Here is a 138,061-nt window from a genome sequence, read left to right as displayed (position 1 = left end):
TATTCACTCACTACTACTATATAAGGAGGTTGAGGTATGCGTAAACACAAAAATATACATAGAGTACAATTATTCTTCGTTAATCTCAATACTGATTTAAGCATTAGAGAGCTAATCAGACAAACCAGTCCGATTAGCCATCTATATTGTTTTGCAAGTTGAACTGTCGAGATGTCCAAATTTATCAATTGGCACCGTCTGTGGGAAGAGTTTGAAAACTTCAAATTGAAGTAGCTTCTCTGGAAACAAATAAATCCTCATTGAAGGATGATATTTGACGAAACTAATCCTAAGAACAAACAAACAGATCTAACAAATCTGCTGAATCTGGAGAGTCTAGAAAAGACCCTAAGAACAAACGACCAGCGGGAGCGAATAACTCATATCCAATAATTATAAAAAAAGAAAAAATTCAAAAAAAGAAAATAAAGAGAGATAAGGTGGAACATAAATCTTGCAAAGAGCAAAAGAATATATAAAGCACAAAAAACAATCGGTTGCAAGAAAAGCAAAAAAACCTAAAGGGTGAAAGAAGAGAAGAAGAAATAGCAAATTAAAGAATTTTACCCAAAACAATAACGGAAATAGAGAAAGAAATCAAGAAAATAGAGGAACACCACCAGAAATGATGAAGATGGAGAAAAAAAATTAAGAAAAAAAACACCACCCGAAATATGGAGAGCGAAACGATGCAAAAATGAAGGAAAAAACCTCGAGCAGAACGAACAAATAAATGAATAAAAGACTCATATTAGAAGTAAAAGAGTAGAGAAGGGCCGAAAAAAATGCAGTCAAATAAAAAAAAAACGATCAAAACATGCAGAGAAGAATAATACACCAAGAAGACTACGCCAAAGAGAAATAAGTCAAAACTTAACCAAGAAGGAACTCACCTTGATTCGGTCAAAAAAAAAAAACAAGAAAGTTTCCACAAAGAAGAATAAGCCAATAAGACAACCAAAAAGGGATTTGCCCCAATAAGGCTTGGCAAAGATGAATCTACCAAAGAAAACTCGTTCAAAGAAAAACTCCAATAGAGAAAAAAGAGATAGGTTCGCCCAAACTTTAAATAAAAACCCCAAGAGGGAAAAAAAGAGATAGGCTCGCCCTTCTCAGATTTACAAGCACTGGGAAAAATTGTGCATGCCAAAGAATCTGGGTGGGATCGGTTTCTTGAAATTGCATGACTTCAATCTTGCTCTTCTCGCCAAATACAGATGGCAGATCCTTCATTCCTGCTTTTCGTTAGTTTCTTCAATCCTCAATGATCATTACTTTCCCCATTATGAATTCCTTCATCTCAACGTGGCAGTAATCCTTCATATATTTGGCGTAGTGTGTTAGCAGGTACAGACATTATAGTAAAGGGTTTAGCGCGTAAGATTGTTGATAGTTCTACCAATATGATTTGGTCGGATCCTTAGCTCCCGGGCGGAGGACATCCCTTATGTCACTTCGATAAAACCGAAAGGCAATGAGGTTATTTGTGTTTTTAGTTAATTACTTCGAATTGATGTTGGGATATTTCCATTATTGAGTTCCTTTTTAATGAAAGGGACATGACTTTTATTTACGCAATTCCGTTAAATCCTAGACGAGACTGTGATAAGTGCTTTTGGAAAAGAACAAAATGGATTATTTTCAATTAAAAGTCCCCATAAAACATCTCAGTGAATCCACTCTCTAGAAGGTGGACTGGAAGAGTTTTTGGAGAATGAACATGCTCCATTGACAAAGATTTGTATTTGGCGAGTTCTTATAGGTTGTTTCTCCACTATTGATAACCTTCTTGAAAGACATGATGCTGTTGTGAACCAATGTCCTATGTGCCACGATGAAGGCGAATTTGAATCTCATGTATTTCGAGATTGTTTGTATATGCTCAAGATTGCCTGAACTCATATTCCAATTCTTGCAATATTCACTTTGATGCTCCTTTTACTTATTGTTCTTTAGGAACTTGTCCTTATTAGATTCGGAATGCTGGTTTTTGTGTACTGTTCTAGAGCATGTGGAAAACAAAAATAATAAGGTGTGAAACTAGAAGTTTGATTCCTCTGCAGATGTGGTTCAACTCTCGAATAGATTTCTAAGCCAATGGAGAGTAGCGATAATTCTGAAACACGTCTCGATTCTTCATGAAAACCACCAAGCTGTTTCTTCTTGGCAAAAACCAGTCCTAGGTTCTTTATCTTTCAACATAGATGCTACAACTGTTAATGCATGTAACTTCAGTGCTTTTGGGTGTTTGATCAGAGACCATAATGGTACATGTTTGCAAAGCATGCTGGTTTTCTTGGTAAGATTGAACCACGTACAGCAGAAGCAATAGGATTTTGTGAGGCTTTCAGCTGGTTGAAGACCAAAAGATACACATATGTTCATTTGGAAACCGATTGCCAAGAGTTGTTCCTTACTGATAAATCACCAAAAGGAATCTGATCTCATGATGCCTACACAAACAGCAAACAGAGGTCAGAAAGAACTTCCGGTGGGGTCACCGGACGTTCACTCCGACGCTCAAGTAAGATTTCTGAGTAAGGAAGAAGAAGAAGAGAAAAGAGAAAGAGTTTTCAGATAAGAGAAAAAAAAGTTACCTAGGGTTTGCCCTTAAACCCTTTTTTATAGTTAGGGTTTAAGGGCAAACCTTGCCTTACTGGCAGGCTGTCCTTTGTGTGGTCCCTAAAATCAGTTATGCCTACGTGGAAAATATCCCCCGTATGGGGCGCTGGTTGTTAGGTGTGTCAGGTGGAGGAAACATTCCTCACGCACCTGTCAGAGGATCTTCCGTGGTCCCAAGATCTGGATCTTGAGTGTATCTCGGAGCCCGGTCAAAGCTTGAAGCCCAGATTGCCTAGACCAGACTCACATGCTTCTAGTTCCGGATCTTGAGTGTATCCCGAAGCTCGGGTTGTCTATGCCGAGCTTTCATGTCACTAGTTAAGAAGCGCGGACAGAATCTTCGATCCGACCTTGTTAAAAGCACGCGTCTCGGATGATGCTCGAATGTCTATCAATCCGGTGACCCTCCAGATCGCGTGGTCTATGATCCAGGAGATGGTCGGAAGTCGACACCAGGTCAATAAAATGCTTGACTTAATGATATTCGTTCTTGGCGAGGTTGTTTTACCCCTACTAAATGTACTACGTTATCACTTACCTTAAAGAATTCTTATCAAGACCTATCTTATTTTGCTAATTATGCGTCTGATTGTAAGTCTTTGTTAAGTATTATGGAAAATATTTCCTTTATTTTCGTAAAATGCTCAACGAATCTGGCTGCCAATTGTTTGGCAAAATCAATCACTTTTATGGTTGTGCGAACAGAGTGGAATAGTCCGCCTCAGTTTCTTTTTTATGTATCAATAATTGATATTCAATAAAATTGGTTATTTTTAGTTTAATTTTTTGTTATCACTTTAGCGTTCATTAATTAATAATATTAATAATAGGTTACCTTAGTTATATTTAACTATTTATTTCATCCAAACACAATACATAATTCAATTCCTTTTTAATTTGTAATAGTAGATTTCAACATATATTTTAAAGGTAGATTATATTAATTAAATTGAAGTTTATCGTAGTAATCAAATGCTATAAGAGATCTAAAGAATCATTAAATCTAAGACTTGATCTATCAAAATAAACAAAACAATATAACATAAAGGCTTAATTACTTAAAAACCACTCACCTTGAATTTTTTTTTCGTTTATACCCTGACCTAAGAAAAAGTTCATTTATACCCTGACGTATGTATTTATATTTCACCTCTACCCCGAGACACTAAATTAACCTCTTTTCATTAAGAAAAAAGTTTAAAATAGTTCTTCATTTTTAACCTAAGCTAATTAGAGATTAATTAGAAATGAATTTTTCTCTAAATGAAGGACTATTTTGAACTTTTTTTAAAATAAAAAGAGGTTAATTTAGTGCCTCGGGGTAGAGGTGAAACATAAACACATACGTCAGGGTATAAATGAACTTTTTCCTAAGTCATGGTATAAACGAAAAAAAAGTTCAAGGTGGGTGGTTTTTAAGTAATTAAGCCTAACATAAATTATCAAAAGAACTTTTGTTGGCAAGACAATAATAAGCTATTTACATCCAGAAAACTTCCAACAAGTACTGAAAAAATTTGGATCGTCCAGAACTTAAATATAAAAACCGAACAAATACTGAAATGTTTTAAATAAGCCAAAAATCAACACATGCAAATGAAAATTAAAATTAAAAAAGTACAAAATAAGCTCCATGTTAGAGAAAATAAAAAATATATGTATAGCCCGCACGAGTTTGGTCTAGTGGTCTAAATCTCAGCCATCTGAGCGCCAAAGGCCGTGTGTTCGAATTCCGGCTACGTTCTTTTTTAATATGGAGTGGTTGAGGTTGGGTTGCTGGCCATTATAGCCTAGATTTACCAGGTATGTGGGCTTGCGGGCGGTCCACATCCCAGGGTTTAAAAATAATATTGAATTTCGGCTCAGTAGAGTAAGTCCTCATCACCAAAAAAAAATATGTATAAATAAGTATTGAGAGTATTAATAGATGCAGAGAGAAGATGATTTATTGGCTACTACCGGAAAAAAGCACCTCTGACCCTTCAAAATAAACAGGAGACCTTTTTTTTTGAGAGAGGTGAGAATAAAAGACCAAACAAACTTTTTCAATTTTTTTTTTCATTTTGTTACCCCTTACGAGCAAATATTATAATTATTTGAATTAAATTCTAGATCAAAAAGTTTATCACAATCATGCCCCATTTTTAAATTGACTTAGTTCTTTTCCAGTTGACAAAAATTTATTATGTTATAAGATTTGTGCGGTCTTTTAAAGTGTTAGATTAGTTTATAGATGGGATATGCCATATAAGTAAAATTAAGTTTGAGTTTAAAAATGGATATTATTAAAATAAATTTTTCAATTTATGATATTACTATAAAAATTAAAATTTAATTAAAATTAATAAAAATTGTAAAAGTTAAATTAAAAAAAAACAATTACACATAAAAAAAATACAGAGTTTAATTAATAAAATAAAATATATTTAATCACTTAACCTTTTTATAATAATTTCGTTCACAATTGTAAAAAAACTCATCAAAACCAAAAAATAGTAATCATAATGCCAATCATTGTCTCAAAACTTCTAATGATACCAAATTTATTTCCTAAACAAAGTTGCTAGCAATTCAATAAAGGTACAAAAATTTAGTGCTTCTCTTTTGTTATTGGAAAAAATTTAATGCATCTGTTTGTCTGATGTGAAACACACAGAGAATATTCATAAAAAAACACGGATAAATCTAATGTAAACAAAACAGCAATTAAAATAAAAGTTAGGCAGAAGAAAATAGTTAAATAAAAAACAATTTTTTAAACCACAACCAGAAAACATTAACATAAAGATAGAAAGGGAATCTAAGGCACAAAATTAACATACTCCCTCCGTCTCATTTAAGAAGGAATATATTTCATTTTTTTAAAAATGCTATATCGTATTTTTTGTGCCAATTTATATAAATTTTTCCTTTTTATCCCTTTTTCTCTTTCCATAATTAATGACTATTAGTCTATAACCAAATACAAAACTATCATAAATAGGGGTAAAATAAAAAAGCACTATAATAATTAATGTTTTTTTAATATATGTAAAAAAATATTTGTCCCTTTTTAAACGGGACATAGGGAGTATATGATATATCTTTTTCCATGGCAGCATAATACTGTAGAGGCATACATTATTAATTAAAAATTAAGTTTAGGATAAATAATACAACAAAAACATTAAGTTCATGAAAGCATTTTTTTTAGGCCAAATGTTGTAAAAGGCCAAACCTTTCGCAAAAGTTTCACAAAAGTCCTGACCTTTCAATTTTGTCGATTTTGGCCAAAAACTGATTATTTGGTTTCACAAAAGTCCAGACCTTTCAATTTTGTCGATTTTGGCCAAAAATGGATTTTTTAGTTTCACAAAAGTCCTGACCTTTCAATATTTGGCATGCCACATAGGCGTCACATAGCCAAATTGAAATCAAATTGAGAGTTGGCCACAATTGAAACCAAATAATTTATTTTTGGCCAAAATCGATAAAATTGAAAGGTCAGGACTTTTGTGAAACTTTTATGAAAGGTTTGGCCTTTTTATAACATTTGGCCTTTTTTTTAAATTATCTTATCTTGCTATGACTTGTACTAGATTGCCTATTGAACTGCTCGAGAAAACTGAAAAATGAACTATAACATAGTAGTTGACTTAATATTTTATCAATTAATAAATACTATATAGTATTCATTATTCTTCATTTATTATATGTTAACTTTTGTCATTGAGTTAAACTTGCATGTTCATATAAAAATAAACACATGGCTTGGTATTATTCCAAAATCTAAGTATATATATACGAAAGGTTTTATAAAAGAAAATACAAAAGGTCAGTTGTCCATTTATTTTAATCATCAAAGTGCAATATTACCATTGCTAAATAGATGAAGGCGTAGATATTTTTTTAGGAAGAAAAGAAATCCTTATCTGAAGCTCCCAATGTTAATTTAGAAAATTAAATATATCTGATGAATTATTAACCTATTTTAAAAAATTCAATGGACAATATATCAACAAATAGCGAAAAGGTTTGTATAATTAAATCGTAATTATCGCAAATAATCTATAAAATAATATTGTGAGCGGAAAGAGATCTCAGTGGTTTAGTTTGAAAAATGAAGTCGCCTCAAAATTAACTAGGACATACTTTTTATATCGACTCGACAATCTCATGCGCCTACGGATGAGATGTCGTGCGTCGGGGACCAAAATATCCAGGTTCGTAGACACAACCAACTCTTGTACTTGTCTTATTGATTTTATCGATTTATCAGACATATCCCATTTAAAAATAGTCATATCATCAAAGTAGGATGTCCGAAATAGAATACTAGAAAGTAAATGATTAGAAAATAAATAGCCGGAAAAATAGGTGCAGAAATGTAAACATACATTATATTTGAAACTCGCATATGACTTAATCTAGATCAACATGGTGGACAAATAGCAAGTACTCCTAAACCAACATCTAACCATGAGGTTTCTAACATGACAAAGGTGTATTTTATTTCAATTACATGCAAAAATCCTAAACCGGATGTATAATTTTATTGATTACCATTTTGAATACCCATTCAACCACTAATTACAATTTTTATGGCTGCCCTACTATTTCTGTCATTTGATTAATTTGGAGCTAAATTATCATGATCATATGATTAGGTTGTTAGTGTTGGATTTGGATATAAATTCGAAGAAGTAAACATTATTTACATACCCAAAAGTAGTTCATATGCATACAAAGTTATAAATACTTTTAAACCTTGATATAGAGTGTGTAACGGTTGTCTGTTAATATAGTCAGATTCAGGATCTAGTCAAAATATGGAGGCTGTTCCTCTAGTCAATAAGAGTCCACTGGTTTGAATGAGGATTGATTCCGAGTTGGATGAAGCAGAAAGCGCTACTAAAAGTTGTTGGGTCGGAGATCGGGCTTCAAAGTCCATGATGACATGGCACGTGCACCTGTTGCCGACATGGAATAGGCATGCTGACAGGGACTTGTCCGAGAAATACATATATGAATCCTACAATTAATTACATGGTTAACAGTTCAAACATGAAGCGATTGCGAGCCCGAATGAGCCCGAAAGCGCGAAAGCAAGACTGGGGATCAAGAATAAAGATTTGGAAGCACTAAGGAACAAGGGGTCACAGTGCCACAAGGATCGATGACAAAGGCAATGGAAACTGGACTGGCGGTAATGCCGGTCCAAAATGGCGGCAACGCCAACAATCCGGGGTTTTCATGGGTTCAATTTTCGTCGAAAAGCATGCCAAATCATACAAAAACACATAAATAAGCTTCTGTAAATTTATATATACCAAAAATAACATGTTTAATAATAATTAAAACATCCTAAATATGAACTTAGAGGTGAAAGTTATGAAAATCATGGCAAAATCATGACAATTTACTAAGGATTATAAAAAAAATATGCTCATGCATCCTAATGATTCAAAATCAAAACAATATGCATATATGATAGTAATTATGTGATAAGAACTAAATAAAATCTTCAATTCAAAAGTACTGTTTGAGCATGAGACCGTTTTCTAGATATCCCCGAACATAGAATCCAATTTAGATCGCTGTTGCAACAGTTGTTCTTGAAGAATTGGTGCCACAACGCCATTTCATAGATTGTGACCGGTGCTAGTGTATGGGGTTGTTAGCTCCGAAACCCGTAGCTAACTTCGCAGATAAACCATCAAACATAATAATATACTCTCTCCGTCCCAACTTGATAGGCACTATTTTGAATTTTTTTGTCCTAAATTATAGGCGGTAATTTATTGCTTGAATGCTTGAATTACATATATATCCTCATTAATTACAATATATTATATAAAATAAGAGTAAAACCCACTAAGAAATAAAGTCAACACTGCATTAAATAAGGGCAAGTGTGGTATGTTTTTATAAAATTAGTTATTTTTCATAGATTTACTAAATTTTTTAATACTTGTGTTTGTCCTAAACTGCCTATCAATTTGGGATGGAGGGAGTAACAATCATCCTGCATAAAATCAATGTTCGGTGGCAACCGAGACTCTAAACTAAGGCTAGTAGTTTAATCAACAACGATATAATAATGCTCGGTTTAACTCCAAGACTCCAACAACATGACATATATAAATAACCAACCCAAAATAATATCATGCCAACAAGTATATAGCAGTAGTCAGACCGATCCGATAAAACATAAGTCTAAAATAATATAAAGATCTATTAATACTACCACGGTCTAAGAGTTAAATAGTTTAACATCTTTATGAAATTAAAAAAAGATCTCCAAAGAAAGTGAAAACCGGAGATCATTTAGATGCGCTCAAAAATCTTAAACCTGGAAATGGGGAAACAACAGGGTCAAATATATTGAGATGGGTTCATACTACTATTTACATTTATTAAGTGGAAAACCTTTAAAACAAAATAATTCTTTTATACTACAGTATATATAATCATTATCATTATGAAATAAGTATTGAATCAATCCCAGAGTAGGTCAAATAATAATCTGTTGATTTAAGTAGGTCAGATATAAATCTGCCGATACTAGCATAGGCAAGACATCTCTATGACGATCGCAGAGTACTTACCTGTGCATACAATCTAGATGATACCCATGGAGTATCTCGTTCAATCCAAATCCATAATGAATTTAAAACCCTTTTGAAACATCCGTATATAGTATATATATCAAAATATATAATTTACTTAATAAAGCGGTAAATAATAATACAAACTCACTGCTTGCGAATCCCCACAAAGTCTGGCAATCAATTAAACCTGGTTCGACTCAGAAGCACAAGCAGTCGACAAGTCTAAGAACAAAGCATAAATCATAATTAATATCGCCTAACTTTAGAGAGTAATAGACACCACATAGGACTAGCACAGATTACAATCAATCCAAAGTACAAAGCATTATAATGTCATCACATATATTTAGCTAAAAGCCAAAGCATAACCCAACGTAGAGTAATCATACATAATCAACATAACCGGAGTCATACAATAACCAAGTTAAATCGAGTTCCCACTTTTAAAAACATAATCCAGAAATCTCTTCTAGTTCAAATTCTCAGAGTGGCGAGTCAGCTAAGTTATCATAACTATCAAGTTTAATCTCACATGTCGGGCGATCAAGTCTAACCCAATCCAAACATCCAACCAGAGTACAACAATTCGTTTTTAAATTTCGGAAATACTTTAATAAACCAAAGTCTGGAAAAATAAGGATACTCCCTGCCTACGTGAAATATCTAGTTATTTCATATCCCACGTGGCCTACTCATTTTTAAAGTTCAAAAATTATTTTATTTTTCAATAAAATTTTGGGGATTTTTTTTCATATTTTTAGGGAAAGATAGAAAATGAAAATATTGTTTACTTGTGACGAATAGCGGATCGATGATTCTTATCATAAGATGAATAAATATTTAGGTTACTTTTTTCACAATAAAAAATGATGGAGATAGACTAAATTGACAGAATTTGAATAAGCTGATTAAGAGATACAAAATAAAAACATACAAGAAAAAGTCTCTAAAATTTTATTTAAAATATAAAATGATTTTTGAAATTTAAAAATGAATAGGACACATAGAAATTTTATCTGAGATATTAAATGACAAGGATATTCCATGTAGGCAGGGAATAACGACATATAACGTTTCGTTAACGCTGTTAGATAGAAGAGTTTGGATGGGATGGTTTTGAAACATTAGAAATTTAATTGAGAACAATAATTCATAGATGACCTACTTACTCATGTCTTAAACAATAAAGATATATTTGTATTTTTTTTGCCACGTACAATTTGATATGGACATTTCACATAGACAAAGAATAATGGCAGATAGCGTTTCATTAACGCAATTAGGCTGAAGAGTTTGGATAGTCTGATTTTAACGGGTAATTGATTTTGGAGGTCACTGTAATTTTCAAAAATTGCAAAATGGTGACCGAATTTCAAAACGTAACATTTTAGTTACTATACTATTTGCTTATGTTAAGATAGAAGAATTTTTGGTTACGGAAGAAAAATATTTCGAGTTGATTTTTTATTGAGTGTGTATATATGAATATAAAGTATTATTTGTCATAAATAATCAAAATTTGACTACTACATATATATAATTTGACCGTAAAACATTTAAAAATCTCCTAAAATTACATATTTAAAAGTTTAATAACCATTTTGTTATATTTTGAAATTCGGTCACCATTTTATAATTCTTAAAAAGTACAGTAACCTTTAGAATTAATTACCCGATTTAAACACATTAGAAGTTTAATTAAAATTTGAAATTTAAAAAGAGCCTATGCTTCTCGCAAGCATTAAACAATAAAAGGTTGCCCCTTTTTCCTTAATACTATAATCTAAAACGCCCCGTTCCAAAGGAGAGAATGAACATGGGTGACATAATAATCTTGATAAAACCAGGAACTAATTTTCATCATCTCCGACAATAAGCAGTTTTTGGCATTGTTTTTTTATTTTATATTGTTTTAAAATTAATTAATTTGTCCGTTGTATCCATACATACAAAAATAATAACCTGATAACATGTAACATGCACGTACCATACCATTTCAATCCCAGTTATTAGATTACATTTGATATTGCTATCTTCTCTATAAATTATGTAATTATTCCTTAATCTAGCTGTTAAGGTTGAGGTTTTATTCATGGAATGTACAACTGGTGCGTACAAAATTAACAATTCTACAGTATTACTAATTAATATTCTTATTTAATTCATATTTTTTCAAGTTTATTATATTTTCTTTCTGTGTAACGAGATTAAGAAGTAGGATGGACGGTCAACTTTCAATTATCGTTTATCTTTTACAAATTATTTTTTTCTGTCATTTTTCTACCATCACCGTTTTTTTCTTTTCTTTTCTTGCTTCATCTCTTTATTTATTATGATGGTTTAAAATTAAAAATAATAATTTAATCAGAAAAGTAATTCAAAAAGTTGATTTTTTTTTCATTTCATTTTGATTGACGAAAGTTTTTTCAAATGTGTTATTCTAAATGACCATTTTCACTTATATTATTCTTAACTAAAACCTCCTCTTTTTATCCTTTTATTATTATTAGATTTAAGATGAGGTTTTTAGAAGTGTGAATGATTAAATATAATATAAAAATATAAATTAAAATTAAAATTATACTTTACTTAATGAGTTTTCTTAAATATCAGATAAAAAGATTGTTGACAATTAAAATGAAATAAAAAAATATTGATGTTAATTAAGATTAATTAAAAAAATTATCTATTTTTAAATATGTGTAAAATTTATAATAATATAATTAATTAATTTCATTTACAAATTGAATTTGATTTTTGTTGGAATTATATGATTCATCATTTGTTTTGGTTTGTTTAGAAGGATGTTCTCATGTAGCTTAAGTCAATTTTTTGCTGACATGGCAGTTAGGTGGATGCTTGTTGGCAAAAAATTGGCCAGACTCAAAAAAATGGGCTAAATAAGCTAAATGAGCATTTTAAAAGTTTGGTTATAACTGACAAAATCCAAAAAAATTTGATATTTTTTTATAACTAAGCTTTATAAATGTAAAGAAATGAAAACTAGTGACTATATTAAATAAGGGTATTATAAAAAAACAATTACGAATTCATAATATTGATTATATTTTTTTAAACTGTATGATAATAAAAAAATTGAACAATGATATTAAAAGAAGGAGCATAATTTGAAACATATTAAATCAGGAATAATGGTGCTAAAAACCATATTTTTTTTAGTTTTTATAAATCTATCAAAATCTTTTAAAAATTGTAAATTTATTTTAATTTTTTTGATTTGGTGAAATTTATCCAATTTTTTTTGAAATTGAAGTAATATTTTCTCAAATTTGATTTATCCGAACCATGTGGCATTCTAACTGAAAATATTTTGCAAATTTTTAAAATAATTGCACATTAAATCTCAATTTATTCATTATTAAATCAATTTTAAAAAACTGGATAGATTTTCAGCGAATTGATTAAATTGGAAGAAGTTCATAACATTTAAAAAATTTGGATGGTGAGAAGATCGGCCAGCTGGTGCTAGAACAGATTTATGACAGGTTGAAAAACATGTTGAGAGTTTATGGATTCAAAAGTCTAGACTGATTGGTGCATTATGGGAGATAAGAACTCGAAGTTCTTTTACAGTATTACATCGATGCATTTCAAGTATAACCTTAATTCGGAAATTACTATTGGTGATGACATCTGTACTGAGCCTGCAAACATTAAACTTCAAACACGGTCCTTCTTTTCATCTCTGTATGAAAAATCACATGATATTCTAGTGGACATCTCGGGTCTTGCTTTCAAGTCGTTATCTTTGTATCAAGCTACTAGCTTAATTCTGCCATTTTCAGAATCAAAGATTTTTGTAGCTCTTTGTTCTTGTAACGAGAGAAAAACTCCTGGTTCAGACGGTTTTAATTTTAATTTTACAAGCGAGCTTGGCCATTTATCAAAGGGGATATTTTAGAGTTTTTTAACTCTTTTCATAACTGCAGTTCCTTGCCTGGTGGGATTAAATTTTCTTTTATAGTTTTAGTTCCAAAGGTGTATGGGTCTTCAAACATTCGTGATTATCGTCCTATTAGCCTGGTTAATGATATCTATAAGCTGCTGTCAAAATGACTCTCCATCAGATTAGCCCCTCTTTTACCTACAATAATTTCAGATCATCAACATGCTTTTATTAAAGGCAGAAATATTAAGGATTGCACGATGATTGCTAATGAATTAATTCATTTTGCAAAAAGAAGGAAGGTTATGCTTCTTCTTTTGAAACTTGATTTTCATATACCTTTCGACAGTTTAGACTAGAATTATCTACTGAGTGTTATGCATTCGATGTCTTTTCTTGGTAAGTGGATAGATCAGATGACTAATTGTTTATTGTCTGACGTCTCCTCGAATCTGGTGGATGGTAGCCCTTTTGACCCTTTTCCGCTAAAAAGGAGAGTTCGTCATGGTGATCAGGTCTCTCCCTATCTTTTTGTGTTTGTTGCAGAAGGCCTCAAAAGTATCTTGCAAAAATCGATGAAGATTGGTCTTATTAATGGTTCTGCCTATTCAGATGCTCGGGAACCGATTTCAGTTCTTCAATTTGCTGATGATGCTATTCTTTTCTTGCCTTTTAACTTGCACCAGCTCAATAATCTGACTCGAATTTTGCGTTGTTTTGAATTTATTTCAGGTTTGAAAATAAATTTTCATAAGAGTTCTTTGCTTGACATTCATGTTTCTAATCAGATATGACTTTGGCAGCGGATATTGTGGGCTTCCGTCTTGAATCTTTTTCGATAAAATACCTTGGTTTACCTCTGGTAGTTCGTCGGCTTCCTATCTCTACTTGGGATCATGTTATTCATTAATTTAAATCAAAATTAGCTATTTGAAAGGTTCTTTACTTTCGTCTGCAGGAAGGTTAATAATTTTGAAATCGTTTCTTCATAATTTACCCTTTTATTTTATGTCCATTCTTGCTATGCCGTATACTTTTCAATATGAATTAGAGTCGTATATGAGAAGATCTCTTTGGAAAGGGGACACTTCTTCTAGAGTTTTTTGTCGAATCTCCTATGTGTCATTTGTCGTGATTTTGACGTTCGTGGCTTTTGGGTGTTTGTAATTTAAAAAATAGAATCAAAGCTTATTGTTTAAAGGCCAAATATCGTGAAAAGGCCAAACCTTTCACAAAAGTTTCACAAAAGTCATGACCTTTCAATTTTGTCGATTTTGGCTAAAAACTGATTATTTGGTTTCACAAAAGTCATAACCTTTCAATTTTTTCGATTTTGGCCAAAAATGGATTATTTGGTTTCACAAAAGTATTGAACTTTTGAAATCATTTCTTCATAATTTACCCATTTATTTTATGTCCATTCTTGTTATGCCGTATATTTTTCAAGATGAATTAGAGTCGTATATGAGAAGATCTCTTTGAAAAAAGGACACTTCTTCTAGAGTTTTTTGTCGAATCTCATAGGATGTCATTTGTCGTGATTTTGACGTTGGTGGCTTGGGTGTTTGTAATTTAGAAAAAAGAATCAAAGCTTATTGTTTAAAGGCCAAATGTCTTGAAAAGACCAAACCTTTCACAAAAGTTTCACAAAAGTCATGACCTTTCAATTTTGTCGATTTTGGCCAAAAACTGATTATTTGGTTTCACAAAAGTCCTGACCTTTCAATTTTATCGATTTTGGCCAAAAATGGATTATTTGGTTTCACAAAAGTCCTGACCTTTCAATATATGTGCATGCCACGTAGGCGCCACATAGGCAAAATTGAAATCAAATTGAGAGTTGACCACAATTGAAATCAAATAATATGTTTTTGGCCAAAATCGACAAAATTGAAAGGTCATGATTTTTATGAAATTTTTATAAAAGGTTTGGCCTTTTTACGACATTTGGCCTTGTTTAAATGGCTTTGGAAGTTACGTTCATCAAAAAGCGATTCGTTGTGGTTTGGTGTTGTTTCTTCTTACTCTTCGATATCCTCTTGGAATAAACTCTTAAACGGGGATTTACATCATTTATCATATATCTGAAAGGGAATGAGACGCTTTTGTTGTTTGGACGCGTGTATGTGGCAAATTTTTATTTCTAATGCTGGTTTCATTATCGGTAATGGTTATTCGATTTCCCTTTGGCATGATAATTGGTTTGGTATTGGCACGACCACAACTCTTCTTCCCTCTTTTTATCACTTATCCAACATGAAACATGCTTCTTTAAATGTGGCTATGGATGCAAATTGGCCTTGCCGACATAAGTTATGTCTTGAGGAATCTGAACAACTCAATGAACTCCAATTGCTGCTGGCTTGGAATGTGCAGCATGTTCAGCAATATAGAGGTGCTTCTGGAGAGGTAAATCACGAGGAGACCGTTACTGTGGGATGATATGAGATTGAACAGGCTGTAGAATGTCAAATAGAACATAAGTGACAAATAGGTGGTTTTTGCTGGAAATGGTAGTCACAATTTGAGCAGTATACTGCTTGAGAACGAGGTTGACGATGGTAGTGAGGAACACGAGTTGATGTGGAAATTCAGCAGCGAAGGCTTTTCAGCAGCAGGTATGGCTTTTCTCATTAGATCTGGTGATAATTTGACAGTCACAATATGATGACAACTTTTCAACAAGTCTGGAAATCAGAAGCTCCTTCAAGGATAATTTTTTTTTATGTGGACGGCTATGCATAAAAGTTTTCAAGCGTTATTATTCCCTTCTTCTCGTGGAGTTATTTTGAATGAAAATGTAGATTGTGAGATTTGTATTGACAATGAAACTCAAAACCATATATTCTTACAATGCATTTTTGTAAGAAAAATATGGTATGAAGTTTTTCATAAGATAGGGATAGCTTGAGTTTTGCCTTCTAATTTTGGGAATTTTTTATTTTAGTGGATTTCTATCGTTCCAAATGGGTTTATACAAACCTTTGTACTACAACTTGGATGATTTTTATTCGGCAAATTTAAAAGTGTCGCAATAAAAAAAAATTCAACAAAAAGATTCGCCTACGGAAAAAATTGTTTTTCAATATTTACATAGTATAGTTTTCTATTACAAATGTAAGCATCCTTTTTTTGTTTATTCCGGGTCAGATTTATATAGAAATCCGGATAGTGTTTTTTTTTCTCTTATTTTGTTTTCTCCTTCTTCGGAGTCATAGTATTAATGGACGTAAGTTCTTTAAGCAATGGAGTTTTGCCTCTCCTTCCGACTATTAATAAAATGTTATTCATATAAAGAAAATGAATAGCTTTTCAAAAAAAAAATAGTCTTTTTTGGCAACGTTAAACTTTTAAAATAGAAATTTGTTTGTTGTATAGAACGGACGAATACAAAACAAAATAAGTATACATAGAAGTTATTCTTAAACTTCGTGGGTTCACTATTGAACTACCTGGTAATCGGACAAAAGTTGCTAAATACTGTTTTTTTATATTGTAAGCTTACGACAAAGCTGCAGCATTATAAATAAATTGTTATCTTTAATACAATGAATCTAACGCTAATTATTTAGTTATGTCGTTATCCAATTTTGTGATTATTTTTTAATCTTTGCTTAATCATTTAGTTTTGTTGATCAGTTGCTTATTAATTTAATTACTTGATCGGATGGTCGAACAAACTTATGCTATAAGTAATTAGTAGGCTAGTAGCTAAATTTATCTACTTAAGTCAATGCAGTGCATTTCTGAAATTGCATTTTAGTCCAACAAATTGTATTACTATTGATTCTAAATTAGTAGCAGAATTATAACAATAAAAAAAATGAAAAAACAAATGTCTGATAAATATATAAATAAAGTGATAAAATGATTAAGATTTTTTTTTTGATGAATTAAAATTTTATTAAACCACCAAAACGACAACTACAACTCCAAGCTTTCGCACAAAAGAGGCTCACTCTTGGTGGCACTCTATAGGCTACGACTCAAAGAAGAGAAGTCAGAAAACAGAGAAGATGATACAATGAGGATTTCTCAAGAAATCCATACTAGAATAAGGAAAGCTCCTATTACTGTTCTTAAAAATAAAAACAGCCTTAAAAAAACAAAAATAAATGACGTCCTCCTTAGCAGTAATCTTGTTGTTGAATACTCTTTCGTTTCTACACTTCCAAATTTCCCAGTTCATAATGTACCAAAGAATCTGCCACAACTGAAAGTACGGACTTCTTTTTGCAATTTCCTGCCACTGGTAGAAGACATCAATGAACTTACTAGGAAACACCCATGAGACATCAAACTTCTGCAAAACACCATACCAAACACTCCTCGCAAAGTCACAGTGAAAGAGAATATGATCCTGAGTTTCTAACTCATTGCAAATCAAGCAAAAAGAGTTTTCGGCAAGAATAATGGATCTTTTAAGCAAGAACTCTAGAGATGGAACCCGACCATGCATAGCGATCCACGTAAAGAATTTTATTCTTGGTGGGATCTTGGACTTCCACAATTGAGAAAAATGAGACGAAGGCGTACCCATTTGCAAGCCGGTAGACTGAAATTCAAACCTGTTATCTCCTCCTATATGCTGCCTGTGAACAGTACCATCGGCAGACTGAGTTTCAGACCTGTTACCGCCTCCAATAAGCTGCCTGTGAACCGTCCCGATTCCTGCATTCAAGACACCTGATGTCAACTGCTCCACTGGAACTGCCATCATCCCACGGTTTTCCGCTGCCGCTACTTGAACAGAATCACCCATTGAAGTAGAGTTTGAAGCTGCTAATAACCCACAGAAGGAAGCAGCTGAATACTGCCCAGAAGCTGAGTTCCAGATCACTTTATCACCTTCCCCCAACACTTCATGTAACCGATTAAAAATGGTCTGCAAATCATGTAATACGGTCAGTTCATTACCTCGCAAACGTCTCCTCCAACGCCACCCCGTCCTCCAAATGTCCTGAACAGTTGCTCGTTTTTGATTTGACAGATTAAAAATACGCGGAAAAAGAATTGTTGCAGGTCCATTGCCCATCCAGTTATCATGCCAACACGAAATTGAATTACCCATTCCGACTGCAAAATTAATGTTCGCAATAAAGATGTTCCAAGCTCTTGAATCCATACAGCAAGTTCTACGGATCCCTTTCCAAATAAAGGAAAGCCTTTTGACGTCTCCTGAAAAGAAATAGTCCCAATCCACTAGCGAAGAACAGCTTGAAATCACATTGAACCAAAGAGATTCAGTGTTATTATTCCTTAATTTCCAGACCCATTTAAACAAAAGGCTCTGGTTCCGCTCATGCAAACCAGTAATACCCAATCCACCTTCATCAAACCCCTGACAAATAACCTTCCATGAGACTTTGCTAAGGACACGAGACGAGATGTCTCCTTTCCAAAGAAAGCGTTTCATATATTTTTCCAAACGAGAATGGACTCCTGAAGGCATAGAGAGAAGCGACATGTAATAGACCGGCACTGAAAAGAGAACAGATTTGATAAGAATCAATCTACCGGCTGGAGAAAGTAAGGACCCTTTCCATAAAGCCAGCTTAGAAGTAAAGCGCTCAATAACATGATCCCAGGTACCCATAGGCAGCACACGGTTTGATAGAGGGAGACCTAAGTATCTAATAGGGAAATGCTCAACTTTACACCCTACCGAGTCTGCAGCAATCAACAAATCCTCCTCACCTATATTGATTCCCAAAAGAGAACTCTTATGGAAATTAATCGTTAACCCAGAGATTAATTCAAAACAACGCAAAATCCTGGTTAAATTCTTTAGCTGCTCAATATCATAAGGCAAAAAAAGAAGCGTATCATCCGCGAACTGCAGCAAAGAAATCGGGTCATGATTATCTGCAAAACAAAATCCTTTGGTAAATCCCAATTGGCAAGATCTATCCAGAATGCATTTCAATCCCTCCACAGCAATCAAAAATAGGTAAGGCGAAATAGGATCACCCTGACGAACGCCGCGCTTCAGAGAAATAGGATCCACAGGACTACCATTAACCAGAACAGAAGTAGTGGCCGAAGAAAGCAAAATAGACATCCAATCCAACCATTTTTCTGGGAAGCTCATACATCGCATGACATCTAACAGATAAACCCAGTCAATGCTATCAAAAGCCTTATGAAAATCAAGCTTAAGAACTATAAGTTTGTCCTTCCTCCTAGTTGCCAAATGAATGAGATCATTTGCAATCATAGAACAATCCAAGATACTCCTACCTTTTAAAAAAGCATGCTGGCTATCCGAAACAACTGCAGCTAGAAGCGGCGCAACTCTCTTAGAAAGCGTCTTAGAGAGGAGTTTAATAAAACCATTCACCAGACTAATAGGCCTGTAGTCCTTGATGTTAGAAGAACCTGAGACCTTAGGCACCAGAACCATGAAGGAAGTATTGATTCCTTTCGGAAGTTTATTGTCCCTATGAAAGTCAGCAAAGAACTCCAAAAAGACGTTTTTCATGAAGACCCAAGAACGATGATAAAAATAAAAGTTGAAGCCATCTGGCCCGGGAGCTTTCCTCTCCCCACATGAAGAAAGGGCGCTAAAAATTTCTGCTTCCGAGAAAGGGGCAACCAACATTTCTGCAAGATCGGATGAAACCTGCCGAAAACCGAGACATGATAAATCATAGCTCACATCCTCCTCTTTGCTGTAGAGCGATTTAAAAAAGTCTCTAATGCAAGCTTTCATATCTGTTGGCTCGGAATAAATAACATCGTCAACAAGAACCGAGGAGATATAATTATTTCTATAGTGTTTAGAGGCGACACTATGGAAAAACTTCGTATTTTTATCCCCTTCAGCTGACCATTTGAGTCTAGATTTCTGGATCCAAATTGATTCTGACCTTTTCTCCGCCTTCCATAGATCGGATTTGAGACCAACAATAACTAGCTTTTCATTATCCGAAACCGGATTAGAATCCGCAGCTGCCTCCTTTAAAAAGATCTCAACAGTTAGCTCTTTCACTTTGTTGTTTTGGTCACCAAAAACAGCAATATTCCAATTCTTCAACAGCTGCCGAAATTCTTTTAATCTCAAGGTGAGATTATTAGAATTTGCACAAACTGAATTCCAACTGTTCTTTGCGAAGTCTGCAAAATCATCGTGATCCCACCAAGCGTCCACAGAACGAAACGGCTTAGGACCCCAGTCAATCTTGTTTGATGAACGGAAACAAATGGGTACATGGTCTGACTGATTCCCGGGTAATGCAGAAAGCGTCATGAATGGCCATAAGTTTCCAACTTCAGCTGAAACTAAGCACCTGTCTATACGGGATTTTGAGAATGAATTTTGCCACGTAAATAATCTACCTTGTAAAGGGAGATCAAGAAGCTCAGAATCATTAACAAAAGCACGAAAAGCTAGCATGGAAGAAGTGTAATCTGACCCCTGCAGTCTGTCCTCCGGGTATAAAGTGTCGTTAAAATCTCCACTAATGAATACTGGTCCAGAAAATAAAAGAAGAGAACTCAGTTCATGCCAGAAAAGGGCCCTTTCCGCTGCAAGGTTGCTAGCGTAGATAAGAATATGGCGACAGAAAGTGCCATTAAAAACAAAATCAATCGCAATCCATCTAATACCCCTTGAAGTAACCACATTACTGAGCAAAACGGAATTCCAAATCAACAGTAACCCGCCCGAAGCACCCATAGAAGGAATACAAACAAAAGAAAAATCAAGATTAGGCCATAAATTCCGAACCAGAAAATCATCGATTAACTCTTTTTTTGTTTCTACCAAACCGATAAAAGATAAGTCGTTAGCCGAAACTAAGTTGCGAATAAACATTTGCTTCCTCGGATAAGAAAGTCCACCTCTACAATTCCATGAAACGAAAGAAAATGGCATAGACATGGAAATAAAAAACACCTCGATGAGCAGCTCGCACAACTAGGCTTTCTGCTGCCTTTTCTTGCTTGACGCCATGTTTTTTGCCAACTTCTTAACTGCCGATGATCTTGTCTCTCGCTTAAAAATTCCCAGTTCATGTCCGATTTCCCACGTTTTGTCAGCTTCTTCTTCCGGAGTAAGCAATCTGGCACTCTTCCTGACCGTTACATGTAACCTGTTCATATTCATGATGTTCGAGTCTGAAAGTTAAGAACCAGTTTCAACACAGGTAATGGGTTCAGGATCAACACCCCCCAAAATATTAATCCGCTTCATTACTCTTGAGGCATACCTGTTGATATTTGTTTGATTAACGTCTATCTCTGGCAAAGTTGGTAATAACTCCACCTGAGAAACCTCCTGTTCACCAATCACAACCACCGGGGAAACTAAATGAACCTCTGGTAAGGATCCACTGTTTTCAGACCCCAAAATATTTGCCACAGCCACTTCTTCAACAGTTCCAGTTTCAACCTCCAAAAGATCTGGAAGGATGTTGCGGATAGGAAGTGAATCAATTTCCCCATCTTCTATGGTCTTCTTTCCTCCTGACAATCTGAGAGTCTGCTTTTTCTTTGCCTCTGAGTTACAACCAGAGTTAAGGTTTGAGGCTTCTACTTCCTCACCTTGTAATTCCTTTGCAGATTTGCATGAAACATGTACTCCACCTTCTGATCTGCATGCTCCTGTAGAGGCTTCAGCATAATCAACTCCCAATTGAAAACTCCCCTCTTCCGAAACATTCACTAAAGGTTGAGAAGCAAATAGAGCCTTCACACTCCTCTGATTCACCTCTCTATCATTAGTTGAATGTAGGTTCCCATCTTCTAAAGAATCGGGAACTACAGTTTCTGAGCACGAACTGTTTCCAGGTTCAACAAAACGAACTTCTTCTCCTGATTCCGTAACGTAAACAGTGCGTTTAATATCTCCTATTGAAACTTCAATAGAATGATTAATAAAACGGCATGAGCTAGAAATAAGAACACGTCCCGAATCAAAACGATCATCAATATCAACACATATTGATTCTCCAATCAAATCTCCAATCTCTCTAAAAACCACTGTTGACCAGAGATAAAGCGGTAAACCCAATATAGACACCCATACAAGTCTTTTAAAAGACTGTTTGAACTCTTTCGCCCAGTAGAAGGACTGGAAGAAATCAGCAAGTGAGCTTCTAGGAGAATCCATGAACACCTGAGCTTTGTGAATTGTTTCAAACACAAGCAACACCAGATTACTTCCTAGCAAAGAAACCTTCAGGGTATCAATGCCATGTGATGCACAAAACACCTTCGTTTGCAAAATAGTTTGAATGTCATTAACCCTTGCCACAATCGATCTAGACATCCATTCGTTTGTGTCCAAGATTACGTTTTCATCAAGCGTGATCTTAAGATCAGCCGCAATCATGTTTGTGGGAGAAGTTCCACTCCCTTCTCCCACGATGGTATCCTTGTAACTCCTACCATCTCTCCGAGCAGGAGATAAAATAGGCCTAGGGGCATAATTCGACACCACCTGAGCAGGTTTAACAATTTTCAACTTCTTCTCTAGAAATCTTGACTTGTATGCCCTAAGATTGAATTTACCGATAGAAATCATATTCAAGCGATTGAGAATCCATGAAAGATCTTCCTGGGAATCAGTCCTAATGAACCCAAAACTACAGTTCCTCTTCGACAATTTTGTTGCTAGAGAGACACGTCTATTAACTCCGTATCTTGCAAACACCTTTTCCAAATCCCTATACCTCCAAGTGTTTGGAAAGTTCTCGAAATAAATCAAATTTGTTGTGGCTAGGGGAGAATCCGACGTCCTAGGTGTAATTCTGACGTTGAGACCATCAGAATTACTAGCATGAGCATGGTTGAAGATTGAGTTAGGGTTAGGGTTTTGTGGTGGTTTTTGGGGGAGAGAACCCATCGCACTAAAAAAGAGATTTCCAGAGAAGAAAAAATGATTAAGATTAGTAATGATATACAAAATAAAAATGTAATCAGAGAATAAATTATTGTTGATAAAAAAAGTAATCACTTATTCTATTTCTATTTCAACCGCACGATTATATATGAGAGAAAGTGAAAGTTGGAAAAACTTTTATTAACAATTTCTCAACTTTATTTGTTTCATAGTCTCTAAAATTTTAACTTATAAATTACACTTACACTTATAATTTTTTTATTTTCTATTTTGTATTAGAATGGTCTTTGACGTCATTATAACTTTCTTTCTATTAAAATTCGATAATATGGCGTCGATTAGAGTCTTATAAATTATATTAAATGATTTCATTTGAAAATTTGTCAATCCAAATAAAATTTTAATTGACCGTTAAATCATCAATTTCTGATGAAATCAATGAAGTTGAAATAACATTAAAGAAAATATTAATACAAGATAAAAAATAAAAAATAAATATAATCATAAATAAAATTTATGGACTGTAATTAAAAGAGACGATTGTTAATAGAAAATATGTATAGTACTAATTACTTTCTCTCTCAACAAAATTTGCTCTCCCTTCTCTCTAAACAAAATTTGCTCTCCCTTCTCTTTAAACAAAGTTCATCTTCTTCATCTTGTTCTTGGTGAGGGTGGGAGAAGATGATTTTTGCGGTCACCGGAAAATCATCTTCTCTCCGCCCATAGTTTTATTTAGTATAAATCTACTCTTTTTTGATTGAATAAGACTTTTTTTAAGATGTTTTTTATGATTTGAAATTTTATCTTATGAAATAAATTGCTATGTTTTTTTTTCTTACCTCTTTGATCCGATGTTGTAGATCGTTCAAGACTATTTAGTGTTTGTTCGAAATTTAGATCCAAGTTCTTGTAAATCTAAACATTGGGGAGGTTTTTAAATCTATCTCTTTAGAATATTCTTGAAGATGAATCAAAAATGCTAAGTTTCGTCGGATAGAGCGGATTTCTTGTCAAATCGGAAAAAGGATGATCTAAGTACCCCGTCCAACGGGAACATAGTTCTTTGTTGTGTTAAATTTATCGAGATTCATGTCATAGATTTATCTTTATTTTCGATTATTTTTTGCTTATCTTGGATTGTTGTTTAGTAGTTGGTTGTTCAAATTTGAAAGATCATATTGAGATTCTTGTGATATGACTTTCATTGTTTGTATTTACATCTTCATTAATATATTCTAACTTTGAAAAAAAATAATAATAATAGAAAATATGAAAATTAACCATTAAATTATTTTTTGAGAAAATATGATCATCTAGAACAAAGGTTAGTCGGATTAAATAAATAAAAAAAAAAAAGATGAAGAAAACTGAAAACCTATGTGCCTACTGCCTAAAAGTGCTATTGCTAGGCTATAAGCCTCAATATAAGGGCAATGTTGTAATCTTTAGAAGCATTGTCCCAAAAAGGAGAGACCAATTTCCTTTTTCCCTCCATTTTCTTTCTTAACGAGTAACGACTTTACCTGTCGATCCAATTATGTGCATCCTTGAAGCTCTCAAAATGAAAACAAATGTAAAGGGTATTTATTTTCAACTTCCAAATCTAACATATTATACTAAGTTAGATTATAATATTCAAAAGTTACATTAAAAAAATATATTTCTAAAACAAATTGAATTAAGTCGATTTTCTGATTTATGAGACCAATTACTTTTGCCATAGTTCATTAAAGGGTTGAAGAGAGATAATGTATTGTTGCTTGATGCTTAACCGGAACTACTGAAAACACTCAATATTTCCACTATTTCTCTCAGATAATATATTTTATACCATTGAAATTTGATATATACCATACTAACCGACCCTTTTATTTGCAATATTACACAATTTATCGCCATATAGTATATTTTTTAACATCTTTAATTTTTCAAATTTTATAAGATTAAAAAAACAGATAACTAATAATCTTTTATTTTTATTTTTAATTATAATTAGAATGGTATGTTGTAATCTATTTTTAATATAATATAAAATAAATATAAATAATAATAAATATGCATTAATAATATTATTATATTTCTATAATGTAAAATAAATAAATTAACCAAAAAATAATTATATGATATTATCATTAATGTGTATTTATTGTTAATTTATATTTTATTATGTGTTGCTACAAGTTTGAATTATCATAATAGTTTGGGTGCTTCCGATGAAATTAAAAACTTCAATCTAAATGGTATATTTTTTTTAATTGTTTTTTCACAAATGATGGGTAAATTAGCACGACCACAAGGTATTGAAAACAAAAGCCCAAAATCCTTTATTTGACCACGAAAATATGGTCGTTCTCTACTGCATTGGTCTTTTCACTCCCCACTCGCAACCATAACAAAATGTTTCCGCTATATCTCTCAGAAGTACTAAAAGGAAGTACGGCGGGTCTGAGTAAGATGATCCGCAACAAACATCATGGACGAAGAAGACGTCGGCTTTTAAATAGTAAGGCTAAAAGTATTAAAAGATATTCAGGTTACTACTTTAGAAAGGATTATTTCTTATCTAACTTTGAAAGGTGAACCAAAAGAATATGATGTTGAAGAGTTTAAAGAGAAATATTTAATTATTAATTGGCTCGCTTGTCAACTGTGTTTCAAAAGATTGGGGGGCCAATCCAAGAGCAGGTTCCGTCGCTCGTCCGGCTACCTTCAATAGAGCGTCATCATCCGAAAAGGCAGCTGGTAAGATTGGTTCGTTCTTTTATTTTGAGAAAGACAAAACTTACCTTCCTTCCTCTTCTTTATTTTTTCTTTCTTTGACAAATTCCGATTATGACTAATGCCCCACTAGATGAATAGGCGTAAGAAAGCTACCTGAAAAAAAGGTAAGGCTCTATAAGAGACGAACTGTCTTTTTTTTACCAAAGATCTTTTTTAGGGAAAACAATATACTATAAAACTTGCACTAGGTAGAACAAACACTAATATCTAGTGAATAATTTTAAATTTCGAAATACATCATTTCCAATGTAAAGAAACTACAGTTGTGGTATTTATAGTGATTCAACTCCTGGTAATGCAAAGAAAACTCAAGTCTGAATAGTTTGTTGCTTCATGATTAAAGATCCTCTTATTTCTTGCTTTTCCAATATCCTAAACATTAAACACCCATATTGTGATCCAAAGATCCTTCTATTTAGCTATTTCCCAAGCCTAACCACTAGAAATAGAAGTTATTAATGCTGGACAGAACTACCCAAGTTATAATACCTATTTGGCGAATCAATCCACTCTAAAAAGACCATCACTACTAGAAAACTGTATTTTAGCAACAGATATTTTGGTCGCTAAAAGGCTAAAATCCGTCGCTAAATCAGTTTTCCATCGCCAAAAGGTTGAAATCCATCGCTAAATAAGAATTTTTTTGTCGATAATTTAATGTTTTACAGTAGTGCATGCTGAGGAGCAACGCAAAGCTATATGGGGTCTTGTTTCTATTTCAGTGCATATACCACAAGGCAACTACTTGATAAAAATCAAATGATGAAGATAAAGAAAATGGTTGGAGGTGTTGTCTTAGAGGTACCTTATTCTTCAAAAGTTTGGTAATAAATAGAACGATGGGTTGAATAACGGTCTCTATTTGACAAAAGATGACGATGTAAAGTTTTGATTACGGCGATTCCATTCAACCTGATCGAGAGATTATGTTCTTACTTGAATACCTGCAAAACTGAATCTGTAAATTTTCAAGCTCTGCTGATTCCCCAATGCGCAACCTCCTTCTTCAGATGAAGTTATCAATTTGGTCAGAAGATGAGCTCAACAACTCAAAATATACAACTTCTCTATTCATAGTAAAATTACACAGATTGGTATGAGTTTGATGATAGCGACTGTGACTGATTCAGAAAACAATTATCTCTCCTAAAACGTATAATATGTCCATTTCCCATATTAAAACTGACATTTGATTGAAACAAACTTCAAATCTCATTGTTGTCGATACAAATCTTCTTTGAACCCCGCCATCGCAAAGAAAGTTTGCATAATCTTTAAAGGTTAAATCACGCCAATAGGATATATAGAACTACTCTTAACCACCAAAAACTATAGAGAAGTTATATCGCCAGACAAAATAAGCTTCCAAATCCATTTTAGCAACAAATCTTGATTCTTTAATCTAAGAGAAGGAACATTCAAACCACCATGATTAAGAGAAAGCCAAACCGTGGACCAATCGACCTTGCAAATTCCTCTTTTGTTGATGATCCGACCAACAAAATTGTTGCATTTTACTCTTAAGAGTATGAATAATAGCTGAAGGTATAGCAAAACTACATATGTAGTAAACTGATAAGCTAGCAAGAACAGACTTCAACATAACCAGCCAACCCGTAGGTGATAATAACTTGCCTTTCCAAAGTGGAAAATGGGTTTCAAAGTTCTAAACCAATGGTGCATAATTAGATATGTTCAAACTCTTATGGGAAAGAGGCTTTCCAAGATAAGTAATAGGCATTTTTTTTATTTTACAATTTAGGATTTGTGCAGCTGAAGCAACACCTTCACTATATACATTAAGGCCAATGATTTAAATCTTATTAAAACTAATTCGAAGTTCCAAGACAAGTTCAAAACACTGAAGTATCTGAAGAAGATTTTTGACCATCTTCAAACATATATTTGTTTTTAGGGATATTCGTAAACAAATTCCAACATTTTAACTTTGTACCAATTAAATCTCAATATCCAAAAATGTTACACAACTTATTTTTTCAATTTGTTGCCCAGTTTTTTATTTTCGACAAACTTTTGCACATGTGCATTGCCGGAGAGCCACCATGCAGCCAAATTTTGGCTACCTCACATATTGAATGCCACACCACTTAGAAGGCTCATTTCACTCCTTTAATGTTGCACATAATTTAAAACAAATTATTTTTATACTTTTCTCCAACGACCACCAGTATCCACCATTGGAACACATCCCTACCGCCAGACCACCTCCCTACCGCCAGACTTTCTCCATGCCGAACCGATCTTTGTTTGGGTTATTCAGATGAAGATCCTTTTGTCTGCGTAACCTATACGAAGAAGATGAAGACTTTCTTCATTTATGTAATTTAGACAAAAAAGACGAAAAATCTTCTTTGTTTGTGTTGAACCAAGACAAAGAAATCTTTGTTTGGATAACCTAAAAAAAGAAGCATCTGGTGAAAGGAGGTGGTCCGGCGGAAAGGAAGGGGTGGAGGTTGGTCGTGGTGGTATAGAAGAGGGTAGAAATGAAACAAGAAAATTATTTTTAATTTTTAAAATTATGTGCAAAGTTGAAGGAGTGAATTAAGCCTTTTTTTTCTAAAGTGATATGACATTATGATGGGTGATGTGGTACTAAATATGTGAGGTACGATAATTCCGGTTGCTATATATGTAAAAAATGGTCGGAAATAAAAAATGAGCTACAAAATGAAAAAAAAAAGGTTGGAATTTATTTTGTAACGTTTGGAACATTGAGATTAAATCGCTACAAATATAAAATATTGACATTTATTTTATAAATACCCTTTATTTTTATCAGTTAACTTAAATTTCATTTAGGATAATATGATCATGGTCTATTTTCGGCAGCTGATAATGGTAGGTTTTTAGTGATTACTAGTAACTATTCAAGGGATATTGGTCTGACCAACAATGGAACTGGATATAATTCGGTAGTCAACAATAATTATGTCGAAATTGAGATGGGTTTTATGCACGGTGAGGGAGCTGGCAACGTTGGGGATGGGAGAAGTGAAGGTGGACAAGAGGCAGTGTAAAGGAGGTTTGCTACTGTTCATTCTAATCCATTCACTCAAGTTTGGAAATCGAAAGCCCCCCCCCCCCCCCCCCCCCGAGTTAAGTTCTTTATTTGGTTAGTTTTACACAATAGAATTTCTTTATTAAATGTTTTGCAAATGCGTTTAATTATTCTTATGAAGAATTGTTTGTGTATGATTTGCGGTATGATGAAAATGCAAGTGATTTTGCTAGGGGTATTTAGTTTAATATTTCATAGAACTTAGACGTTTCTTGGATCTTCCCTTGCAATTTTGTGGACTTCATGGTTCATTGGTATAATATTACTAGAGGACCCTTTAGAAGTTTATGGCATATTTTATGGTTTATGATGGTGTGTATTTTATGGTTTATGATGGTATGTGAATTTTAAAGAGTAGGTACAACAAAGTTTTTAAAGTAAGGGTCGAAACAGCGATGTTATAATTTGTAACTGTTTTTCAAAAGAAGTTTTTCTTTTTAAATGTTGTAATAGGGAGTTTTGTTAGCAAAAAGCCAACTCGTAGTACTCGACAAGTCGAGGTCGAACCCACAAGGACTAGAGGTTTAAAGTTAGTGAAATATGCTTTTGAAATGCAATTCGGAAAGCAAGAAAAGAGATTGTTTTGATTATCACTACAACTAAATTCAAACAACTAATTACTTAACAATTAACGAAAAACAACTATAAACGACTAATTGAGGAATAGGATAAAATACGATGGTTAAAAGCGCCTAAGGGTTGTCTAATCATGCTAATTGAGTCCTAGGATAAATAGGTCGGGTCTAAGGATAATGGTTCGGATCAAGTTACTCGAGGGTATCAATTCCGCTCTCTCGAGCCGGAAAGTGAAGAATCGCTACTTGATTAAAACACCGAAATCTAACTCACTCTCGCACAATTAGATTTCGATAGAACTAATCAAGCCAATTAATTCGTAAACTACACAACCACTAAATCCCTAAATCACTCTCGTGCATCTAGGTCTTAAGCTTATGCTAGTTAGGTCCATTTAATTAGTTTAACTCTCGCCCTCACTAAACAAATACAAATCAAAGATTAAGGGATCAACTTAATCTAGGCATTAGGTCCAAATCAACATAACAAAACCTTAATCCAAAACCCCAAACCTACTCACCTATTTAACAAACATGGCAATCACAAACAACCCCTAGACTAGGAGTTTAGCTACTCATGATTAAAGTTAAAGAAACAACTAAGCAATAGTTAATCAACATAATAAAAGTGAGAAATATTACCTTAAATAACAATGAAGAACAATAACTCATGAACAAGATAATGAAGATTCAATAACTAAGCTTGTATTAAAGATAATATCAAAACCCAAAATCTGGAAATAAAAGCTTGAAGCCTTCAACAATGGAGGAATCTCCAAGAACAAGTAACAAAACTAAAGAGAATAAAATGCTAGAGTATTAATTGTTGCTACAAAAAGAGGCTTAACCTAAAATGTGACATAAGGTGCCTTTATATAGTAAAGCCCAAAAAGGAAATAAAAAACATCCTATTACAAGCTTGTTTGTCCAAAAGAGGAAGTGGGCCAAGAAAGCACAAGAACACAAAAGGATTTAAAATGCTGAGAACAGGGCCTTCTCGATCGAGAAGCTTCATTAAAATCAGCTTCTCGATCAAGAAGCTAGAAATCCCAAAACTCTGCCGATTTTTGCTCTTCTTCTCGATCGAGAAGCAAGGAGTAATTCTACTTCTCGATCGAGACCATGCAGAGGGAAGTTTCTTTTGATTTTCAATTCGCTCTTTGCTTCAATCTATCTTCCGACTTCCACATATCATAAATTCTTTGCTCTTTTGGACTCAAAACCCTTCACATACACTCCGTTTATCCTGAAACACTAACACACGTAATAAGCGACATAATCACTCGAAACCTGCGATAAAAGTATAGAAAGCGATGCAAAAGTGACTCGTAATATAGGAGTATTTTACTCCTATCAAGTTTCCTTACTCAGGTTTTGTATCTTGTTTCCTAGACCGTGATTGTTGTCCCCTTTATGTGGCATAGCCTTCAATATGCCATTTTTTGTGCGAAAACTAAGAGCTTGAATTTGTGCTACATCTTGTGACTTAATATATTTACTATACATAAAAAATAATATGAATAATTATACTTGTAGACTGCTATTGAAATTTTCTTTCATTCTACTTAATTTTTTTTAATAATCTAAGTATGATATAAAGATATTTCCAGTATTATTATGAAATCTATTTAAAAAAGTAGATAAATAAGCAAGAATGAGAAAAGGAATTAGGAAACATAAAAATTTAGTATGGTGAAGATGGTGATGTTGTTGGAGGGAAGTGTTGGTGATGATGGCTAAAATGAAGAGAAGACACATGTTTTTATAAATTAAAGGTTTAAGTATGTATCCAATCAAAAAAAAGTATCAATATATGGTAAACAAAAGCCTAAACTTTATTTGCAATTAATTAGACGAGCACATATTTTTGAAATTCTTTTCTCAATTTACGTGCTACAGTTAATCTCCTCATATTTTTATGTCTATATTAACAAAATGATATAAATAAAGTCTATAACAATGTTGTTCTCGATGCTTGTTCAGTACTTTGTCCAACACTTAACGAACATATCAACATACTTATCAAAAATAACCTCAATTATTGCTGTGATTAGAAGCCCCCTAATATTCTTCAGCATCGCATTAATGGACTCAGCGTAGTTCGTTGTCATCATATTGTACAGTTTTCCTTTTTTGTCATACGACATTGTCCATTGTTCTTTCGTTAGACGGCGTTCATCATTTAAATATGCATACCCCACAAGCAATTTGTTTCGATGATGTCCATGAATCGTTTGTATTTCTTCTTTTGATATGCCCGCCCTTCACATAAGTTTGACCACACTGTTGAAGAAAATTTATGCATCTATTTTTTTTCTCAATTCACAAGAACCACATTATAAGCAAGAACAATACCCAAGTTGTAATACTCTTAATTAGAACATGGAAATTACTCACTAGATGCTTGATGTAGAATTTGCGAGAAACTCCGGCCCACTCCAGACTCTTCAAAACTACCACTATTCCATCAGCACGATTCGAAATAATGGACATCTTTCGATCGAGAATAACCTACTCCCGGATACAACAAGTGCAAACGCCAGCGACATTATGTGGTTGTTGCCATCTATTGTCGACGCTATCAACATGGTCATTCTGTATTTTCCAAACAAATGAGTGTCGTCGACTAACAAAACATGCTTGTAATAAGGAAATCCTGCAATCATCGGGTAAAAAGTCCAAAATATTCTACGGATCATTCTGACATACGGGTGAAACAACCCGTTTAGGTAAACTAGAGTGCATGTGTATTACAAGTTGGATATAATTAGAGTTAGTACTTAATTTACTAGTTCTATACAAAATTACATAACATTTGCGATTAAATTTGTACCTTCTGCATGCCATAATGATCTAGGATTTAGACGAACCATATTAGCCATGAACTTGGAAACATGCACAAAGGAAGCATTCCTTTCCCAAAAAACCTTACAGATTGCCTTTTCCTTGCCATAACAGGTTCTTTTATATGGATGCCTTACTCCAAATGTTTCCCAATTCCGACAATGGGCGTCTTGATCTGTATATCACGCTGCTTCAGCACTTGAGTCCTGATATATTGGGCAATCTGACTAACCCCAAAATTCCAATGGCCAGGACTTGTCACTAACTGACTACACGTGTATGACCCTTTATATTTTGTCTATGTCCACGTATGGGTTTTTTTTTGTAGCAGTGTGGCACGCGACTACCATTTCCAGATGTCACCGCGCTCACAAACCAACACAATTGTTGTGTTGGTAGTCTAGTGACTCTTGTGCTCTCTTCTCATAGCCATTAAATAAGAAGTCGCACATGTCTAAATAGCCAAACGGTTTGCGAAGATCATTACAACGTCGAACTACATCCCAGGCCGCCACACAAGGTTTCGGGCAGACCATGAGTTAAAGTAAACTTCAAAGTCATCGATATCTACCCGTCTAACGTGGTCAGGGAGTTGCGACTGGTACCGTGTATTTTCTCCCAAATCCACTGCTTCTCGACACCCTCTTTGTCTCTCCCATAGAAGTCGTTTTCTTCCTCTTGGTAACTACCCTTCTCTAACTCACTAGAATCAATTAAAGCAGCGAAATATCGTTATGAACCACAGTGCGGTACTCCAAGTACAACTTCAAAAGTTCTAGACTCGGAAACCTTACAGCCTCATTTAGCATTCAAATACGTGGTTATTGTTCTCCACTAGAAACAACGAGTATGAGCATATTTGTATACCCTAAAATGTTTAATTATTTAATTGGGCCACGTGTTTAGCTTTGAGTCGCAGGAGTGGCGATATCAGAAAGTTTTTCGAGAAAATTAAGATAAATAAGTTTTAGTAGGTCGGTTTCGAAAAGTTAAAGACGAGATATCTAATATTATTTCCTAGTTATAGGGTTGGAATTTGAATTAAAAAAAATGTCAAGAAAAGTCCCAAAATAAAGTTTAGGGACTAAAGTGGCAATTTAGCCACTATGTTTCGAAAATGGTAATTTTTGGGTTTTGACGGGAAAATATTAATATCGGAATTAGTATTAATTATTGGATATAAATAATACGTATAAGTCATAATAAAAGAATTAATTGATTTAGTTATGGACTAAATCGTACAAAAGAAAAGTTTAAAGAATAAGTTGTAACAAATAAGGAAAGCAAGGACCAAATAAGCACATTAGCCATTCAATATACGAAAACCAAATTCAAAGAATGAAGAATCAGGAAGAGAAGAGAGTCCGGAAGCTTCAAACCACCGATCATCGTCGTTTCGCCGCCGTTTCTCCGTTCGACGTCCGATTCAAGTGATTTTTGCGGCGATCTCTTCAGAATTGAAAGTTCTATCATCTCCGGGCATCAGATCAAGGCAAGAGATTGGTTTTTGGCATGGAAATGATGAATTAGTGGGCTGTTTTAAAGGGATTAGTGAATTAAGGTTATATTTGACGTTTTTGAAGTTTTTTTGTTGTTTTGATGAAAACGGAGATATGAGTATTGTGTGTGAAAGTGTATAGCACGTCGGAATGGTGGCGAAACCCCAGAAAATCAGATTTCCGGGGCCGTGCACGAACGTGCACCATCCATGGTGCACGAACGTGCACCATCCATGGTGCACGAACGTGCACCATCCATGGTGCACGACCGTGCACCAAGTGAGGTGCACGAACGTGCACCTGGGTTGCACGATCGTGCACCCGCCGAGATGCACGCACGTGCACCCCGACTCGCACCGACGTGTATGGGGATCGTATTTGACCTAGGTATTTGACGTTTTTGAATGTTTGACTCTAAAAGATGAATTTCGGACTTCGAGAATCATATGTCTCGCAATTAGCTCGAAGTTTTTGATAATCAACAATAGCGGAAAACGTTAAGAACGTTATACAATTCTCGAGTATGAAAACGGTATTCGTTAAGTCGTTTATACGACTAAAAGTTATCGAATATGTAAATAAGAATAAGAATGAAACTAGACCCTAAAATTTGAAAGTATTAGACGTGTAACAACACGAGATTAATATCTAACTATTAAGCGTTAATTAATATGTATCAGACGTACGAGCGAGCAGTGAGGGCACTAGACACGGACTAGTACGAGCATACCACCATATCGCCTTTATTATAGAGTGGATAGCGGTCACTGTGAGTTGCACTTTACTTTCGTGTATTAAATATTAAAGTTATTTAATATTATGTTTTATATATATATGTGTATTGTTTATACGCATCACATTATATATGATTTGATTAAATGTTATATGTTTCTTTCAAGTTTATATACGAGGAACTAGTATGCGGTCCGAAGAAACTAGCTACCTATTGGGTGTCAATAGGTTGTGTGATCACCAATATCGAGTCAGTCTAGTGTGTTTGCATATGAGAGATGATTTGATATATATACATGTATGACATGATATAATATGAATATGAATTTCGAAGTTGGACAATAAATTCGATACGAGTGAGCACTCGGTTACGGTGTAACCTGGAGTCCCCATATCTAGTGAGTTGGACTCACACTTTGGGATTAAGAGATAGGTCACGATCGGCGAGGTAGAGTGTGAACACTCCCGGGTCGAACCATTTGGATCTGTATGATATGAATATTTGAAAGTTGTGTCGCATGCTTGGTTTCGAACGAATCAAATACATGTTTATATTTATTATTTTATATTATTGTTTTCTTAAAATGCGATGTTATGTTTTTATAAGAATGTCGTTAGTAAATTGCAAACTCACTCAGTATTTTCCCAAATACTGACCCCTCACTTTTGATGTCTTTCAGGTACTTAGTGTCTGGACTTAGCTAGAGGCCAGTTTTGAAATCCGGAAGTCAGTTACGTATGGATAGTTCTTTGACTTCCGTGGTGCTGCAGTAGTGGTCCCGTGTTGGTATAGTCGTAGCCTTGACAACAGTATATTTTAGTTATATATTTTACTTGTTGTCTTTGTTTATATATTTTTGAGAGGCTACATACGATATGCTTTGTTCACGGTACCAGATGCCAGTGATATGTTTTGAGATACTGGTATGTGTATACCCCTGTGAGGCCAGTTTGTACGAGGTACAGTAACTAGAGCCCATGTGGATATTAGAAAGTTAATGTGAATATTAATATATGTAAATATATATGTTTGCTTCAGTTGTATTGATGTTATTTGTTTATTATTTGCGAAAAATTGATAGTGGTTTTAGGCTTGCTACGGGTTCCGGAGCTATCACTCCCGTTTCCTAGCGCCAGTTGTGGCTCAATAATTTGGGTCGTTACAATATTTGACCCTGTACGATTTTTGGTAACCGCAAGTAGATTTTTGTAATCTCCACTTCGAAGTCAGTAGAAACTACCCTTCTACATATATTCACCAATTTCGCAAATTCATTCTTTCACTTAGTGACATTCACTCGGCGGTCGTCATGGTATTCTACTCCACATGGGGAGTTAACAATTCGACCATCGTACCATATCGCAAACGATAGATTTATAGTCATCATTGCTACATGTATCATCAAAAACATGTATCACCATTGTTCATAAAATGCAATTCTCAAATTTATAGCATTATTTCACAAAATTGGAAAATGTTTCTTAATTATTGGTACAAGTTTAGAAAATTAGAATCTACTATTTCAAATTACATGTCATTTTATTCAGTTATGTTAGTTTTATTATAATATTAAATTATGATAAAATTTACAAATAATTATAACAATTACGGTTTTCTAGTATTTTACTAACAACAAATAATTATAAGAATTACGGTTGCCTAACATTTTAATATTTATAAATTACTGGAAATTCTAACATCTCTCTTAAAACCTAGCATTTTACTAACAAAAACCCTAAATCCTAAGAATACAAAACTTAATTATATTATAAATTAATCTAATAACTAAAAAAATTGAACTGAAGTCCTCCAAAAATGCTCCAAAATGACTCTCGTAATAAAAAAACGCTTTTAAGATTTCTTTAAAAACTTTTATGTTATCAATTTATAGCAAGCAATCCCCAGAACCATTATGCGGATTGCTATCTTAACACCAATCCGCAGAATGGTTCTGCGAATTGGTTTTAATTAGTGGCTAATTTTAGTCACGTGGTTAATTAACCACCAATTTGCATATATAACCATTATGCAGTTTGGTACCAATCCGCATAACAGTTACGCATATTGGTGTTAATTAGTGGCGAATCAGCAACCAGTTTGCAGAACCATTATGCAGATTGGTGCCAATCTGTAAAAATGGTTATGCGAATTGATGGGGGACCATGAACTAAATGAGAATTTCTTTCATTAGGGGCACAATTTTGAATTTTTTTCGCTACGAAGAACCAATACATCAAAACCCAGAGAATAAAAACGTGGTTAAATTGAGAAAATGTGTAAATTTTGTGAATATATATGACATTATTCCTTTTAAACTATATTACTCTAATTATCCCGACGAGCGATTACTCAAATTGTATAAACTCTCGGCATCAAACTGACAAGGTTGTGCACTCTCTCTTTTCTAGAGGCGGATCCACGCCTATTAGAGTGGGATCCATGAACCCCACCTTTTTCTAGAGAAAAAAAGGTCTACTGATAAATATAAAAAATAAATAAATAATAAATGATTATATTTTAGAGCTCACCTTTTTAAATTCTAATGAAATTATTCATGAAATCACTTTTCAAAAATTCTAATTAAGTTGGTGCATGTTAATTAAAATTACAAATTTCATATTAAAAATTGTCATTCGTAGTGCATTGCTAACATAAAATCAAAAAAGTATTTAATATAAATTAAATTATAAGTAAATCAAGAAAATTATTCATAAAAAAAGTATATCAAGAAACTTTGTTGAGATATAAATATATCTCTTATTTGTATTTTTATTAAATTTCAGAAACATATATTTATTTAATTGCTTATTTAAATTGTATTCAATAATTTATATATATAATGAGTAAATTCAATTTGAAAATATATTCATTAGTATATTTATTAATTAAACTTGCATTAATTTTACATTTAGCTATAGTAATAATAAATTGAGCTTCTTTACTATTAAATTAATAAAAAAATAATTTTTCAAAATTCAAATATTTATTTAATAATGTAATTTTTTTTATAAAGAACATACATTGAAATAATTAAATTTAATAGTGTGAGTGATGATATAATTATATAGTAATATTATTTTAAAATAAGAAAATTTATTGTTAATAATTATATTTTTTTGTATTTTAATAAAATATTATTTATATTTTAAAAAAAAAAACATGAACCTCGCCATTTTGTTTTTTGGATCCGCCGCTGTTTTTTTTTTTAATTATATAAAAACAAATTAAAATTCACTAATAAAATGTCTTTGTTATAAGATGGGGCCTAACTGACTTAAGTGTATAGGCCAACGGAATTGTCCTGTAGTGCAATTGCACATGGTAAGTAGGTATAAGTCATGTGGGGACGGCTAATATACTGCCACGTGTTATAGTAGTCCAGACAAATAAGAGTCTCACACGTTTCATGCGTGCCGCTTCTAAAACGACACTTGGCGTGTCGACTGAGCTGCTGCCATGGCTCATGACAAAATGTGTTGCTATTGGTAGGTCGCACGTGCCACAGGATGCTTAACTATAAAACTTGACTTTCATTGTGGAGTTGAGGTAACGCATTTTGAGGTCCTTTTGGGAGTCGTCGATGAAGAATTTATTTGAAGGAGAATATAATTGGAAATGATGAGGACAAAATATAAATTATAATGAACTCTATAAATTATTATGATATAAATGAAAGATTATAAGTAAACATAAACTTTTAGTAATATTTAAAAATAATAATTTATAAAGTTGATAATACATTTCTCATTAGAGATGTAAAAACTAGGAGGAAGGTGCATGCAAATCTTTTTATGTGTTTTTTCATGTAAGAAAGCATTATTAATGTCTAATTGATGAAACAACCAATTATATGATCCAACGACAACTATGAGGACTCTTATTGTTATCATTTTAATCATAGGAGAAAAGGGATAAGTATAATATATACCATTATGCTGAGTGTAGCCTTTTGATACAAGTTTGTCTTTATGCCTTTATGCAGAACCATTTTGTTTTAAAGGCTCGTTTTCATTAAATAAGAGTCTTTTCAAAAGGTTATTGAGTTAATATCTAATAAATCACGCCTGAACAGCTCTCTAATCCATCTGAGAACAAAAAGCGGACAGAGGTCAAAAGGAACGCCAGTGGGGTTCACCGGCTGTCCGCTCTGACGCTCAAGTCAGTTTAGTGAAGAAAAAAAGAGAGAAGAGAAAGAAGTAAAACCGAGTGTAAAAAAGAGAGTACTTTAAGGTTTGCACATAAGGTGATTTATATAGTCGACCTATGCAAATCTTCTTCTCTTTTCTCTCTGTAGTCCTCACTTTTCAGTTTGCCTTACGTGGTCGATTTGGATACACCTCGAATGGTGTGTCAGATGCAAGGTACGCGGGAAACATTCTTGTGTGTCAGAGGATCTTTTGTGGTCCCCTCAAGGTTGTTACATACATATGTTGGCCGAGTAAAGGATACTCACCCTTCTTTCTGGCGTGATCTCATTTATATGATATCCCGGGTGAGAAAATAGGGGGATATGGTTTATGGATTTTGAGTTACTTGAGCTTATGAGCTCCGAGTAATTCATATGTCGAGATCCCAGCGTTAGTAGCGAGCTTATGAGCTCCGAGTTATTTGTACCCACATCCTAGCTAGGTTATTTCATTTATCATTTGACATAGTGATAATTTACTTCGGCGAGGTTGCTTCGCACCTAATATGTATTACCAATACGTTATCACTACCCTCCTTTCAGTGTTTCAGATATCTTTGTTTGAGGTGTCACTTAATGGATTGTCCTTGGGTAACTTTTCTGATCGTACTGTCACGTGCTAATTGTCAGTTTTCCACTTTCTTTGCGTATCGCCGGTGATCTTGACGAGTCATCCTAGTTGGTCCTATCTTTAACAATTGTGACCGAGCTGTTAATCGAAGAGGTGCATGTTGGCTTCTTGGCGGTTATGCTCATTATTTTTCATTATTGATTTTTCCACGTGTCAATGTGTTCTCTTTTAATATTTTAATTAAGGCGTCGTTTCAATTATCAATGCGAAGAAAATTAAATTGGAGACTCTTCAATTTTCCCTCTCTTTTCATTTATATCTTCTTTTCTTTACTTTTCCCCATAATTGCCCAAATCTTTGTCACTAAAATTTTCTGTATGCTCTTTCGCCTCCGCGTTTCACTAACTCACAGTGACCGCTATCCAAATAATTGCAATATCACTATCCAAATCACGCAAGTTCCATGCGTTGTTCGATCCCTTTTCTATTCTAGCTCGTCGGTCTAGTAGCTCATCGATACGTCTGTTACCTATTCTAAACACACGTACGTTTGATTTATAAACGTCATCTGGATACCAAAACCCTACTTGCAACTTAAACTAATACTATCTTGTTCTTTATACTATTGTTAACCTCGATAGATTCTTAATAAACACCCTTATACTTAGCCGATGTAGTTGTTGTATACATCTTATCGATTTCTAACTACGCAGTATGTTCATTTTGAAGCCCTAATCACAAACATCATGTTTTATATCCAAATTTCATAATTTCAGAGTCCATAAGTCAATGTCGGGTCGGGGTACGTTGTACCCAAGAGAAACAAGCCCTCTCACGTCGTGAGGGCCTTCCTCATGTCGCGAGAGGCTTCCTCACGTCGTGAGGATCATCCTCATGTCGTGAGGAAGTCCCTCACGTCGTGAGGGCTTCTCTCACGTTGTGAGAGATGTTCTCACGTCGTGAGAGACACTCTCACTTCTTGAGAGGCTAAAAAACAGCCCTTACTTCCAATTCCGACGTGATTCGAACATTTCCGCACATACCAAACTCCATAATAATGATCCAAATCATTAAAAATGCATGAACCAAGCTTAAAACGAACAAATTACGTGAATTCAATACGGTTTCACCGAACCCTAACCCTAGGCAGAAACTGAACCCTAATTTCAGCAACCACACATTGATTCTTACCTTAATTTTATGCTCCAGGATGATAGACAATCCTTTCCTCTTTCCAGCGCAACTAGAATCGCTCAATTCCGAGTCCGAACGAAGAAACCGTGCCGATCACAAGTTTGATCGCGTCGCGAGACTATGTCTCACTTCGTGAGACACTTCCCCACAATAAAATTTTTGGGGGTTTAACGGCCGATTTAAAGTTCAAGTGATTTCGTGATAGCGGCGCTAAGTTGGAGTGTTATAGCTGATTAATAGCCGACGGAAAGAGTATTTTGTAAACTTCTAAAAATTAGGAATTACATATCGTAATAAATAAATACTGTAAATATCTTGGGTTTTTGACGAATTTATTCCTACGAAATTTAAAAAATTTCAATTTTATGTCTGTCTTAAAAAAAATTCCAATTTAGTGCCTGAGCCCGCCCAATTCGCATTCTTAAAATGCGGATTGGGTGAGCCATCCGCACGGATCAATGATAAGCAGCAATCCGCAATATAAGAATGCGGATTGTATGCAAACTATTTGGTAAAAATAGTGTTTCAATCCTTAACTTAAACCAATAATTTACTGATTCCTTCTTATTTTTATCTTTATTATCAATATGAAATATGGTTAATAGTTTTTTCAATCCTTCATTTCTTTAACTTACATAATTTTTCATACAAACTTTGTTTAACTTAATGATCAAATATTCGATTAAACTCAATTATTTACGTATTATTTACGTGTAAAATTAATTTATAGGTGTCTTACAAAGTAGGTCATAATTATAGAAATTTAAAATTTAAATTTGAGAATTTAAATTTTAATAATCGATTTTAAACTGAACAAATGAAGTTTAGAGGGTAAATATATTAAAAATTTATATATCAATGTACATCTCTAAATGTAGATTTAAAAGTTTCGGATAAAACCTCGAAATTAAAATGTCAAAATTTGGAAGTTTCGACGTAATATAAAAGTATATAAGTTAATAAATATATAAAAATTATATTTATAAATATATAATAAATATATAATAAATATATAATAAATAAATAAAAAGGAAAAAAGGTTCAATTTAATACCTAAACTTCCTTCCCTCATCATAATCCTTAAATTGAAACTTTTTTCCTTTTTATTTATTTATTACACATTTATAAATATAATTTATATATATATATATATATATATATATATATATATATATATATATATATATATATATATATATATATATATATATATATATATATATATATATATCAACTATATACTTTTATATTAGGTCGAAACTTTCAAATTTTGACATTTTAATTTCGAGGTTTTATCCGAAACTTTTAAATCTACATTTAGAGATGTATATTGATATATTAATTTTTAATATATTTACCCTCTAAACTTCATTTGTTCCGTTTAAAACCGATTATTAAAATTTAAACTCTCAAATTTTAATTTTAAATTTCTATAATTACGATCTACTTTGTAAGACACCTATAAATTAATTTTACACGTAATAATACGTAAGTAATTGAGTTTAATCGAATATTTGATCATTAAGTTAAAAAAAGTTTGTATGAAAAATTATGTATGTTAAAGAAATGAAGAATTGAAAAAACTATTAACCATAATTCATATTGATAATAAAGATAAAAATAAGAAGAAATCAATAAATTATTGGTTTAAGTTAAGGACTGAAACACTATTTTTACCAAATAGTTTGCATACAATCCACATTCTTATATTGCGGATTAAGAATGTGAATTGGGTGGGCCCAAGCACTAAATTGAAAATTTTTTTTAAGACAGGCATAAAATTGGAATTTTTTTAATTCCGTAGGAACAAATCCGTCAAAAACCCAAATATCTTAATGAATATATTTCCCAAGAGGAAGTGGATGCAAAATTGGGCAATAATTGGAAGTCAATAAGAAGCTCAATACAGTATAATCTAAATCACGTCATTTGTATTATGTATTTTTACGCCATGACCTGGGAATTTGGGTGCCAGCGAATTAATTGCGGTCTAGCACTGATGTACATCTTTCATGGAATTCTCCTTCTCATTCGATTTCATGGAATTCTCCATCTCATTCGATTTGCACGAGTCACCACCACTCCGTGGATCATAAGCACCATATTCATTTTTCAAAAAAGTTGCATTTTAAGGTACTAGAGCATCTTTAGGTTTGATTTTTTTTTTTTAAAGTTATTGATAACGTAGCACATCTAGTAGGGGCGAAGCAACCTCGCCAGGAACGAACATCGCTAAGTCAAGCATTTCACCGACCTGGTAACAATGTCCGACCTGCTTGAAATCATAGAACGCATGACTTGGGGGGTCACCGGATCGATGGGAATTCAAACATCATCCGAGACAATCATGCCTGATAAGGTCGGACCAAGAATCCTACCCGAGCTCTGAAGTATGTTCAACTCAGACCTAAGCCGAGCTCCGAGCTCCTGAGCCCGAAAGACTGGACCATCTGGTTCGAGCTCTGAGCTACTCTCATATGCAAGAACCATGATAACTTGACTCCCAAGTTATCCGGGCTTCAAGGCTTGACCGGGCTCCGAGGTCCTGCCCAGGAGCGCTCACTCGTGTACCAAATCCTGGGACCACAGAAGATCTTCTGACAGGTACGTGAGGAATGTTCCCTCTGACACACCTAACAACCCGTGCCTCCCGCAGGGATATTCTACCACGTCAGCATAACTGATTTCTGGGACCACTGGGCTCACAGCCTGCCAGCAAGGCAGGTTTGTCCTTAAACCCTAACTATAAATAGAGGGTTTAAGGACAAACCCTAGGTAATTTCTTTTTCTCTACTAAAAATACACTCTTTTCCCTTCTTCTTCTTGCTCTACTTCAAAACCTTACTTGAGCGTCGGAGTGAACGTCCGGTGACCCCCACCGGAGTTCCTTCTGACCTCTGTTTGCTTGTGGTGTGCAGGTCGGTCAAGCTCGGATTCAGTTTAGTGATTCATCACTTGGCGCCGTCTGTGGGAAAGCGTTTTGTATTCCCCTGTTCTACTCTGGTTCTCTTGACGTTGCTGATCAGATCTTGACAAGAAACAATGGCTGATGATCCTGTTTTGGACAGGGTAGATCCTCTGGGTACTACGGCTACGGACACCAACTTGGTTGGTGGAGTTTCTGCTAGTGGTCGGACCTCTGTGATCACTGGCTTAACTCCTCCGGCGAATGCTCAGGTGGGGGGATCCAGGGCCTCCGGCAGTGGAGCTGGATTTGTGCCTTTATATGGATTGGAAAACTATCCTAGGGCGAACCCTTTTGCTTCAGATGCAAGTCACACCCACCTAACAACGCCAGGAACCACCGTGCCTCAGAGCTTCCTCCACAATACCCTGTCTCCCACTCAACTCAACTTCCCGGTAGATGCAACACTGGTGGCTACGGGATCGGGAACAACTTCTGGGCAGGATATACCTCCTGCGGTCTTACAAGCTCAAGAATATTTGGAATACATGGCTCGTCAACTACACCAGGCCCAGCAGATGCATTTTGCAGTCATGTCCCAGTATTACCCAAGTTACAATCCCTCGGCCACCCCCGTGGCCCCCCCACCCCAAGTTGCTGAGTTTCAGGATGGTCGTCCTCCGAGAGAGGAAGGTCGGAGCGATCACCCACGACCCAGACCTAGGGGTCCCACAGAGTATCAAGCACCAAGAGGCGAAGATCATCGTGACACCAATTTGCCGAGAGACGAAGGTCGGCATGATCGCCCTCTGCCGAGAGACGAAGGTCGGCATGATCGCCCTTTTCCGAGAGACGAAGGTCGGAATGATCCTCCTCCTCCTCGAAGGGAGGGGGTGCAAGACGAGAATCTACCACCGGGGACACAGCGCGGTGACGCTGGTTTGGGGAGGGGAGACCCAGACCCGGAGGCAGATCCTCTGCGGACCGCGAGGGCAGGAGTCCCACCGGTCAGGAGAAACGGGGCAGAGAGTGTTCACAGCTCGGGTGCAGCATCTCAGCATCAGAAAACTTTGCATGACGAAGTTACTCGTTTGGTCCAGGCCGAACTGGATAGGCATAAAGGGCACAAGGCAGAGTCTCGACCTTTTACTACCTGTGGCATTGCTAGCCCTTTGTCAAAGGCTATATGGGATGACCCATTTCCAGATAAGTTTAAATATCCGCCCATTGACAGATATAACGGTAAATCCGATCCGATGACTCATTTAAGTTGCTTTCAGGTTGCCATGGGAGTTCAAAGTGTCTCGGACGCCACGGTGTGCAAAGTGTTCCCTTCAACGTTGAGCGATGCGGCGCAAAAGTGGTACCAGAACCTCAAGGAGGGCTCTATTACTAGTTTCAGGGAGCTCGCTATGGCTTTCAAAACTCATTTTGCCCCGAGCATCGAACGAAAGAAAAGATCCAGTGATTTGAAGAAATGCTTTCAAAAGCAGGGAGAAAGTTTGAAAGCTTACATTGCTCGGTTCAATGCCGAGGCGATCATGATAGAAGATTTGAACGATGATACCGCCATCGATGCTATGAAAGATAACACCAGCATGCAAGTCTTCCGAGACAGCCTGATCACCAACCCGGTTGACACTTACACCGAGTTGATGGACAGGGCTTGGAATTATATCAATCTTGACGAGGAAAGGCAGAGGAAGTCTTATGGGACGGCTAGCCCGGTTCCCAGTAAAACGCAGAATACTCAGGGATCTAACCGTAACCAAGATCGGTACCGACCTCTGAACGAGACTTCGGGGTACAGAGGTAACAAGCCATTCAATGCTCAGACCAGTCCGCCAAGTACGGGGCCTGGTACTAAGCCAAGTTTCAGTATTGGAGGAGGAACGGAAGGATATGTGGATCGAGCAGGAGTACCGAGACAATACGTGCCACTTAACACACCAAGGGAGCAGATTCTATCCTGGATCAAGCACAACAACGAAGAGATTCGTTATCCACCAAGGCTAGTGAAAGATGGAGACCGATCCAAGTTCTGTGATTTTCATGATGGTTATGGCCACGAAACGGAGGAATGTGGACGTTTGCGAAGCGAGATAGACAAATTAGTCTGCCAGGGGCGATTACAACATTTTGTTGTGGCCAAGGAGGGCCAAGACCGAGAAATACGAGGGTCAACTCGGTCAGGTCGGAGCCCGGGGGGAGTAGGGAAGCCCAATCCCCATCAAAGAAAACACAAGTCACGGGAGTAATCAACACTATCTCAGGAGGAACCTCAGAATCCGAGTATGGTCGCAAACGCAGAAAGAAAAAGCAAAAGATGGTCATGTCGGTATCTACCGGGTCGCCATGGCCTAACATTGTTTTCGGGCCAGAGGATGCGAAAGGAGTAGATTTTCCTCATGAAGACGCTTTGATTGTATCGGCCATCATTGGATCAAAATGGGTAAAACGATTGCTGGTGGACGATGGAAGCTCGGTTAACTTGTTGACTCTATCAGTCTTTTTGACAATGGGAGGATCCAAGACTGACCTCAAGCCTGTGAACATTCCTCTCCTGGGGCTGGGGGGAGCTCCGGTCACCCCAGAGGGCATGGTCGAGCTAGACTTAGAGCTCGGCATCGAAATACCTCAGGAGGACGGAACAGAGGGAATCCTGGCGGAACCAACACGGAAGGTACGTTCACTGTTCATGATAGTTGACATGCCTCTTGCTTATAATGGTATTCTTGGTAGACCTATGTTGTATAGCACAGGTGCAGTGACTAGTATTCGTTACTTGATGATGAAAATCCCAGTGGAAAACGAGGTCATAACTATCAGGGGAAACCAAACCCTATCTAGGCAATGTTACATGGCCACTATGGGCAGCACGGTGGAAACGATGAACATCGATACACCCGAGCTGCTCATCAGAGAGAAAAAAGCTCAGAAACCCCGAGAAAACTTAGAAACGATTGAACTTACAGAGGGATCTGAGATGTATGTAAAGCTGGGGGTAGACTGGCCAGACGAGCACCGGGAAGCTATCATAGCTCGGATAAAACAGTATGTGGAAGAGTTTACCAACAAGCCAGAGGATATTGGGGGGGTAGACCCTAAGATCATCTCGCACAAGTTAAACGTGGATGCGAAATGCAAGCCTGTCAAGCAAAAGAAAAGAACTTTCTCTCTAGAGAAACAGATTGCTATCCGAGACGAAGTGGAGAAGCTCTTGAAAGCCGGGTTCATCAGGAAAGTAGACTACCCTGAATGGCTGGCCAATGTAGTCTTGATCAAAAAGTCCAACGGTAGATGGAGGCTTTGTATAGATTTCACTGATCTAAACAATGCCTGCCCAAAGGACAGTTTCCCTCTGCCAAACATTGACCAACTGGTGGACGCGACGTGCGGATTTGCGGTCTATGCCTTCTTAGATGCTTCACAGGGATATCACCAGATCCCGATGAGTAAAGATGACGAAGAGAAAACAGCTTTCACAACGGATCTGGGGACCTATTGCTACAAGAAGATGCCTTTTGGTTTAAAAAATGCTGGGGCAACCTATCAAAGACTCATGAATCATGTTTTTAAAGATCAACTGGGCAAGAATGTCGAGGTTTATGTGGATGACATAGTAGTAAAATCTAAGGGGATCGAGGATCACGCACAGGATTTGGCAGAAACTTTTGAAAAGCTGAAGGGTTTTAACCTCAAGCTGAATCCAGAAAAGTGTGTTTTCGCAGTCCGCTCGGGGAAGTTTCTAGGGCACCTCATCTCGGAGAAAGGCATCGAGGCCAACCCGGAGAAAATCGAGGCAGTAATGAGCATGAAAGCACCCAGCTCGGTGAAGGAAGTGCAAAAGTTGAACGGGAGAGTAACGGCGTTGGGCAGATTCATGAGTTGCTCGGCCAAACGATGTTTGCCATTTTTCAAAATCCTGAAGAATACAAAGAATTTCAAGTGGACAGAGGAGTGTAACACAGCTTTTGAAGAGCTGAAGGTTTACCTCAGCACGCCCCCGGTGCTAGGTAGACCTGAGCCTGGGGAAATCTTATACTTGTATCTCTCGGTGAATGACGAGACAGCAGCGGCAGTCCTGGTGAAGGAGGATAAGGGTCTGCAAACCCCAGTTTACTATCTCAGCAGGGTCTTGAAAGGCCCGGAGGTCAGATACCCAAAAATTGAGAAATTTGCTTTGGCATTGAAGGTGGCGGCGGAAAAACTAAGGAGATATTTCGAGGCTCACATCATTGTAGTACGTAGGAACCAACCTTTGAGAAAGGCGCTGCAGAGGCCAGAGATGTCGGGACGGCTGGTCAGCTGGTCGGTCCAGCTGGGAGGATATGACATCCGGTATGAGCCCAGACCGGCTCTGAAAGCACAAGTATTGGCAGATTTCATAGCCGAGACCACAGCAAGCGACCAACCGGAGGAACCTGACGAACAACTTCTACGGTGGGTATTAGAAGTCGACGGGGCATCAAATCTGGATGGATCTGGAGCAGGCGTAGTCTTGAAAGGCCCTCACGGAGTCACACTCCGAAGCTCGGTAAAATTCGATTTCCCGGCATCCAACAATGCCGCGGAGTATGAGGCTCTGTTGATCGGATTGAGAATGGTAAACGTGGTCAAGGCCGAGCACGTAACAATAAGGAGTGATTCTCAGTTAGTCGTTTGCCAAATCTTGGGTACTTTTGAAGCTCGGGATTCGGAAATGAGGAGATACGTGGACAGAGTCAAGTTCTTCTTGAACAAGATTCAGGAGCTCGGAGGAAAATGGGTGATAGAGCAAGTTCCTCGTTTGGAAAACCAAGAGGCCGATGTACTAGCCAAAGCAGCAACAGTGAACGAAAAGATACCAGGGGCCCATTTCTCTGTTCAAAAGCATTCCAGTATCGACAACCATGAAACTATTTTTCTAACTCAGCCGTTGGAAAATTGGATGCAAGGTATAGCCCACTACCTGATGGATGGAACTCTGCCAGAAAACAGAGATAAAGCCTACAAAATCTTGCGACAAGCTCCGTACTACGCGTTCCTCGACGGAGTCTTGTACAGAAAGTCATTCACCCACCCGTGGTCGAGAGGCTTGACGGCAGAAGAAGGGGAGTATGTGTTGAGAGAAATACATGAAGGTATTTGTGGGGCACACATAGCTCCTCGCATGTTAACAAAGAAAGCAGTGTTGCAAGGCTACTACTGGCCCTTGATGGTCAGACAGGCAGAGGAGATAGTAAAGAAGTGTGAAAACTGTCAGAGGCACCAGAACATCCGACACGCTCCTACTACAGAGCAGTGTCCTATTACCAGTCCTTGGCCATTTGCAACGTGGGGAATTGACATCCTGGGGCCTTTCACGCCAACCACGGGGCAGAAAAAGTTCTTGATAGTGGCAGTAGATCACTTTACTAAGTGGCTCGAGGTAGAGGCAGTGAGCACCATCACAGAAGCTCGGATCCGGGATTTCTTCTGGAGGCAAATTGTGTGTCGTTTCGGTATACCCAGAGCGTTGGTAACTGATAACGGAAAGCAGTTCAACTGCCGAGCCTTCAAGGAATTTTGCAACGACTTGCACATTGACCTGCGTTTCACTTCAGTAGTTCACCCGCAGAGCAATGGGATGACCGAAGTAACCAACCGGACGATCCTAAAAGGGCTCAAGGCCAGGCTAGGGGAGTTCGATAGACAGTGGCTGGAAGAGCTACCGAAGGTCATATGGGCTTACAGAACCACGCCAAGGGCAGGCACAGGAGACACCCCGTTTTCTCTAACATATGGGTGCGAGGCGATGATACCGGTGGAAATCGGGATGCCAACTCTAAGGGTCCAGTTCTTCGATGAGGCTAAGAACGAGGAAGAACAGAAATTATGCTTAGACCTGCTGGAAGAGCGAAGAGAGCAGGCAGCGCTAAGAATCGAAGCATACAAGCAAAGAATGGCTAAGTATCATAACAAGAGAGTTAAACCCTTGAGTTTCCAAGTTGGCGATCTGGTCCTACGACGGGCAGACATTACTAAGGGAAATGCTGGAGTGGGAAAGCTCGAACCTAACTGGGAAGGCCCCTATCGAGTCACTGAGGTCGGACGAGCAGGAGCTTATAAAATAGCACACATGTCGGGCAGAGTGCTCCCGAGAACTTGGAACTCCCAGGTTCTTCGGAAATACTATCAGTAGTTACTTGTTTTCATTTTCGAGGTACCTAGGGGTTTTTTCACTTATGTTTGAGTTAGGCTTTTGTAAAACTCAAACATAAGTTTTTCCCCTCAATGAATAAAAAAGATTAAAAAGAATTCATGTCTTTTCCAAAACCCGAGCACTCTACTCGGTAAAAAATCCACGGGCTATGTGCCATCCACGGGCTATGTGCCATCCACGGGCTATGTGCCATCTACGGGCTATGTGCCACCAGCGGGCTATGTGCCATCTACGGGCTATGTGCCACCAGCGGGCTATGTGCCACCAGCGGGCTATGTGCCATCTACGGGCTATGCGCCACCAGCGGGCTATGTGCCATCTACGGGCTATGTGCCATCTACGGGCTATGTGCCACCAACGGGCTATACGCCACCAGCGGGCTAGATGCCACCTACGTACTACGAGCAATTCTCGACCCCGAGCAACAACAACTCCGGGTTGTCCCAAGACAATAGGCTATCCACGCCGAGCAACTTGCTTAAACTTGGTCTATGAATAACTAAGAACCTATCCTAGCATTTTTTAATCCCACGCCTAAGTCAAGAACCAACATATGAAAACAAGAGGCTAGAAAAAAGTCCACACTACTGGAGCCAGCTCGGAAACTAGTCTGAGTTAAGTATGCAAACGTGTTGTCACATACTTAACCAAAATTTTCAAAGATAGAAAACAAAAACATCATTCAAAGAAATAACACGAGTATAACAAAGAAAACATAGGCAAGTAAAGATCAAGATGTATATATACAAAGGAAAAAATTCATTCAAGGAAAAAGAAAATATTCAAACTTACAAAAAGAGAGCTCGAGGCTCAATATCCCAAAAATTTACAAAGAAAAAGGAAAATTGTTCAAACTATTACAAGTAATTAACTGCTGCATCAGTTCGGCCCCTGGTCTTGATCATCAGCAAGATAATCTTCGATATCTGCTGGCATGTCGTAATCTTCAGGTAGCTCCTTGGCACGGCGGTGCAACTCGAGCACGTCCAGCTTGAAATCTGAGACGTCGACATCGGCTCCGAACCGACCTCTCACGAACTCGCCGACTTGGACCTCGCCAACATACAGCATCTTCCGGAAGTCCTCATATAAGTTCTCTTCTCGGACCGTGCCTTCCGCGGCTTGGGCCTCAGCTTTCTCGGCTCGCCTCTCGGCCTCAGCCAGTTTCTTCTTCAGGTCCTCCACCGAATCTCGGAGTCCCTTGGAGGCTAGCTCATTCCGGCGAGTGACATCAGCGAGCTGCTTGGAGAAATCTTCTTTCTCAGCAGCCTTCTCAGTCTCTAGACGACTGATGTCACCCCTCAGTTTTCCCAGCATCTCCAGGTCTTCCGACCGTCGATCCTCGGAGTCTTTCAGTTTGCCCTCCAACTGAGCCACCAGCGAAGCCCCGTCCGAGGCCTTTTGTCCGGCCTCCAAGGCCCTTTGCTCGGCTTCGCTAGCCCTCCTCTCTGCATCTCGGGCTTTGGCCGCCTCAGATAACATTAGCTTCTTGGCCAGGAGCAGGTCGTCCTCGTTCTGACTAGCACGCCGGTCAGCCCGGTAAGACATTTGAGCCGCCTAAAGAACAAACATCAAAGTTACTTAAAACAACAAGGGAAATAAATCAAGTAAAACAAAATAAAAAGTCTAAGAAATTACCTGGATACAGAGGGCAGAGACCGTTGCCAGCAAATTCTCTGGTTTATAGGTCTTATAGTAGGCCTCGTCCTCGGGTAGCGTAGTCACCCGAGCAATATCCCCAGCGATGGGTAGCTCGTGAATCGATACCCGGACGCCCGGGTTGTGCTGACCAACCCACTCGGCAAACCTCGCCCGAGTTATCCCCTGAGGACAAGAAGCGGTCGTGCTAGAATCCGAGGAAACATCCGGCAGATCCGGCATCCGAGACCCTACAGCACGGGCGCTAGGACCCCCGACCTCAGCAGCAGCCCGTTGAGGAACATCCTCGGGTTGTCGGGTCCCATCACGGTCTCCGCCGAGCCCAGGTCCACAAAGGGAATGTCCCTTCTTGGTTCGGCGGCAGGGGGAAACTCCGTCTCGCCGGGCCTCTGAACTCGGAGAGGAATTGCATCCAACCCCGTAACTTGAACGCCTTCCGGAACCTCCGGAGACGTGGGTTTAGCAGCAGTTTCACCCGCTGGGGAAGGCCGGGGGACAGCCGAACCCGCAGCAGGTGCAGCCCGCGGGATTGTGGGGGTCGCAGCTCGGACAGCGGGCCTTTTTCTTTTCTTCCCAATCAACTTGGCGGGGTCCAGACTGTTCACTGCAATCACACCAAAACATAACAGAGTTAAAATATAATACAAACAGTAAGCAACCACTTCACATAACAGATAACAACAAAAAAGAGAGAAAAGAAAACAACAAACAGACCAGCGCTAGCCGCAGCTGTGCCCTTCCAGTAATCAAACAGGAGTTTAGGGCACAGGTCGTCAGCCTGTGCTTTCTCCCCAGCAGGAGCAGCATCCCGGAGCTTGTACATATCATCTCGCTCCAAAGGGCCAGGGGTATGGAACCACTTGTCGGGCTTATAACACTTAGCGACCCAGGTGGTCACCATCCCCTGGAAGGCAGTAGGGTGAGACACCTGAAAATAATCCTCCTTGAAGTCCCTCAAGGAGTCAGTTATCCCCGACACCAGCCCTCCGGCCATGTCTTTCCTCTCACCCCGGAATCGCAGATAGGCGAAATGACTCTGATCCTTCAGCGACATCAGGTACATGCAGCAGAAAAGTCGCATACTGTCGGTCACCCCAGTCTGTCGGCACAGCTCCAAGAAACAAGAGTAGTGCCGAACTCCATTAGGATGAACCTGGGATAACGGCACTTCGAAGTAGTTGCTCAGCCTCTTGAACTGCTCGGATATAGGAAACCGGATGCCAGACTGGAGATGCTCCAGGGTGAGCATAATCGTGTTCTCGGGAGGAGCGTCATTTAATCTCTTCCCCGCGGGAATCATAGACAGCTCGTACTCCTGCGGGATGTCGAACGCTTTCCGCACGGCCCTCAAAAAACCCAGGGTGCACCGCGACGCTTTGATGTCCCGATCATCAGGCTTATCACCGACAGTTTTCCTCTTTTCTTTCCCTTTTCGGGAAGGGCCAGCAGGCACCGAGGTCCCCACCTCTCCCACCTCGGCAGATTCATCAGGTCGAGGACGAACCACATAAAACTCAGCAGACGGCTCGTCCATATCCACATTGTCATCATCATAACCCACCCCTTCCTCGCGATCTGATGGGTCACCCGACATACCTAAGGACAGGGAAACAAGCTCGGATGAGACGAGTTCCACTAGACAAACAAGACAAATTTGCTAAAACTTGAAATTACAAATCAAAACAGATTTCCTAAGGGGTGAAACCATCAGAACACGAAGAACACCGTAAAGAATTTCCAGATTTCTGGAAATTCTTTTCCCAAACGAAGAACACAAACAACAAAACAAAGTCATGGAATTCAATCAAGCAGATCATAACACACACATGGAAACATTAACGAACAATGATGCACAAGAATAGAAGTCAAGCATATCAAACACAACAAACAGTTTGAAACATAAATCAAAATCATCACAACAGAAGAAACTTACTTGTTGCAGTAGAATAGGCGATTTCCAGAAAAGAATGAAGAAGCGTAAGACTAAACCACAACACTGGGATGAATCCTTGAAAGAGAACCACCAGATTATGCTTCCAAAACAGCAACTGAAGAAACCTTGTATCGAAGGAAAAAGGGAAACCAGAAATCAGAGAAATCAGAGAAACAGAAAACGAAAGACAAAAACTGAGAAAGAAAGTGAGAAGTTTTGAAGAGATTTGAAAAATTAAATCTTGTAACTGAAAAAGAGAGGGAAAACAAAGAGACACGCTCACATTTTCTCTCTCCTCCCACTCACAACGTTTCCTGGGAAACCGCTCACGCCATAACTGCAGGACACGTGGACCCAGCGTAGACAGCAAGCAACCGCCACCTAGGACAACGGTCACAACAGCTGTCAGATAAGACATCTCGACAGACAGGTCCTTTCACACACCATATCAGCCCACCATCCCCCTGACAAGGGGCTCGGTGTCAGAGATCACCCAAAAACAAAGCAAGCACGCCCAGACTCACGTGACCTAATAACTCGGATAACACTACCATCTCGGACATAAATATCCGACACACTGGGGGGGGACTAGTGATAACGTAGCACATCTAGTAGGGGCGAAGCAACCTCGCCAGGAACGAACATCGCTAAGTCAAGCATTTCACCGACCTGGTAACAATGTCCGACCTGCTTGAAATCATAGAACGCATGACTTGGGGGGTCACCGGATCGATGGGAATTCAAACATCATCCGAGACAATCATGCCTGATAAGGTCGGACCAAGAATCCTACCCGAGCTCTGAAGTATGTTCAACTCAGACCTAAGCCGAGCTCCGAGCTCTTGAGCCCGAAAGACTGGACCATCTGGTTCGAGCTCTGAGCTACTCTCATATGCAAGAACCATGATAACTTGACTCCCAAGTTATCCGGGCTTCAAGGCTTGACCGGGCTCCGAGGTCCTGCCCAGGAGCGCTCACTCGTGTACCAAATCCTGGGACCACAGAAGATCTTCTGACAGGTACGTGAGGAATGTTCCCTCTGACACACCTAACAACCCGTGCCTCCCGCAGGGATATTCTACCACGTCAGCATAACTGATTTCTGGGACCACTGGGCTCACAGCCTGCCAGCAAGGCAGGTTTGTCCTTAAACCCTAACTATAAATAGAGGGTTTAAGGACAAACCCTAGGTAATTTCTTTTTCTCTACTAAAAATACACTCTTTTCCCTTCTTCTTCTTGCTCTACTTCAAAACCTTACTTGAGCGTCGGAGTGAACGTCCGGTGACCCCCACCGGAGTTCCTTCTGACCTCTGTTTGCTTGTGGTGTGCAGGTCGGTCAAGCTCGGATTCAGTTTAGTGATTCATCAGTTATCAACTATATTTTCATGTCCATTCTATCTAGTATACTAGTTATTATATTTTTATCAATTGAAACTACAATTCAAATTAAGATTATATATAAAAATTAGTAAATCATTTTAGTTTATAGAATTGATAAGAAATAAAATAGATATTCAAAATTAAATAATTATCCCTCACTTTAAATCAAAATTTAGATGAATAGTAATAATTTTATGAAATTATAATTCTATACATTATATGAAATACGTACTATCTTAAAAATAATATATTTAAATAGTTTTTTCCATAAAAATAGATATGATCTTAGTAATCGTAGATTCCAACCCAAATAATTGTACGTAGCTATGGATTCCAATTATTTTTACTATAATGATATATTATAGTAATTATTTTTTGTTGTACGTATGTATGTTTAGATAAATTTTATTTTCTACAAAAAATATAAATTTTTAATAAATAATAAAATAACTTTGGGAGTGAAAATGGTAATTTTGTGTGATGTGGTGAGGGGATTAATAACGAAGGTACAAATTAATTTAATGAGGGAAAGATTCATAATTAAAATAGGAATTGATGTCGGGATAATAACGATTTTATGACAGAAAAGTTGTGGTTAAAACTGACATTTGATAAAAATAAAAATACCGTTAATATCCTGTTACTGATAGAATAAAATAAAATGAATGAATTTTTCAATATTTCATGCCAAGCTGAGGAGGTATATTGATCATTTGCTCATTAGAATTGTAATGCCCCAAAATAATTAATTATCTAATTGGACCACGTGTCCAGTTTTGAGTCGCAGAAGTAGCAATATTGGAAAGATTTCCGATAAATAAGTTTTAGTAGGTCGGTTTTAGAAAAGATTATTATGGAGAAAATTTATATTATATTTCAATTCTAAAGTTAGAATTGGAATTAAATGGAAAAATGACGAGAAAAGTCTAAAATTGGGCACAGGGACCAAAGTGGTAATTTAGCCACTTTGTGTCAAAAATGGAAACATTGGATTTTGACGGGAAAGTGTTAATATCGAGTTTCGTATTATTTATCAGGGATAAATAATACGTATAAGTCGTGATAAAAGAGTTTAACGATTTAGCTATGGACTAAATCGTACGATTGAAAAGTTTAAAGGATAAATGATAAGAAACAAAAAGAACAAGGACCAAAGTGAACCTTTAACCAAGAAATATAAGAAACCCAAATTCAAAGAAAGAAGATCAGAGAAGGATCGAGAGAAAACAGAAGCCATCGCCGATTTCCGTCGTTTCGCCGCCGTTTCTCCGTTCGACGTCCGATTCAAGCGATTCAAGCGGCGATTTCTTCAGAACCGAAAGCCCTATCATCTCTGGCCCTCAAATTAAGGTAAGAGGTCGGGTTTTGGCATGAAAATGATGGTTTTGTAGGCTGTTTTTATGAGATTGTGGTTTTGGGTTGAATTTGACGTTTTTGAAGTTATTATGGCGTTTATGAAGAAACCGAGATATGGGTATTGACTAGGGAAGCGTTTAGCACGTCGGGGTTGTGGCGAAACCCCGGAAAACTTGATTTCCGGGGCTGTGCACGTGGTGCACGACCGTGCACCACGGGTGCACGAACGTGCACTAAAAGTGCACGAACGTGCACCTAGCAAGGTGCACGAACGTGCACCTGAAGTGCACGAACGTGCACTCTTTCCGGGTGCACGAACGTGCACTGGAAGTGCACGAACGTGTACCCCTGAGGTGCACGAACGTGCACTTGGTTGCACGATCGTGCACCCACCGAAGGGCACGCCCGTGCATTCCGACTTGCCCCACGTGTATGCAAACGGTATTTAACTTAGGTATTCGACGTTTTGAGTAATTTGACTCTAAAGGACGGGTTTCGGACTTTGAGAATTATTGATCTCAAGATTAGCTCGACGTTTTAAATGAATTATAATAATGGAAAACGTCAAGAACGTTAAGCGATTCTCAACTATGAGAAATAGTATTCGCTAAGTCGTTTATACGACTAGAGATATTAAATACGTAAATAAGTGTAAAACAAAACTAAATCCTAAAACTTAAAAGTATTATACGTATAAGAATATGAGAATCACGTCTAACTATTAACGATTTATCAGACGTGTCAGCGAGTAGTGAAGTCAGTAGAGGCGGACTAGCAAGAGCGTACTATCAGATCGATCATATCATTTCTTGGATTGCGGTCACTGTGAGTTGCACTTTACTTTCGTGTATTATCGATTAATATTATGTTGATATCATACTATATATATATATACTGTTATATGCATCGCACTATATATATATATATATATGAATTGTTGATATGCTACATGTTTTGATTAAGTTTTAATGTACGAGAACCTAGTATACGATCCAACGAAACTAGCTACCTATTGGGTGTCAATAGGCTGTGTGATCACCAGTAATCGAGTCAGTCTAGCGTGTCTGACTATAAGATATGATTTGAGATGCATGCATGGTTTGATTATGAAAGCTATGATATGAATGCTATACGAGAGTGAACTCGGTTACAGTGTAACCTGAGCCCCGTATCTAGTAGGTTGGACCTACCAGTGGGTTGGACCCACCTCTTTGGGATTAAGAGATATGTTCTGACTGACGTGGTTGAACGTGAACGCTCCCGGGTCAGACTAATGGAATCAGTATGATTTGAATAATAGTGAGTTACGTTATGTTTCAGGATTATAGTTTCGAAAGGATCGAGTACTTGTTCATATGTATTTTTATATTGATATTGATTTGAAATGCGATGTTATGTTTTTAAAATAATACCGTTAATAAACTGTGAACTCACTCAGTATTTCCCCAAATACTGACCCCTCACCTTTGATGTCTTTCAGGTGCTTAGCTTGTGGACTTAGCTAGAGGCCAATTTTGGAGTGCAGAAGTCATCTGTATATGTTAGTTTATGACTTCTGTTAATGCTGCAGTAGTGGTCCTGTATCAACAGAATAGTAGCCTAGTCAGCAGTTCATTTTGATTGTATATATCAACTGCTGTATTTGTTTATATGCTTCTTGATAGGCTACGTGTTTTGTATATGATCCACGGCCCCAGATGCCGGTGTGATGTTTTGAGACACTAACTGATGTATATAGTACCGCGAGGCCAGTTCGTACAGGGTACGGTAACTAGAGCCCGCGAGGTTAACGGAACAGTTAGTGTAAATGTTTATATGTGTTATATATTTGCTTCTGTTGTGTTACGCTGTTTGTTTATATTATTTGCGAAAAATAAATTGTGATTTTAGGCTTGCTACGGGTTCCGGAGCTACCACTCCCGTTCCCTAGCGCCGGTTGCGGCTCAATATTTTGGGTCGTGACAATGTTGGTATCAGAGCAGTTTGGTCCAGTTACCACTGCAAGGTTGTTTCAATGCTTGTTTGAGAGCAGTTTGGTCCAGTTACCACTGCTAGAGTTGTCTGATTGTTTGTTTGACATGGAGTATTTGTCAGTAAGTATACCTAGGAACTACTGCAGCAAGAGTCAGACCGTGGTTGTCTGTAATTGTGTTATGTGTGCATTAGTAGTACGTGGCATTACGCGCGCGAACCAGGACTATTAAGTTAGTAAGTGAATAGTATCTGTTTATACGGACGACGAACACAATTAAGTATGTATTGCTTGTGCTAAGATATAGAAGGTGGTTACATGTTTGCAAATTATGAGCAATTGAGAGGGTTAAGTATTTGCTACTCGCGCTGCGATTGTTAAGTGATTATCTGCTTGCGAATTACGTGCAGTTGGATTAAATGCTAAATGTTTACAGCATTATATGAGCTGATTTTGGAATTGCGTGTGAAATGGGCTCAGATGGTCGCTTACGTTCGAAATTGTTTCTTTTCAGCATGTCTGGGCAAAACGGAGCTCAGTCGCATGCTGATGAAGAACGGGAGGAAGCGCCTCCTATATTTCAAAACGGGTTTCATAATGAAGTGGGCGAACCATCTGGGGTCCATCAGAATGGATTCCACGCAAATCATGGAGCATCGCCAGAAATATATCAAAATGGCTATATGTCTGTATCGGAGATAGGTAGTTCTTCTAGAAACCGAGTTAGAGTGCATTCACCGGAGATAGAGTACAGTGAAGAAGAGGAAGAGGAACCGGGGGAACATCCGGAAGAAGATCCTGAAGAAGACCCTGAGGAGGATCCCGAGGAGGATCCAGAAGAAGAATTAGAAGAAGAAGCAGAAGAGGAAAATCCTCAGGAAGAAGAGTATGAAGAAGAAGAGTTAGATGAATTAGACGTCGAGGAATACAGAGGTGACTATTTCTGGTCAAGTGTGCGGAGATACCGCAATCTGAGGGAAGATGCGGACATAGCTAACGGTCAGGCGCAAATAGCTTTAAATCAGGTTAGAAGGCAGATGTGTTCTTTTTCTAGAGGGATGTTGACTGTAGGAGCGTATTCTACTGACTTTCTGCGGATGGCAGAGGGAGTTCCTAATCTGAACGAAGACAATAGGACCATTAATCGTAGATATGTCAGGGGTTTAGGACCTCAGTTTGATGAGCTGTATGAGCACGTGGACGAACATTTCAGCACGCTTACTACGATGGCCCGTAGGATTGAAACAGAGCATGAATGGTCGGGTGATCCGATACGACCTTATTACTTTAGACGTGAGTACCACCCGGATTACGTCAGTACGTCCTCCAGAACTACAACCAACCCCTATTTTGTGCAGAGAGGTGGACGAAACTCAGGTAGAACAGTTAGGGGTCGACATACTGGCGTAGTTATTAGGGAACCTAACGTTCCGCGTCAGGCACCTCCAGGTATTAGCAATTTATATGCTTTCAGTAATTGTGTTTATGTGTTTGTATTATTGTGTTTATACATTTGCTGCATTGCATAGTAGAATGTCAGTAATAGGTTTTGCCTTATGAGATAATACCTTAGAAAGCGAGAATCAATAGGAAGCGTTGTAGTTAAACACGCGCCTAATAAAAGAACATATAAACATAATTCACAAAAATAATAATATAATATATACTACACAATACATTTGTAGCGAACGTAATTCCTATATTACGTTTTAGAATTTGAGAAAGAAATGGATTGCTTACAGGAAGTCGATGTGAAACATCGGTATCTGCGTCTGTATATGACGTAGAATAGAATGTTGCAGAAGTGAATATGATGATTACAGCAATAGAAGATTTTGAATTTAATTGAGTTATCGGAGATATGGAGAGAGAAGGAATGTAACAGAAGAATAGTCTGTAAATGACAGCAGTACAAAAATCTGAAATATACTTAATAAGTATAAAGAAAGCCGTTAATAGTCGCAGAGCGTATAATCTAGAGTAAGACTTACGATTTTATGAAGATTTTGAAAGTTTTTATGATTTTTCAAGGCACGATTGTGCTCAGGCATCGCATGTGACATTGCATAACCACGATAGAAATGCATAAAAGAATGATTTTCAAAATTTTAGATCATGCATCATATCTTCGTAATAGAAAAAGAAACTGCGATTTTGAGCAACTCCTTGGTGATGAGAGATATCATCACTCTGAGCAACAAATTGTACTAACGACTTCAAACGATTTATGAAAAGTGATTTAGAAAGAGCTGCGCAGCCAAAAGAAGTTTTAAAATCGTGTTGTTCAGTAAGTAAACTCGGATGTAAAGCCCTGCGACAAATAATAAAAGATTCTTAACAAATAAGAATAAACTTGTGAAAGAAACTCCAATAAAAGAATAAAGCCATGTTAATAATTATTGCAATTAGGCTAATGAAGCCAAGGGAGAATATGAACAAGGAATTATCGTCGGGAAGCATACGCAGCTGAGTTGCGATTCACTGGCAATACTTAAGGATACGATATTTATCCTTATGATAAAACGAAGGATGAAATGATAGAGAGTTATGTTATAAGAAAGAAACGTAACGATTACGCAAGGACGAAGAATATAACGATTATTCTTGTGGTGAAATGAGTAGCATAGTAAACGAGGGACACAATAGAGAAAAGAAATTGAAAGTATAAAGGATGAGAAGGTGATACTATAAATGATGAAGCAGACGATTTTGCAAAATGTGAATGTGATTTTGCAAGATATGAAAGTTAGAAATTTGATAGATCAAAAGAAACAATGATGCTATGAGACTGATATTAAGTAAAGTTACTAATATCAGCATTAAGAATTATAAAATCACGTTAACAGAAAGGAGAAAGGCACACGTATAGACGTACGTGTCAGTAATTATAAGAATGGTGGATGATATGAAGAAAAATGTAAAGGTAAAATGCAAATACCTCAAAAATTTAGTAAGGTGATTGGAAAGTGAAAGTTCTAGAAATACGTCGAAAGGATTGTCAGAATAGAGCAGCAGCAATAGAACGGCTATAAACAAAGGAAAGACGTAACGAATATAACAAGTAAAAGACAAGACAAGAGTTGATACTAGTACAAAGAGACCAAGATATTTGAAGACGATTAAAATCAAGATTTAAGTGCTAAGAAAGCATAAAGTGTATAGGACGACAGTGAGTTGAAATTATTCCTAGACTTTAGGAATTGTAAAGTAAATGGAGTATAAATATTAGAAACAATCGGAAAACCCTTCAAAAGAAGACAAGAGATAGAATAAGAAAGAAGTTAAATGAGGGTTAGCTAACGAGAAGGATTCTCGAAATAGTCAGACTTAAAAGAAACATGCGAGATTCTTATGAGGTTATTACAAATAGAGAATCGTGTTATAAAGGAGAGACATTTTTGACTGACAAGTCAATTAATGACTCGAAGGGATCTTTAAGGACTAATCAGAGAAAGTCAAGAAGATAAAAATATGGATAGTATCGATCAACGAAGACGATCGTATAAGCTATACGGTTAAAGTCAACACAAAGAAAAGTACATTTAGCAATGGAGAATGTACGAAAGATCACGACCAATAGAACAACATAAAATTCACAATAACTTAAGCAAAGCAAAGAAAAGTTGAAAGAAGCAAAGGAAGTATCAATCTCAACTACGTTGAGAAGTAGTAAGGATTAAAAGCCATAGATTGTGCTTATAAGAGAAAATACTCATAGAAGTATGAATGAAGTAAGTACGTCATTAAAGAGGTAGCCGATACGTCATGATTATTCACGTATAAAAGAGACAAATAGCGACTCGATGATGATTAAGAATGAAACAATAGACTTGAAGGATACCGAGCGGGGATTAATCGACGTTAATAAGGACAAAAGAGAGATCGCAACCAGTAATACAAGACGTCAGGACTATAATATCGGTGATACGCCTTGAGCCACACTATTTTAGAAAGATGATGAATAGAACAATGGTAACAGTAAGAAGATTCTCAGCTATGCTACAACAAGGGACTACTATAAGCAAGATAGATAATCGATTAATGATAAATATGAAATCACAGCTATACGTAAAGAGCTAAGAGCTAAGTAAAAGAAAAAGACATGACTGACGCGTAGTAATGAATGTCAAGAAAGGTATAAGAATAACTGTAACGTCCCAACAAGTTTTATGAAAATTCGAGGACGAATTTTTATAAGGGGGGAAGAATGTAATACCCCAAAATAATTAATTATCTAATTGGACCACGTGTCCAGTTTTGAGTCGCAGAAGTAGCAATATTGGAAAGATTTCCGATAAATAAGTTTTAGTAGGTCGGTTTTAGAAAAGATTATTATGGAGAAAATTTATATTATATTTCAATTCTAAAGTTAGAATTGGAATTAAATGGAAAAATGACGAGAAAAGTCTAAAATTGGGCACAGGGACCAAAGTGGTAATTTAGCCACTTTGTGTCAAAAATGGAAACATTGGATTTTGACGGGAAAGTGTTAATATCGAGTTTCGTATTATTTATCAGGGATAAATAATACGTATAAGTCGTGATAAAAGAGTTTAACGATTTAGCTATGGACTAAATCGTACGATTGAAAAGTTTAAAGGATAAATGATAAGAAACAAAAAGAACAAGGACCAAAGTGAACCTTTAACCAAGAAATATAAGAAACCCAAATTCAAAGAAAGAAGATCAGAGAAGGATCGTGAGAAAACAGAAGCCATCGCCGATTTCTGTCGTTTCGCCGCCGTTTCTCCGTTCGACGTCCGATTCAAGCGATTCAAGCGGCGATTTCTTCAGAACCGAAAGCCCTATCATCTCTGGCCCTTAAATTAAGGTAAGAGGTCGGGTTTTGGCATGAAAATGATGGTTTTGTAGGCTGTTTTTATGAGATTGTGGTTTTGGGTTGAATTTGACGTTTTTGAAGTTATTATGGCGTTTATGAAGAAACCGAGATATGGGTATTGACTAGGGAAGCGTTTAGCACGTCGGGGTTGTGGCGAAACCCCGGAAAACTTGATTTCCGGGGCTGTGCACGTGGTGCACGACCGTGCACCACGGGTGCACGAACGTGCACTAAAAGTGCACGAACGTGCACCTAGCAAGGTGCACGAACGTGCACCTGAAGTGCACGAACGTGCACTCTTTCCGGGTGCACGAACGTGCACTGGAAGTGCACGAACGTGTACCCCTGAGGTGCACGAACGTGCACTTGGTTGCACGATCGTGCACCCACCGAAGGGCACGCCCGTGCATTCCGACTTGCCCCACGTGTATGCAAACGTTATTTAACTTAGGTATTCGACGTTTTGAGTAATTTGACTCTAAAGGACGGGTTTCGGACTTTGAGAATTATTGATCTCAAGATTAGCTCGACGTTTTAAATGAATTATAATAATGGAAAACGTCAAGAACGTTAAGCGATTCTCAACTATGAGAAATAGTATTCGCTAAGTCGTTTATACGACTAGAGATATTAAATACGTAAATAAGTGTAAAACAAAACTAAATCCTAAAACTTAAAAGTATTATACGTATAAGAATATGAGAATCACGTCTAACTATTAACGATTTATCAGACGTGTCAGCGAGTAGTGAAGTCAGTAGAGGCGGACTAGCAAGAGCGTACTATCAGATCGATCATATCATTTCTTGGATTGCGGTCACTGTGAGTTGCACTTTACTTTCGTGTATTATCGATTAATATTATGTTGATATCATACTATATATATATATACTGTTATATGCATCGCACTATATATATATATATATATATATATATATATATATATATATATATATATATATATATATATATATATATATGAATTGTTGATATGCTACATGTTTTGATTAAGTTTTAATGTACGAGAACCTAGTATACGATCCAACGAAACTAGCTACCTATTGGGTGTCAATAGGCTGTGTGATCACCAGTAATCGAGTCAGTCTAGCGTGTCTGACTATAAGATATGATTTGAGATGCATGCATGGTTTGATTATGAAAGCTATGATATGAATGCTATACGAGAGTGAACTCGGTTACAGTGTAACCTGAGCCCCGTATCTAGTAGGTTGGACCTACCAGTGGGTTGGACCCACCTCTTTGGGATTAAGAGATATGTTCTGACTGACGTGGTTGAACGTGAACGCTCCCGGGTCAGACTAATGGAATCAGTATGATTTGAATAATAGTGAGTTACGTTATGTTTCAGGATTATAGTTTCGAAAGGATCGAGTACTTGTTCATATGTATTTTTATATTGATATTGATTTGAAATGCGATGCTATGTTTTTAAAATAATACCGTTAGTAAACTGTGAACTCACTCAGTATTTCCCCAAATACTGACCCCTCACCTTTGATGTCTTTCAGGTGCTTAGCTTGTGGACTTCGCTAGAGGCCAATTTTGGAGTGCAGAAGTCATCTGTATATGTTAGTTTATGACTTCTGTTAATGCTGCAGTAGTGGTCCTGTGTCAACAGAATAGTAGCCTAGTCAGCAGTTCATTTTGATTGTATATATCAACTGCTGTATTTGTTTATATGCTTCTTGATAGGCTACGTGTTTTGTATATGATCCACGGCCCCAGATGCCGGTGTGATGTTTTGAGACACTAACTGATGTATATAGTACCGCGAGGCCAGTTCGTACAGGGTACGGTAACTAGAGCCCGCGAGGTTAACGGAACAGTTAGTGTAAATGTTTATATGTGTTATATATTTGCTTCTGTTGTGTTACGCTGTTTGTTTATATTATTTGCGAAAAATAAATTGTGATTTTAGGCTTGCTACGGGTTCCGGAGCTACCACTCCCGTTCCCTAGCGCCGGTTGCGGCTCAATATTTTGGGTCGTGACAATGTTGGTATCAGAGCAGTTTGGTCCAGTTACCACTGCAAGGTTGTTTCAATGCTTGTTTGAGAGCAGTTTGGTCCAGTTACCACTGCTAGAGTTGTCTGATTGTTTGTTTGACATGGAGTATTTGTCAGTAAGTATACCTAGGAACTACTGCAGCAAGAGTCAGTTTAACTTTTAGTATACGATGTGGTATAATGTTAGTGTAATTTTTATCTAATATTAATATAATTTTAATATATTTTGATGAGCATACTCTTGGTAAATTGTTGGTATAATTTTAGTATATTATTAATTTAATTTTTACTATACGATTTGACGTAATTTTGATAATTTTTTTATTTAATATCAAAAAGAATTCAGTATGTTTTGATGTGTATAATATTAGAATAATATTAATATACTTTTAGTTTATTAGTATACTGACATTACATCAATAATATACACCGTATGTTTATAATTATTATTATTTTCTGGTATTTTTATAAATACTTTTAAAACTAAAATTTTTATAAAAAAAAAATTAATAGGTATTTTTTTATTTTTTTTATAAATAGTGTAATTTCCTCATATTTTTTTTATGTAACAAGCCCACGGAATCTAATTATTGAAAAGCGTTTGCTATCCAGAGAAAAAGAATCGACTGAAAGGGAGGAGACAATAGCTTGTGTTTATTTTTCTTGCGTTGCTTGCCGCCATGCACCTACTAGCTAGCTCAACCACCATGTAAATCATGAGACTCGTCTCTAATTAATATATTCCTACAACAATAAGTGTCAATATTATAAGTAGTTGAGTGGTTTTTTTTGGCTCAATTCAAACTTTGAACTATCTCTTTTTATGTCTTAATGTTCTTCAATTTACTACACAATCCAGTCAAACCATAAACTTTTCATTTTGTATGACTAGTCAAGCTTGTACTTTATTATGGAATGTTCTCAATCTCGTTTTAACTTATTCGATTATAGTAGGAGTATCATTTAATTCGTAATGCTCTTTTAAACAAAAAAAAAAAAAACAACAAACAAAGTACTTAATCAAGCAGACGGAGTGTTCGAGCCCCAAACTAAAATTAGACATAAAATTTGGTTGTTCGGCTAACATGTGAGCATGCATATTCAGGGGCGGAACTACGTTAAGGCTAGGGTAGGCTTAAGCCCGGGCTGCCGTCGGAAATTTGAAGGTCAGAGGCTTGAAGGGAAGAAGGCGTCGCGTGGTGAAATTTCAGGCTCCTTACTGTTTCAGCCATGGCTGCGGCTACTTGTTAGAGGAAGAAAGAAGGAAGCGAAAAAAAAGCTGACTTGTTTTTAGGTTAAAAAGAAACGTTGTCGTTCCATTTAATTTTTAATTATGGGACATTTTGGCCCTTTTCTATCTTAAGAATAATATGGAGATGGGCTACATGGCCTTTTTTTCTTGTAAAGTAGTCATATTTGGCCTTTTATCTTAAAGAATAGTAAGAATATCCGTTATATGTGGATAAAAATAAAAGAATTCGTAATATGGCCTTTATTTTTTGTAACGTAGTTCTATTTGACCCTTATATTTTAAAAAACAGCCATAAAGGATATAACTTATGCAAATTCATTTTCCTCCAATACCACATATTAAAGGAGAATTAATTTTTCAATTTCAAACCAGCTCAACAATTCTCAAATTAACCCATCAATTTTCAAATCATCAAGTCTCGATTAAATTATAAATATTTTTAACTTTTTACAATTTTTTGTAATTTTTTAATCTAATTTTAAATTCTTTAACCTAAATATCTCTAATAAATGCAATAAAAAATTGCTAATTCTAATAATCCTCTGATCATTTTCTTTCTAAAATTAATCTACTTTCAATTTTGAATAAGTTTATTTTTATTTGTGTTTATTTATGTAAATTAATTTAGTCATGAAAAGTGAAAAAAATTAATTAGAATACAACAAGTGATTATTTTTTTTATTTTTATCTTTTCTATAATTTATTTTATTTTATTAATTGATGAATTTCGTTAATGGATGTTTTATGAATATTTAAAAAATGTCTTAATGAAACTATTCAAATTAGTTTGGAAGGATATTGTAATATTTACTATTTTCTTTTATTAATATAATTTTGTTGCAAAATGATGTTTTATATTTATCATTTATATGTGGTTTAGTCTGGGGTGTAAACGAGTCGAGTCGAGTTAAGTCGAGTATTGAGAAGACTGAGATTGACTTGGTTATTTTCGAGTCGAGTTTTTAGTTTATGTATCGAATATTTCTCGAGTTTAACGAGTTTAATCGAGTTTCATTTTATTTAATAAAATTTAAATCAAAATTAAATTATTTAATAATTTAATAACATTTAAATACTATATTCCTTTTTATATATAAACAAATTTAAATTATATGTTTTATATTTATTTTTAATAAAATATATTAAATATTTAAGGTTTAAAATTAAAAAATAATATATCAAACAGACCATATAAATATATAAACGAGTTTATTCGCGGGTTTTCGAGTCGAATATCACTAAAATTAAGATTGACTAAGTTACACCTCTAGTTTAGTCCGGGCTGAAAAGAATTTCTGGTTCCGCCACTGTGCATATTTGCTTATTGTTCAATAAAAACTATGGAACTAGCATAAAAACTACGGAACTAGCATAAAACTCACCGAGTAAGTTCCTACAATTTTGAATAATACCACCAACGTACGAGCGATCTTTTAAATACTAAGAACGGCTTCGACAAACATTAAGGAGTCACTTTCAAAAATAACATATTGAGACGCATGATTTTTAATCCACAATAATGCTTCCCTTCCCACTAAGAGCCTCGGCTATATAATAACGGGTCCAAAAGGGCAACAAAGGTAGAGCCATGAACACTAATAAAATTACCATCTGAGTCGCGCTTAACACAACCTGCCCCAACCCGATTAGCTTGACTAAACATGACTGCATTTGGATTGCATTTTAGATATCCTTCTATCTGGTGCAGATTGCCAAATAACTAAGGTTTAAATAGCCGTATTACAGCCTTGCGTTGGCGACGAGAATAAGTTTTTCCACACAAAATTGTTCTGATTGCTCCGAATTTCCCATGGCATCATTAAGAGAAGTTACATAAGTTAGCTCAAATATTTGTTAGGCTTAATTACTTAAAAACCACCCACCTTGTAATTTTTTTTCATTTATACCATGACCTAGGAAAATTTTCAATTGTACCCTATTTTTGATTTTTATGTTTCATCTCTACCCTAATGAGTTGAATTGACCTATTTTTTTTTTAAAAAGTTTACATTAGTCCTTCATTTTTAACTTATATTCTAATAAAACGTTAACGATAATCATTTATGTATCTTGTTTTTAATATTTTCATCTTTAAATTAATAAAATTATCAAAAAAATTACTCTTGGGGTACAAACGAAACATAAAAATCAAAAATAGGGTACAAATGAAAATTTTCCTAGGTCGTGGTATAAATAAAAAAAAGTTACAAGATGGGTGGTTTTTAAGTAATTAGGCCTATTTGTTAAACCATTGTCGAATATCACCATAAGGAAGACGATGAAAGTGAGAGCGAATAATTTTGGTATCAATATTTGCGAAATAATTTGACGAACTACCGTCAAATTTTTATGAAATTTGGACATAGTAATTTTAATCAAGCGGGACTGATTTGGACCTAAAAAATCTGTCGGGATTTATTAAAAATAAAATATAAGTCGAATTCGAATAAAAATTATATTTTTATTTGTTTTATATTTTATTGGATTTTTAGATAAAGTTTGACGGAATTTGAAATTAGTCTCCATTTGAACTACGGACAACTAATTAAAATCAGAGTTAAAGTGCATGATTAAACTAGTACTAATTAGTACTTTAGCCAATTAGTATATATTTAATTTCTTACAAAGGAAATGAGTGCAAAATGGTTGTGCATCCTCAAGAGGATGAACGGTTTTAGTTGTGGCCGGAGTATATGGTGGCTGGTATACGCGATGGTAGTGGAAAAAAATTATAGTTTTGATTAATTAGAGTTTTAATTAGATTAAAATAGAGTTAATTAGAGTTTTAATTAGATTAAAATAGAATTAATTAGAGTTTTAATTAGATTAAAATAGAATTAGTTATGATTAATTAAATTAAATAAATGAAATTCAGAAACTCACTTTATGAGGGGTTTTCTGATAAGGAAACGCTAGTTTTGGGTTTGTTTGTACCAAAAACTGCAAGAATAATTCATTTGATATTTTTGGGGGTGAATTGATCCTTTGTTCCTTCAAAATTACATATGCTTTCAGGATACTTTTCTGTACTCAGTTCAATTACAAATTGGGTTAGGCTCAGAATACTTTGTAGCCCAACTTTGTTTAATTAACGCGTTTTTAAAGGGGCATTTTACAAGAGTGCTTGAATAAGTGATGAGGATTGCATTCATACTCCTGTAATCTTTTTTTCGGCACTTATACGCTTTTTTTGTTTAAAAGTTGACAAATATGTTGCTACCCTTATTTGACTATTAACCTGACATGTGGATATAGACTTTGAGCTAGCTTTTAATTTTAAATCACTCACCGTTTTATATATACCTATTTTTTTTATAAAATAAAAATAAAATAAAAATTAATTCTTTGTTTTATATAAATCATTATCTTTTAACCAACTACTTAATGTATATGAATTATTATCTTTAACCAATTGTTTACACCGGCCCAGGAAATTACCGGATAAAATTTCATGTGGGCTTATCAGGGATTCAGGCCCAACGAAAAGCCTGTTTATTATTGCTTTTTCTATTTTATAGGAATTTGTAGCTCATTAGGAGTGATTCTCTATTAGAGTTTTAGTCTTAGTTGGATTAGGAGTCTTGATTGTGAGGAGCTATAAATAGCTCAGAGCTTCATTATTTTTGTATCAACAAATCAATCAATCAAAAACCAAGCCCAGTGCTTTTTATCTCGCAATCTCCGGATTGTTTTAATTTAGGAGTAGTTTTCGGTATTAATCTCGCCTGAGTTCATAACTCCCAGATTATTACTCTTTAAATCACGTGGTTAAGTGTTTTTAACCAAACAAGCCCTACGAATATCTACATAGGTTCGTTAAAGCATCAAACCTCAAACCGATCCCGATTATAAATTCAAAGATTCGAGTCCGGAATATTTCCAGGCGAACATCTTTTGGTGACTCCACTGGGGACCAGTTTATGGTTAGCACAAAAACGGACTTTAAGGACGATTCCAGGCACGCTCGGTCCATACGCCGACAACAACGGAAGGAAGGTGACATAGTAGACGAATCAGATTCGGATAGATCGGAAACCATGGCCAAAGACAAACAGGTGAACCAATCAACAAGGTGCCGAATACAACGGATACCGAGGGGAACCTGCCTAAGGACAAGATCGACCACGCGACCGATGATATGATAGACTACTCACGTCAGCTTCCTCCCTCTCGTCCTTCTTTATCACAGGCCGACTTCTCGGCCATGAGGGGCGAGATAGCGCAGGAGAACAAGCAGATGTTCGACGGTGCTATGCATCAGATGTCCGAAGTAATGAGGAACATCATGGCCGACCAAACGTCGGTCCAAAGGCAGATCCAAGGGAACTTGGACGGCCTCAACAAGGCAATGGAAAACCTGAGGCGATTATTTTCTGGGCAATCCACCGCCGATCAGGGGTACAGAAGGGCCGAACAGAACCAAACACCGAGCCGTTTTGGTCAACCAGGTGGTTCGGCCGAACAACAACCCAACAAGATGGGATATACATATGGTTCCATTAAGCTTTTGACGAGGAACGAGGCCGAATTCTCAGGGAGGGCCGATCACCCGGGGGCAAGCTCGTCAAACCCACAAGGCGAAGCTAGACCACAAGGGGGAGCTACTGGAGCCAACACCCAGGAGCCCAACGTGGGCGAACGATCATGCTCTGAGGGAGGCGATCCAAATATATACAATCAAGGGCAACTCGTGGACATGCTAGAGAGGCTCGGGGTGGACCTGCGACCTATGCCTCGCCCATCGTACATGAAACCATATCCAGACTGGATCGACAAGTTATATCCTTTCCCAAGGGGGTATAAAGTGCCGGAGTTTAGTCTATTTTCAGGCGAGGAGAAGGGGCAATCTACGGTTGAACATGTCGTCCGGTTTTCGGCCCAATGCGGCGAAGCAGCTGCTCACGATTTCTGGAAGCTCCGGCTTTTCGCCAGCTCCTTGACAAAAATGGCGTTTACGTGGTACTCTAGATTGTCGCCCAATTCGGTGGACACGTGGAAGGACCTCGAAATCCTCTTCCATGAGGAGTTTTACAGGGCACCACCTGATGTCACCCTGGCCGACCTCGCCCGAATCTCGCAGCTACCGAGCGAATCGGCAGAAAAGTATATCGGCCGATTTAGAAACCTCAGGACTAGGTGCTCCACCAAAATGTCAGAGGCCGATTGCGTACCGATGGTGGTAAGAGGGATGAGTTTCGCCATGAGGGAGCATTTCGAGGGCCATAGGTTTCGTGACTTGTTCGAGCTAACGAACAGGGTGACGAGCTACGAAAGACTCCTCCAGGAGAAAGAACAGAGGAGAGGCGCATCTAAAGGGACCTATTACAAAGACCAGCTTGACGTGGCCGTGGTGTCCGACAGTGAGGATAGCGGTTCCGAAGATGAAGTCAACATGGCCGAATTTTTGGGAACGAAACCCCTGGAATGTTCGGCCTTGCGAAAGCCTGACTTTGTTAAGAGAAATAAAACTGCGGTGGTACAAAAGGAGTATTCGTTCGACCTGACCAAAGCGGACGACATATTTGATGCCTTGTTGAAGGATGGACAAATCGCCTTAAGCGAAGGTCATGCAATTCCACCGTCGGAGGAGCTGGTCGGTAAAGATTATTGCAAGTACCACAATTCCTGGAGGCACAGCACGAACAATTGCGTAAATTTCAGAAACGTGATCCAGAAGGCGATTAACGAAGGAAAACTTCTGTTCCCAACAAAGAAAGAGGCCGATGCTAAATACGTGTCTATTAACACCGTTCGGCCCCACTTTGATAGCTACCTAGAGCAAGGGCAGATACAAAGCAAGTGGAACCCTAGAAGACCCAAGCCGAGAGTAGAGACCGATGGTTCAAAGTGGCGAGGAGAAAAAGGACGACCTCAGCAACAGAAGAGGAAGCGATACAGCTCGCCCACTGCAGATATGACTTGCCCATCATGCAGTACGTGTTTTAAGGTCAAGGGAGGCGAGAACACGAGGAAGCATCCCAAGACCTTTAAACCGAAATCGCCCACAGAGCAGTGGCAGAGGCATGAGCCACAGCGGAGGCCTACCACTAACGTATTCAAGAGGATATTTCGGCCAATGGAGGAGACCCCTCGTATGACGAAAACCCAGAAGAGGCGAATGCAAAGGCTGCGACAAGAGTCGCGGGCGAATCACGGGGCAGAATCGGATCACAGAGAGCAGCGCGGAAATAGGCCAATAGTCGAGAGATTGGGGGCAAGGAACCAGGCCGATATGGATACCAAATCGCCTGATAGGCGAAATGCCAAGGTAAGGAGGGTATGGATGCCAAAAGGCGAGAAACAAGTGACCGATGTGGCCGTCACGGCAGTAGTTCACGAGGAGGACGAAGATTCCAGCGGACGATCGTCCTATAAGGACGTACTCGTATCGCATCAGGGTGGCCAGCTTAAAGCAAGATTGCCCAAAGACCGCGAGGTCGTCGTCTCGCACAAGAAGGGAGTGTTGAAAGCTTAGGTCCCGGTGGTGAGGGACGAATACGGAGTAAAGGTGGTCACGCTCCCCAACTCATACAGAAGTAAGCCAGGGCAGAAGGCGACATTGGAAGGCGATGTAATCGTGCCGGAAGGAGATAGCGCCGACAGTACCGCGGTAGTATCTCTTAGCAAGCCTCCAACAAGGATGACTAGGCACATTCGGCCATTGTACATCAAGGCCGATTTGAACGGGGTATCGATTAACAGGGTCCTTATTGATAACGGGGCTGGCGTTAACATACTACCGGCGAAAATGCTCAAAAAAACTGGGCATAACGCGGGATCAGCTTGACCCGACCGATGTTTACATGACTGACTTCGCGGGAGGCGAGACGCCGGCTGAAGGGTACATCACCCTCCGAATCAAGGTAGGGCGAGTAGAAACCGAAGAAGGGTTTTTCGTGGTCAACGCCCGGAGCAACTACAACATTTTGCTCGGCCGCGATTGGATACACTCCAACATGTGTATACCGTCGACCATGCATCAAATGCTCTTCATATGGCGAGATGACGGCGAGGCTGAAGTTGTTCAGGGCGACCCCAACCCCTTCGGCGAAGACCACAATGTGCTTGAAGCGCGTTTATATGATGAGGAAGTACGCAACATACAATCCCTCAGTTCAAAAGGAGAGACGAGCGTCCCTCGTCTGCTTGTTAACTCAGATCGGCCAGTATCAGTGACCCTCGGGGGCAAAGGCCGATCCACCATCCTCAGAGATTCACAATGATGGCACGACATAAAGAATTGAGGGAGAAAATTAGACAACTGACCTCGCTATATGATATTACATCGGCCGAGTGCATCTACGAGGACCAAGATCAAGACCCGACAGGATCATTGCGAATTGAGGACATACGGCTGGCAACCAGGAAACTAGAAGATGATCCCACCCAAGTACAAGACGACCTCTTCGAGGTGAATCTGGGGACAGATGATTCGCTGAAGCCGATATATATCAACGCAGGACTGGACGAGGGATTCAGAGAACAACTGGTCGCTCTACTCGTGGAGTTCTGCGACTGTTTTTCCTGGTCGTATGATGAGATGCCTGGCCTTGACCCTGATATCGCCGAGCATAAACTTCCACTGAAAAGTGGGTTTCGGCCATTTCGGCAACCTCCCCGGCGAATGTCCAGGGAAGTGGATACTCTCATCCAGGATGAGATTAAGCGGCTGGAAGATGCCAAGTTTATTCGGGAAGCCCAGTACACCGAATGGCTCTCTAACATCGTACCAGTGATGAAGAAAAACGGGAAGCTAAGAGTATGCGTAGATTTTCGAAACCTCAACCTGGCCACACCCAAGGACGAATACCCGATGCCGGTGGCCGATATGCTAATCGACAGGGCAGCTGGACACACGATACTCAGTTTCCTCGATGCGCACTCTGGATACAACCAAGTTCCAATCAGCAAGGAGGACATCTCCAAAACGGCTTTTAGATGCCCCGGGCCGATCGGAGCGTACGAATGGGTAGTGATGCCTTTCGGCTTAAAAAACGCGGGGCAACATACCAGAGGGCGATGAACAAAATGTTCAGGGGCCTTAACTGCCTTGAGGTTTACATCGACGATGTCGTAATCAAATCAAATACCGGCGAAATCCATCTGGCCGACCTCCGAAAAGGTTTCGAACGTATACGACGCAATGGGTTAAAGATGAATCCTCTGAAATGCGCATTCGGCGTTTCGGCTGGAAACTTCTTGGGTTTCTTGGTTCACCAGCGGGGAGTAGAAATAGACAAGAACAAAGTCAAGGCGATTATCAATGCTGAACCACCCAAAACCAAGAAGCAGCTCCAGAGGCTCATCGGTCAAATCAATTTCTTAAGAAGATTCATAGCGAACACAGCGGGCCGACTTCGCAGCTGGAGTGTTTTGCTGAGAGGAAAAGAGGCCGATGAGTGGATATGGACGGACGAGCAACAGAGGGTGTTCGACGATTTGAAAGGTTACTTGGAAAAACCTCCGGTTATGACCCCTCCAAAGCCGAATAAGCCGTTGTTACTATACCTATCGGCTGCACGCGAATCCCTAGGATGTATGCTCGCCCAAGAGGACGATGGGGTCGAGAGAGCAGTCTACTATTTGATCCGAGGACTGACGGACACAGAGATTCGCTATACCGACATAGAAAAAATGTGTCTATGCCTGCACTTCACATGCTGCAAGCTGCGATACTATATGTTGCCGGTCGTAGTGTACGTATTGTCCCAGACCGATATCATTAAGTATATCTTATCGAAGCCATACCTGAGGAATCGGATTGGAAAATGGGCGATTGCTATGTCCGAATTTACGTTGGTGTATGTTTCCCAAAGAGCAGTAAAAGGACAAGTGTTGGCAGATTTCTTGGCCGATCACCCTGGTATTACCCTCAAGGAAGAAACAGTCACGTTCGGCGACGTCACCACATGGGAGATGTGGTTCGATGGGTCCAGGACAAGCCAGGGGGCAGGCGCAGGAGTACACATCGTCACACCCTTGGGGACATCCTACCAGTTGTCATTCAGACTCCAGTTCGAATGTACCAACAATCAGGCAGAATACGAAGCCCTAATTTTCGGCCTTGAAATCCTTGCCGAACTGGGGGCAAAAACAATCAACGTCAAAGGCGATTCGTTGTTAGTCATTAAACAAGTAACTGGGGAGTTCAAATGCGAATCCGAACTGCTGGTGAGGTATTGCAATAAGGCAAAGCATCTCATCGAAGGCTTTCAGGACACAAGGATGGAATACACAGAGAGAGCCGATAATGTTGTCGCGAATGATTTAGCCCAGCACGGTAGTGGGTACAAAACGAATCTCTGCTTGGACACAATAGAACGAGACATGCCAAATCTACATACTGGGGGCATCACCATCGACGAAAGAATATTTTCGGCCTACCAACTTGATGTTAACCAAGATTGGAGAATTGAAGTCCTGAGTTGGTTCGAGAAGCCAGACCATACGAATAGAAGGTTGAGAACCTTGGCACTAAACTATGTAGTTCTAGCGGGCGAACTATATAAAAAGGGCTTTGAAGGGCTACTCTTCAGATGTATCGGTCCTAAAGAAGCAATGCTAGCAATGGCCGAAGTTCACGAAGGAATAGCCGGTGCTCACCAAGCGGGCCCTAGAATGAGATGGTTAATCCACAAATATGGCTTCTATTGGCCGAAGATGGAACAGGACTGCATAAGATACGCTAAGGGGTGCGAAGCTTGTCAGAAAGCTGGCCCTATACAACATGTCCCGGCCGAGGAACTACACTCCATCATCAAGCCATGGCCGTTTAGAGGATGGGTGGTCGACCTCATAGGGAAAATATATCTTGGCTCGTCTGACGGCCACACTTTCGTTATCATCGCCACTTGCTATTTCACTAAGTGGGTCGAGGCCAAACCCTTGAAGTCACCAACACAAGAAGCTGTGATCAAATTCTTCAAAGAATATATCGTCCACAGACATGGATTACCCGAATCAATAACCACTGACCAGGGGACGATGTTCACAGGAGGCGATATAGTTTGGTGGGCTTCTCAGATGAAGGTTAAAATGTTACATTCAACACCATACTACGCCCAAGCCAACGGACAGGCCGAAGCCACGAACAAAGCGATCAAGCTTATAGTTCAGAAAATGATTGAAGAAAACCCGAGACAATGGCATGTGCTTTTGTCAGAGGCAGTTTGGGCGAACAGGACCAGCCAGAAGTCAGCCACCGGGACTTCGCCCTTCAGATTGGTGTATGGTTATGATGCAATGTTGCCAATGGAGCTGACAGTCACGTCTACTCGCCGCAGATACCAGAACAAATTGTCCAAAGACGATTACTTCGACAAAATGGTGATAGATACTCTGGACCTCGACGAAGAACGTTTGACGGCGCTAGATCACATCGAAGCTCAGAAAAGAAGGGTCGAGAGAGCTTATAACAAACGGGTTAAACGAAAGACATTTATGGTAGGCGATATAGTATGGAAGGCAGTCTTGCCTATCGGACATAAAGATACTCGGCTCGGAAAATGGAGCCCGAATTGGGAAGGCCCCTTTATTGTGGTCAACAAGTTAACAGGCGGAGCATACTTGTTGGCAGATATTGATGGGGAAGAACACGACAGGGCGATCAACGGTCAGTTCCTGAAAAAGTACGTTCCTAGCTGTTGGGAGGGCGTAGACCGTCGGTTATTTGGAGCCGACGAAGAGTAGTGCTGTTTGTAACTTTCCGCCGAGCATCCTGGAATGTTAAAATTCACGGAGTATGCGGCGAATATAGGTAAACGCCGATCATTTGGTAGTACCATTTACGTTTTCGGCGTTTCACATTAGTTGAGTTTTTTCAACGGGTCCTCCGTTTTTCTCAACATCTTGTAATTATTTTTTAAATAAATAACATTATTTCGTATCGGACTAACTATGGGCCGATAATATGAAAATAATCAGACAAGGTGCGAATAAATGGTAAAACTTTCGGCTCTGTGGCCGAATGAACATTAAAATTGCAAAAAACAAGATGCGGCCCTCAGGCCGATCAAAGGGTACTAAAATTCGGAACTAACGTAAAAATACAAAATTATAAAATTGTTCTGGACTTAAAAATTAAAAGTGGCTGAATATGTCGCCCAGCTCGCTGCGGAGAGTGCTGAATTGGGTACGAGCTTCAGCCACCTTAGGCTTCAAATTAGCAATGCCCTGCTTCAGCTCGCTTCGGCTCTTCTTCACACCAACACCCTCAAGAAGGTCTTTGTCCATAGACGCTTCGAGCTCACCAATAGCTTTTTCTTCGGTTTCCAGCTCCAGCTTCAGGGCAGCGACTTTGTCCCTTAGATTCTTGGCATTGTCTCGGCGAGACTTGAGAGTTGAGATAGCCGATTTTACATTCACATTCAACCCTTCAAGCTTCTCCTTGGCAACGTTCTCCTGGGCGACCAGCTCGTCATAATTGGACTGAATAGTGGTCGATTCAGCATAGATCGCCCGGAAAGCTGGGAGCGACGCAGAAAGCTTGACCATTGCACCTCGAGCTTTCTCACTGAGAACTTCTGGGGGAGCATCGGCCAAGGCAGTTGCCGACTTCTGAAGTCGCTCAAGATCCTTTGGCGATTTGAAAAGAGTAGTGCCTTGGGACTTCAGCTCAGAGATGACGTCTAGATGATCGCCCCAGTTTTCGGTAGAACCGCTGGTAACTTCATGCATTTCACTCTCTGGAAGGGGCGAATTGTCTTCTTCGCTGTCAGAATCCAGGAAAGCCGCCGCCTTAGCTGCCACGTCATCATGATCGGCAGGAGCGTCATCAGGAATCTGCCAAGTTTTGCCACAGTAAAATATCAGCTGCGAATTTACTATTAGGGCGAGAAGTAATCGATAAGGGATACCTTCATTTTGCTGGCATCGATGCGAGCTGGTAAGTTGGCCAGAGATGAGCTCAGCGGCGACAGCAATGTTGGCAGCGGCGAAAAGGTCAGCATCTGGGATACGGTAAGGGTTGTCTCAGAAGGGTTTGCTTCAGAAGGGGTCTTTTGTGATAAGGACTGATGAATTGAACGGCCTTCATCCCCGGTCTGCTCATCGGCCGTCTCTGTATCGCCCCTTGAAGAGGAGTGGGCGTTGGGTTGAGACGGAGCTTCCTTGGGAATAGGGTCAAACATACGCGACCCCGTCGTTTCCTTCTTCGCCTTTTTGGCCTTCGGCTCTTTTTTGGACGGTTTCTTGGCAGGGCGTTTTTGTCTCGCCTTCTTCGCTTCGACATCTCCCTCGCCATCGGTGTCAAAGGCGTCCCCTTTGTTCCATCGAGGCACGCCAACTGAAAGACAAAACAAAAATTAGCAGGCAAATAATGGCCGAAACTGTTAGGGGAATTCAAATAAAAAGACATGTTTACCTGGTATTCTATCATAACCAATTCGAACAAGTTCATTTATCGCCTCAGCATCAGATGGGCATCTGATGCCGGTATAGGTCACACCTTCAATTGTTATTTCGGGCTTTCGTTTTTTTACCCTTTTCTTTGGAAGTTTTATGGGGTTGGGTGTAGACATATTGACTTTAGGTACTGGTGGACTTTTATATTTAAATTTTGGGCGAATATGGGCAAGATAAAATTCGTAGGAATATTTACCTTCATAATGCTCTTTCCAGACCTTTTTCATTTTTTCGTCGTATTTCTGCCTAGTCATTCGCCTATGGCGCTGCATCCTAAGGTTCATGCCAGGGCGATCTAGTGGGTCGTATTTAAACTTATAAAAACGCTCAAATTTAGCTATTTCAAAAAGGTGAAAGAGATTACCTTCATATTGGGGGCGTTTTGGTGCCTGCAAAAGAAACAGATCGGCATGAGTAGGGTTTCGAGATAAAGGAGGTAATTGAAAATTATGAAGACTTAGTATTTCTTTGGGCGAGAGGTCGAAGAAAGACTCGATAACTGAAGCCCACCAGCTTTCATATTCGGAGGTACAGGAAGGGGAAATAGAAGGGCGAGATATTTCAGAAATAGGGGGAAGATAAGCCCTGTTAAGGCGAAGAATAAATTGAAGGTCAGGGTAATCTTCGATTGAAGGTTTATAGGTCCGCGATTGTTGACGGAGATCAACAAAGGACAGGGAATTCCTTGACAATAGCCGAATTGACGGGCGACGTAGTTAGGGCAATAGGCTTCGATGCTACTACGATTATATTCTAAGCCGGCGATAAGATTTCGGGACTTCAGAGAACTGCCCCAATATTGGCCCCCTTGCTTTAGCCACGGATCGGCTTTAGCCTCATCTGTATCTTCACAATCCCAGGCGACGAAAAGCCATGAAGGGAGATATTTCAGGTTGAGAATCGGGCAAAACAGTTCCGAAGCTCTAACGGAGTTGGTGAAAACCTCCAACACATCCAGCACGTGAGGCAGGCGAGTACCAGCGGCGATTAATTGGTAGCCGCAAAGTTCGGCCTTGATCTGAGGGCCGAACTCAAATAGTTCAGGGAAGTACAAGGCAAGCCACAATTGCAACACCCACAGGGGCCCGCTTGGGCATTGAAAGATCCTCTTGTCACCATGAGGGGCGATCTCATTAAGGCTTCGGTACAGATGGGCGAGCATGAATTCCCCAAGGTTGCATTTTCGCCCTTCAGCAAGAGTAGCGGCCAGGGTGAAACAGTCTATAGTCACTCTGAAGGAGGAAGTGCAGAGGACGAACTTGGCTATGAAGAAGGCAAGGAAGGCAATGTGTTCCTTAACATCGGGCTTGTAATATTCTTCGCCCATGAACAGTTTAATGAAGGGGCCGTAGCTTCGTTGAGCCTTTGTCAGTTTGAATGGGGGCACTTCGGCGTCTAGATTGGGCGATATACGTTCGCCGATGATTGGGATATTGAGGATGGCCGCCATGTCCAGTAGAGTGATCGTCATCATGCCGAACTTGAAACAGAAGCAATGGACGGCAGTTGACCAGAAGAGAGAAGCGCCCATGATGTAGTGCTTTGCTATCGGCCTGCTTGCCTTACAGAGGTTGATCATGTTATAAATGCCGATATCTTTCCATAGTTGGCCGAAGTGAGGTTTTAGTCTGGTGACCCATTCTTGGTACCCTTTGTGTTCAGTCGGCCAGTTTTGGAACATGGTGTTTACCCAGACAGATGATTGGTGAGGGAGCGAAAAACGAGGTGGTACTTCTTCATGAAATGGGGTAGCAATGTCGCACAGATGGCTGGGCGAAACAAGAATTGGACCGACGCATTCTTGATTGTCACTAGTTTTTATTATTACCTGAAAGTCTGTATTCGGAGCTGCAGTACGGATCTCGGTAATCTTATCGGTCACTTGGGAGGCGATGGTATCGTTGGGGGCAGCCATGGTAACTGTAGAGAACGGAGATACCTCAGTTAGGCGAATGATTAAAAGAGGCGAATCAAAGTCAAGAGAGGCTAGGGCGAAAACTTACCAGAAAAGACTTGGTGAATTACTCGAGGTTGCTGAGGAGAGAGAAAACTTGATAAATGCAGAGAGAGTAGGTAAGTGATGAAATGAGATGGTGTTTTTCTTAAAAGACAAAATCAGAGGAAGCGGAGAGGTCATGGGACCAGGACGTGGCATCGTGGAGGACAGTTGGCGATGACGTGGCACGAAGGGGGTACCGAAGAGTTAATAGATGCGCACCCCTTTAGATTTTCTCCTCAGAGTTTTGGGCCTTATTGCTGGGCCAAGTAGTACCAGGGGGGAAGGAAAAGAACAAGCCCAAAATAATTGTTTCAAGCTTGTTGGGGGCATTGTTTACACCGGCCCAGGAAATTACCGGATAGAACTTCATGTGGGCTTATCAGGGATTCAGGCCCAACGAAAAGCCTGTTTATTATTGCTTTTTCTATTTTATAGGAATTTGTAGCTCATTAGGAGTGATTCTCTATTAGAGTTTTAGTCTTAGTTGGATTAGGAGTCTTGATTGTGAGGAGCTATAAATAGCTCAGAGCTTCATTATTTTTGTATCAACAAATCAATCAATCAAAAACCAAGCCCAGTGCTTTTTATCTCGCAATCTCCGGATTGTTTTAATTTAGGAGTAGTTTTCGGTATTAATCTCGCCTGAGTTCATAACTCCCAGATTATTACTCTTTAAATCACGTGGTTAAGTGTTTTTAACCAAACAAGCCCTGCGAATATCTACATAGGTTCGTTAAAGCATCAAACCTCAAACCGATCCCGATTATAAATTCAAAGATTCGAGTCCGGAATATTTCCAGGCGAACACCAATACAGATATTTGTATCAAACCAAAAATTTAAATATTAGCGTTTGCATATAAAAAATTATAAATAAAAATATTTATCTTTTTATGTATATAATATAAAAGTAATTAAATATTTTTTTTAAAATTATTCTTACTAAAATTTAATATTTGAATATTTTTTGTATAATTTGATTTTGGTAAATATTATTAAATAAAATTATTCAATAGTTTTTTCTTTTTTTTTTTTTTTTTTTTTTTGATAATTGAGGGAGGAGGAGCGCATGTGAGAGAAATTGAACTCACGATTTTGACAGTTTACTGTCTAGTGCTTATACAATTTGAACTATAGTTCGTTGGTTGTTTATTTTTATTTAACTTTAGTAAAAGCTAATAAGTACACTATGTTGTATAATAGATAAAAGTAATGTATTGATTAATTTTTCAAATGAATTCAAATATACTTATTTGGTTATTTAATTTGTCTTATCAAAAATTATAAAAACAAAAGAAAAAACTCGGTCATAGATAAATAATCCTAATGAATTTTCAAACTGTACAAAGTGTATTTTATACATTATATTTATAAAAAAAATCAATTGTTTATTAAAAAATACATAATCAACTGAAAAGTTACCAAAGAGCAACTACAAAGCAATCAAAGAGCAACATACAAACAACCAAAGAGCAACATAAAAAAAGTAAGAATATCAAATATCAAGTGAAAATAATTTCACACCACATAATAAAAAAAATACAACTCTATTATCTATAAAGAACTGAAAATATATTCAAATTGCACAAAGTACTTTTTATGCATATCATATTTACGAAAATTAATTAGTTTGTTGAAAAAATCCTACAAATATATAAAAAAAGTAACCAGAATGCAACTGTAATTCACTATAAATATTACAGCCCTCATTTTATTTATGATTGTAACGATATATTCCGATGCTTAGACTTCTTTTGAGGTTTTAGCGTTCGTTTTATTTTTTGCATATCGCATCTTGTGGTGGAGCTGATATAATCACCATTTATTAAAAAAAAAGAACGACATTGTTATATATATATATATATATAATTATAATTAAAAAGAATTTTGAAATTACATAAAATATTCTTTATTCAAAATATTACACTTAAAATCTCTTTTTGTTTTAAAAAGTAATATTGGAACAAATTTTGCATAAATCTTATGTAAATTAATATCTCTAAACCAAATGTACAAAAAATATAAAATATGAAAAAGACAAAATTGTAATTTATATTTGATAACAAAATTCTGAATTATTGTATAATTTTTTATATAAGTAAAATAAATAATAAAATATAGATATTTTTATAAAGAAAATTAATATTAAAAAGTTAAATAAAAAAATAAAATAACAAATACTTTTATAATATGTATTATTTTTTTATCTTCAAAAAAAATTGAAGAAAAAGAAATTATAGTTACAAAGAATAAAATGAAAAAGAGAAGCACAGTTGGTCAAGAAAGAAAATGAAAAAGAGAATGATACAAAACAATATAAAAGAAAGGAATAGAAATGAAAATTAAAATTAGGAAAAGCGCACGCTTGATATCTTATATCTTAAGAAGGTATGTTTGCAAAGATTATAAAAAATGGAATAGAGCATATCATTTCCTCTTTTTAAAGCACTGCCTGGGTCTAAATTTAATGGGCTTCCTTCAGTACAACAGTCCATAAAGATAATACCTCAAATCCACCCTTTACAAATAGAAGACTGAAACGTGAATAAGTTTTTAATTTATTTATTAAAGTTTGTATTCCCTTAAACCCAACCGAATTAATCAAGATAAAATCTGAAAAAATACTTTTTTTTGAGTAATATAATTTTCTACTTTAATAAAAGAAAAACAAAAAAAATATCTCATCCTTTTGATAGATTTATTTTTTTACTCTAAAATATGTTTATATTATAATTATACCTACACATTATTATTTTACTCTAATTATATATATTTTATTTTATGTGACACCTGTTATTTTTCTTTCTTTTTCTCCTTCTTTCTCTCTTTTTTCTCTCTTTTTTTTTCTTTGATTTTTTCTTTGCTATATTTTTTTCTTTTTTAATTTTTTTTCTCTATTTTTATTCTTTTCTTCTTCGTCGTTCTGCCGTCATTTCACCGTCCTTTCATATTTGATTTTAGCGATTTGTTTCTGTTGGTACAAAAATTGAATTTGAAAAGATAAGGAAAAGAAAAGTGTTAAGTGAGAGTAAAGAGAGTATTGTGGAAATCCCAAATTGCTTAGGAGAGCTCATTTAATTGAGCTTATAAGGTTGATCTCTCACACTTGGGTTTGGGCCCCAAGGGGTACCCAGTTTTGTGAACGGGTTAGGAGTTACATCCTACCCGATTTACCGCACGCGCGCGCGCCGTCCGGCCTGCCTGGTCTGGTTTTAGCACTTAATAAATTTTTTATTTCTGAAATCTTTTTGTAACGGTTTTATTTTTGAATAAAACACAATCCCTGATTTTTCTCCCACGATTTGACTATCTCATTTATTAAAGGAAAACGTTTTGATTTATTTATTTTGACCGCTTCAGTTTTCTATCAGCTATAAACTGCTGTCTTCCCCATCAGAAAAACAGATCTTTTACAACAGCTATTTTATTAAAACAAAAACACAGATTCTTGAGCAATAATTAGAAAGGTGTAATTGACCGCTGAATACAATGCAGTATTCATCGGAGTTAGGCTGTTATTGTAACATTATCATATAACATTGCAGTATGATAACTAGATGATAATGAAGTATGATAAGGTTATGATATATGGATGATAACGTACGTGAAAATATAATTACAAAAAGATTCATAATATCAGTGATAACCAGATGATAATTAAATAATAAAACTATGATAATAGTATGATAATATAATATATATATATATGTGGAAAATAATACATAAAAATTATGATAATGTGAATATAATAGTATGATAAGGTTTTTATTGATAATAAAATGATAATGGTATGATAATATGATACCTGCATGAAAACAATTTACAGAAAAATTATGATAATAAAATGATAATAATCTGCTACATACGATACTAATAATAGAATTGATAATAAGATGACAATGCAATATGATACATTGATAATTATATGATAAGGTGAAACTATGATAATCATATGACAATGTAATACTGTGATAATTATATAATAATATGATATTGTAATTTTGTCTAATATTATCCAGCAATATCATCACATTATCATATAAAAATCTGCTACATACGATATTGATAATGACATGATAATAAGATGTCAATGCAATATGATACACTGATAATCACATGCTAAGGTGAAGTTGTGATAATCATATGATAAGATGATACAGTGATAATCATATGATAAGGTGATAATGTGATTTTGTCTTATATTATCCAGCAGTATCATCACATTATCATATAATAATCTGCTATATACGATACTGGTAATGACATGATAATAAGATGAAAATGCAATATGATAAACTGATAATTACATGCTAAGAAAAAGCTGTGATAATCATATGATAAGGTGATACAATGATAATCATATGATAATGTGATACTGTGATTTTTTATTTAGTTCATATAATTTTTGAATATGCTATTAAAATAATAAAATATTTAAATAGTATTATATATTTTTAAATTATAAAATATTTGATAATACTAAAATAAATAAAAAGAAAATATTTTATTTATTGGTAATTTATAACCTGCATATTTGTTAATTTAAAGTATGAAGAAATAAAGAATAGTAAAAAAGTAAACAAAATAAAATATTGAAAAAACAAACGTCAGGTATGTATTGAGAGAGAGGGGGAGAAGGTGTCAGATTGCATGTGCTATATATTAGAGTAAAAATATAAATATTTAAATATGGAGAGTAAAAAAATAAAAAAGCCAAAATTTTAAAGTATTTTTGGTATCTTTCTGTGTTGGAGTAAGATTTCCTATTATTTTTTTATTTTAGATAAATACCTAATTTTCTCATTAATTAATGTTTAATCAAACTAAATAAATTTTATAAAAATTAAACATTTTAAATTAAATTATATTAGTTGGCTTGATTGATTTTTCAGTTCAGTTAGATTCAGTTTTTTTAATTATATAATTCTTTTATTTATTTAAAATCCAATTAAATAGAAAAATTATTTTTTCAGTAATTTTAATTTGAAATTAATTTAATTTGTATTTTGCACACCTCTAACAAGAGCAGTGAAAAAAACAAATATGTCGATGACCCAAGAATATGGATAGGGATGTAAATGAACCGGATAAGAGCTCGATTTATGTTCGTTCGTATTATAATTAAATCGAGTTCGAACTTGATTTTATGTTTATTAATTTAAACGAATCAAACATGAACATAGTGGTGTTTGACTATTTATATTCACGAACAGTTCGTTTCATTTTTTGTGAACGAGCATGATTAAGAGTTTATGGAGGAGTTCGTATAGGAGCTCGATACAAATTCATGAATCGGCTCATATAAAGACTTGACAAAAAGTTAGCATAGCTAATCATATTTAAATTAAAATATAAAATATTCTTTTAATACGTTGAAATTAAACAAATATTACATAGTTGTAAAAATAAATAAACCACCTAGTTTTGGTTCATGTTTGTATTTTTTCGTTTACCTACTAACACAAGTTTGTTTGTGAGCTTCACTCCAAGAAAACAGTCATTTATCCGTTGTTAAATGGCTGAATTCCGTCACTAAACTTGTTTAGCGACGGATTAACGACGGACAAGGTCCGTCACAACATCCATCGCAACATTTCTGGTCGCAAAACTAAACAACGACAGAATGAAAAATTTTGAGACGGATTTTTAAAAAATTAGCGACGGATTTAAATCCGTCACTAATTTTTAAAAATTAAAAAAATTAATCTTTTAATTAAAATCGTAAAATGAAATATTATTTAATTAGTCGCCCACAGTCGCCAACCCACCCGCTATACACCACACACTGTCACCCACCCGTAATTCTCGCAAATTTCCCAACTTTCCACCCATCCTTCATATTGCTCCACCCCAATCCTTTTTAACCCTGTAGTTCCCCGTGTGTAATTCTATCTTAACCAACTCAGATTCTTACTATATATCTATATATATATTATATATTATATTTAAATATAAATCAAACTAACAAAACGTTACTCTCGCAAATTACTCTCATATTATAAAATAATAAATTTTTATACTAATAATTTTTATATAAATAATTAATAAATAATGTTTTAATTTCTAATTAAATTATTACTTTTACACTTTACTCCCGCATTCTAATATAATTATTTTTAATAAATAATTTTTTTTCAATAAATAATTTTTTTAATAAATAGTTATTTTTAAAAAATAATTATTTTTTTAACAAATAATTATTTTTAATTAATAATTATTTTTTAATAAATAATTATTTTTAATTAATAATTATTTTAATAAAAATATACTTTTAGCGACGGATTTCACAATCCATCGCTAAAAGTAAGCTTCTAGTAACAGATGTAATATTCTGTCGCTAAATGTCTTACTTTTAGCGACGGATTTAAAAGTGTAAAAAACTGGCGGGGTTCGTCCGCCAATATTTTTTTTAGGATTTAGCGACGAATTTTAAGTCCGTCGCTAAATCGTCGCTAAATTATATTTTAGCGATGGATTTATCGACTGTTCGATCGACGATGGGGGACTTTATATAGTATTTCATTATAAAATTAAGACGATCTAATAACGAATCAGTAATAATTTGATAAAGGAATTAAGGTAAAACTTACTTTGGGTCCCTAAAATATACGGTTTTAGTTTATCATATCTCTCAACTTTCATTTGGCTTCCTAAAATCTCTAAATTTTTATTTTTCGTCTAGCCATTGCTGGAATGCCTCTGACCTTCGACTTTTTTCGTCCATCTACGGGACACCTCCATCGCTTTAACCTCCAACCCTCGATTTTTTTGCGGTAACTTGGGCTCTTATTTACTCTAGCCTTAACTAGATTTGTCCCTGTACGGTTATAAATATTAGTATAATGTTTAAAGTTTTATATAAAGCAATTGCTCAGAATTTTAAATTACAAAAGTTCATATTAAAATGATAGAATAAACTAAAATCTTTAATTTAATACAATTATTTGAAGAAATGTCAAAAGTATTTTCTTTGGCAGTCCACTTAGCCGTCCATGATTAACGAACACATAGTAGATAGTATTAGGAAATAGACAGCATAGAAGAAGAGGGAAAGATGTCATACATTCTCTTTATAAACAATAAATATATTCCAAAACAAAGATAATATTCAAAAAAATAAATTATTAAAATTAAGATTAGCAAAAAAACATTTGGATCAATGTTATGACTTGTATGTAGGGGTGTCAAAATGGGTCATGACACGATAACACGATTCGTCTAACCCGTAAGTTTGGCGAATCCGGGTTGAAGTTTAGCGGGTTCGTGTTGAAAACGTGTCAACCCGTTTATGACACGAAATAAATGGGTGGTGTCACGGGTTGACTCGCGAACCCATCTAACCCACCTAACCCGTTTATAAATTCTATTATTTATAATAATATAAAAATAAAATAGTTATAATCATAAAAGATATATAATAAAATTACTAAATTAATTAGATTAATATTTTCTCATTCAATCTTCATTAAAAAAAATTAGATTAATATAAAAATAAATTAATTATATTAAATTTCACAGTTTGAAAATTAATTGATAAATTTGAGGTTAAAATTATCTTTATATGATTTAAAAAATTCTTAAATGTTAAGTGGGTCGTGTTAGTCGTGTCGTGTTAGCCGTGTAATTGTGTTAATCGTGTTACCCATTTATCTTAACGTGTTAATCGTGTCGTGTCGTGTCACTCGTTTAAAATTCGTGTCGTGTTAGGGTTGGAAATATTGAAACGATTAGTTAAATGGGTCGTGTTCGTGTTGACCCTAATCATGTCACCAGAGTGGGTCGACACGACACGAACACGACCCGCCAACCCATTTTGACACCCCTACTTGTATGATTGTGAATTTTTTTTATAACATATGATTAGTGATAGAACATGGTCGGTCCTATAATTGCTACTCTTCTCTTATTTATTTCTAATCATAATGCTTAGGTCCACCATTTCCCCATATTACCTACTTAATTTTCTATTAACCTTAACAACTCATTTCGTCTTTTGTCTCATCTAATTTGATAAATATATGAGATCAGATTAATTAAACAAGGCTAAATAAATCCTAAATTCTTTATATTATTAGCATTTATTTTTGTTAATCCTTAACAAATATTTTATATAATTAAAAAAATTAACAAATATTTTATATAATCTAAAAAAATTCGTTAAGCATTTATTTATATATTCGTGGTCTTTTTGGCATGAAATGTTGTGTTTCATGTCAATCAAAACAACAACGTTCTTTGGACAAAATTTTGTCCAGACCATATACATATCAAATAAATAGTCAAATGACTGCTTAATTTTAATTTTTTGTTAAAAATTAAGTAAAATAAAGGGTTAATTATATATAAAATCACCACCGTCATACGAAATTGCAAAAATAGCACGATCTTTAAAATGTGGCAATTCAGGGCATCACATTTCATTTCTTTTCAAAAACAACATATGAACATTTTAGTGGCATTTTTGCTGACGTGGCATGACACATGGCTCTCCCATCGGATGTTCAAGTCAGCAAAATTTTATCTAAAAACGTGCCCATGTTGTTTTTGAAAAGAAACGAAAGGTGATGCCCTGAATTGACACGTTTTAAAGGTTGCGTTATTTTTGAGAATTCTTGTAAAGGTGATTTTATATGTAATTAACCCTAAAATAAAAGTTAAGGATTTTATGATGAACTTATCCATAAATATAAGTGTTGTTCAGCAAACTGTTAGATCGTGTGTTCGGTTCCTCCCACAATGTGATGTTAATTAACAATGACTATATATTATGCCTCTTTAGATAAATGTCTATAAAAAGTGAAATATTCCCACAAAAACGCCAAGGTTTTCTTTTTAAAAATACAATTTTTATTTCTTTTGCAAAAATGACTTTTTTTATCCTCAATTTTTTTAATCTCAATACGATTTTGGTTAACAAGCGGTATACAAACAGGTTAATAACGGTATAATAAAAGATAATTTATGTTTTAAATGTACAATTTAAATTTACTAAAAAATAATTAATGATATACTAAAAATCAATTAACTATAAATTTATCAGCGGTTTACTCACGGTTTTCTAACGGTATTCTAAAAATAATTTTTTTTAGAAGTGTTGTTTGTTTAAAATACACAATGTGATTTTACCAACAATTTATTAACCATATATTCAAAATAAAAATTATTACAAATTTACCAATGATTAACCCAGCATTTACTAACATTGGAAAGTACTTAGTAAAACATTAGTAAACCTCCATTTCTATTAAACTAATGTTGTTTGTTGTAAATCCCTCCGCCTTAGTAAACCATTGGTTAACTAACAAGAAAACCATTACAACGGCCACCGTCAGAAAAAACAAGATTATTGGTGTACCATTTGTAAACCATTGGTTAACTCCTCCGCCTTCACCATCGTAACGGCTACCATTAGAAAAAACTTACATCGTGCTTTTTCAAATCTAAAATTATTGGTTAACCAACAACAAAATCGGTCATAGAATTACAAATCAAAAACATTTTCTTCGTTAATATGCGGATCTGATCTCTGTTGTTCATCATGGCGGCAGTAGGTCATCCATCTCTGACTGGTGCTCCTTCAAGACTCACGGCGGCTTGGAAATCCACGGCAACAACTGCTCCCTCTTCAATGAATAACAACATCTGCAATTTTTTAAAAACAACAGCCATCTCTTCACTACAGCTTGGAAATTTGCGGATCTGACCCAATCTTGCAATTTCAGACTTGCCATTACAATCGCCTCTCGGCAGCAGAGATCTGCACATGGAGATTAAAAAAAATGAAAACTAGAGCCATGAAGTTGAAAGAGTAATAAACCAGAAAAACGTATCAGAATATCTTGAGGTGATGCAGGCTCAAAGACAGCCGCGACGGATGAGTAGGGGATTGGAGGCCTGATTTGGTGACAATTGAACGGCGGCTGGCAGGAGGCAGTAGATCATCGGCAGCTGGCAGGAGGAAGCATACCTGCGGTTGATTGTTGAATGAAACTAAATATGTTTGCTGCAAAATCAAACCATAAAAAATTAGATAAACATATTTATGAAAAAAAAAGTATATAAATCAGAAAAGAAAAGAACAAAACATACAAATCAAAAAGCAAAATCACCATCGTAAGTTTGAGATCAATTAAATTTTTTACCGTGTTTCGTGTAATAAAGCCTACTTCCTCCGTCCCGTTTAAGAAAAAATAAATCTTTTTTTTGTGTCACATAAGAACAAATTATAGTTTTTGTGCCATTTTATAAGAAATTCTCTCTTATATCCCTATTTTATCTTTCTATAATTAAAGCTAATACTTTACACACAAACTATAAGACAATAATTAATAAGGGTAAAATAAGAAAAACCAAAAGTAATTAATATTTTTTTAATTTATGTGTAAAAAGGATATGTCCCTTCTTAAATGAGACGGAGGGAGTTTTAATTATGTGAATGGATAATTATAGTTTATGAATGAAAAAATTCATTTTCAGATCCTTAAACTATACCTGTTTTGTTTATCTGGTCCTTAAGCTATTTTTTGTTCTTATCTAATCCTTTAACTTAACAAAACACCATGTTCCAGTCCGAATTAGCAAAAACGACGCCGTTTAGGGTATGAATTTGCATTTTCAAAAATAACGAAACAACGTCATTTTTATCATCCAGAGATTTAAAACTGCATTTTCGCTTAATTGAAAGACCAGATAAAAATAAAAAAAAGTTTAAAAACCAGATAAATAAAACGGATGTAGTTTAAACACCTGAAAATGGATTATTCTTTTATGAATATCATAGTCATTAATATTATTTTTCTTACATAAGTGTTTTTTATACAGCTGATCAAGTGCTGATATCAACACCTGGTCATGATCTCCACTAATTAAAACCCACTTCCTCATTTTTTTATCATTAATATTCAAAATTTGAAAACAATAAACCCTTTGTTCATTCAATAGCACCTATCATATTTAGTGGGTGTTTGGTTCAACTTTTTGGTGGAGCTTTTCAAAAAACTTCATTAAAGTGTTTGGTGAGAATTTTCTAAAAGCTTTTTAGAGCTTTTTAAACCTCCAACAGCTGCTTTTTAAAAAACTCCATTTTGGAGCTTTTTGCCAACAGTTGATAGCTTTTTAAATATTTTTATTTATTTAGACAAAACTACCCCTATTATGATATATTGTTTTTTAATATATATATATATATATATTTATTTAAATTATTTTAAAATACTTTAATAATTTTTACATTTTCTAATATTATTTATTTATATTAAAAAAACAATAACTTAATTATTTTTTAAAATAAATCATAATTTTATCAAAAAATATATTTTAATAAGTTAAACTAAACGTTCCTTTTTATAAAAAAAATAATTTTTAATATTTTTATTGAATATTATATAATATAATATATTTATAAATTAATAAATAAAAATAAAAATTATGTCCTTTAGGGTCATTTTATATATAAACAGCAACAGTTAATCAAATCTCACCAAACACGTATGGTCTATCAGCTATCAGCTACCAGCCAACAGTTAATAGCTAACAGCTATCAGCTATAAGAAACAGCTGAACCAAACAGCCCCTCAATTAGTAATATATTTATATGATTATATCATTAACTTATAGTACCAAACTACCAATAAAAAAGGTTCAATGGTAAAAGTTTATTTAATTATAAAAAAAATGTAAATCAATTATAATTTAATTAATTTGCAAAAATTTATCCAATTTTTAAAAATTAATTCAATTATATATATGTGTGTCAATTAAATGTGTTTTAATTAAAAAAAATGGCAAATTGAAATGTCGCATAATTAAAATAAATTAATTTTTAAAAATATTAAATCTATTTTGAAAATTGGATAAATTGATCAAATTAGAATATAAATAACTTTCAAAAGTTTGAATATATTTTTTAAAAATAAAAGTTTTTTTTTACTTTTTAACGCCATTTTAACTAGTAAAAAAATCGTAAATCATTATAGTTAATCTTGATTATTGCCAAAAACTGAAATAGCCCGACCACCACTAACAAACAATCAATTTGTCCACATCACCATAAGTATAAACAAATCTTATAGTCGGTAAAGCAAAAAACCAACTCACCGGGCCCCATTTTCGCCACCACATTTGGTCGGTCTGATGACTGGTAAAATTCCCATCCTTCTGATTGGTCCGTCTAAGTAACATCAGCCATACACGTGGCACAACAATGATAAAACGGTGGCATTTTATATTATTACAAAACAAAGACTTGTTCTTTTTGTTCTTTTTGAAATCGAGCTATAATCGGATCGTTTGATTACACTTTCATTGCACTAGAAAAACTCCACCTGTATATATATATAACTCTCTATCAATTAAGCTTTATTACCAAGAAGCTGAGTAGCTTGGATTAGGTTTTAGAGCTCTAAGCTAAATTATAATTTTTATTTTAGATAACAGAATTAAAAATATGCCAATCAGTAGGATTGCATTTGGATCCCCGGCTGAGGCTAGTCAGCCTGATGCCTTGAAAGCAGCTTTTGCTGAGTTTTTCTCCATGCTCATTTTCGTTTTCGCCGGCGAAGGTTCCGGCATGGCATTCAGTAAGAACTTACCTTCAATGTCTTATTTTACGACACCTTTTCTGTTCTCAATTCTTCGGCATTTATATTGCATTGAAACTTACTAAATTTTTTATTTTCTGAAAAACGATTAGGAAACTTCGAAAAATTATATTAAGTCAAAAAAAAATTATATATCATAACGTTAATTGTTATGACTGACTGTATTTAAAACAATTGGGCAGTCCGTCAATTTTATAAATTAGAATAATTATATCAAGAGATCCGATGTTAATTGTTTATGTGTATTTACTTGATTGGTCCGATTAAAAAAGAGAAATTTCATAACTTTGATTGAATTGTTGTTCGAATATAATTACCCGAATATGTAAAATTGACAGATCAGACTATCTAAATTATTTTTTAAGGATATTTATCTACCTAAAGTGTCAAAATAGTGGATATTAAAAATCATTTTGTCCTATATTTATAATATATCTTTCAGTTTTGAGACAATATAGTTCTAAACATTGTACATGTTATTTGTTCAATGGTAAAAGTTTTTGTGATCTAACCATAAAGATGAATGTTTTCTGCAGACAAACTGAGCAGCGGCGGTGCAGCGACACCGTCCGGTCTAGTAGCAGCGTCCCTGGCGCACGGATTTGCTCTGTTCGTTGCTGTTTCCGTAGGGGCTAACATTTCCGGCGGGCACGTAAACCCTGCTGTTACTTTTGGTGCCTTTGTTGGTGGCCACATTTCATTCATCAGAAGTATTCTTTACTGGATTGCCCAGTTGTTCGGATCAGTTGTTGCTTGCTTGCTTCTTAGGTTCTCCACTGGAATGGTAAGCACTTTTTGTAATGTATTACCCTGTCAACCAAACAATAGTATTAGTTAGAGTTGAGCAAAAAACCGATCTAGACCGGACCAATAAGCATTTGGGCTTGGTTAAAATTGTAAAAAAAATGATTGATTTGTTTGGTTTTTGATATTGATTTAGTTTCTACCACTATTCATTTGAAGTAAATTTGAAAAAAAAAACTTATATGAACCAAATTGAACCAATAAAAATTCAAATTTTAGTTAATCTAACTGATATTTTATATGAATATTCGGTGTGGTTCATTTCAGTGTTTTAAAAACCGAATTGGTGGCTGAACCAGCAGCCTGGTTCAACCACCATATGAACTGGTGGAGTAAAATTGTAAAACAAATGGATTTAGCCTGTATGGTTCATGATCCAACATCCGGTTTAGTCCGGTTCTTCCATTCCAATCCAGCTGGAGGAAATTTCCATTTCTTTGGATGAGTTAAACCGGATAGCTAGAACCAGCCGGTCATGTTCTTAAACCACTATTCATTCTATCACTAATAGATGGTTTGAGATTTTGTTGAACCAAACCGAACGATGCACATTCCTAATCTTAAGTATATTTAATATGTTTTGATTATAAAAAGGGCTTCAAATCTAACTTCTTTTGTATTCTGTGATCAGGAAACACCTGCCTTTGCACTGTCATCTGGTGTTGGAACATGGAATGCAGTCGTTTTCGAGATTGTGATGACTTTCGGTTTGGTCTACACTGTGTATGCAACCGCGGTTGACCCAAAGAAGGGCAACATTGGTATCATTGCACCTCTAGCAATTGGTTTCATTGTTGCTGCCAACATCTTGGCTGGTGGTGCATTTGATGGTGGTTCCATGAACCCAGCAGTGTCTTTCGGACCAGCAGTAGTCAGCTGGACATGGGACAACCACTGGGTCTACTGGCTCGGGCCATTTATCGGTGCCGGTATTGCAGCCATTGTTTACGAGACCTTCTTCATGAGCCCAAGCACACATGAACCGCTTCCATCTGCAGATTTTTAAGAAATATTTGAAATAATTATATGAAATGGGAGAAGGTTGAAAAGTTGGTGGGTGGGTTCTGTTTTGTTTGAACTGTTGCATTTGGTGTTGTGGTATTGTTTGTATCTGGTTCTGTTTCTTGTTAATTGTTAAATCCTGTGAATTTTACTTCTTTCTCTTCAATCATTGAAGTATTGTCTACTTTGTTTCGGTTGATATATTCGAACCGAAACCACATTCTCAATCACCTATGTAGCGAGGGTCTAGGGACGTGCATTTGATCCAAACGAACCTAACTGTAATTTAAAATCGAAACAAACCATCAAATTTTAAAAGATATTAAATATTTCAAGCCGAACTAAAACAAGTCGGTTCGGTTTTTAATACGGTAGTGCAATTTTTTTATGAAAAAGATTGAATTTCTACACTGAGACTCAGAAACTGAGACATGAAGAATGCACCTGGAGAGTCTAGCCACTCGGGTCAAGCCTCAACAGCCGGTTGTACGAATTGAACCGAAAAAGACACCATTTTTTAATAATCTAGACTTAAGATTCAAGTCTTCCTCCCCCTCTTACGTGTGTAGCACGGAAATGTTTGAAGAACAAAAATCTGAAAAAGGTAGAAGAATTTGTTCTCTGCTGCGAGTGAGGAAGAAAAAATATCGATGGAAAGAGGAAAAATTTAGCCGCTTAGCTTATATTTTTTCCCTAAAAAGACAAAATAAAATATGGTATAAAAGTAAAGAAAAATAAGAAATCTGGCATAAAAAAAAGTCTTTATAAAAGCATGGTAAAAAAGAAAGTCATTTTAAAAAAGTGGTATTTTTAGTAAATTTTTCAAGTTAATTCATGTTATATTCTGCAGTAAGTCTATTCCAGGAGAAAAGGAACAATCTAGCAATAACCTTAGCTGGCAGTTTATTTTTAATAGGTATATAGTAAGTCTAATCCAAGACTGGTATTATATATATATATGATTGTTTCAGCTTATTAGTAAAGATAATCAGAGAATTCTAAGCCATTAAATATAGGCAGCTCTCTTACCAAGAACTCCAGGGTAGGCGTAGGTAGCTCCCCGTTTGAACTCCAGCAATCACCATAGTTCCGCATCGCACTAATTCTATGAAAAGACAACCTTCAAAAGAAGGTCATCAGCCTGTGACATGATCCTCGTCTAAAAGTCTAAACAATGTATATTAAATGCAATGGTTTTGTTAAAGCATCTTTCATGCTCAATCAAAAATCTTGGAATTCTGCACATGAGATTAATTGGTTTCTGAAACATTCATATATAAAAGCTGAAAGAACTCAAAATGTTCAATTCTTCTTCTTTATCTCTCGGTGTTTACCCAATTTCGACTTCCGTTGCTTTAACAAATGCAGGTAAAGTTTGAGCCAGAGGAAGGGGTAGCATACAAGCACGACCTGAATCAAAGATTTTCAAATGATCAAAATGAAAAACAAAAACAAAAACAACTAGATTCGAAGCAACTAAATGAGTGTCACAGCAAATTTATGTTAGAAAATATCCCCCTCTCCGAGTATGGGTAGGATTAGAAAATGACAAGCAAGCAATAAGCAGTCAGACATACCCAGAGAAAGTCATAATAGTTGAATGGGAGGGCGGAAAACAGATTAGCGTAGAGACTCTTCTTCTTTACGAATGGAAGTGCTTGGTACATGAGCCACACTGCAGAATGGTGACTGATCAGTTTGAAACTCATGAAAGACGAACAAAAAAAAGAAATTTGAGGTTTTAGTGGTGAATAGGTGCTAATGAATCTTGAACTCACTTTCACCAGGAGCAAGTCCTATAGGATATAGAACAATGAATGCTGTATACCTGGAAACAAGGCATAAGTCAAAAGAAATTTAGCTTATTTATATAAATTCTGCCCATTTATATGCGCCTCCCTACATTTGTTCGAAACTTTTTGTGTGCAGACAGGATTTTTAGACAGTAAATATTAAATAAATATACAAAGAGACATAAACCTGAGGTAATTGATCCAAGATGGGCAGATTCCAATAATGTTCAAAGCATAATGTGGATACCTAATCACCTGCATTTAAATCATGCCTAAATCATCTTCTGGACCTCATCTCAAGAGTTTAAAGCAAAGAAATGAAACAGGAAACAAAAGCAAGGATAAAAATCAGATACAACGTATTCTAGCAACTGAAGAAAAAAACATAGAAGTTAAAATAAGGAACTTAGAAAAAGGAGAAGTGTAAAAGTAAATGAAACTACTTCGAGCAGCGGATTGAGGTTATGTTTTCTTGGTGCATTTATTTTGATTAGATCAACAATATTATGTGTGCTAAAAGGTGAAAACAGAGGGAAAAGGCTGCTGAATCATCTAAACATGGAAATTTAAATGATTAAGAACACCTTCAAGCACAACCAATGCTTCTTTTCTAAGTGATCAAATAAACAACATTTACACCACCTACCATCCTATTTTCTAATGGAGCTTTCTCGTGGACAACCAGCATCACATTAACCACAAAACAAGCAAAATTAATTATGATTACATATTTAGCATGTTAGTTTATCTAGCCTCTCACTATCCTTCCCCAAGCTTGTATAGAATCAAAAGACAGTGTAATGCAAAACTTAATGTATGTAAACATGTTTGTAGAAAGCTCATTCAATTTGATCTAGTTATTCAGCAGTATATGGAAACGGATACACTGACACGGGAAACACCAAAACAGGAAATTGTGAAACAATATTTTTGGGAACATAAACGAAACGCTGAAACATTGAATTCAAGAAGTTTGTCATGCAACATAGCATGTATTCTTTCATAAAAGGACTTGATACATGGCATTATAAGCTCATGAAATAAGGCATGATTGTAGTCTGCACATCACAATCATCCAGCTCCCTGCAGATATGAAATATACCAATAAATTCTCAAATTTAAAGAAGATACAAGCTTTGACAAACCGACCTCAGACATGCTCCAAGCAAGAAACGTTATAAAAACTGATGACAAGTCCTGAACCTGCAACAAGTTAGGGAATCATTACAGCAATGTAAGCTTTAGAAAGCATTGTGCACTAACACAATTACGAATTCAAATCTATAGTTAATATAGCACCACTAATTGAGTCTGAAATACGGATATACAGTATCAGGCTCAGCTCCATATTTCTAGTTCATTTTGATTTAAATTCATTAACCATAGAAAATAAAGTCAATTCATCAAACATGAATGTGCCTATTTGCAGAAATGAAATGAAACAATTTAAGAAGAGAGAAAGATGTAATCAAACCTCGACAATATTACGAACAATGAAAACAAAATGGGTTCTTCCTCCCCATTGCATAAAAGGGAATAACACTCCGCTCGGAACAATACCTTACATTTTCAAGAAATCAAACCATATCAAAGTTAACATAGTACATTATCATTTTGTTTTTGTTACCAATTGAACATATAAAATCATAAACAAACCTACCTAGAGCTCCATGAATCACTTCCAAAAATGCAAGGATTTGCAACAAACCTAAACAACAATTCAAACAAAACAAATATAATATAATATTTTGCAAGACAGTCCAATTCCAAAAAACAAAAAGTACAAAGTTTAAAAAAAACACTTAACTGATAAGTTGTCCAGCAGAAGCATAAGCTTCAGATATTGAGTGTGTTGAAATAACACTAGTCAGAATCTTGAAGAGAGCAATTGCCCATCCAAGAGCTTGAAGAGAATTGTAAACGATGAGATAGAGCTTTGAGAGTGACAAATTCATGGCTTCTTGGGTTAATTTTTCTGATGTGTGCGATGGTGGATTTTACTAACGGAGAGTGTTCATCTGTTCATGGCTATGGCGTTGTTATTGTGTTATGTGGACCAGAATTAATCCCACAGATAACTTACTGGTGAGGAAATAGAATTACCTAACTACAACAGAGCGGGGCATTTATGAATCGATGATACTGCATGAGCTGATGACACTGACAGGATATAGCCTCTAGAGTCTGCACTTTAGTTGTTCGTCATACTTCTCTTTCAATTTCACGCTCAGCTTAATTTTTCTATTTTTCCATAATAATTTCTTGCAATTTTAACGGAACAAGTGATCAATTCACCCCTAAACATGGCACGGAATATCAAATACATCCAAGTTCGTAAAAGTGGGTCAAAAATTACCAACAACTTGGCAAATCATATAAAAAACGTCCTTAAAAGAGTGAAAATATCAAGAGAAAAATTAATAAGTACCCAACATAGGCAAACTTATTATGAAATTTACGGTTGACAAAAAAAAAATTGACAACATTAATTATTAGTTTATAAATTACACAAATAGATTAGTTAATATAACAAATACGGTGGATATGTGAGAAAGGAAAGATGGTGAATCTTTTGTAATGCTTAATTATAGCAACAGTTATGGAAAAGATCCTGATATGATACAAATAAATCTATTAAAATCCTTAATTGCTAATAAAAGACCACAGAAAACGGAGATTCAAGCAAAAGAAGAAAATCAAAAAGTCGAAAACTTGACAAAAAATAAATTTCAAGCAGAAGAAGACCTTCATAAAATCAGCCTTTCAAACGGGTAAGTGGTTTCTTGAATTAAAACAAAAAATTTCATATATATTATGCTGAAATTATCTATTATAGATGGTGAATTAGGTGTTTACTAATTATTCGAATCAGTGATGATTCGAAAACATTAGTGATTCAAAACCAACGATATAATAGTTCATCAGCTTAAAATTTGAGTTATAAGTAGTGAATTACATGTATATTGAAGAAAAAAATGTTAATGAACTTGCGTGCAATTGTTAACCTGAATGATGCATATTAACGATAATATTAAATGACATTTTTTTTTCAAGTGAACTATTAGTGTACTAATCTGAATGATGCATATTAACGATGATATTCAACTGAAAACAGGTACAAAAATTGATTACGATATTTTATTTTGCTAAATAAATAATAAGATGTTTATAGTTAACCTATAATTCACTATAAGATTACTTACAGTTAACCATTAATTTAGTTTTTTAATACTAATCATTGGAGTTTTATCAGGTACTGGACAATGACATCAAATATTGCTGAGTCTTTTAATGCAGCAATCAAATCAGCAAGGGAATTACCAGTTGCAACACTTCTGGAATATTTGAGGGTATTAGTTCAAGAGTGGAGCTACAAAAATAGAAACATAGCTTCTTATACTATGACAAAACTGACAAATAAAGCAGAAGAAGCACTTAGGGAAAACTATTCACTAGCTAGAAGAATGAAGGTAACATCAGATGTTATTTCAAATATATTTATACATTTAACTTGTAGAATACTTTTAGTAATTTTCTAGTTAACTAAAAATGTAATTAAAATGATACAGGTTATTCCATCAGTAACATGTATATACAGTGTGGAAGATGGCACAAAGACTTCAATAGTAGAACTCATTGAGAGGACATGCAGTTGTTGTAGATTCCAAAAAGATGAGCTACCTTGTACACATGCAGTTGCAGTGTTTTGCAAATACCACATGGATCCCTATCAATATTGTGCAGAATTTTTCAAAAAAGAAAATTTAGTGAAAATATATGAGGCTATTGTTTTTCCAATGCCTAGCCAAAGCGATTGGGATGACGCAGAAGACATGGAATATACCGACGTTCTTCCGCCAATAGGAAAAATTCCAGCAGGACGACCGAAGAAACAAAGATTGAAGCCATGTCATGAGAGAAAGGAAAAAAATACATGTAGCAGATGTGGAAACCGGGGGCATAACAAAAAAACATGCCGTAATCTTCCAAAGTGAAGTTAATTTTGTCATATTTCTAATTTAAGAAGAATAATGTTATTTTAGATGATTTTAAGTGATTTATTTATATTTCAAAATTGTTATCATTTTTAATAAAAAAAATTAAACCCTTACCATGTTAATTTTAAATTTTTTTAGTAATCCCTTAACTATGAGCAATTACCTATTAGTTAACTAATATGGTTTTGTTCGCCTGGAAATATTCCGGACTCGAATCTTTGAATTTATAATCGGGATCGGTTTGAGGTTTGATACTTTAACGAACCTATGCAGATATTCACAGGGCTTGTTTGGTTAAAGACACTTAACCACGTGATTTAAGAAGTAATAATCTGGGAGTCACGGACTCAGGCGAGATTAATACCGAAAACTACTCCTAAATTAAAACAATCCGGAGATTGCGGGATAAAAGCACTGGGCTTGGTTTTTGATTGATTGATTTGTTGATACAAAAATAATGAAGCTCTGAACTATTTATAGCTCCTCATAACTAAGACTCCTAATTCAATTAGGACTAAAATTCTAAAAGATAAAACACTCCTAATGAGTTACAAATTCCTAATAAGAAGAAAAAGCAATAATTAAAAGACTTTTCGTTGGGCCCGAATCCCTTGTAAGCCCACATGAAGCTCCTATCCAATAATTATTTGGGCCGGTGTAAACAATGCCCCCAACAAGCTTGAAACATTTATTTTCGGGCTTGTTCTTCACTTAATCTTCCCTTTGATACTTCCAGGCCCATCCCTGAGGCCCAAATCATTGCAGAGAAATTCTAAAGGGGTGCGCATCTATTGACCCTTCGGTACCCCCTTCATGCCACGTTGTCTCCAGCTGTCATCCATGATGTCACATCTTGGCCCCACGACCTTTCGGCTTCCTCTGATTTTATCATTTAACAAAAATACCGTCTCACTTCATCACTCACCTACTCTCTCTGCATTTATCAAGCTTTCTCTCTCCTCAGCAACCTCGAGTAATTCACCAAGTCTCTTCTGGTAAGTTTTCGCCCTAGCTTCTTTCGTCTCTGATTCGCCTCTTTTAATCATTCGCCCAATCTGAGAAGTTTTCATTTACAGTTATCATGGCTGCCCCCAACGATACCATCGCCTCCCAAGTGACCGATAAGATTACTGAGATCCGTGCTGCAGCTCCAAATACCGACTTTCAGGTAATAATAAAAACTAATGACAATCAAGAATGCGTCGGTCCAATTCTTGTCTCGCCCAGCCATCTGTGCGACATTGCTACCCCGTTCCATGAAGAAGTACCACCTCGCTTTTCACTCCCCCATCAATCGTCTATCTGGGTAAACACCATGTTCCGAAACTGGCCGACCGAACACAAGGGATACCAAGAATGGGTCACCAGACTAAAACCCCACTTCGGCCAACTATGGAAGGACATAGGTCTCTACGACATGATCAACCTATGCAAAGCAAGCAGGCCGATAGCGAAGCACTATATTATGGGTGCCTCTCTCTTTTGGTCGACCGCCGTTCATTGCTTCTGTTTCAAGTTCGGCATGATGACAGTCACTCTATTGGACATGGCGGCCATTCTCAACGTTCCAATCATCGGCGAGCGTATATCGCCCAATCTTGACGCTGAACTGCCCCCATTCAAACTGACAAAGGCTCAACGAAGCTACGGCCCCTTCATAAAACTGTTCATGGGCGAAGAACATTACAAGCCCGAGGTGAAGGAACACATTGCCTTCCTCGCCTTCTTCATAGCCAAGTTCGTCCTCTGTACCTCCTCCTTCAGAGTGACCACAGACTGCTTCACCCTGGCCGCTGCTCTTGCTGAAGGGCGAAAATGCAACATTGGGGAGTTCATGCTTGCCCATCTGTACCGAAGCCTGAATGAAATCGCCCCTCACGGCGAAAAGAGAACCTTTCAATGCCCAAGTGGGCCCCTATGGGTGTTGCAATTGTGGCTGGCCCTATACTTCCCTGAGCTCTTCGAAGTCGGCCCTCAGATCAAAGCCGAACTTTGCGGTTACCAATTAATCGCCGCTGGTACTCGCCTGCCTCACGTGTTGGACGTGTTGGAAGTTTTTACCAACTCAGTCAGGGCTTCGGCGTTGTTCTGCCCACTCCTCAACTTGAAGTATCTCCCTTCATGGTTCTTCGTCGCCTGGGATTGTGAAAATACAGATGAAGCTAAGGCCGATCCATGGGTGAAACTAGGGGGACAATACTGGGGCAGTTCTCTAAAGTCACGAAACCTTATCGCCGGTTTGGAATATAATCGTAGCAGCATTGAAGCCTATTGCCCCAATTATGTCGCCCGCCAATTCGGCTACTGTCAAGGAATTCCCTGTCCTTTGTTGATCTCCGTCAACAACCGCGGGACCTATAAACCATCAATCGAAGATTACCCTGACCTTCAGTTCATTCTTCGCCTTAACCGTGCTTATCTTCCCCCAATTTCTGAAATTTCTCGCCCTTCTCTTTCCCCTTCCTGTACCTTAGAATATGAAAGCTGGTGGGCTTCAGTTATCGAGTCTTTCTTCGACCTCTCGCCCAAAGAAATACTAAGTCTTCATAATTTTCAATTACCTCCTTTATCTCGAAACCCTACTCATGCCGATCTGTTTCTTTTGCAGGCACCAAAACGCCCCCAATTCGAAGGTAATCTTTTTCACCTCTATGAAATAGCTAAATTCGAACGCTTTTACAAATTTAAATACGACCCCCTAGATCGCCCTGGTATGAACCTTAGGATGCAGCGCCATAGGCGAATGACTAGGCATAAATATGATGAAAAAATGAAAAAGGTCTGGAAAGAACATTATGAAGTCAAATATCCCTACGAGTTTTACCTTGCCCATATTCGCCCAAAATTTAAATATAAGAGCCCACCAGTACCTAAAGTTAACATGTCTACACCCAACCCTATAAAACTTCCAAAGAAAAGGGTAAAAAAACGAAAACCCGAAATAACAAGTGAAGGTGTAACATATACCGGCATCAGATGCCCATCTGATGCTGAGGCGATAAATGAACTTGTCCGAAATGGTTATGATAGGATACCAGGTAAACAGGTCTTTTTATTCGAATTCCCCTATCGGTTTCGGCCATTATTTGCGTTCTAATTTAATTTCCTTTCAGTTGGTGTGCCTCGATGGAACAAAGGGGACGTCTTTGACACTGATGGCGAGGGGGAAGTTGAAGCGAAGAAGGCGAGACAAAAACGCCCGGCGAAAAAGCTATCCAAGAAAGAGCCGAAGGCAAAGAGGGCAAAGAAAGACACAACGGGGTCTCGTATGTTCGACCCTGTTCCTAAGGAAGCCCCGTCTCAACCCAGCGCCCACTCTTCTTCCAGGGGCGACACAGAGACGGCCGATGATCAGACCGGCGACGAAGGTCGTTCAATTCAACGGTCTTTATCCCAAAAGGCCCCTTCAGACGCCACCCCTTCTGAGACAACCCCTACAGTATCTCAGATGCTGGCTTTCTCACCGCGGCCGACGCTGCTATCGCCGCTGAGTTCGTCTCTGGCCAATTTACCGGCGCGCCTTGATGCCCAAAAGACTAAGGTAGCCCTTATCGATTACTTGTCTTTATGATAGTAAATCCGCAGCTGATATTTTATTGTGGCAAAACTTGGCAGATCCCTGATGACACACCCGCTGATCAGGACGATGTGGCAGCTAAGGCAGCGGCGTTCCTGGATTCTGATAGTGACGAAGAGGATTCGCCCCTCCCAAAAAGTGAGATGCGCGAAGTGACCAGCAGTTCCACCGAGAACTGGGGCGATCATCTGGACGTCATTGCAGAACTGAAGTCCCAAGGCACTACTCTTTTCAAATCGCCCAAGGATCTCGAGCGGCTTCAGAAGTCGGCAACTGCCTTGGCCGATGCTCCTCCAGAAGTTCTCAGTGAGAAAGCTCGAGGTGCAATGGTCAAGCTCTCTGCGTCGCTCCCAGCTTTCCGGGCGATCTATGCTGAATCGACCACTATACAATCCAACTATGATGAGCTGATCGCCCAGGAGAATGCTGCCAAGGAAAAGCTGGAAGGGTTGAAGGTGAACGTGAAATCGGCTGTCTCAACCCTTAAATCTCGCCGCGATAACGCCAAGGATTTGAAGGCCAAAGTCGCCGCCTTAAAGCTGGAGCTGGAAAACGAGGAGAAAGCCATTGCCGAGCTCGAAGTGTTGATGGACAAGGACCTTCTTGAAGGCGTTGGTGTAAAGAAGAATCGAAGCGAGCTGAAGCAGGGCCTTGCCAACCTGAAGCCTAAGGTAGCTGAAGCTCGTACCCAATTCAACACCCTTCGCAGCGAGCTGGGCGACATATTCAGCCATTTTTGAAGTTTTATAAGTTCGGAACAATTTATATCGTTTAATTTCTGTAATAGTTTTGAATTTTAATACTATTTGATCGGCCTTGTGGCCGTATCTTGTTACAATTTGACAATGTTCCGGTTTTGTATTTTAATCGGCCAGGTAGCCGAAAGTTTCACTTTCTGTTTGCATTTTAATCGGCCTGTGGGCCGTATCTTGCTTTTGCTGCAATTTTAAAGTTTATTCGGCCATAGAGCCGAAAGTTTTACCCTATATTCGCATCTTGTTTGATTATTTTCATTTTATCGGCATATAGTTAGTCCGATTCGAAATAAAATAATTACATGTTGAGAAAAACGGAGAACCCGTTGAAAAAACTCAATCAGTGCGAACACGCCGAATTCCTAAGTGGTATGATCAAATAATCGGCGATTAATAATAATTGTAACATTTCAGGATGCTTGCAAGTTTACAAACAGCACTACTCTTCGTCGGCTCCAAATAACTGACGGTCTACGCCCTCCCAACAGCTAGGAACGTATTTTTTTAGGAACTGACCGTTGATCGCCCTGTCGTGTTCTTCCCCATCAATGTCTGCCAACAAATAAGCACCGCCTGTTAACTTGTTGACCACGACAAAGGGTCCTTCCCAGTTCGGGCTCCATTTGCCAAGCCGAGTGTCTTTGTGGCCGATAGGTAAGACTGCTTTCCATACTATATCGCCTATGGTAAAAACTTTCCGTTTTACCCGCTTGTTGTAAGCTCTCTCGACCCTTCTTTTCTGGGCTTCTAAGTGATCCAACGCCGTCAGACGTTCTTCGTCAAGGTCCAGAGAGTCTATCACCATTTTGTCAAAGTAGTCTTCCTTGGATAACTCGCATTGGTATCTGCGGCGAGTAGACGTGACGGTCAGCTCCATTGGCAACATCGCGTCGTAACCATAGACTAATCTGAACGGCGAAGTCCCAGTAGCCGACTTCTGACTGGTTCTGTTCGCCCAAACAGCTTCTGATAAAAGCACATGCCATTGCCTTGGGTTTTCTTCGATCATCTTTTGAACAATGAGCTTGATGGCTTTGTTCGTGGCTTCGGCTTGTCCGTTGGCCTGGGCATAGTAGGGTGTTGAGTGCAACATCTTTATCTTCATTTGGGAGGCCCACCAACTTATATCGCTTCCTGTGAACATCGTCCCTTGATCTGTGGTTATGGACTCGGGCAAGCCGTGTCGGTGGACGATGTATTCTTTGAAGAACTTGATCACCGCTTCTTGTGTTGGTGACTTCAAAGGTTTAGCTTCGACCCACTTGGTGAAGTAGCAAGTGGCGATAATCACAAAGGCATGACCATCAGATGAGCCGGGGTATACTTTTCCTATCAAGTCGACCGCCCATCCTCTGAATGGCCAAGGTTTGATGATGGAGTGCAGGTCTTCGGCCGGGACGTGTTGTATTGGGCCGAATTTCTGACAGGCTTCGCAACCTTTAGCATATCTTATGCAGTCTTGTTCCATTTTCGGCCAATAAAAGCCGTATTTATGGATGAGCCACCTCATTCTGGGACCTGCCTGGTGGGCGCCTGCTATACCTTCGTGTACCTCGGCCATAGCAAGCATCGCCTCTTTCGGACCGATGCATCTGAGGAGTAGCCCTTCAAAGCCCTTCTTATATAATTCGCCGGCTAAGACCACATAATTAAGAGCTAACGTCCTCAATCTCCTATTCGTGGCGTCTGGTTTTTCGAACCACTTTAGGAGCTCGTCCCTCCAATCTTGGGTGACGTCCAGCTGGTACACCGAGAACTGTCTTTCGTCGATCGTGATGCCCCCGGTGTGGAGATTCGGTGCTTCCCTCTCTATGGTGTCGAATTCTCGGTTTACCTTGTAACCGCTCCCGTGCTGAGCTAGGTCGTTTGCAACGCCGTTATCGGCCCTCTCCGTGTATTCTATTCTCGTGTCTTGGAAGCCTTCGATCAGGTGTTTCGCCTTGTTGCAATACCTCACCAATAGCTCGGACTCGCATTTAAATTCTCCTGTCACTTGTTTAATGACTAGCAGAGAATCTCCTTTTACACTGATCTCCCGTGCTCCTAGCTCGGCTAAAATCTCAAAACCGAATATGAGGGCCTCATATTCTGCTTGATTGTTGGTGCATTCGAACTGGAGTCTGAATGATAGCTGGTAGGATGCCCCCAAGGGTGTGACGATGTGTACTCCCGCGCCTGCCCCCTGGCTTGTTCTGGATCCGTCGAACCACATCTTCCACACGTCGGCGTCGAAGAACGCGATGTCTACTTGATTAGGTGTCTCTTCCTTGAGGGTAATGCCAGGGTGATCGGCCAAGAAGTCTGCCAATACTTGTCCTTTTACAGCTCTTTGAGGAACGTACACCAATGTGAATTCGGACATTGCAATCGCCCATTTTCCAATCCGATTCCTCAGGTATGGCTTTGATAAGATATACTTAATGATATCGGTCTGGGATAATACATACACTACGACCGGTAACATATAGTATCGCAGCTTGCAGCATGTGAAGTACAGGCATAGACACATTTTTTCTATGTCGGTATAGCGAATCTCTGTGTCCGTCAATCCTCGGCTTAAGTAGTAGACTGCTCTCTCGACCCCATCGTCCTCTTGGGCGAGCATACATCCTAGGGACTCGTGTGCAGCCGATAAGTATAGCAACAACGGCTTATTCGGCTTTGGAGGGGTCATGACCGGAGGTTTCGCCAAGTAACCTTTCAAATCGTCAAACACCCTCTGCTGCTCGTCCGTCCATATCCACTCATCGGTCTCTTTTCCCCTCAGCAAAACACTCCAGCTGCGAAGTCGGCCTGCTGTGTTTGCGTGGAAAATTTCCAGACACGCGAATCTTTGAATTTATAATGGGTTCTGTATGGAAGTATGCTTTAGACCGAAATTTAGTCAGAAAAGTGTGTTGTTTTAAATAGATCGTCCAAAATTTAAACCGAAACTTAAACCGAAACTTTTTATTATAAATCGGCTTAATCTGTTCTTTCATATATTGAATTTTTGACCGAAAATATAGTAAAAAGTAAGTTGTACCTCGACTAAAAATTTCATTCCATTTTCCATGAATCATTGACCGCGACACATACCTTGGTAGATTCTTAACAATCAATTCGGCATGACTTATCAAGGCGAATGGTGATCGGCCTTGCCTCTCGGTGTTTTCATCATCAGCAATATCGGTTTGTACAAAATCCGATGGGATTTGGCCCCTTAAAAGGAATGGAGATCGCCCATGCCCCCCAGTATCGTTGACTTGCCTAGAAATATCATCCTTGATATCATCAAGGTTAATACTAATATTAGGATCATCATTGATGTAAGCTTCTTCGGTCTCAGCATCACTAACGTCAAGATCGGCGTCGATGTCATCATCGGTGTGGATTTCATCAACATTATCAATCTCTCTAGTAGAGATTAAAGAAAACTCGGTGATCTCGTAGTCATAGGCTGGCTCTTTGATCTGTTCGCCTCCTAACACCTTAGCAAGATTATTTATAGCCGAATTTAATTTATTAAAATCGGCCATGATCTCCCTTTGGATAGCAGCACGTTCGGCTCTCATATTCTCTATGATCACCGATAGTTGACTCGAATAATAAGACATGATTTGATCAAAACTATGATCGCACCACAGCTTGCAAAGAGTCTGAATTTGACCGATGAGCCTCTGGAGCTGCTTCTTGGTTTTGGGTGGTTCAGCATTGATAATCGCCTTGGCTTTGTTCTTATCTATTTCTACTCCCCGCTGGTGAACCAAGAAACCCAAGAAGTTTCCAGCCGACACGCCGAACGCGCATTTCAGAGGATTCATTTTTAACCCATTACGTCGTATACGCTCGAAACCTTTCCGGAGATCGGCCAAATGAACTTCGCCGGTGTTTGATTTGATTACGACGTCGTCGATGTATACCTCAAGGCATTCAAGGCCTCTGAACATCTTGTTCATCGCCCTCTGATATGTTGCCCCCGCGTTTTTCAAGCCAAAAGGCATCACGACCCATTCGTACGCTCCGATCGGCCCGGGGCATCTAAAAGCCGTTTTGGAGATGTCCTCCTTGCTGATTGGGACTTGGTTGTACCCAGAATGTGCATCAAGGAAACTGAGTATCGTGTGTCCAGCTGCCCTGTCGATCAGCATATCGGCTACAGGCATCGGGTATTCATCTTTGGGTGTGGCTAAGTTGAGATTCCGAAAGTCTACGCATACTCGTAGCTTCCCATTTTTCTTCATGACCGGCACGATATTAGAGAGCCATTCGGTGTATTGGGCTTCCCGAATGAACTTGGCGTCTTCCAGCCGCTTAATCTCATCTTGTATGAGAGTATCCACTTCCCTGGACATTCGCCGGGGAGGTTGCCGAAATGGCCGAAACCCACTTTTTAATGGAAGCTTATGTTCGGCGATATCAGGATCAAGGCCCGGCATTTCCTCGTATGACCAAGCAAAACAGTCGCGGAATTCCATGAGTAGGGCGATCAGTTGCTCTCTGAATCCTTCGTCCAGTCCTGCGTTGATGTATATGGGTTTAGGCGATTCCTCTGTCCCCAGATTGATTTCGAGGAGATCGTCCTGTACTTGGGCGGGATCATCTTCTAACTTCCCGGTTGCCAATCGTATGTCCCCAATCCGCAGCGATCCTGTTGGGTCTTGCTCCTGGTCTTCATAGATGCATTCGGCCGAATCAATATCGTACAGCGAGGTTAACTGTCTGATTTTCTCCCTCAATTCTTTATGTCGTGCTATCATTTTGAATCTTTGAGGATGGTGGATCGGCCTTTGCCCCCGAGGGTCAATGATACCGGCCGATCCGAGTTAACAAGCAAGCGAGGAACGCTCGTTTCTCCTTTCGAACTAAGGGATTGTATGTTCCGCACCTCTTCGTCGTACAAACGTGCTTCGAGTACGTTATGGTCCTCGCCGAAGGGGTTGGGGTCACCCTGCACAACTTCGGCCTCGCCGTCGTCTCGCCATATGAAGAGCATCTGATGCATAGTTGAGGGTATACACATGTTGGAGTGTATCCAATCGCGACCGAGCAAAATGTTGTAGTTGCTCCGGGCGTTGACCACGAAAAACCCTTCTTCGGTTTCTACTCGCCCTACCTTAATTCTGAGGGTAATGTACCCCTCGGCCGGCGTCTCGCCTCCTGCGAAGTCAGTCATGTAAACGTCGGTCGGGTCGAGCTGATCCCGCGTTATGCCCAATTTTTTGAGCATTTTCGCCGGTAGTATGTTGACGCCAGCCCCGTTGTCGATGAGGACTCTGTTAATCGACACCCCGTTTAGATCGGCCTTGATGTATAATGGCCGAATATGCCTGGTCATCCTTGTTGGAGGTTTACTGAGGGATACTACCGCGGTATCATCGGCGCTATCTCCTTCTGGTACGATTACATCGCCTTCCAACGTTGCCTTCTGCCCTGGTTTACTTCTGTATGAGTTGGGAAGCGTAACCACTTTCACTCCGTATTCGTCCCTTACCACCGGGACCCAGGCTTTCAATATGCCTTTCTTGTGCGAAACGACGACCTCGCGGTCTTTGGGCAATCTTGCTTTAAGCTGGCCATCGTGGTGCGATACCAGTACGTCCTTGTAGGACGATCGGCCGCAAGAATCTTCATCATCCTTGTGAACTACCGCCGCAGCAGACACATCGGCCGCTTGTTTTTCGATCTTCGGCATCCATACCTTTCTTACCTTGGCATTTCGCCTTTCAGGTGATTTGGTGTCCGCGTCGGGTTGGTTCCTTGCCCCCAGTCTCTCGGTTATTGGCCTACTTCCGTGCTGCTCTCTGGGAGCCGAATCTGCCCCGTGATTCGCCCGCGACTCTTGTCGCAGCCTTTGCATTCGCCTCTTCTGGGTTTTCGTCATACGAGGGGTCTCCTCCGTTGGCCGAAATATCCTCTTGAAGACATTAGTGGTAGGCCTCCGTTGCGGCTCATGCCTCTGCCACTGTTCTGTGGGCGATTTTGGTTTAAAGGTCTTGGGATGCTTCCTCGTGTTATCGCTTCCCTTGACTTTAAAGCACGTACTGCATGATGGGCACGTCATATCTGCAGTAGGCGAGTTATATCGCTTCCTCTTCTGTTGCTGAGATTGCCTTTTTTCTCCTCGCCATTTAGAACCGTCGGTCTCTACTCTCGGCTTGGGTCTTCTTGGATTCCACTTACTCCTTATCTGCCCTTGCTCTAAGTAGCTATCAAAGTGAGGCCGAACTGTGTTAATAGACACGTATTTGGCATCGGCCTCTTTCTTTGTTGGGAACAAAAGCTTCCCTTCGTTAATTGCCTTCTGAACCACGTTTCTGAAGTTTACGCAGTTGTTCGTGCTGTGCCTCCAGGAATTATGGTACTTGCAATAATCCTTACCGACTAGCTCTTCCGACGGTGGAATCGTATGACCTTCGCTTAAGGCAATCTGCCCATCTTTCAACAGGGCATCGAATATGTCGTCGGCTTTAGTCAAGTCGAATGAATACTCTTTTTGTACCACCGCGGTCTTATTCCTTTTAACAAAGCCAGGCTTTCGCAAGGCCGAACATTCCAGGGGTTTTGTTCCCAAAAATTCGGCCATGTTGACTTCATCCTCGGAACCACTATCCTCGCTATCGGACACCAAGGCCACGTCAAGCTGGTCTTTGTAATAGGTCCCTTTAGATGCGCCTCTCCTCTGTTCTTTTTCCTGGAGGAGTCTTTCGTAGCTCGTCACCCTGTTCGTTAGCTCGAACAAATCACGAAACCTGTGGCCCTCGAAGTGTTCCCTCATGGCGAAACTCATCCCTCTTACCACCATAGGTACGCAATCGGCCTCTGACATTTTGGTGGAGCACCTAGTCCTGAGATTTCTAAATCGGCCGATATACTTCTCTGCCGACTCACTCGGTAGCTGTGAGATTCGGGCGAGGTCAGCTAGGGTGACATCAGGTGGTGCTCTGTAAAACTCTTCATGGAAGAGGATTTCGAGATCCTTCCATGTGTCCACCGAATTGGGCGACAATCTAGAGTACCACGTGAACGCCATTTTCGTCAAAGAACTGGCGAAAAGCCGGAGCTTCCAGAAATCGTGAGCGGCTGCTTCGCCGCATTGGGCTGAAAACCTGGCGACATGTTCAACCGTCGATTGGCCCTTCTCCTCGCCCGAAAACAAGCTGAACTCTGGCACTTTATACCCCCTTGGGAAAGGATATAACTTGTCGATCCAGTCTGGATACGGTTTCATGTACGATGGGCGAGGCATAGGTCGAAGGTCCACCCCGAGCCTTTCTAGCATGTCCACGAGTTGCCCTTGATTGTATATACTTGGATCGCCTCCTTCGGAGTACGATCGCTCGCCCGTGTTGGGCTCCTGTATGTTGGCTCCAGTAGCTTCCCCCTGTGGTCTAGCCTCGCCTTGTGGGTTGGACGAGCTTGCTCCCGGATGATCGGCCCTTCCTGAGAACTCGGCCTCGTTCCTTGTTAAGAGCTTAACGGAACCATATGTATACCCCATCTTGTTGGGTTGTTGTTCGGCCGAACCACCTGGTTGACCAAAACGGCTCGGTGTTTGGTTCTGTTCGGCCCTTCTGTGCCCTTGATCGGCCGCGGATTGCCCAGAGAATAATCGCCCTAGGTTCTCCATTGCCTTGTTGAGGCCATCTAAGTTCCCTTGGATCTGCCTCTGGACCGACGTTTGGTCGGCCATGATGTTCCTCATCACTTCGGACATCTGATGCATAGCACCGTCGAACATTTGCTTGTTCTCTTGTGCTATTTCGCCCCTCATGGCCGAGAAGTCGGCCTGTGATAAAGAAGGGCGAGAAGGAGGAAGCTGGCGTGAGTAGTCCATGTCATCGGTCGCGTCGTCGACCTTGTCCTTAGGTAGGCTCCCCTCGGCGTCCGTTGTATTCGGCGCCTTGCTTGATTGGTTCACCTGTTTGTCCTTGGCCATGGTTTCTGCTCTATCCGAATCTGATTCGTCTACTATGTCACCTTCCTTCCGTTGTTGTCGGCGTATAGACCGAGCGTGCCTGGAATCGTCTTTAAAGTCCGTTTTTGTGCTAACCATAAACTGGTCCCCAGTGGAGTCGCCAAAAGATGTTCGCCTGGAAATATTCCGGACTCGAATCTTTGAATTTATAATCGGGATCGGTTTGAGGTTTGATACTTTAACGAACCTATGCAGATATTCACAGGGCTTGTTTGGTTAAAGACACTTAACCACGTGATTTAAGAAGTAATAATCTGGGAGTCACGGACTCAGGCGAGATTAATACCGAAAACTACTCCTAAATTAAAACAATCCGGAGATTGCGGGATAAAAGCACTGGGCTTGGTTTTTGATTGATTGATTTGTTGATACAAAAATAATGAAGCTCTGAACTATTTATAGCTCCTCATAACTAAGACTCCTAATTCAATTAGGACTAAAATTCTAAAAGATAAAACACTCCTAATGAGTTACAAATTCCTAATAAGAAGAAAAAGCAATAATTAAAAGACTTTTCGTTGGGCCCGAATCCCTTGTAAGCCCACATGAAGCTCCTATCCAATAATTATTTGGGCCGGTGTAAACAGGTTTTAAAATTTATTGTTAATTCCTTAAGTGTGTGTAGTTAACTATTAGTTAACTAGTATGGTTTTTAATAGATATTTATTAATTTTGTATAAATATTCTTTAAACATAAAAAGTCTTAGTTAACTAATAGTGACATATAAGATAACTTGTAATAAACAACAATTTAAAAAAATGTACGACATAATTTAAATAAAACAGATAATATATAACAAAATACAATATATGATTGAATAACGAATGTTTGCAAAAAACAAGGTCGGATAAAAAGAGTTAAACACCTATTAATGTTGTAAATCTAAAAAAAAAAAAAAAAAACAATTCCAATGTGTAAAACAGAGTTAAATTCTGATAACGCCCTTCATCTTTGGTTTGGGTTCCACCTCCTCATCGATGTCAGTGTTGTTATCATGCTTCATGGTTGCATACTTAAAAAACAGATACGCAATCCGTTCACGATGGCTCTCAATCAAAAACTCTGATGGAATTGGTTGACTTTTCCAAATTTTGAGGTGACAAAATTTTCTTAATATTTGATATAACATTTACCCCTTCAAAAATGTTGAACCTTGACTGAAAAATGTTCATTAGGCTTGATAAAGTAGTCCCCATCCTACAAAGAAAACAATTAACAAACCATTAATGATATTAACTTATTAATAAACTGTAACATAATGTAGTCTAGTTAACTAATAGTTAACCATCAGTGACCATATAGTTATACATAAGTTATTTAAAACTTACTCAGATTTAACAAAAAGCAACAGAACACAAAAAACATACTTCATACACACTAGATTGAGAATAAAAAAGATTAATACATCATTATAAGTTAACCCTTAGTTCCAATATAGTTATCAGAACACAAAAAACATACTTCATACACATTAAATTGAGAATAAAAACAGATTAGTAATCATTATTAGTTAACCCTTAGTTCCCATATAGTTACATACCCACAAAAAAGATAATTCATACACATTAAATTGAAATTAAAAAAAGATTAGTATATAATTATTAGTTAACCCTTAGTTCCTATATAGTTAAATACAAACTCACAAAACACCCAAATACCAACTCATTAAACAACAATAAAACAATTAATTGAAAAAAATAAATAATAAACACCATCAATTAAAGAAATCACAAAGTTAATTGGTACAAACACTAACCCTAATATAGCGAGAAGGAAGAGCAATTTTGTTGTCCTTTTTGTTTTTGTTATCACTGACAGTCTCAAAATCATTGTCACTCTCTTCTTCATCATTTTGAAGCCTACGTTGCTTGCTGGTTGAAGGAATATCTTTGAAATCAACCTTCCTTTTGGTTGCAACAACTTTCGACTTCATAGGCGGGTTTTTCTTTGATTGAGATTTAACGGTAGACGATTTGGAGGTGGTAGCCCTAGTATTCGCCATTACAAAACTGATTCAACCTACATTCAAAATGTTTTTGGTAATTTTTGGTTAATTAGAAAATGTGCTAAACGGTTCCGAAAATCTAGAGAAAATCTTAAGTAAAAGGAAAGTAACGGATTGATCGTGGATGTTGCTGCATTAATGGCACCGTATTTGTCAATTTTAAAAACTTGTTTGTGTGAAACTTATCTTGTTAAATCAAAAAAAAAGTTTGTACCCGTAAAAAGTTAAAATGAATTTGGTCACCGTATAAATTATAATATTTTAGCCCAAAACAGTATATGGGCTAATTTTCTCAAATATCAACCCTCTAAACTTCACAAAATCGGATCAATCTACCCCCCACCCACCCTAGCCCAGCCCAGCCCAGCCCACCCACACACACTTCCTACAGGAAACCGCCGCACCTGTCAAAAACCGTTGTCGACTTCGACACCAACACTTCGGCAGCCACCACCACTACTGGAATTCTTTTTTCGACAGATGTGTTCTTTTAAAATCAACAAATATGTTATTTGCGGGAAGAACATACATCTTCTCCTAGTGAAGAACGTCTGTTCTTCGTGAAGATGTTTGTAAGCGGAGCGGGGTTCAGAGATGTTCCCCGTTGACCTCTATTCTGAAAAGATTTTGAAAAATATGGAGTCGTCACGTAGCTTATCTAGGAATGTCTTTTCTATAGACTAGATAACCTCACTCGCTTATGGGTGAGATTATCGTACACCGGACCGAAAGACAAGGTTCGTGGACATTTTACCGAAACATGTGTACTTGCTTTATCAGTTACGTTATTATCTACTGGGCATATTCGAGTTATATCTCATCTCAATATTCATACAGTTCATGGTATAAATTGTGGAAATTTAAACACAGATGAAAGCGGTAAAGGGCTCAATTTAGGACGCGCATATGACTCGATTCTGGCATGTGAGGCAGGTAGAAAATACTCCTAGACATACATTTAACCATGGAGTTTTCTATCATATACTCCCTCCGTCCACAATTGATAGGCTGATTTGAATAACACACATATTAAGAAATTTAGTTAGTTTAGTTAAAATTTCACTAACTACCTATAATACCCTTAACCAATAGTAATTTACATCAAATACTTTTTATTGTACTTCACGCATTCAATTATCGAAATATGCAGAGCACTATGAAGTGTAGAAATTTGAATCAACACAACATTCTTGGTTTTTCTTAAAAGCATTTCTGACCAGTAAAGACACTACACTTGGAAAATTAATTCAATGATGCTAGAGTTAGAATTTATGGTAAATATAATCTCAGCACATAATGAGTATTGAAACCATCAACTACTATTAATGCATTTATCAAAACTACAACCAAATTTAATATAGTTGACTATTCCAAATATAACCAAGGATATTTTAGACAATTCTCTGATTAACTAACTTCTATATAAGGAAATCAGCCTATAATTTGGGACAACTAAAAATAGAAATCAGCCTATCAATTGTGGACGGAGGGAGTATCTGATAGGCTTAATTACTTAAAAATCACCCACCTTGAATTTTTTTTCGTTTATACACTGACTTAGGAAAAAATTCATTTATACCCTGACGTATGTGTTTATGTTTCACCTCTACCTCGAGGCACTAAATTAACATCTTTTCATTTAGAAAAAAATTTAAAATAGTCCTTCATTTAGAGAAAAATTCATTTCTAATTAAACTCTAATTAGCTTAGGTTAAAAATGAAGAACTATTTTAAACTTTTTTCTAAATGAAAAGAGGTTAATTTAGTGCCTCGGGGTAGAGGTGAAACATAAATACATACGTCAGGGTATAAATGAATTTTTTTCTAGGTCAGGGTATAAACGAAAAAAATGTTCAAGGTGAGTGGTTTTTAAGTAATTAAGCCTATTTGATAATAGCTGGTCTGAGTCATTTTACATGCACAAAGTCTAAAACCAAATTTCTATGTGTGATTCCTTTTATTATTTAGTCATCTTAAATAACCTATACAACCTTTATTTATATTTTCATGGCAGTCCTAAGATGTCTAGGTGATATGCTAGATTTGATTGGTTTTGATTACTAAATTAACGTAGTTAGTCTTTTAGCATGTTAATGATTTGATTTGACATGCTTTTGGAAAGCTGTTTAAACAGTTTCAACATACACAAAAGGTAGGTGATAAACATACAAGGTTAAAGATACTTTTAAACCTTGTAGACCAGAGTGTCTGTCACTCGATGCAATTTGAATGTCAAGGTGGTCTGAATTGGAACTCAATCTGAATACATAAGTCCTTTGTCTTGTCGATACAGATCCAATGGCTCAAACCAGGATTGATTCTGAGTTCAAACGAACCCGGAATCCCTTCTAGAAGTGGTTGGTTTTGTCAGTTGTGGGCTTCAGGGCCCGGTTGGCTTGGAATGTTACAAGTTTGGGCTTTGAGGCCTGAATTAAATTGGAACAGGCCCATTACACATCAAATTATAATTTTACAACTAATTCAGTACACGTGGGCTCAATTCCGAGTTCAAATGAACCCGAAAACACGAATATAAGTTTGGAATTGTTTCTAAAAGATTTGGAAAACATTCTGGATTGAAGAGCTGAAGGCCACCATAGCGCCATTCTGAACAGGCGGCGGCGCCAGTTCTAGGGGGGGTCATCGGTTTGTCGTTTTGGCTCGAGATTCATGCAAAAAACACTCGAAAAACTCATAAAAACACATAAGAAGCATATTGGCGTGCACTATAATAAATATACAACTAATAAAACATCATAAATTAGCTAAATAATGTATTTTTAATGTGTTTAACGGAAATGTGAATGAAGAATATGTTCATGGCAAGCAAAAGCATAAAACAGTCCTAGCATGCGTTCCAGGAATCAGAATTGAATGAAATCTAAAATTGAGTTACAACACGTATTGAAACAGCCCTACACATGCTTCTAATCAAATTTTCATGGCAATCATGGCAAAGATACTAAACAAAGCAATTATGGCAATTTATGACAAAAATAAATAAAACTATCTAAACATGCATCCTAAACACATCAAATTAACAGTTCTAATTAATATGACATGTGAAGCGATAAGAAGCTATTAAGGGTCCTAGGTCCATATCTTTTAAGGCAATGGCTAAACAAAAGAGATACATATCTCCCCAAAAAGCGACTGCCAACTAAAATGGAGACACACATCTCCTAAGAATAACAACAAAACAATACAAAATGCATACCCTGAAAGGCAACAACAAAACAAGGGAGGAACAGAGCCAGCAAAGAAAACAACAGGCACAAAAGAAAAACGCTCCATAAAGCAATAATTATGCAACGAGAAAATACAACACAAAATTAAGCAACATACAAGCAAAACAAGACAAATCGGATACACAAACCAAAAACAAATCAAAGAAGTATTATTAAAATACATGTGCAGCACAGAAGGAGGCCACACTCTTCAGAAACTACAAAAAAATAACAAAAATAAAAGAAAAGAAACAAAAAAATAGCCAGATTGAATCCACAATCAAACACCACGGGTAGAAAAAGGCAAAGAACCGGCCACCGAAGATGAGGGAGCAAGGAAAACAGCAGCAGAGGAAGGGATAGGAGAAGTCGAACCCACGGATAATGCCAAAATAGGAGACACACCCCAGGGAGAAGGAGAAGCGCAAACTGACGCCTCAATCATAGACTTTTGGGCAGCCAAGGCGGAGAGGCACATGTTAAAAAACTAAGCCAAATCAACATAAAGGAAGGAAAGGTCCGCCACCAGATACTCCTTCAAAATAACCGATTTAATAGACCGGCGGTAATGTTGAAACAATAAAGGAACTAAATTAGTAGCCTCCACTAGCTGGTTCTCCAGGGCCTGGCGGTACAGCTCCAAACGAGAGCGCTCCGCCTCCACTTCAGCTTGATCCAAACAAGCGTTGTTCAGAGCGGCTTCCAGGTCCACAACATGATTCTCCCGCGACCGAGAATCATTTTATAATAACTCCACCTGTTTGCCCCGCTGGTCAAGTTGCTTCCCTAACGAGGTAGCAAGCACGGTCTTTTCACGAAGATCAGTCCTTAAAGATTCATTGGAAGCCTTCAAAGAAATGATTTCCTCCGTCTGATGATGGCTCGACTCTCGTAGCCTCTTCAAAGTCGCGAACATCTGTTCAAACTGAGAGTCCACCTTTGACCGTGAATTTGCATAGGCCGAAAGACGAGTCCGGTTGTCCTCCAGTCGCCTGACATCGTCAAGAAGGCGAAGAGTGTTGGAAAAAATAGATGGCGCACCTCCTATGCCAGGAACTTGCTTGACAACAGGCAACAGATACTAACTCCGAAGATAAATAGATACAACATTCCAAACGTGATTAGATTATAGCGGAGAACCTTTCGGCAAAATGAAACAATCTCGGTCGACAACGTCACCCTTGAGAAAAAAGGTACAATGAGGAACGTCCCGACGCGGGCGAGAGGCAGGCTCCTCGGTAGAATCTAAAAGACTGGTAGCGGGACGCTTCTTAATCCCCTCGGAAGAAACAGAAGGCAGAGAAGCGGAAGATGTAGCAGCGGGAGAAGACACCACCACCACCGATACAGAATTAGTGGCAACAGAAGAAAGGGCCCAAAAGAAGCAATAACGGGCATGATCGCCAGGAGAGAAGCCAAAGAGGCAACGGCCGTAGAAGGAGGAAGGTTGCCAGTAGAAGCGGGAGGCCCATCCTTGTTATCCGACAAAAGGGAGATAAAAGGCGTGACCGGTCGGTCAAGTAAAGGAAGGCTAAGTATAATAGAACCTCGTCGTCACTCAACATACCCGAATCTATAGCATCAAAGATGTTTTTGGCCATTCTGATAAAAAAAGGAAGAATGAAAGCGGGAGAAAAATGAAGAAAAATTCCAAAAGAATAAGAAACGAAGAAAAGAACTATTGATAAGCTTTCCCTGGAAGGAAAAGAAAAAAACAAAAGGGCAAATAAGGCAAATGGCAGAAGCAATAAATGACAATAAAGTAACAGCAACCATTGTGGCACCAAAATCGAAGAGACACCAGCAACTCAATCGTCAAAAGAAATCAGAAGAGAGAGCACAATGCGCGAAAAAAGAGAAAAATTCAGAAGGATGTGACAGCTATAAATGCACTACCACAAGGCACTATATATATATATATATATATATATATATATATATATATATATATATATATAAAACGACACACAAAAAAGAGGAAGGCCAAAGGATAGAGTCTTCCTGGGCCTTTTTGTAGTTTACTTGGGTTGGGTTAAGCAAAACCACGCAATCAAAGTAAGCTACGGAAAGCACAGGAAGAACCCATGAGTAAAGAAGAGAAGAAATAGACGAAGGTTGTTCATGCCGATTCAGGTATACATCACAAAATACCTATACAAAACTTGGAGTGCCTCTGAACCTCTTAGTAACCTGTTTTGGTCAGGTCAAGCAGAACCAAGCAACCGAAACATTCAACAAATAGCACAGGGAGAATCCAAAAAAAAAAATCCAAAGGAGAACGAAGCAAGAACCGGAAATAAAGATTGGCAAAAGCCAACAGAGACAAACGGGTCAGGCAATACCAACAAAAAAGAAACAGGATAAGACATGAACGACAAACAATATAGATCGCAATGACCAAAACTCTACATAAATACCTAGCCAATGCAATAACTCATGTGGGGATTAATGATAATAAACAAATAAACAAAGGCTGAACGGAGGAACCATAAACCCCACAACGCTAAGAAAGTGGGAAAAGACAAATCGCGCCACAAACACTATAAAAAGGGCACAAACCCACGAGTACAAGACACGCAAGAAAAAGGAACAAACGGCTCATGTACTAAACCATTTATCTTATTAAAAACACTGAAGCAGGTGCTTAAGTTCCGATACTCAAGACTTAAGTTCCGATACTCAAGACTTAAGTTCTTTTCTAAGAGTCAGATACATCCGTCATTCGAATCTATCATAACAATTAACATAGAATAAATCTCTCTTTGCTGAAAAAATATATATACAATTTAGAAATTCAATCAACTTTTTTTAAATTTTAATTTTAAACCTATTTTATTTTAATATATTATTTTAACTATTTGAAAAGTAAAAATATCATTTATTATTGAACATTATTTATTAAATTGAAATAAATAGTTATTTAAGAGTTTAAAATATTTTTATAATATATAATATTAGTCGATATTGAATTATTATCTTTGTCATTAAAACAATTTCGTAAATTTTGTAAATTTAATTTCTAAAAATGATTTTACTATGATATCTACAATTTTTCATTTTAGTTATTTAAAAATGTTAAAAATAATAAAAAAAAGTAGCCATGCTAAAAAAATTAAGAATAAATTTCCGTAAAACCCCCTGTATATGTTAAAATTCACAATTTGATACGTTTTGTTTGAAAATTAAACGATTTGGTATCTTACTTCTAATTTTACAAACAATTACAATCTTCTGTTAAATCTGGACACCAAACAGTTAACATGATTACAAGTGAGATATCAAATCGTTAACATAATTAAAAGTGAGGTACCAAACCGTTATTAAGAGAAGCCCCTAATTGTTAAAAGAATTGAGGGTAAGGTATCACATGGATTGATTTTCAAATAAAAGACACCAAAGTGTAAATTATGATATATGTGAGGGTCTTAGTCTAATTTGTTCAAATTATTCGAACAAAGATTCAAAATCACTACAGAAGAAGCGGTGTCGTTTATCAATGGCGCTCGGATGCGCGCGGCTCAGACTTCAGACGGTTTCTTGATTGAAGAGAGAAGACGATTTAAAATGTTCGTCTATCTTCACTCATACGATTAAGAAATCACACCAAAAATTGCAACGAGAACTGTCACCTGATCTCCTTCTTTTCCAGAGGCAAGTAGCTATACTAGCTCATTTTTCAAAATTTATGGATGACTAATTAGGAATGAGGTCTGATTACATAATTTTTTGTTTGTGATTTTAGTCTTAATTTGCAATTCTGTGTTTGGTTAATCGATATATGAATGTATTGAATTGCTTAAGTTTGAATTAGATAAATGATTATGATTACCAAAAAGCATTAGTTTTCAATTAGTGTATAGCCTAATTAATCCATCTGCTTGATTTAAATCCTTATTTTAGGATTTAGGTGTTTTGTTTATTTATTTGAATAGCTTATTTTAGCATTTGGCTGATTGGAATGATTAGATTTCTTTTGTGTAGGCATCATAACTGCTTTAAATGATGCGAAATTTCGATTGAAGATCAAATATTCATATACATACGTATCAAACTGGTAGAAGTAATCAAAATAGTGCAGGATCAGATGTGAAACATGTTGCCAAATGATAAGTAGGCGTAGGGCATTCTCCGCCGAATGTGGAAAAAGACTATTGTTTCTTGTCCCTTTCTTTTTGGCATATAATGCCATGCTTTTTGCCTTTTCTTTTACAACTTTTGGGGGAATCTTGCTGAGAAGTGAGTACAAATCTGTATCAAATTTTCTATTTTTACCCATCCAAGTTATATTTATTTAATGTCCAACAGTACTAAGAAGGAAAAGCACTGCTAGATCTCATTGTAGATAATGGAAACACCACCATTAAAGCTAAAGGAGATATTATATTGGATACCACTACAAAGTGAGGGACAATCTACCAAGTTTTATTATGTAGCAATTTAGAGGGTCGTGAAGGGTTCTTGCAGCACATAGGAGTTCACACCTAGATATAATTAAACAAAGTTAATTAAGGCATAGCTTTATCTGATTCTTATGCTCATCTAATATGTTAGTGCAGATTAAAAATTGTGAGGGATAAGATGATGAAGATCAATTACATCCATAAGAAGTAATACATTTCCGCCAGATTGATTAGCTTCTAGTTTCTTTTCTCTTCTTGTAGAGTTTTATGAGGTAAATATCTTGCCTCATGTGCTTTAGTTATATCTGGTGATATATTTGGTTCCTGCTGTTGAATGATTACTCGTGTTTAGCTTGGAATGAGCAACCCTCAGTAAAATTTAGAAGAATAAAAAACTGGGATAAAAAACTATTAAGATAAATACTCTTTTTTTTCCATTCTGCTTGAATTAGGCTTTTGGAACCTTAATATCTCTAAATGAATAAATACTGCCCAAAAAGTGTCCAACAACACTTGAATAACAATAAAAAAGAACCGGCCTAAAAAAAACACGAAACATTTTTTATTAAAGCATATCAAATGGGTGGATATTCCTAGTGCCTTTCAATAGAAAGACCTCATTGCAAATTAGAGGTTCTGAATATTACTTTAATGATGTTTTCATCCCCAAGGAATTAGATGAGCTAATGCAATAACATTTTTAGCTTTACCAAAATCAGCCCATAATTTGGAGAAAATTGCAGTCCTGTCACTAATTATTTGGAAGATGAGGTTGATGATACATATTGTTAGATTCTATCTTAAAACCAATTGGTATTAAGTGGAGGTGCCCAACCAATATATAAACACATGTCCACTCACACACACAACCAATGTGGGATATCCCACTTTTAACACCCCCCTCACGCGTAGCGTGTACGGGCCGAGCAACAAAGTCCCCCCTCACGTAAATCTCACGTGGGCCGGGCCAAACTCAAATTGTGTGAATGGACAAGGCTCTGATACCATGTTAGATTCCATCTTAAAACAAATTTGAGTTTGGCCCGGCCCACGTGAGATTTGCGTGAGGGGGGACTTTGTTGCTCGGCCCGTACACGCTACGCGTGAGGGGGAGTGTTAAAGTGGGAAATCCCACATTGGTTGTGTGTGTGAATGGACTTGTGTTTATATATTAGTTGGGCACCTCCACTTAACACCAATTGGTTTTAAGATGGAATCTAACACATATATTTATTAATTAATTTAGCAATGAAGATTGAAGACAAAAGATTACTTGGTTTTCATTCATGTTTAGTGCAATTTATAAGGCGTGGACAAAAAAACACAATCACTTAATTTTTTTTCCCATGTGTGCTAATAATTAGCATTTTGGAGTTTGTATACAAGTTTGGTATTCAGGATCTTACGTTCATTTAAAAATTTGAGAAGATGATGAGGTGCAACTGCAACATGATATGATCATGTAATTTTGCTTGTTGTAAATCTGTTCGGTGTTGGTATGGAACTTGGACTAGATCGAATGGGAATTGAAGAACAGTAACGAGAGCACTTGTTGTTTTCTGGTTGAAGGACGAAAATGGGGATTAGCTACACTGCTAAACTTTAAACAAATCCGCTTTGATGTTTTGAGTTCCCCAGTCCAGTTATAAATAATTGAATGCTCAAGAGTGAATTTTTTTACTGAACTTGTTGCGCGAATTGCCAACTCATCCGAGTATTAATAGGAGAATATACCACACACAATTCAAGGAGCCTTCTGCTATGTTTTGTTTAACCCTGTAGATGGCGGAGAACAATTTAAGTGGAGTAGAATGTTTATTATCTGCTGCGTTTGTGAAAATCTTATGACTTTTGGAGCCTCTTTGTGTGTGATAATTTCCATGGGCCTACTAAACAGTAGAACTTGTGATAGTTTATTTTAAATCTGGAAATGGAAATGTTTAGCCCTTAGTTTCTTTGCTCACTATTTTCTCCCCCTCTCCCAAAGGATTGGACGGTCCTGTTAGTGCTTTGTTGAAATTAGTGGTTTTGAGGGACCATTTTAGAGCAAGTTGCATGTCCAAATCATAGAGATGAAATGAAAGCATTACTTTTTTTTTTCCAACTCTTTTTTTTACTTGTTTTGGGTTTTTTTTCATTGGACAAAGGAATGCAAATGCACAACAGGCATAAATAAACAACTGGTTAAATAGGTATAATGGATTTAGGGTGCTTACCACTAAGCTATTATCTTCTTTTGTGAAGATAATGAAGAAAACATATTACTAAGTATCACTCTAGCAAAAGTCGAATCTCTTCTGATTTGGTGCAAGTCCAACCATAGCTTAATTATATTTAAATTATCTGGCCTATACTGATTAATGCACTATGACTAATTCATCTACTTTTTACCTCATTATCAAGTCATGGCTAATAATATAGTTTATTCAAAGGTACAATTGGAATTGCAATTATCCACGAAACTCACTTCCCAAAGGCAGTAGTGATCCTCATGATTCTAAGGCAAACTTGTTAGATGGAGTATTATATCTGAAAAACTTATTTCTGATGTGCATAATACTCCCTTTGTCCATTCTATGTGATAAAATTTCTGTTTTTAGATGTTAAATTATTATTGACAATTTCCACTTGTAATGTATATTTTGGTTTGATTCTTCCCTTTTACCCCTTTAATCATTATCTATAAAGATTCATTTTTTTCAGTAAATGTGAGAAGTAAGTTATATTTAATGTGGAAAGAGGATAAAAAAGTAAAATTAGAATAAATTTATTGAATTGTCTTGAACAATGCCTTGAAAGAATCTGTCACATAGAATATGACAGAGGGAGTATCCTCATCTTTTAGGCAGAATTGATCCAGTTTACTTTGAGATAATAATTTGCTTTGACATTTTAATGCAGAAACCCTGCTTTTCGTTGGTAAAATGTTTAACTAGTTGGAAATCAACTTCTATTCTTTTTCGGTGCTTAGTTTTGAATTTTTAATGAGCTTATAGCAAAGAAAGTACATTTAAAATTTCTTAGTCTAATTAACTTCAGTTTGGCATTATATCCGTGTGTTTTGTGTGTTTGTCTTTCTTTGTATGATTTTCGAATTCTAATATAGCACAATCTTCATTCCCACATTAAAATTTATGATCTATTATACATCTTTGACATTACATTCTCCTTATAGAAGAGTTGATAAAGTTCTCTCTCTCCCATCCCTGAAAAGTGAAAAACACTAAAAACACAGGAAAGTAGGTTTTTTTGCATAAGACTATTACACATTAGAAAGCTTAGAGAAAACCCATACTGTACAGGTTAGAGCTTCCTCATAGAGACAAGACGGTCTTTGGAGAAATATAAATAAAGAATTTCTGGTTAGCCAGTTAGAAACATTGTCCCATATTCGTAAGTGAAGAGCATCTTGCTCTCCTCTTCATCTATCTTCCACAGTGTGTCTGCACTATAATCCCATGGAGGAGACACCACTGATGGACAAGAGAAATTGCAGCCTTCTTCACTAAAACCATCACAAACTGGCTCGATACTGTTTTCAATATCTTTCCATATATCATCCATGGAGTACCCTGTTTCACCTCCGTGCACTTCCTGACTGCTTTTTCCTTGTAAAACTGAAGCTTCTGGCCCACCTGTGTCGTAAAAGCTCGCTTCTCCAGTCTCTACGGAAAGTGATGAATTCACTGTAGAGATGTTTGATGCTGAGGAACTGTTGGAAGATGGCGATGCCGGAGACATGGTCCTCTTCCTCTCTTGAGCCTTCTTCCTCATATGAGTTCGCCAATAGTTCTTAATCTCATTATCTGTTCGCCCCGGTAACTTGCGAGCAATTCTTGACCATCTGCACATGATGATCATGTATAATCACACACTAACCTAAGAAAGTTTACTAGGAGAATAACAAATTAAACTAAGTAAAAGCCTGAAAAAAAATTAAGTATCAAACAAGAACATGTTTGATGATTTTTCAAACCTATTTCCCCATTTAGCGTGAAGCTCCAGCACAAGTTTCTCTTCTTGAGGAGTCATCTTTCCTCTTTTGAGTCCAGGGTGGAGATAGTTAACCCACCGTAACCTGCAACTTTTTCCAGTTCTGTTTAAACCTACAACAAAACCAGGTGGTTAAAGGTAGCTCCTTTACAAAACCACCATCTCGAGATAATCATACCTATTATGTCCCTCCCGCCACCTTCAAACCTGAAACCTTGGCAATAAAATCCCAACGTCGATCTCCAAATAAGTGAACAAAGTTGATCAGGAAATTGTCCTCTTGTTCTGTCCATGGACCCTTTCTGATTTCATCTTGCATCATTTTCATTTTTTTACCTTTGGTCTCTTGTCTTCAGTTCCTGCTTTTACTTTAAAACAAGGCTTGCTTCAACTACTTTGGTGTGCTTCGACATCAGGCATATGCTACTCTTATTTATATCAGCACGGATCCATTATTGAGAAATATTTTTCTCTTTCATTCTTTTGATTATTAATTTATTATTAAATTCGTCCATTCTGCATCTTCACCGTGACATGTGGTACACGCATGCTCATTTTATGATAAGATACCAAATGCTTGTGATGTAAGCCATTATAAGAGAAATAACCAAAGTAAGAAATGGATCCCTTGATGAATATAAGCTAGTGCTACTTTATATGTTTATTTCATGGTATTAGTGTATTTTCAAGTACTTGATTTCGGACAAAGTTACTAATTTTTGTTCCATATTCTGACAGTTTAAGTTATTAATAAAAGTTGTCTGTTGCTATGCATGCACTTAGTTGAATTGAAAGTAGGGAGTTTTTCATATTATAGATCTCTGTTATTCTGTTATATAGTTGAAGTAGGATTAGCACAAAAAGATTGCACTTATATTCTCATTAATTAAGTTCATTGAATTGTTTAATTAAAGGATTGGCTTAAAACTTAATTGGATAGAAAGGAATAAACTTGATAGAAGCTGCTAGACCTGCTTCCCCTTTCATTCAGTTGGAAAAAATGATGGATTTGTCCCTTGACTTTAGTAAAAGCCATAAATATATAAATAGAGAAGGCATAAATATATATAGAAGAAAAAAAGGAGAAATAAAAAGAAGAAGAGGACAAAACTTAAAAAGCAGGGAATAAGGAGGGACTATTAAGGGGTCATATAAGGACCCCCACTGATTAAGAAAATTGAAGGTGGAATTAGATTTTATTCTTAAGAGTTTTATATTGTTAATCTCAAATTATTTCTTAATTAAGATGTCTAACACAATTTGTTGCTATGTAGTAAACCCTTTTGCTGCCTTAGATTTTGCTCATGTTAAGCATTTTAGCTTCTATATCTCACTAGCTTGTCTTTATGTAAGCCGCCTTAAGTAAATTTGCTTCTTTCATGTCTAAAGCAGTTTTTTCTGTGAACCTCTATATGTAATGTTACTGTTGATATAGCAATCATTTGTTCCTTTGTTTATAGTGCTAAAACTTTGAATAAACTTCACCCTTTTAAGTAGGGACATGCATTGGTTTGGTCAGTGGGTTTGATTGAAAAATTGCAAAAATTGAATAAATCAAATCCTTGACAAAAAAAAAATCAAATCTATCAAGAAGTAGAGCTGAACCAAACTGGAATATATCGGTTCCATTTTGGTAACTCGGTTTGAAATATCCAAAATTAAATGGAAAATAAATAAATATTTATATTAAATTATAATATATTGGTTCGCTTTATTTAGATTTTAAGTTTTAAAAACCAAATCAATCTATATTAATCAAACTAAATAGAGGGAATTAAGTTTCCTTCGATTTGATTTTTGATTTTTTGTACAGCATAAGTCAGAGCCTTTGAGGAAAGAATTGGTTTATGATATTAATTTTAATAGTCTGTATCATCCTTAAAGGATAGATCTGAGACGAGTAAAAATATTTAGTGTAGTTTATTTGTTCTTGAACAAAATAGTATTCTAGATTAGATTTGAATAAAACACTATGGAAGCTCATAGAGTATTAAAATCCTTTGATTATACTCATTTTTTAAATGCATAGTAGATGAAGTAAACGCGTTTGGTCACACAATTTGTTTTTGCAAATGAATGCGTTACGATGCTTTTGCTTCCAAATATGAGATGTTATTGTCGTATCTCATAAAACATTTGACATGAAATATCGTTGCATATGTTAAAAGAATTTTAAGCTGAAGTAGTTTCTTATTTATGGTGTCTAGATAGCCTGAACATTGAATCAAATCAAATTTATCAGTTTGCATTGAGCTTTTCTTATATAGCATTTTATATAAGGAGCTCTTCCTTTTTGTCCTAACAACATTTTACTCTGAAATCTTGTATTATTCATATGGTTTTCTTGATATTTTATGCACCAAATTGATTTTTTATTTATTTAAAAATCAGTTAACATAGAGAATTTTACATAGGGGCGGAACTAGAGGCAGGATGGACTGCCGTTTCCTTTTGTTACTAGTCATCAGTTGTCGTCCTACCTCTTCCGGCTTATTTTTTGTTTTTAATTGTCTCATTCCGTCCTTTTTTTCGTCTCTCGTCTTCTCTCTCTTTTTTTTGTATGGGTCACTGATATCATTAGTGGATTTATCTAGGGCTTTTTACACAAACAACCTATTTTGCCAAATTTTTAACTTTTATACAGGTGCAGGTTTGGGTTTTCTAAACTATCATGTGCGGACTGAATTATAACTTTTATACGGACTCCATATATTAAATCCTGACAGAATACAAATCATAATTTCAATTATTTTCTCTCTCCTCATCATTCAATTCTCTCTTCCTCTCAGTTCATCCTTCTCTTTTTTTTTACCGTTCGCCGTCTTCCGCTGAGCCGTCCTCTATTCCTCCGCTCCTCCGTCATCGTTCTCATCATCGTCTCCGTTGTCATCTTCGTCAACGCCATCATCTCCTCTGCTCATCGCCGTCATCTATTTGATTTCAGATCTATAATTTATTCATTGTTTTTCTTCTTCTTCTTCTTTTTTATTTTCAGATCTACAATTTTTTTACTGTTTTTTCACCATTAAACATGTATATAGATTATATTTTAAGAATATAATGCTAATTTTATGTTATGTAATGTAAATTTATGGTTATATGGAATAAATTTTTGTTATTTCTGCATTTTTTTGTGTTTGGTTGTATTTCTGTGTTTTTTTACTCTGCAGTTCGATTTATTGATGATGGTTGATTGCTGAAATATTATAATATTACAGTGTTGTTGATTTTATGTTGATTTTGTGTTGATAATCAGTTGGTATTTCCTTAATTTTAACATTGAAAAAATTTATTCAAAAAAATACATTAGCAAATTAGATAATTTTGTGCGTGAAATAAACTAAAAAAAAACAAAATTTAAATGAAATTAGATAAGAATATGTTAGCATTATCATGTTGACAAGTTGTTGATTTCTTGTTGATATTTTATCGATTGTCACAATTTTTCAAAAAATTATGTTTTATTTTATTCCTTATGTTGATTCGTTGTTGATTTATTGTTGACATTATGTTGATATATATTTCAACTTTTTTTGATTTTCAATTTTATGTTGACATGTTGTTGATATACTGTTGATAACATGTTGATTTTTCAATCATTGAAAGAAAAATAAAGTTAGTCTTAAAATGATGCATTAATGAACTATTGATATGTTTTTGATAATATGTTGATTGTTTTTGACTTAAATCAATCAATGTTCTCATTTTACAAGCATCTTAACTAAATTAGCATTAATTGTTGATTCGTTGTTAATTTATTGTTGACATTATGTTGATAAGTATTTTAACTTTTTTTTTATTTTCAATTTTATGTTGACATGTTGTTGATATATTGTTGATAACATGTTGATTTTTCAATCATTAAAAGAAAAGTAAAGTTAGTCTTAAATTGCTGTATTGATGAGCTGTTGACATGTTTTTGATAATATGATGATTGTTTTTGGCTTAAATCAATCGATGTTCTCATTTTATAAACATCTTGACTAAATTAGCATTAATTGTTAATATTATGTTGACATTAATGTTGATGACTTGTTAATATGATAGTAGTAATTTTACTAAAGAACAATAAAGGTACAAAATGTTTAAAATAAATGAATCAGATAAAGATGTTAGCAGAGTAACTAATCAAAACAATATGAAAAAACAATAACAATAATTCAAATGAAAAAATAAAATCATTCTTACATATAAAAATAAAAATATATTAAATATACACCAACACAACGGTTCACAAATTAAAGAAATCTATTTCAATTTTTTTTTTCCACAATTCTCTTTGCAGCTGCACTGTTTCTTCAAAATCACTTGTATAATTGTTTTGCATTCCACCTCTCATACCTGACTAAATTTCGACAAAGACGGCTATGATACAGTTTCATTTCATCCAACGAAAGTTTATTTCACAGACAATATTATCTTATTTGTCAATGTTAAAATAAAAAAAAATCAGTAGATATCAACATAAAGTCAACATAAAATCAACAACACTGTAACATTACAATAATTCAGCAATCAATCATCATTAACAAATCGTTCTGCGGAATAAAAAAAACGCAGAAATACAACAAAACACAAAAAAATGCAGAAATAACAGAATTTTATTATATAAAATTACAAAATTATTCTATATAACATGAAATAAGTATTATATTCTTTAAACATACTCTTTATACATGTTTAATGGTGAATCAACAGTAAAAGATAAATAAATTACAGATCTGAAAATAAAAAAAGAACAAAAAGTTTCAGATATAAAATTAAAAAGATAAAAGAAAGATGGCGCGGCGAGACAAAGGTGGAACGATGGAGGCGAAATGGCGGAGGCGCAACAGCGGAGGCGGAAGCGAAGGAGTAGAAATCGTGAATTTTTTTTCACAACTCAAAAGAATTTACTGTTATATAAGCAAGAACTGTTGAGATAATGATGAAATAGAGATGAAAATGAGAGAAGTAAGATGAGTTGTGCAGTAATGGAGATAACACACAGCAAAATCGTGGAGAAGAGAAGCGAAAATGGCGGAGAAGAATGAAGAAACCGCCAATTGAGAAGGAAAATAAGAAAACAGTAAAAAAGAAAGAAATCCAAAAAAAAAGGTTAGATTTCATAAAATTGATGGTGTGAAAAGTAAAGATATGGATTGAGCCGTATAAAAGTAAAGTCTAACCCAAATCATGTACTCCCTCCGTCCCAATAGAGTTGTCCACTTTGAGAATTTTTTTTGTCCCAAAACTCTTGTCCACTTTCAAAAAGTAACTAACTTTACACTTAATTTTCCTACATTACCCCTATTTAAAGTCCACTAATAAAAATAAATTGCAAGTGGACCCTACATTAAATAGGGGTATGACAAGAAAAGTAAGGAAAATTTTATAAAAACTATAAACAATGATTGCTTTTCTTAAACTATGTGATAAAGGCAAAGTGGACAACTCTATTGGGACGGAGGGAGTATTTTATATAAAAAGCCCATTTATCTAATCTCATCATGAACTTTTGCGAGAATGTAATCTGAAAGCATTTGTGCTCTTTTTTTCAATTTGATTAGACACAAGAAATGTAAACGACGGACTATAAGAGTTTATTGGTCTGTAAATCCACTGACAAATTTAAGAGATGGTTAATAAGCCAACGTACTATAGCACTAGTGGAAATAAATAAATAAATTTAAAGAAGATATCTAAAGTGGAAAACATCATATTAATACTAACAAACAATATATTTGTAATGGTTTGATGATGTTAGCATTGTATTCAGGATGGTACTAGCTAACAAAAACAAATACAAATTTAAAGGGAAATTGAAAGAATATGCGATAATGGCATTTCTTAAGGGTCCTTTTAGTGGAGTAGAGATAAAAAGACCAATCCAAAAATATTAAAAACGGTGAACCAATTTGACGTGGATGCCACCAATTTGTGGGTACTCCACTTAAATATAAATATCCTTTACACACTTTTTTGTCTCTCTATGTGATTGTGCAGTGGCGGAATTAGAAAATAAAAAGAAAAAATCGAGAGTGAAATGATTAAAAAAATAATGTCGGAACAAATAAGAGACGGCCGGAAAACGCCAGCGACTGGCGGCCGAGAGAGAGTGACTGTCCATTCTGCCACTTTAGTTCCGTCTTTGTGCTGGTGAGTATCTTTTTACTAATTTATATTCATTGTACAGTGTGGTCCCTTGAATGTTCTATACTTAATTTAACAATAAAATCTTCTTGTTGTGTATAGACAAAATGGCCACTGTTCTCACATTAATTTAGTATAATATGAGATATGATATTCACAAGTTGGTCAGACTGTTGATTTCTTTATATTTTTGTGCATTTTTTACTTTACCAAAAGCCATTTGAACCTTTAAGGCCAATTTCTGATTTTAGTTTTGACTCTTGAGGGTATTTTAAGCTTCTAGCTGTTATTTAGGATGGATTTTTTAGCTGCCAACCCAATATGTTTTCTTTGCTCCTTTTAATTTTACCTTAGTTAGGAAAAAAAACCTTTTTATATTTTGAGCTTTTAAATTTTAAATGGTGGAATTTTTTTAAACTTTCTAAATTTGTCCATGATTACCCCAACCACATGCATAGCTTGATGGAGCTTTGTGTGCCTTTTATTATGGCCTGATCTGATGCTCTTTCTTGCTCTAAATTCCCATCCGTTGCATGTATGTGGGCCAAATTAAGAATATACACCATCTTTGCTTTGTGCTTCTAAACTCGGCAGGGACGAAACTTGACCGTCAGTTATCGATTATTTATCTCTCTTTTGATTATTATTTTCTTTCTTTAATCGTTTTATTTTATTGGGTGGGCAACTTTCTTTTGTCCGTCAGTCACTGGTTGTTTTTCTATCTCTTTCGATATTATATTTTTCTTTAATTGTCTCATCGGTCGTTTTTTTTTTTAAAATTCTATCACTGCAATAAACTATTGCCACATGGGTGCAGCCCATGCATCATCATTGCTACCATCCCCTCTTACTAAATACACATAATATCAAATTACAATGTTTATATGAATAATTTATGCATGATACGATATGATAAGTTTATATATTATTTAATTTTGCAATTTTGTGCACAATGTGATGTGAAGGATGAACATAGGATATATAGACACACATGACCGTCTTGATAATATATTCTATGTTGGGATAGGGAATGGCTAGGTTGTCTCATATCAAGTGGAGTAAAGGTCCCATTTCTTTGGGTTGTGATTGATCAAAGTTGGACCGTTACTTTAATATACAATTTGATTGTGATTACTAATTATAGGAAAGAACTTGATAATGGTGGTAGCTGATACCATTCCATAATTTAACTTGTAATACAATACAATTCCAGACTTATATATACTGGCCTTGTTTTATAGAGTATATGATGGAATAATCTGAAGCATATACCCTTTTCTATCATCTTTTTTCTCAAACCTTGTCATATATACCGGCGGTTGATCATAGAGCAGCTTCCCACAGTGATGTGCATTAAGAGATTACTAAACTCAATTAAGTCTTAATTTAAACTAATCGAGTTTGATGATACCTATATCGTAAATTAATGGAATGATTTAGACACATTTATTGTTATGATTTTTATTAATTCTAACCATAAGTTCTAATTTTTCCAATTTTAGCTTTATTTGAATAATTTTTTTAATTACTATTTTTTTTATGAAAATAATTACTATTATTTACTTGCAGAAATTGAAATGAGACATGTTTTTTTAGCTTATGTGACCGTTGTATTATGTATAACTTACATGGCTGACATGTTAGAATAAATTAATAATTTAATGATTGAAGAGTTAAAATAAAAGAATGATCTTTTATTTTTTTACTGTCTCATTCCAAATTTTAACATGTAGGAGAAAAATTTAAATGGGATTTTTATATAATTTATTATACTTTTCATAGTTTTTTTATTACTAATAAGAATCTTGACATTTCATGCTTTTTTTGTTTTTTTTTTCAGCCAAATTTTTTAAAATATTCCTTTTTATACTAATTTTCATTTTCTAGCTATTTCTTTGATTATTTTTTATTTTTTTCATAATTTTTTGACGCATTTGTTATGTATCAAGTATTTAATTTTTATATATATTTTTCGCGTACAATGTCATCTTTTATGTCAATTGTAAGATCGACTAAAAATTAACAAAAAAACATAATAAATTGAATAATTTAAAGTTTTTTTAAAAAATTTATACTACTTTTCATTTTTCAGTATCAATATAAGATTTAACATGCGTACAACACTACAACAATATAAATATTTAAAAATCCGTCATTATCAACAAGAAACGACAATAACATAATTAAAAAAACTGTAACAACACAACAAAACACAATTAAAATATGGAAGCAACACAATTTAACTTTAGAAATTCATAATCATCAAAATAGAAAATGCACAAAATTGTAAATATAATATGAAAATAGTACTCCCTCCTGTTCATATATAATAGTGGTAATTTCTCAAAATACATGTTTTGGCATTTTATTTACAACTTTACATTACAAGTTTTGACTTTTCTTTTTTGACTTTTTTCATTTACGAAAAATACCTTTTTTTTTAATTTCATAAATACCTTTTTCGGTTTTCAATTTCGGTTTTTTTCGGTTCGGTCGACCGAACCAACCGAACCGACCGGCAGTTTATTTTATATAGTGTAAGATTAGTGTATATATAGGGTTAATTTTTATTTTTTATAGATTTATTTCCTGGAATTTTTTATTTTATTTTTTATAGTGTAACAGTAGTGTTTTTATGGTGTTTATATAGTGTAAAATTAATGTATATATAGTGTATAAGTAGTGTATTTATGGCATTTTGTAGTGTTTTTGTGGTTTAACCATGAAACAATGCAAATACACCATAAACACTGCAAATACACCAGAAACACTGTAAATGCACCATAAATATACTAAAAACGGCAGAAATACACTATTAATACACCAAAAATACACTAAAACGTAAAGATGTTATAAATTTATTACAAATGCACTATAAATCAATATTTTCTTTACAAAATCAGTAGCAATAAACAAAAAATGAATAAGAGAAGACAAAATAAATAATTATATGAATAATAGAACAATTTTATAAACAAAAAATTATAGATCTACAATAATTTATTTACAAAATATTTAAATCATTACAAAAAATCTAAAAAATTACACAAATCTAAAAACGAGTCGAGAAATCCATAGCGCGAACGGAAAAGACGAACGGACTAGCGCGAACGAAAAAGACGAACGGAAAAACGACCGGAAAGGACAAGAAATCCATCGGAAGTAGACGAACGGAAGTGCGACCGGAAAGACGAACGGAAAAATAATCGGAGGAGATAAACTGAAAATCAAATGAAAAAGAAGAAGAAAAGAAGAAAGAATAAGAGAGAGAAGAGAGAGAAAAGAAAAAGTGGTTATGAAAAAGTTTAACCTAAAATGAGATAAAGCTTCTTTATATAGTAGGTATTTTTTATAAATAAGTTAGCTTATTAGGTAACATAGGATAAGAGGAAAAGATGGGCCAAAATGGTATAAATACTTTATCCAAATTAGGTATTTGGAAAATAATTCCTATATAATATTTGTCGCAATTAATTTTTTTTTTTTGGTGCATAGTATTTGTCACTTTAGAATATCAAGATGGCATTAATTGCTACTTTTCATCTTTGCCCCTCATTAATTTATAGAAAGAATACAATAAACGAATAAAAATAGTAGTTATAAATGCAAATAAGTTTTAATATAGGGTTAACTTAGTAAAAGTGTCTAAAAATTAAGACATGTTAATTGTTTTTTTATTTTTATGTTAAATTCAAATACAAAAATATTATAAAGCGGAGGAAGTACAATATATCAAATTTTTTGTACACACTAATGGTGAAAAATCATTAAAAAAAATCAACAAATAAAGAAGAAGGTGAAGAAGAAGAAAAATAATATAGGTGAAATGCAACAGTAGCAGTAATGAAAACAATGACAATAATGACGAAGGAAGTTGAACATATAAGAGTTAATATTTCAGTTTTCAATTGAAATGATGTTTTTAAATCATTTATCAAAATTAATAAGATTAAGGATTTTAAATGCAAATTGAATTACAAATTTTAATGTGTGTTACATTTATAGCACAATTTTTTATACTTTAGCAATTGTGAAATATGAATCATTAAATTTTATAATTTGAAACATCGAGTATTTCTCGATAAAAAAATTATATACACATCAAAATAATATTTATTTTGGTGCTCATATCAATATTTACTTCAGAAAATTGTTTAGTGTTCTAAAGTGCAAAACTATTTCCGATTTGTGTTTGGTATTGCTAAGACTTAAAGTTCGTATGGTAATTATAAATTACGGTAATTTATAATTTATTTAATAATGAAAACCATAAATATTTTTAAATTTTTTAAAGGCAAAGTTTATTCTATATCTATAGTTTTGACCATTGATGTCAAATATATCCCTTAGATATACAGTCGACCCTCTGATAATTAATATACATGGTGAGCTAAAATTAATTATTAGAATTATTAATTTATTGAATAGTTTATAAGACGTAATATTTAAACTGGTTCCCTAAAATTTTATTAATTATTAGAATTATTAATTTATTGAGTATTAATTATCAGAGGGTTTACTGTAGTTTGAACATTCTAATTTGTCAATTTTGCGAATCGTAACAAATATATCCAACACTCGATTTAAATCTATTTTGGGACATATAATTCTCATTTTAAATTTAAATAACTCTTGTTAAATTAAAATTAAAGATTAATTTTGTAAAATAATCATTTATAAAATTAAAAAATTAAAAAATTAAATTTTAAAAGTGGGTATAGTTTGGAGTTTGGATATATTTGTCTAAAATTGTAAAACTGACGAATCAAAAAGTCCAAATAAATTTTAGGGATATAATTGACAAAAAAAGTTTTAAATATAAAAATCATTTCGTCTTTTAAAAATCATCAAGTCTAAATTAATTTATGTATTGATAACAAAGGTCGAAAATAGGCAGTGTCTTAAAAAAATATTCACCTCTTAGTCCCATTTAATTATAACATAATCGTGTAAAATATTCACCTCTTAGTCCCATTTGGTCTCGGTGTTCGGTTTGCTTTGGGTGTTTTGAAAACCAGAAATTAATATAATATATATATATATATATATATATATATATATATATATATATATATATATTTGTATATAATTAAAAAATAATATACATATATACTTATATGTTTTTTGTCTTAATATTTTAATTATTGTTGATATATGAGTTAATAATCGTTATTTAAAGGCTTAATTACTTAAAAACCACCCACCTTGTAACTTTTTTTCATTTATACCATGACTTAGGAAAATTTTCAATTGTACCCTATTTTTGATTTTTATGTTTCATCTCTACCCTAATGAGTTGAATTGATCTATTTTATTTTGAAAAAAAAGTTTAAATTAATCCTTCATTTTTAACCTATATTCTAATAAAACGTTAATATTAATCATTTATGTATCTTGTTTTTAATATTTTCATCTTTAAATTAATTAAATTATCAAAAAAATTACTCTTAGGGTACAAACAAAACATAAAAATCGAAAATA

General features: G+C 36.5%; 6 protein-coding genes and 1 long non-coding RNA gene across 8 annotated transcripts; 3 read left to right on the top strand and 4 right to left on the bottom strand.

Annotated features, from left to right (window-relative positions):
- Positions 1–50,396: 50,396 nt before the first annotated feature.
- On the bottom strand, positions 50,397–51,488 carry LOC126672410 (uncharacterized). Its single transcript, XM_050366362.1, has 2 exons — positions 51,156–51,488; positions 50,397–51,074 (listed from the first exon to the last, which is right to left on the bottom strand). Exons 1-2 carry the CDS (start codon positions 51,396–51,398, stop codon positions 50,397–50,399), a joined length of 921 nt encoding a protein of 306 aa, XP_050222319.1. The 5' UTR covers positions 51,399–51,488.
- On the bottom strand, positions 51,407–53,284 carry LOC126679083 (uncharacterized). The gene is made up of 2 exons (XM_050374025.2): positions 51,891–53,284; positions 51,407–51,780 (listed from the first exon to the last, which is right to left on the bottom strand). The coding sequence occupies exons 1-2, from the start codon at positions 52,768–52,770 to the stop codon at positions 51,407–51,409; spliced, it is 1,254 nt and encodes a 417-aa protein (XP_050229982.1). The 5' UTR covers positions 52,771–53,284.
- Positions 53,285–73,159: 19,875 nt separating this feature from the next.
- Positions 73,160–76,626, top strand: LOC126672403 (uncharacterized). Its single transcript, XM_050366355.1, has 2 exons — positions 73,160–73,896; positions 74,301–76,626. The coding sequence occupies exons 1-2, from the start codon at positions 73,160–73,162 to the stop codon at positions 76,624–76,626; spliced, it is 3,063 nt and encodes a 1,020-aa protein (XP_050222312.1).
- Positions 76,627–92,691: 16,065 nt separating this feature from the next.
- Positions 92,692–94,908, top strand: LOC126665532 (aquaporin TIP1-3-like). Its single transcript, XM_050358354.2, has 3 exons — positions 92,692–92,915; positions 93,473–93,720; positions 94,372–94,908. The coding sequence occupies exons 1-3, from the start codon at positions 92,783–92,785 to the stop codon at positions 94,744–94,746; spliced, it is 756 nt and encodes a 251-aa protein (XP_050214311.1). The 5' UTR covers positions 92,692–92,782; the 3' UTR covers positions 94,747–94,908.
- A 994-nt stretch (positions 94,909–95,902) lies between these two features.
- On the bottom strand, positions 95,903–98,766 carry LOC126665534 (uncharacterized). The gene is made up of 8 exons (XM_050358357.2): positions 98,343–98,766; positions 98,196–98,243; positions 98,010–98,095; positions 97,685–97,738; positions 96,723–96,790; positions 96,521–96,570; positions 96,320–96,417; positions 95,903–96,152 (listed from the first exon to the last, which is right to left on the bottom strand). Exons 1-8 carry the CDS (start codon positions 98,488–98,490, stop codon positions 96,045–96,047), a joined length of 660 nt encoding a protein of 219 aa, XP_050214314.1. The 5' UTR covers positions 98,491–98,766; the 3' UTR covers positions 95,903–96,044.
- Positions 98,767–122,612: 23,846 nt separating this feature from the next.
- Positions 122,613–133,864, top strand: LOC126665535 (uncharacterized). Its single transcript, XR_007637657.1, has 3 exons — positions 122,613–122,727; positions 132,434–132,586; positions 133,608–133,864. It is a non-coding gene; the product is annotated as an uncharacterized LOC126665535 (long non-coding RNA).
- On the bottom strand, positions 125,559–126,873 carry LOC126665533 (transcription factor MYB59-like). Of its 2 annotated transcripts, none has more exons than XM_050358356.1 (3): positions 126,656–126,873; positions 126,432–126,561; positions 125,559–126,299 (listed from the first exon to the last, which is right to left on the bottom strand). In XM_050358356.1, the coding sequence occupies exons 1-3, from the start codon at positions 126,774–126,776 to the stop codon at positions 125,819–125,821; spliced, it is 732 nt and encodes a 243-aa protein (XP_050214313.1). In that variant the 5' UTR covers positions 126,777–126,873; the 3' UTR covers positions 125,559–125,818. The 2 variants fall into 2 exon arrangements, with proteins under 2 accessions (XP_050214313.1, XP_050214312.1); XM_050358355.2 differs by having other exon boundaries at positions 126,627–126,872.
- Positions 133,865–138,061: the final 4,197 nt, after the last annotated feature.

The sequence above is a fragment of the Mercurialis annua genome, linkage group LG1-X (assembly GCF_937616625.2).
Source record: "Mercurialis annua linkage group LG1-X, ddMerAnnu1.2, whole genome shotgun sequence".
Taxonomy (NCBI): Eukaryota; Viridiplantae; Streptophyta; class Magnoliopsida; order Malpighiales; family Euphorbiaceae; genus Mercurialis; species Mercurialis annua.
The sequence above is the reverse complement of the archived record's forward strand: the minus strand, read 5'-3'. Positions and strand labels throughout refer to the sequence as shown.

Bases quoted from the DNA above. Each gene is read 5' to 3' on its own strand.
- LOC126679083 (XM_050374025.2), bottom strand. From the start codon at position 52,770: ATGTCGGGTGACCCATCAGATCGCGAGGAAGGGGTGGGTTATGATGAT. The intron at 51,781-51,890 runs GTCTGTTTGTTG...GTGTGATTGCAG, and splicing joins CACAGCTGCGGCTAGCGCTG to TGAACAGTCTGGACCCCGCC.
- LOC126665534 (XM_050358357.2), bottom strand. From the start codon at position 98,490: ATGAATTTGTCACTCTCAAAGCTCTATCTCATCGTTTACAATTCTCTT. The intron at 98,096-98,195 runs GTAGGTTTGTTT...TGAAAATGTAAG, and splicing joins AGTGATTCATGGAGCTCTAG to GTATTGTTCCGAGCGGAGTG. The intron at 97,739-98,009 runs GTTTGATTACAT...AACTTGTTGCAG, and splicing joins TTGTTCGTAATATTGTCGAG to GTTCAGGACTTGTCATCAGT.
- LOC126665532 (XM_050358354.2), top strand. From the start codon at position 92,783: ATGCCAATCAGTAGGATTGCATTTGGATCCCCGGCTGAGGCTAGTCAG. The intron at 92,916-93,472 runs GTAAGAACTTAC...TGTTTTCTGCAG, and splicing joins AGGTTCCGGCATGGCATTCA to ACAAACTGAGCAGCGGCGGT. The intron at 93,721-94,371 runs GTAAGCACTTTT...TTCTGTGATCAG, and splicing joins TTAGGTTCTCCACTGGAATG to GAAACACCTGCCTTTGCACT.
- LOC126665533 (XM_050358356.1), bottom strand. From the start codon at position 126,776: ATGAAAATGATGCAAGATGAAATCAGAAAGGGTCCATGGACAGAACAA. The intron at 126,562-126,655 runs GTTTGAAGGTGG...GTTTTGTTGTAG, and splicing joins TTTTATTGCCAAGGTTTCAG to GTTTAAACAGAACTGGAAAA. The intron at 126,300-126,431 runs GTTTGAAAAATC...CATCATGTGCAG, and splicing joins CACGCTAAATGGGGAAATAG to ATGGTCAAGAATTGCTCGCA.
- LOC126672403 (XM_050366355.1), top strand. From the start codon at position 73,160: ATGGCACGACATAAAGAATTGAGGGAGAAAATTAGACAACTGACCTCG. The intron at 73,897-74,300 runs GTACGAATGGGT...CCGACTTCGCAG, and splicing joins TGCCCCGGGCCGATCGGAGC to CTGGAGTGTTTTGCTGAGAG.
- LOC126672410 (XM_050366362.1), bottom strand. From the start codon at position 51,398: ATGCCGGATCTGCCGGATGTTTCCTCGGATTCTAGCACGACCGCTTCT. The intron at 51,075-51,155 runs GTAATTTCTTAG...TTTGTTCTTTAG, and splicing joins TCTCTGCCCTCTGTATCCAG to GCGGCTCAAATGTCTTACCG.